Source organism: Monodelphis domestica, chromosome 8 (genome assembly GCF_027887165.1).
Source record: "Monodelphis domestica isolate mMonDom1 chromosome 8, mMonDom1.pri, whole genome shotgun sequence".
Taxonomy (NCBI): Eukaryota; Metazoa; Chordata; class Mammalia; order Didelphimorphia; family Didelphidae; genus Monodelphis; species Monodelphis domestica.
In genome coordinates this window covers 89,312,005-89,456,183 of record NC_077234.1, presented here as the reverse complement: position 1 = coordinate 89,456,183, position 144,179 = coordinate 89,312,005, and the positions used below count along the sequence as shown (strand labels likewise).

At 37.2% G+C, this 144,179-nt stretch overlaps 1 protein-coding gene across 1 annotated transcript; it reads left to right on the top strand.

The window, feature by feature from the left end:
• The first annotated feature begins 53,038 nt into the window (after positions 1–53,038).
• Positions 53,039–138,658, top strand: CD28 (CD28 molecule). The gene is made up of 6 exons (XM_056808491.1): positions 53,039–53,042; positions 53,494–53,672; positions 60,806–60,953; positions 118,251–118,607; positions 121,203–121,327; positions 132,091–138,658. The coding sequence occupies exons 1-6, from the start codon at positions 53,039–53,041 to the stop codon at positions 132,217–132,219; spliced, it is 942 nt and encodes a 313-aa protein (XP_056664469.1). The 3' UTR covers positions 132,220–138,658.
• Positions 138,659–144,179: the final 5,521 nt, after the last annotated feature.

Sequence of the window (144,179 nt, the reverse complement as noted above, 5' to 3'; positions counted from 1 at the left end):
ATGATGGTCTCACCATAGGCTTACACTGGCCAGATACAGTGTGCTGGTGGTGCTCAGGGCCTCACCAAGTATCCTACCATAGACTTGTATTAGCCAGGCATCCTGGGAAGTTGTACAGGGGCTCATAACTTCAAGGGGTGGGCATGGAAATACTTTACTGTTGGCTTAGACAGAGTCTCAGTCTTGCTGTTGACCTGGGCCTTAAGCAGTGGAGGAAGGGGGGGCCTAGCTCTTGGTCTGCACTATTGGCAAGACTTTGTCCTAGATTCTTAATTTATAGATAGGGAAAATTTTCTAGGCATCCTCATTCTGGAATCTTACATTATCAGAGAAGGGAAGCTTCCTAGTTAGCACCAGCCTCTGCAATTGCTTTCCAAGAAACTTATGGTTAGAAGTCTCAGAATCTACTTTTATTTTCCTAGGCAGTACAAATCTGGACTCTAGCCTTTTGACCAAAAAAGGGAGTTTTCTTGGGTCTACCCTTGGAGGTCTCTTCTTGAGTGACAATAAGTTCAACAGTTTGGGGCCCAAACTTCTTTCCAGAGAAGGGAAATATCTTAAGAAGTCTCTTTCTTTGAAAAAACAGGACCATCTATTCTTATTGTTTGGGGAGGGAGGCGTGGGAGGGAACCCCCAAAGTTTATGCATTGCTCTCTGCTAAGTTATTCAGACAGTGCTGATTTGAAGAGAAATGGATTATTTATCTAGTATAGGGATATTATATGTGTGTTTCCCTTCTGGAAGAACCTAAAGTCTTTAGAGGTTTCTATGTGGTAGAAGAGACTCTCTGGAATGCCAGGATATTATTGCATGTCTGGCAGCTCAAATTGTGTATTTCTCTTCCATAGATCATGTAAAGTATAGAGTGGGAGTGCAACACTTTATAGGACTCCATGGAAAGGTGGGAACCATCAGAGAGGTAAGACAGTTGTACTGATTACTTGCTAACTTTTTATGAATCCCCTTAGCTATTTTCTATATTTATATGTGAGTTTCTATGAGTTCTTTTGTATCTTCTATTTTCTGAGGTGAAATTAAGACTGCTATATAGGATATGTAAAGGTTAAAAGTAGGAGATCAATAAAATTGAGGAGAGCATTTGAATAAAAACACTTAGTTTAATATGGAAAGAAGTATAGATAGAAAATAGAAAAAGAGGAAAAAGATGATTATTCCAAATACCCTCTGAGTATACCTAAATTCCTAATACTATCTAAAATTTCTAATAATCTACCTCTAACTGTATTCTGAGTACAGTTTCTTTTTGCCTGGAAAACACTGGGCCTACTCTAACCTGTTCTATCTATCAATGATTCACTAACTACCTAACTCCCTAAAAATTAGACAGCAGTTTTCTATAACCCAACTGTCAGTAGCCAACTTCCAGTAGCCCTTGCCTCACAGACAGACATCCTGCATTCTCTAGATCCAGAAGTGAAAGTCCCTGTCAGTGCTGCTTATTTTTCATTCTGCTGGTTTCCCTGGTAATGGAATATTCAGCCTTGGCTCACTGACTCCTGTTAGTTCTTTTATTTTTTATTTATTAATTTTTTTGTTTGCAAAGCAAAACATTTTAATTTATTTTTTCTAAACATTATTTTTATTTGGTCAATTTCAAACATTATTCATTGGACACAAAAATGATTTTCTTTTCCTCCCTCCCCTCTCACCATCCCTCCCATAGCCGATGTGTGATTCCACTGGGTATCACATGTGTCCTTGATCCAAACTCATTTCCATGTTGTTGGCATTTGCACTAGGATATTCATTTAGAGTCTACATCCCCAATCATGTCCCCTCGGCCCCTGTAGTCAAGCAGTTACCTTTCCTCAGTGTTTTTACTCCCACAGTTTGTCCTCTGCTTGTGCATAGTGTTTTTTTCTCATAGATCACTGCAGATTGTTCAGGGACATTGCATTGACGCTAATGGAGAAGTCCATTGTGTTCGATTGTACCACAGTGTATCAGTCTCTGTGTACAATGTTCTCCTGGTTCTGCTCCTTTCCCTCTGCATCACTTCCTGGAGGTTGTTCCAGTCTCCATGGAATTCCTCCACTTTATTATTCCTTTTTGCACAATAGTATTCCTTTACCAACATATACCACAATTTGTTCAGCCATTCCCCAATTGAAGGGCATCCCCATATTTTCCAATTTTTGGCCACCACAAAGAGCACAGCTATGAATATTCTTTACAAGCCTTTTTCCTTATTATCCCTTTGGGGTACAAACCCAGCAATGCTATGGCTGGGTCAAAAGGTAGGCAGTCGTTTATCACCCTTTGTGCATAGTTCCAAATTGCCCTCCAGAATGGTTGGCTCAATTCACAACTCCACCAGCAATGAATTAATGTCCCAACTTTGCCACATCCCCTCCAGCATTCATTACTTTCCATAGCTATCATGTTAGCCAATCTGCTAGGTGTGAGGTGATGCCTCAGAGTTGTTTTGATTTGCATCTCTCTGATTATCAGATATTTAGAACACTATTTCATGTGCTTATTTAATAGTTTTAATTTCTTTAACTGAAAACTGCCTATTCATGTCCTTTTTCCATTTGTCATTTGGAGAATGGCTTGATTTTTTTGTACAATTGATATACCTCTTTGTAGATTTGAGTAATTAGACCTTTGTTAGAGGTTTTTGTTATGAAAATTATTTCCCAATTTGTTGCTTCCCTTCTGATTTTAGTTACATTGGTTTTGTTTGTACAAAACCTTTTTAATTTGATGTAGTCAAAATTATTTATTTTTACATTTTGTGATTCCTTCTATATCTTGCTTGGTTTTAAAATCTTTCCCTTCCCAAAGGTCTTACATGTATACTATTCTGTGTTCACATAATTTACTTATTGTTTCCTTCTTTACGTTCAAGTCATTTACCCATTCTGTGTTTATCTTGATGTAGGATGTGAGGTGTTGATCCAAACCTAATCTCTCCCACACTGTCTTCCAATTTTCCCAGCAGTTTTTATCAAATAGTGAATTTTTGTCCCAAAAGCTGGGATCTTTGGGCTTATCATAGACTGTCTTGCTGAGGTCACTTACTCCAAGTCTATTCCACTGATCCTCCTTTCTGTCCCTTAGCCAGTAGCAAATTGTTTTGATGGCCACTGCTTTATAATATAGTCTGAGATCTGGTACTGCAATGCCTCCTTCCTTCACATTTTTTTCATGATTTTCCCTTGTGACAAGGAAATCACTTTAAAAGACAGATATATATTAATTTAAGGTCGCCAAGGAATTCAGCTATGTAATTCCTAAATGAAAACTCAAGTCAGCAGTCAATCTTTTATGGAGTTTAATTACAATAGGAGGAAGAAAGGAATTAGAGATAGAGAGAAAAGGGAGAGAAGGGAATAGGGCTTAAATACCCCTTCTGTTTAGGCTGGGCCAAAGGCCCAAGCCCTTAGATAGCTGGGGCAATGAAAGGAGATCAGTCCCTATTACTCACGTGACCAAAAATGGAGAAACAGTCTCAGAGGCCCCCACCTTCAGCTTCCTTCAGAGAAAGCTTCTCAGAGCACACACCAACCACACCGACCAACTTCTCAACCACCTCGAGTCTTCTCACCCCCCTATCCTTAAGGAAACCCTCCAAGTTGCCTCCTCTCAGTTCTCACATCTACCAATCACTGTCCATCAATTTCCCTGTGCCAATGGAGGCTCTAGCTTAACCCAGGACCGCCCAGAGGCTTTGCACATGTCTGTTGAAGGTCATATTTTCAAATAATTAAATCTTTGCTCCTTTGCTACAGCCCTTTCTAAATCCTGTTAACCTGAGTAGGGTAGAGATTGGAATAATTAAATTTTGATCTAGGCTGCAGCCCTTACTCAATCCTGTTAGGACTGAATAGGGTGGAGATTGATTCCAAGTATCTCCATTGTATCAATTCTAAAATCAATCATGACTCAAAGAAATTCCTGTTCTATGCTTAAGCATAGGTCAAAGTCCTTTCCATTGTTCAGCAAAAGGTTTTTGTCCTAAAGTAATCTTAAGAAGGGAGAAGAAGGAACCTCCCATGCCAATGGGGTTCACATTCCAATAGTCAAGACCCACTATCAATAGGAAATTTTTCAAGTATGAAATTTCCCAATGGTGAAATTTCCAACATTTATAAGTCTAAGAAATTTTGAGGTTTACACCCTGGCTACCCTTGATCTTTTGTTCTTCCAAATGAACTTTGTTATGGTTTTTTCTAATTCAGTAAAAAAGTTTTTTGGAGTTCAATGGGTATGGCACTAAATAGAGAGATAAGTTTGGGTAGCATGGTCATTTTTATTATATTAGCTTGTTCTACCCATGAGCAGTTAATATTTTTCCAATTGCTCAAATCTAGTTTTAGTTGTGTGAAAAGTGTTTTGTAGTTATGTTCATATAGTTCTAGTGTTTGTCTTGGCAGATAGATTCCTAAGTATTTTATATTGTCTTGGGTGAATTTGAATGGAATTTCTCTTTCTAATTCCTGCTGCTGAGATGTGTTGGAAATATATAGAAATGCTGATGACTTATGTGGATTTATATTGTATCCTGCAACTTTGCTAAAGTTGTTGATTATTTCCACTAGCTTTTTAGTTGATTCTCTAGGATTCTTTAAGTAGATCATCATGTCATCTGCAAAGAGTGATAGCTTGGTCTCCTCATTGCCAATTCTAATCCCCTTAATTTCCTTTTCTTCTCTAATTGCTTCTGCTAGTGTGTCTAATACAATGCCAAATAGTAGAGGTGATAATGGGCATCCTTGTTTCACTCCTGATCTTATTGGGAATGCATCTAGTTTATCCCCATTGCAGATGATGTTAGCTGATGGTTTTAGATATATACTGTTTATTATTTTTAGGAATGACCCTTCTATTCCTATGCTTTCTAGTGTTTTTAATAGGAATGGGTGTTGTATTTTGTCAAAGGCTTTTTCTGCATCTGTTGAGATAATCATGTGATTTTTGTTGGTTTGCTTGTTGATATGGTCAATTATGTGGATGCTTTCCCTGATATTGAACCATTCTTGTATTCCTGGTATAAATCCCACCTGATCATAGTGAATAACCCTTGTGATGAATTGCTGGAGTCTTTTTGCTAGTATCCTGTTTAAGATTTTTGCATCTATGTTCATTAAGGAGATTGGTCTTTAGTTTTCTTTTTCCTTTTTTGGTCTGCCTGGATTTGGGATCAGTACCATATTTGTGTTGAAAAATGAATTTGGTAGTACTCCCTCTTTGCTTATTATATCAAATAGTTTGTATAGTATTGGGATTAGCTGTTCTTTGAATGTTTGATAGAATTCACTTGTGAATGCATTAGGTCCTGGGGATTTTTTCTTGGGGAGTTCTTTAATGGCCTGTTCAATTTCTTTTTCTGAAATAGAATTATTTAAGAATTCTATTTCTTCTTCTGTTAATCTAGGCAATTTACATTTTTGTAAATATTCATCCATATCACCTAGATTGGCATATTTATTGCCATATAATTGGGCAAAATAGTTTTTAATGATTGCCTTAATTTCCCCCCCATTGGAGGTGAGTTCTCCCTTTCCATCCCTGATACTGTTAATTTGACTTTCTTTTTTCCTCTTTTTTTATTAGATTGACCAATATTTTGTCTATTTTGTTTGTTTTTTCAAAATACCAGCTTCTAATCTTATTTATTTGTTCAATAGTTCTATCACTTTAGATTTTATTAATTTCTCCCTTAATTTTTAGGATCTCTAATTTGGTTTTCTTCTGGGGGGTTTTAATTTGTTCGCTTTCAAGTTTTTTGATTTGCATGTCCAATTCACTGACCTCTAGCCTCCCTAATTTGTTAATATATGAACTCAAGGATATAAATTTTCTCCTGAGTACTGCTTTGGCTGAATCCTATAGAGTTTGAAAGGATATCTCATCATTGTTATTTTCTTCAATGAAATTATTAATTGTTTCTATGATTTGTTCTCTGACTAGTTGATTTTGGAGAATCATATTATTTAATTTACAATTAATTTTTGATTTGGCTTTCCATGTATCCTTACTGATCATTATTTTTATTGCCTTATGATCTGAAAAGGTTGCATTTATTATTTCTGCTTTTCTGCAGTTGTATGCCATGTTTTTATGACCTAGTATATGATCAGTCTTTATGAATGTGACATGTGCTGCTAAAAAGAAGGCCTATTCTTTTTTGTCCCTATTTATTTTTCTCCAGATATCTACTAACTCTATTTTTTTCCCTAAGATTTAATTCATCTCTTTTACTTCTTTCTTATTTATTTTTTGATTTGATTCATCTAAATTTGATAGTGGTATGTTCAGGTCTCCCACTAGTATAGTTTTACTATCTATTTCCTCCTTCAATTTTACTAGTTTCTCTATTAGAAATTTGGGTGCTATACCATTTGGTGCATACATGTTGATTAGTGATATTTCCTCATTATCTATACTCCCTTTTATCAGGATGTATTTACCTTCCCTATCCCTTTTAATCAGTTCTATTTTTACTTTGTCTTTGTCAAATATTATGATTGCAACTCCTGCCTTCTTTCTGTTAGTTGAGGCTCAATAGGTCTTGCTCCACCCTGTAATTCTGACCTTGTGAGTATCTACTTGCCTCATGTTTTTCTTGTAGACAACATATGGTAGGATTCTGGATTCTAATCCATTCTGCTATTCATCTACATTTTATGGGTGAGTTCATCCCATTCACGTTCAAAGTTATGATTGTCACTTTTGAATTCCCTAGCATTTTGATATCCTTCCCCCCCTTTTTGAACTCCCTCTCCTCTACCCCTCTTAGTTTTTCCTTCTTCCTTACCCTGTAGGATAAGATAGACTTCAAGATCCCTATGGATCTAGATGCTCTTGTCTCTCAGAATTGATTTCACTGAGAGTAATATTCAAATATTACCTATTAGCACTCTCTTCCTCTCCCTCTTATAAGGGTATTCTTCCCCTCCACTTCTCATGTGTATGTTTGTGTGACAAAGATTATTCTATTTATTTTATTTCTTCAAGTATCTCTTAGTACCATCATCAATTCCCACTCACTCTTTTTTGCATATCATTTTATAGCCTTTAATGCCTCAATCTTTTCCTATGAATGATTCTTCTATTTACTATAACAATGAAAACATTTCTGAGAGTTACAAATAACATTTTCTCCATATGTTAATATATATATATATATATATATATATATATAATTTGATCTAATTGTAGCCCTTAAAGAAGAGAGCTTGAATAAAAAAAAATTTCCCCCTTTCCCTCTCTTTCATATTTGCCTTTTCATGTTTCTCTTGATCTTTGTGTTTGGATATCAAACTTTCCACTTAGTTCTGGTCTTTTCCTTACAAATACTTGGAAATCTTCTATTTTGTTGAATGCCCATACTTTCCCCTGGAAGTTTATAGTCAGTTTTGATGGATAGGTGATTCTTGGTTGAAAACCCATTTCTCTTGCCTTTCTGAATATTGTGTAACAGGCCTTGTGGTCCTTCAGTGTGGAAGCTACCAGGTCTTGTGTGATCCTAATTGGTGCACCTTTGTATCTGAATTGTTTCTTTTTGGCTTCCTGTAGGATGTTCTCCTTAGCTTGAAAGCTCTGGAATTTGGCAATTACATTTCTAGGAGTTATTTTTTTGGGGGGGTTTAGTGTAGAGGGTGTTCTATGAACTCTTTTAATGTCTATTTTGCCACCTTGTTCAAGAACTTCAGGGCAGTTTTCTTGGATGATCTCTTGTAGTATGGTGTCAAGGTTTCTATTTATTTCTGGCTTTTCAGGTAGACCAATAATTCTCAAATTGCCTCTCCTTCCTCTGTTTTCCTGATCTGTCACCTTGTCAGTGAGATATTTTATGTTTTCTTCTATTTTGTCAGTCTTCTGACTTTGATTTATTAATTCTTGCTGTTTTGCAAGATCATTGGTTTCCAGTTGCTCAATTCTGGTCCTTAAGACCTGGTTTTCTGCTTTAATCTTTTGGTATTCAGCTATGATTTCATCATTTTTTTTAAATTTCCCACTTCCCACTTCTCTTTCCAGAAGGCTTCCATCTTTTTGATAAGCTCCATTTCAGATTCTTCCAGGGCTTGTTGACAATTTCTGTTTTTTTTTTTTTTTAAGGTTTTCCCTTCGTTTGAGTTTCATCCATTATTTCCTCTGTAGCCTGCGTTTTTCCTCTGTCAAAATTCTCGAGGGTCACAGCCTTCTTTTTGTTTTTTTTGGAAGGATTTTGGGGCTCCTGTGCACAATTTGCCATTTTCCTGGATGTTTTCCTTTTCCTCTTTAGTCAGAAATCTGAGTCAGCTGGGTAGGTTCTCTGTGTATGGAGTTAAGGAGCAAGGATTTTGCCTTAGGCAGGCTCTCAAATCTCTGCAGTTCTTTGCAGCTCTTCTCTGTGCTGCCTTCCCAGGGGTGCTCGAGGTCTGCACTCTCCTGTCTGCCTGGTTTTCTGGTCTAGCTGCTTTCAGGGGTGGTTCTCTGGTGGTCCTTGTCATCTCTCAAGGACCTAGAAGTGCCCCTTGATTGCTCTAGAAGTACTCCTCACTCACTGCCTTGTTCTGGCAGGCACACTGGCTCTGGGTACCTAAGGTCTGTGCTTCTTTGTGTGCTGGGGTTTTCTGCCTAGCTGCTTTCAGGGGTGGGTCCCCTGTGGTTCTTTTCAGCTCCCAAGGACCCAGAGGTACCCCTTGCTCATTCCAGGGGTGGCCCTTGCTCGCTCGTCTTGGCATGAGCTGGCTCTGGCTCTGGCTCTGTAGGTGAGGGTGGGGGAGTGTGGATTGACTCATGTTTGGGTGGAAGCCCTTTCACCCTCTTATAAACTGGAAAATCCCCAATCCCATGCACCTTCAATGCTGCACCCTACTGTACAGCTCCTCTGCTCCTCTGAAAATGATTCTTAAGGCCTTTTGGGGTAGTTCTTGTTGGTATGTGCTGGGGAGAGGGAGTGACCCACATTTAGACTCCCGCCATGCTTACCTGCAAGTTCCTCCTGTCAGTTCTGATCTACTTAGAAACTCTGCTCTCTTGCCTCTTAAGGCGACAGAGGGAGAGATTAAGAAAATCCTTTTAACAGATATGTGTTACCTTGAGAGTTTATTTAGGAATTAGGAACTCTGATACTCACATTTGTTGAAAATTTAGAAACAAACTGCATATAAGCTGTATTTGGAGATTTCCTGGAATAAGGCCTGAGTTGAGGGATGCTAATGATGCAAAAAGAGACTAATATTTTTGGGTCCATTTTTAAGATTGGATTCAGTCTATGAGAATTTAAGAATTAATGGGACAAGTTTATATCCCTGTACTTAAATGTGATTGAAATAGATATTTTGAGTGTGAAACAAAAGTAAACTTACCTCCTTTCTCTTTTACTACCTGAGCTGAACTAGCTCTCTAGGAGACCTAGAAGCTGGTGGCGATGATTGACACCCTGTGCCCCTAAAGCCAAATCTATATTTTGTCAGCAAGAAAGAAAATGTCCAAGCTAACCATTCTCACCATCCTACCTAAAGAGGAACAGAAAGTTCTAGAAGAGGAAACAAGCCATTATGATATATTTTGACCTCATAGAACCAATATTGGTATTATCAAGTCAATCAATTTCTCAGTTTTCATGAGGGAAGGAGGCAGAAGGGGACCCCCCCCCCCATCAACCCCTGACTCCGGTTTTGATTTTCTTGGAAGAGGCATGAACAAAGGTAACCCTAATAGCCTCCCAATTCCTCTACATAAGAGTTGGTAGGAACATAATCATAGGATCTATTAGGTTCCTTTAAACCAGAGTTATTTGTAATTTGAGGAAGCAGGATGAAGGCCATGTTCTCTGGAGAGTAGTCATTCAGGGGAAAATGGTATAGCATTATAACCCCTAGGAAATTCCAAGAAGTTTCAGTTGTTTACTGAAGTTAAAAAAAAAATAAAAACTCCTGGACTGATGCAACTGAGAAAATAAAAATCTAAATTTAGAATTCTCTCAAAGCCCAGAGAGATGACTATAAATGATAATCAAGAAAGTTTGTGGTCTTTTTGCTTCATAATGTTTCTGAACCTATATAGAGAACCACATTTGCTCCCAAGGATGACTTTCTTTATTCTAGTCATGCTCTAAGGTTTCATTAATAGTTAGAGGTGTGAAGCTCTTTAAGACTGTGGAACACAATCTATGGCTAATCTTACTGAGTTAACAAGATTTAGCATCATATTAGAATGGGAATCCCTTGAGAGCAAGGATTGTCTTGCTTTTCCATTTGTATCTCTAATACTTAGCATTTTTTTATTCATTCACTCATTCATTTGCTATGGGTATGCTATGTACTATATGGTTGCATGTTTGTGTGTGTGAGTGTATGCGTGCATCTAATGTTTGACCACCACTTGGTGAGGCTCAATGAGGGAATTAGAGTCTTTAGCATTTTCTCCCCTTTTATTTATTTTTTGTTTTGAACTTAACCAGCACTAAAATGAACATTTTCATATTCAGAGTAGAATAGAAAAATAGCATTGTAACTATGAGGCTTTGAAGTATATAATAAGTTTAACACATAACTTTCAAAGTTGTCCTGCATTGTATTTCTTTCTGGCCTTCCTTTTGTTCTAAAAACAAAATGCTTCAATGACAACCTTTTTTAAAAATCTGTTCTGTTGCTCAGGAGAATTCTGATCAAACAGAAGAGTTCTATCACAAGGTTGTCCATAATGACTTAAAGAAAACTTACTAAGTCATAGATGCGGTTGGTGTTGGTGGAAGTAGTGGCCTTGGTGATATATTGATAATGGTTACTTTAGTATTTTTTGAGAAACAAGATGACACAACTGATAAATTTATCTCTCTCTCTCTCTCTCTCTATATATATATATATATATATAAACATAATTATTTCAGCATTTCAATGAATCAGAGTCAAAGGCAATTCGTAGCATTAAAAGATCCTAGCATGAGAAGTTGTGAAAAGATTTCCCAGGATAATATTGGCATTAGGGGTAGGTGATGGGGAATGATATCTCAGGATACTGTTGTTATGCTAATTCATATAAAGACTAGAGAAATTTCTTTTTCTTTGAAGAAAAAATTAATAAAGAAGAGCTTGAGACTCAAAGTGTGACAGGGATGGTCAAGCCTAGCCTTTTTGGACAGGCTACGTGTGCTGAAATGATATGGTGTCCAACATGGGCTTCAAAGTACACTTAGCTCCAACTATTTCTGATCTGCTCACCATGTGGTGAAGAAATAGACTTTTGATTGGCTACTGAGCAAGAAGTGGGTATAGATTCCAAAGTCACTAACTGACTAAGGATACTGTTCAAGTGAGAAAGATATATTGTAAGCCTCCTTTTGATGGCGAGAGACAATGATTCCTCTCTACTTGGGCTCACATGCGGTTTGTGAATACAATTTTCTATTCTTTGGTTCTTCTTCTGTCCTTTCTTCTTCTTAGGTAAAGGAATTTGGGAGATGGCAGTGACCTAGTAAACTATGGAAGTGTGAATGAACTACTAAAATTCTAGGAACTGGAACCAAAGTTTGAGTCTGGCCACTTTTGTTCATCAACATAATCCCAAGCAGACCCCTGCTCAGGAATGGAGCCCAGCTCAGGAATGGAGTGACCTTTTTGATAACATGTGGAGTCCTTTAAACAGGAAGAGAGATTTTTTCACTGATTATGACACATTTTGAAATGAACTAGATGAGAGAAAATGATTTGTAGGATTTACTTTAAGTCTGAGCTCACTCTAACCAAGGACTGAGGTGGTATATGAAAGAGTGTATTCCAGTTCGAAGGAATATTTAATACTTCTGTTCTTACCATATCTCTCAGTAAATAATTCTTTGTAAAAGCTAATTGATGTCAATTAGCTAAACGATACTAAGGTCACTAATCACTGATGATCAACACTGGGAAGAATATACCAAAATGGGAGTTCAAGTATAAGACATTAGAGAACCCCCTTGCCTTTCAGAACCCTCAAGGAGAGATGTCAGCCCTCTGAAAGGACCCAAGTCACTTATGTGAGTGTGAATTGGGATAAGGAATTCTCAGAGTTCTCTCCATATATTTTGTTTGATTCTCTTGACAATTCAGAAAGCATTATCATCTTTATTTACAAATGAGGAAACTGAGGTTAAAGTAGAAAATGTTCAAGGCCAGCATTCTTTCCATTGGACCAAATTGCTTCAAATCAAATTCATTTTTTCCCAGCAGTTTTGTTGAATAATGAATTCTTTCTCCAGTGATTTATGTTCTTAAGCTATTCAGACCCAAGACTTCTGTATGCTGTTGGTCATAAATCTTGCTTATCTAAGCTATTCCATTACTTCTGTTTTTCTATTTTCATCTAGTACCAGATATTTTGATAATTACTACTATATAGTATAGTTTGAGAGCTGGTAGGACAAATGTTTCGTTTCTTCTTTATTATTTTTACCCATTATTTTCCTTGATATTTTTGACCTTTTGTTCTTCTGGACCCCTGGAATTTTCCAAAGCTTTATGTAGGTCTTGCCTTTTAGAATCCTATGAACCATATTTTGATGATGTCCTGATCATAGAGTCAACAAAAGATGAACTCATGGAATGAAATCAGGTATTTCAAATTTTTTTTAAGAGGAAAATGAAAAGGCTACCACATCAATGCTGCTGGTATTAACACCAAAAATAAATGTGCTAACAATGCTCGTAGTCCAAAAAATAAAGAGTTTTAAGCCTTCTTCGGTTTATTCAGAGTCTACCATTAGGGAGGCAATGTGATATAATAATATTAGTTTTGGAATTAGTGGACCTGGGTACCTATGTGATTCTGGAAAAGTTTCTTCCCCTTTATGGACCTAATTTTCTCTTCTGACCAACAATAAGTTTGATAGCTGATCTCTAAGGCACCTTCCAATTGAAAATCTTATGTTTTTATTTCACAAAAGTCAATCACTGCTAAGTCTCCTTGTTGATCACTGGAAAGAGGAGGTCTGTAGTGTTGGAGTTATCTTTATAAGGATGCTTTACACAGCCCATCAGCTCTTTGAATTCTGAATCGTGATGAATATAAACCAATGTTTGATGTGTATTCATCTTATGGTGTCTGAGTTAGGCTAAGCTGAACCCAAAATGAAAGATGAACCTAGAGGATACTGTACATTTACTAATTAAGAACATTATTGTCTCTAGCATAGAATCATGCAAAGCTGGTAGAGATCCCTGATGGCATTGTGGTAGTTAAGCAATTTATTATGTACTAGAGTGGCAGTTAGAGAGTACAGTGGGGAGTGATGTTTTTATTTGACACCAACTCTGCTTGGTTTTGGCTCCATCATCATCTTAATCATACCCCTTCTAGGATAAACTTATCATCAGAAATAGCATCCTGGAGACTGCTTTACCTTTAGTACATTACTCATACCTTAGCAGTATCCCAATTTCCTTTTGGTTCTCTGACTGAATGAATAGAAGGCAAAGCAAAAAAACAAACAAACAAACAAAAAAAAAACTTCTTCTATAACCTCCCTATAGAGAGGGCTCAAAATCCCAGTTCTCTTCATTTACCATCAACTATTCTGCTTGGTTTCAACTCCACCATTATCTTCATTCTGTCCTGGGGCACCCTCTAGCAATCCCTCCTCCCTATTCTTTACAGCTTCCATTTGCAATTAGTCTTTCATCAATTAGATTGTAAGCTCCTTGAGGGCAGGGACTGTCTTATTTTTCTCATTTGTAGTCCCAGCTCTTAGCTTTCTGAGCCCTTACAAATTTTTAATCTTATCATATTATAGACATGAAGTCAGGAAGACCCAATTTAAAATCCAGCCTTAGACATTTTTTAGCTGTATGATTCCCCCCATAATCCCCCCTGAAAAAGCAGTTTGGCTTATGTTTACCTTAGATTTTATCATATGTAAAAAGGGGGTAATAATAACATTAACTGATGTTCTTATATAGAACATTTATATTCTGTATATAACATATGTTATGTTGTTAGGATAAAATAAAATATTTGCAAACCTTAAAGCACTATACAAATGCTAACTAACTACTATTATTACCCTAATCAGGTGAAGCAATGTATATGAAAGTACTCTGTAGACACAAAGTTCTAGATAGTTATTGTGATTATGCTTATGCTTTGATGTATTCTACTGATCATGACACTTTTTAAAACAAAGAGGACATGTTTATGTTCTTAATTATTCTACATATTACAAATAATCATTAACAAGAAGTGATCCAGAGCCCAAACTCCTGAGCTGAACTGGATTAACAATAATAGATAACATTATATAGCACTTACTATGTGCCAAGCATTGTGCTAAGTACTTTACAATTAGTATTTCACTTGATTAAAATGTAATTAGGAAATATTTAATAAAATAAATCAAAATGCACTGTGAAAAATATTATGTTAGTTTGTAGTTTTCTAAATTAATACGTGGAAGAGACCCCTTTCTATTTGATTTGGACACCATTGAATTATAAAGGACTTTAGGGTCATAGATTTAGAACTCGATGGGACCTTAGAGACCATCTAATCTAATGGTCATCATTTTATAGCTGATGAAACAGAGGCCTTTGGAGGTGAAGTTACTTCCCAAAGACACACAGGTAATAAAAGTGGCACCAGAAACATTCAAGCCCAAGTTTTCTGTCTCTAACTGCATCATTCTTTCCATTTACTGGAATAGAATATCATTAAAGAAATGTCTTAGTGAAAAAGAAGCTGAACTGGTCATGTGACAAGATTAATGGCTAACTTATGAACAGTCCATATGCTCTGCTGATCCCTTCTCAATTTAAGAAAACTTAAGGAAGGTCCCTAGTGTGAGGTAAAATTATAGGAGGACATAAACACAAATTACACAGGATGAGTAGCTTGAAATCTTTCTCCTTAGAAGGAATCTTCATCTAGATAAGATTGCACTGGAATACTTGGACATGCAGCCCTCTAGTCTTGCTTAGTACTTTAACCTTTGTGAATGGAGAAATTTGGACAAAGAAAAATGGATCTGCAAAGCAAGGAGAGGTCAAAACATTGGAACACAATGATCATTGGGGGATGGGAGAGAGAAAGAGTTCCATGGAACTCTTGAAGGAGAGACAGTTGGACTCAGCCAGGCTGATCTCAGTTTTCCCTTCCCCTGCTGATGAGGAGAGTGGTTTGAAGACAGATCACTACACTTTATCTCTGGTCCTGACATTTCTACTTCTACTTGGAACTGGAAAAAGACAGATCTTGCTCAGAAGAGACCTGTTAGCAGTGCTGTTATTATCTGCCCTTAGGGGGAGATATTTTTGCTCTTCTGAAGAGATTTTATTTCAAAAGTCTTCAACCAATAGGATAATTTAGAATTAGAGAGACCCTGATTTCCCTTTTCCCCCAGCCTCATCTTATCCCCTTCTCCCCAAAGAATAAAAGATCTTTTATTTAAAAGAACTAGTTTGTAGGATTGGTTATTAGTGGGAAAATTATAATTTACCACCTGTGAAAATCTCCATCAAGACAGTTGGGAAAGAGGAATAGGAAGTTGTGTAAGGGAGGGGTTCAAGATTCAGCTCCTCTCAATTTGCTTACTTCATGGTACAACATCTTAAATTTCCCCATTACATTTCACCAACTTTCCCTGTCTAGTATTCCTTGTTCAGTGCATCTGAAGACATGATTCTCTACAAATCTAGAAAAGGAATATTGAATGCCAATGCTCAGTCATGTGCTGCTATGTTCACAGGGAATTTTTGTGTTAGAAGACCTCAATGACCTACCCTTTCCAACTGCCATCTTTGTCTAGTTTGTTGAAATGAATATGGATGGGATGGCCATGTAGAAACTGCCTGAAGTGCTCAAACTCTTCACAAACCATCACTTTGAGTTATTTTCCAGCAAAGGATGACTTTTATTGGAAAACCATGTTGTTATTTCTAGAAGTGATAATCACATTATCTAGACCATAAAATACATAGCACACTGTGACCTTATTTGCTTGAAAGCTTTGGCTAAGGGCAATGTCTAGTGGCTTAGAATTTTTTCTGATGCTGGAAAACAAAACAACTGTCAAGCAGTTTAAATCATGCCAGATCGGATGGTGTAATCTGCTAAACATACTCATTTTTCAACAACAGGAAACAATCAATAAGCCTTGATCTGGCATTCATTTTGATTTTTTCTATGACCAGTAAGGTCATAGGGAATGTTGAGGGAAGACCTCAACAATTGTAGTAAACTTTTCAAAATGGCTCAACATTCACCTTGTTATTACATCTCAATAATAGTTCTACAACAGTTATTTGCCACTTTTTTCAGTCATGAATGCTTTGATAATGTCTAACTAATGGTCATAATTGGATCATACTATTGAGACTCTAACACTGGCTCCTCTATTCTTTGGTGTACTTGTGGAGTTGCCACCCTCTTGAGGTTGAGGAGTCAGGGCCCCTGAATTAGTAAGTAGATATGTGGTTTCTTGGTCCCAAGGACTGGACTGAGTCACATGGGACTAGCTAACATTTCCTGAAAAAAAGCACTCATTTAAAAAATGTTATGAGACTCAAAAGAGTGTTTGTAATGTACTTTTCAAACTTAAAACCACTATATAAATGTCATTATTTGTTATTATAATCATAGATGTACTTGGAGTATGGACCTGGTGTGCTTGTCCCATGCCCTATATAGCCTGTGAGCCCATGAATAGGAGTGGTCTTCAAGATCTTCCTGGTAAGGGGCAGGTAAAGTTTTGATTTGATGACTTTATTCCAATTCCTCACTGTGGTTCAGAGGAATTCAACATTTTCAGAGAAACTGAAGAATCATTTCTTAAGAAGTAACCAGTGGTGGGAGTAGAGCAGTGAATGGCAAAGGGCTTTGATATTCGTATATATCTGACTATCTATTTTATATATGTTATTTATAATAGGATCAATGGAAACATTGAATATATAAAATCCAATATATAATGGAAAATAGGACATATATATGTACATATATATATGTATATATATGTTTAGGAAACAATGGGGATGTTTTGCCTAGAGAATAGACTACTTGAATAGTGGAAGGGATGTCAACATGAAACCTATCTCTATATGTTTGAAACCTTTTGATGTGTAAGTATTGGACTTATTCTCTTTGGTTCCAGAGGATAGACAGAAGTTGGAATAATGAGTGGAAGCATCTGAGAGCCAAATTAATGAAAGGAAAATTTTCTGATCTTCAAAGTTTTCCAAAACTTTATGAGTTTTTTCAAGAAGTAGAGGTTTTCAAATGAAGGAAGGATGAACTTCAAGTGAAATTGTCAATTTTATAGTGGGACTTCTTAGATAAGACTGTATGTCCTATAAGGTCCCTTCCAACTATGGCATCCTGTTCTTCTGTGAAACACAGATATATAGACAGAGATTGAAACAACTTGTTAAGATAGAAGGGGACAATGAAGTAAGAGAAAGGAAAAAATAACAAAACTCTCAAAAAAGACAGAAATCTATTTATATTATTTTGGAATAAATATCTATCTGTCAGATAATAATTTAGGTATATTTATATAATAACCTATTATATATAGTTATAAAAATATCCTTCCCTCTCCTTCCTCTGTCTCCTTACCTGGGGTAGGGCCAATGGTCGAGACTGGAAGAGACCCATCTGACTGTTTCCTATTTTAACTACTTTAGGTATGTAGTCTAGGTCTTTTTCCTGCTGCCTACTAAAAGAGTACAAGTGCTATCAGCATTCTTTAAATTATATTCCCTTGGGCCAAATCCCTGATAATTTTCATTATATTTCAGCCTGAAGAAAATAAAAATTCAACTCTAAATTTCTTCTCAACTTAAAATAGTTTTATTGTAGCAATTTTGACTGAGTTCCAGCAAAGTTGACAGAATTTAAGGAAAGAAAGTAAATAAATATTTTCATTTTAGGCAAAGGACAATGTGTATATATGTAATAATTAAAAATGGATCTTGGAGATTTTATGTTGAATTTATAAGTATTTATTAGTAAAGAGAAAGAAGATATTGCCAGATCTTTCAAGCTACCATAGTCTCCCAGGTGTGGTGTTGCTCTATTAGGTCCTAGATTCCCAATTGGCCCTGGCCCATTTACCAGTGGCGCTAAGGGGACCTAGCCGACCACATTGTTGGGTCAGATAAATTAAGACTAGCCAAGGAGTGGGTTTGAGTTCGGGAAGGGACCAGTGCCCACCCCCCCCCCCCCCCCCCGCCCCAGCCCTGAGTTCCCAATTGTCCTGTCTCTTACATCTTCTATGACATTACACCTACTTGGCTTTTTACTGGACAGTCTGAATCATGTGTTCTGAAGTTCAGGGATGTAATTACACTACACCATACCACCAAGTCAGAGGCTGCATAGAGGGGCATCCATCAGCCCGTTCTGGAAGTCAGAAACTGCCTATCATTCTTAATGTGCTAGTGCCAACTATGAGTTATATTTTTATATTAATTTCATACAAACATCACTTCCTATCACACAAGATAGTGAAGGATAAACTTTTTAATGATAAAGTTGAAGAAAAAAGATTGCTAGTCAAGGGTGATTAAAAAAAACACCAAACAAACTCATGCAGAGTAACATTGTAAGAAATGGAGACTTTGGGATGTTAACTCTTTTCTCCCTCCTTTCTGACAGTAACCAAAAATTTACTGTATAAACTGATGCTAGCTTCCTTTGTTTTGATTTGGGATAGCACATGATTAGACCAGCTGGGCTATTCCTACATCCTGCTGAATCAGCTTCAGAACATAGACCAGAATTAGCTCTGCTCAATAGATGGAGGAGACCATGCTAGAGCAAGTGGTGATCAAACAAATGCCATGAATTAAAGTAACGCATTTCCCAGTGGTAGGTAGTTCATCAGCACATCCCATAGGTTTTGTGAATGAGCTTATTAATTCCCACCTGTATGAACATGTCTTTGATGCAGAAGTAGCATGGAATATACCTGAGAGTTATAACCCACCTCACCCTCTCATTTCTAATAGGTATATTCCTTCCATTGGTAAAATTACATACAAAATTATGTACAAAAGGATGTGCATTCTTTTGGAACAGAACCTCAAAGATTCTATTTCCCTGATTCTAATGTGATAAGTTGCCAAAATGAGACAATATACAGTTGTCCCTTCCACATACTCCCTTGATTTAGAAAATCTGTATGAATATTTTTTGGCTCTCTCTTCCTACCAGAAGTCTGAATTTTTCCTTTTTCTTTTAGGGGATGTTTACAATCCCTTATTGTGAAATTTGGGTTAAGTATTTGGTCATAAGCTATTTGTAGGTCAATTTTAAGGTAGCTCTACATTTCTATCTTTGGGGTATCATCTGCTGGCTTTTGTACTCTTTTCACAGACTTTAAATTTTTACTTATTTAATTTTAAAAAAGAAATTATGTATATTTCTGATCTTAAAAGATTAAATATGTTGATATCATACAATACTATCCATACATTTTATGCATTTCTGAGTTTCTAAACCTTTTCTGTGTTGTCTGTTGACGTTTGCATGTCCTCTGTGGCTTCTGCAACCTCTCTCCCCCCCCCCCAAATTCCTATTTAATTTCTAATGCTGAACTAAAATATAGTGAAACCATGATAGGAAGATTGCAATGCAGAAGGGATACTTGTATTTTTTTTATGAGAATTGACAACTTTATTCTTTTTTTTTAAAAATATATTTTATTTGATCATTTCCAAGCATTATTCGTTAAAGACATAGATCATTTTCTTTTCCTCCCCCCACCCTCCATAGCCAACGCATAAGTCCACTGGGCATTAGATGTTTTCTTGATTTGAACCCATTGCTTTGTTGATAGTATTTGCATTGGAGTGTTCATTTAGAGTCTCTCCTCTGTCATGTCCCCTCAACCTCTGTATTCAGGCAGTTGCTTTTCCTCGGTGTTTCCACTCCCATAGTTTATCCTTTGCTTATGAATGGTGTTTTTTTCTCCTGGATCCCTGCAAGTTGTTCAGGGACATTACACCGCCACTAATGGAGAAGTCCATTACGTTCGATTATACCACAGTGTATTAGTCTCTGTGTACAATGTTCTCCTGGTTCTGCTCCTCTCGCTCTGCATCACTACCTGGAGGTTGTTCCAGTCTCCATGGAACTCCTCCACTTTATTATTCCTTTTAGCACAATAGTATTCCATCACCAACATATACCACAATTTGCTCAGCCATTCCCCAATTGATGGGCATCCCCTCGTTTTCCAGTTTTTGGCCACCACAAAGAGCGCAGCTATGAATATTTTTGTACAAGTCTTTTTGTCCATTATCTCTTTGGGGTACAGACCCAGCAGTGCTATGACTGGGTCAAAGGGTAGATATTCTTTTGTCGCCCTTTGGGCATAGTTCCAAATTGCCCTCCAGAATGGTTGGATCAGTTCACAACTCCACCAGCAATGAATTAATGTCCCTACTTCGCCACATCCCCTCCAGCATTCATTACTTTCCTTTGCTGTTATGTTAGCCAATCTGCTAGGTGTGAGGTGATACCTCAGAGTTGTTTTGATTTGCATCTCTCTGATTATAAGAGATTTAGAACACTTCTTCATGTGCTTGTTAATAGTTTTGATTTCTTTATCTGAGAACTGCCTATCCATTTCCCTTGCCCATTTATCAATTGGAGAATGGCTTGATTTTTTGTACAATTGATTTAGCTCATTATAAATATGAGTAATTAAACCTTTGTCAGAGGTTTCTATGAAGATTTTTTCCCAATTTGTTGTTTCCCTTCTGATTTTAGTTATAATGGTTTTGTTTGTACAAAAGCTTTTTAGTTTGATGTAGTCAAAATTATTTATTTTACATTTTGTGATTCTTTCTATATCTTGCTTGGTTTTAAAGCCTTTCCCCTCCCAAAGGTCTGACATGTATACTATTCTGTGTTTACCCAATTTACTTATGGTTTCCTTCTTTATGTTTAAGTCACTCACCCATTTTGAATTTATCTTGGTGTAGGGTGTGAGGTGTTGATCTATTCCTAGTCTCTCCCACACTGTCTTCCAATTTTCCCAACAGTTTTTATCGAATAGTGGATTTTTGTCCCAAAAGCTGGGATCTTTGGGTTTATTGTATACTGTCTTGCTGATGTCGCTTTCCCCCAGTCTATTCCACTGATCTTCCTTTCTGTTTCTTAGCCAGTACCAAATTGTTTTGATGACTGCTGCTTTGTAATATAGCTTTAGGTCAGGGACTGCAAGGCCCCCATCATATGTGTTTTTTTTCATTATTTCCCTGGATATCCTTGATCTTTTGTTCTTCCAAATGAACTTTGTTATGGTTTTTTCTAAATCAGTGAAGAAGTATTTTGGTAGTTCAATGGGGGGATACTTGTATTTTAATAGAGGAAGTGGCCCTGTGGCTCAGATTGACATGGTTGTTTTTTTCTTTTTTTCTTTTGCCTAAAGCTTCTGAAAATTCTAGGTATTATGATTCCATTCAGTCTACACTATAACTGATCAAATGATTTAACCAGAGATGTGTTGTTAAATGCTTAATAATTGACTTTTCCTCAAAATCAGTGAATGGAATGGAAGATACACATAATTTTTTAAAATTGATGTTCTTTGTTTGTTTGTTTCTACCCTTCCTTTCTGTCTTAGAATCAATATGAAGTATTTGCTTCAAGGCAGGAGAACATTTAAAGGTGAGACATTTGGGTTACCCAAAGATCACATGTTGAGGAAGTATCTGAGGCCATATTTGAACCCAGGACTTCCCATCTACTGGCTTGGTTCTCTATCCAATAAGCTTCCTAGGTGCCCTGATATCATCTGTTCCTTACATGATCATATTTATCTGAAGTATCTCTCCTTCCCCTTCCCAGAGAACAATCTCATATAACAAATAGTATTTTTTAGAGAGGAAGAACATCAGCATAATTAGATAGTTAAACAATTAATTAATAGTAACATTGAAAATAATTTTTATGACATGTTAAATTTAACATTTGTTTTTAATATTTCCTCCATGACAACTCTTAAGTCTAAGTAATGAACTAAATAATCAATCAAGTTTTGATTTTTAGTGTTTGCTGATTTCCAAGGTTCAAATGCTCACACTAAAATTTTAATAATTGGCTCTCCAAGAAATTGTTACAACACATGCCTGAATTGAACCCAGATTTGTTGAAGGATTTCCCAGAATTGTGATCTAGAGAGAAACCATTCTTTATAAAGACACCAGACTCTCTTCATCTCTCTTACACTTCTGGTTTTGAATTCCATTCTGACTTTATTGGCAGCAGCGCTAGTGAACATATGAAGCCATCTTCCCTGCACTTCCCTTTTCATTTCACATAACATTCTAAATTCCAATTGCATTATTCAGCAGGCTTGTTTTCACATTATGATCATAGATTTAGAGTTGAAATAGGATATTAGAGGTCATCAAATGCAATTCCTTCAGTTTTCAAATGAGGAAACTGGGTATGGATTGTCTTCTATAGTTGGGAAAAATGGAGTCTAGAAATCTGTATCAAACCCTCACCTAATCTAAACCCATAATAGAGTACACTGTGATAGTTGCTGCCAATTTATTAGTGGATCTGTTTTCTGTGAAACTTCCTCACTATGAGCAACTGTTTATTAAGGAGTGGTCCATGAAAACCCAGGATCTAGTCACAGAAAAAAGACTCCATGCACAAGCTGGAGTTCTTGGTTTTTACATGGACTTTCTTTGAGAGTTGAATGATTGTTTAGATAGAAGTTTCAAACGTGAACTGACAACAATCCACTGACTTATAGTCTAACCGGTGCCAAGTTAGTTGCAAGTTGTCAAAGATCAGTGTTAACTCTGGCCAACTATGAATTCAGCATATACTACTAGTCAGGAAGTCAGACCTGAAGTTTGGAAGACTCATTTTTGTGCGTTCAAAACACTTACTAGCTATGTGATCCTAGGAAAGTCACTTTACACTTTGATTCAGCTTCCTCGTCTATAAAATGAGCTGGAGAAGGAAATGACAAACCATTCCATTATCCCTGGCAAGAAAACCCCAAAATGGGATTATAAAGAATTGGATGTGACTAAAAAGACTGAACAGCAACAATAAAATTTGGTCAGGGAATGTTAAGGTAGATTTAGATGCTTCATAGGAAATAAAAGTTATAAGGAGAGCTAAGGATGGAATGAAAGCTAGGTGACACCCAGGACACTGAACTACAAACAAAGGGCAATGTAACTGAAAGTTTATGACTTCCACCAGAACATATGTCATCAGCAGCAGATATAAACATTATTTTATCACACCAAACTTCTCTGCTTCAGTTGCTTATAGAAGATTGGAGGTGACAGCAGATGGTCGATGAGGGACTGCAAGCAATGACATAAGCCAAGAATTCTAACAGTGATACTAGAGGATTCAAGATACTGTGAGATAGGATTGTATGATGATAGATAAATTCTTGGCAAATTGTGCAACATTATGTTGAATCTACATGGATATGAAGGTTTTGTTCTTTGGATTCCTGAGGAGGACCTCCTATCCTGACATCTTTCATCCACATATAATTTTATACAGGGAAGTTAGATGATCTTTTATTCATTTATTTATTTATTTTGCATGTGTTGATCATCAATAACAAAAGAAGAATGGAGACAGAACCAAGAAAGTTACAAGAGTGGCATATTTCTTTATGGTAATATTTATTTGCTCTTCATTTCTGAAGTTGGTAATTAATGTGTTATTGCCAATTGAATTTCAACAAGTCAAATGGAAAGAAAAGATCAGGTCCTGATTAAATACTCTTAAGTTGCAACTCCACCCACAAAAAATGTTCAGTTCAGTCCACTTCTTAGTCATAAAGAGAATATACTACTTGGTCAAAAGGGTTATTTCTATCTAGAAGGTTCATGTGTTAGAAACTGGCCATTTTCTCCTTAAGAGTCCATGAAAATGTCTACACCTTTCCTATGTTCCTTAAATTCAAGTCTGCCTACTTTTCCAGGATGTTTGGTTAGTTTGGAATAATTGTGAACAAATTCCAAATAGTGGTTAGTTCATTGAATAAAGTCTATTCTTGAGTACACTGTTAGGCCACTGGTTACTAAATATTACATATCTTTCTTCTGCAGATCTTATGGGCAGCTATATTTTGTAGCACAATATATCTCACAAACATTGGGGTTCCCACAGGGACCAATCCTACCTATGCTAACATGTTTTCATATACCCAAAGGTTTCTTCCTGCCTAGCTATCTAGTCTTTTTGTCTAGCCATGAAGGAAGAGATCAAGATTTGTAACAGTAGCAACAATTCATTCTACTCAAGGAGGTATTATGGGTCACATATCTTTTCTTGGTAAAATATCCATGGCATTCAACTTTGAGCTGCCCTATCCAGATTTCTATGTGTTTCTATATTGGTCATCTTACAAATAGGAAGGCTTTTGAATCAATGTTAGAATCCTTTGCTAGTGTGAAATGGTAGTTGATGGAGGTTCCATGGTAGTACTTGTGGATTCAACTGTAGTTTTTTCTACTGTTAATTTTAATTTAATTTAAGAATTTTCTTAGATAAGAAATGTTAAAAAAATCTTTTGTTCCCTCTCCCATTACACTGGGGGAGGTGCTACTCACCTTGAGCTGCATCAGTTCATTCAAGTCTTTCCAAGTTTTTCTATTGTATGTTTTGTCATTTATTAAGGCATAATAATATTTGATTATATCCAGAGACCATGGTTTATTTATTCACTCTTCAACTGATGGATACCATCTTAGTTTCCTATCCTTTTTCCTATATAAAGGGTTGCTACAAATATTTTTATATGTATGGGTCCTTTCCTTCCATTTAAAAATCTCTTTGGGAGATGTTGGATCCACTAAGATCAGCTAAACTTTTGATGAGATCAGTGTTAATGTGATTCAGTCAGAGGGCAGAATCATCCTGTGTATGTACACTGATCACATATCAGAAAGATACCTTGAAAATGACTTTCAATTTAGTCTTTTTAATCTTAAAGTTTCTGTAGAAGCATTTTATAGTATTAGGGAGCCCTTTAAGGAGCTAGTGGGAGGACAAGTCACTTCTGTTTCAGTTTTCTCAGTTGTAAAGTGGGAATAATAATAGCAATTACCTTGAAGAGTTATTGTGGGGATCAAATGAGATAATATTTATAAAAGCTCTTGACATAGTGCCTGGCATAGAGCAAGTTTCTATACAAAAGCATATTCTTTTATTTTCCCATTTTTGCTCTGGTCTACCTCTTGCCACATGCTAGACTACAAAGGTGGTTTGTGTACCCTGGTGATGTTTAATGCCCTAACTCTATCAAGGTTTATTTCCACTCAGGACACCAAGAGAGCACATATTATGAAGCTAGCTGCATTGCACACTCACAGATTTCAGTGATATGGGACCTTAATTTCCCATATTCCTTGCCCTAATCATGCATTTTCTAATTCTCTTCTCTCCACCCCATCTGCTAACCTCTTTCATTACTGTGGTTTATATCCCTTACTATTCCCTTATGCAATCATTTATTAATTGTGCAAGTGCATGATCATATAATTTCCAAGGGGAGGGGGGGGGAAAGGATTTTTGACCTCCCAAGAGTCAGTAGGAGAAAATCCACATATTTCTGCTGCCCTTGTGAACTCTGTACATATTATCGTCATCTTTGGCTGAGTCAACTAATCCAGAAATATGAATGGGAGTTCTACCAAAAGAATCTATTCTATCATGGAGAATGCCCTGGGCAGAGTTGAAATAGAAGAAAGACAGCCTAAAGATGATTAGAGCTTAATGATGTTATTAATTATGGTTAATAATAACAATAACTAACAGTTATGAAGTGCTTTAAGGTTTACAAAGCATTTTACATATGCTTTTTCATTGATTTCCCCATAACTTTCTATTTCAATTGGCACTTCTAGTTTGACTTGAACCCCATCCTTTTAAAGCAGGAAAGAAAGAAAGTAACTATGTTCAAACTAGTGTTTTTTGGTGTGGTGGTCTTGTCAGTGATTGCTTGCTTTTGGGAATATCATCTTCTATATAGCAGGATAACCCAAATGGTGGTGGAAACTGTGGATTATGTTAGTAGCGTTACACTGACTGTTTTACAATTGCCATTTCAACATGAATTAGTACTCTGGCAAGTCCTGGCACAAATATATGTAATCTTTATGGCTATGTTGCAGACTCTAACCCAAGTGAAGAAAATATTCAGATTTGTAGTACCCCTTAAAACTGAAAAGATTATGGCTGTTGATACCAACTTAGACAAGATGATTAAGGCTGTATTTGAACAACTGATCAAGGAAAAAGGTTTAGATCTAGTTATGGGCAAGGACAATGGGAAAACATAGAATGCACCTCAGGAAATTGAAAATGGCAATGAAAATGAGAACAAGGCTGCTAGTGACTCTGAGAAAATTTGTCCTTTGAAGGAAGTCACCAAGCTAACCACTAATGCTGGTGTGATTCATTCAAAAGCCTATAGACAATTCTCCACACAGGAACTTGAATCCATAAAGAGCTGTTTCCCAAAATTTGTGGACAATCCCTTTAAATCTCAAAAGGAGCTTAAACGGGCATTCAGGATCTTTGATCCAGACTTTGAGGATGTAGAATTCCTGTTGTCTGAGCTGTTCAGCCCCCATGAACAGGGGAAATTTTTGGAGAAAACTATATCTGAGGAAAATTTGACTAGCTGGCCAACTGTAGATCAAAGGGTGGACATGGACTTTGCAAATCCAACTAGCATATTCTACCTTAGAAGGTGCAGGGAGGATTTGCTGCAGACCATTAAGCAATGATGTTCTAAACCTAATGCATGGGCCAAATTTGACAAGATCAGGCAGGATAAAGGGGAACATCCTGCCATATACATAGACCGTTTGTCAGAGATGGCAGAGTCGATCTTAGGTTTAGATGCTGACATTGACGAGACAGCTGGGCATGTACGTAGACAATTTCTTAGGGCATGCACACCTAATTTGAGAACATTTTTCAAGAACTATTTCCCTAATATGACTCAGTTTCCCTAATTGAATTGAGAGAGGCTGCAGGTTACCTATTTGAAAACAATTCAGATCAAAGTAAGGAAGTTCAAGACTTGAAAGATAAATTAGAGAGGACTGAAAATAATTTGAAACAAAAGGAAATTGACGAAATTAAAAATCTGAACACAGGACTTTCAAAACATCTAGTTACCAAAAACCTAGTTACAAGGGAAGATCAGTGCAAAAAGAGACTAGGGAGTGTTTCTTTTGTCACAGGAAAGGGCACTTGATTAGAAAACTGTTTCTTGAAGAAGAAACATGAGAGTAATAACAGAGACAAACATAATGCAGAAACTAGGTACAAGAAATCCATTTGCTGTTCACACTGCAAGTTAAAGTCCTCACAGCAAGCTCCTGATTTGAATGAAATGCAAAATGCTATAAAACTGGAGCAAAGCCAAAGTATTCAAATGTGGTTAGAAGAGAGTTATGATGCCAGGCCCATAAGTTGTTTAGTGTGATACTTGGAGATAAAAATGAGGCTGAAGTTGAAAATAATAGAAGAAACTGGGGAAATATTGTAAAACTGGTGCAAGAAAGTGATTCTGTGAATGATGACCATTTCAATAAAGCAAAGGAAAGGCAGAGACAGATTAAAGAAAATGAGGCAGAAATTAAGGAAATAACATCTCAAATAGTAAATGAGATGAAAGACTTTGCCAGTTACAGACAAAAGGAAAATTTAACAGCCATAGAAAAAAGCCTCAAAATACAATATATAGTAGTCTCTGCCTGACATAGTAACAAAACAAAAAGTACTATATCCAAGAACTACATACAGTAACCATTCAAGAAACAATAGCAGTAACCATATGAGAAACCTCCTTGATGAAAAAAAAATTGATATCATTATTCTTACCAAAGTCTTGAAAACCTATGCATAACGCTTACCCCCATGCATGAAGAAAAACACAAGTTAAGATTACTTGCAGGTACAAAGAGAAACAAAGGCAAAAGCTTACCCCCATGCATGAAGAAATCACATGTAATCTTACTTGCACACACATAAGACTGATAAATTCTGTGCTCAAGAAGAGTCCATCTTACTTCCATGTAAAAGTAACATTTCACTCTTACTTGCACACACACGTGAAAATCTCACACACATGCATTGTTCATGTGTTCTGAGTTCCTGATTGTACCAGCGGATCGTGATTGGAAGACCATGTCTTCAATCAAGACTAGACGATGGCGACTGGCTTGCAGACCAGATGAAGGACCAGAGAGGAAGAAAGAATTTCTACATGCAACATGAATGGACATGGAAGGACTTTGGAACTTTGAAATCTTGGAATTTTTGACCATGAGGATGTGTAAGGATGTGTCATACATGTAAACATTATATATATATATATATATATATATATGCATGCACATTCTACATAGCAAAGTAAGGTATCTCATAGATTGGGTAAGTATACATTGTGCATAGTTATATGACAACAAGACACACTGATGAGAAATTTCTGTGGAAAATTCAAGCAGATAAAGATTTTTCCTTTCTGCATGAGTTTGCACAGAAATTTAGAATGTTGTACATATGTAAATTTGCATAGATTCTATGTACACACGTAATTTCTAAATTAACAAAAAAGCTAACTTTTTAGAGTAAATTATTAATATTCTAACTACTAACAATAGTGACAGCCTACTGAATTTGTTTAAGGCTTAAGAAAGTAGACACATAGAAGTTCTGAAGTATAGAAGTAGATTGCATCATAATGGTAGAGACTTGAAGAGAGAGAGGTTTTGCAGGACAAGCCAAGATGCAAGAACCAAGGCTGGGGACCTGTCTGTCAATCAAGAAGAAGGTTCCAAATGGAATGTTCCTAGGAGTTGGCAGATGAGGCTGGCTGAGGACGCTTGTGGGGGGGGGCTTGGCTTTGGGGGTTCTCTGACCAAGGGAGAAACCTTTGCTATCTCTGAGATTTGACTGACTAAGAGTTGGAGGAAAGCCAGCCTGAAGGAGAGACTTTTCTTGGTGGCTGGCTGAAGGAGAGAAGTCCTGAACTAATTTGTTAGTTCTGTCCCAGGCTGAAGGACCCTTGGGGGGTGGGGGGCTTCTGAAAATAGGCTGAGAGATCTTGATGACTTTGTGAAGAAGAAAGAAGATTTTAACTGTAATCCTCCATCTCTGACTGTCCCTCGGTCACAGTTGTGACTTGCCAAGCCCTCATAATCAACATTTTAGATTAGGGACACCTCATCCCTCTTACCTCAGTTTCCCATCCTGTTTCCCAATAAACCTCCTGACTTGAAAGGGAAAAGAAAAGAGTATCTTTATAGTTCACTCAGGGGGGAGGGAAGAAGCCAAAGGCTTCAAGAAGAACTGGGAGGTGAAGGAGACAAGGAGGAGAGGGTGAAGAAGGGAGGGAGAGAGGGTAGGAGGAGATTAGAAGAAATATTGATCCACTAGTCATCAGTAGGGATCAGTAGGAAGACCCCAGAGCATTCCTGTTTAGCAGTATCCCCTGTGGCTCCATATCTCTCTATCTCTGTAGTACCTCTACCTCCATTGTAACTAAGTACCATCAGGTGTGTCTCCATACTTAGTAGTAGCACTCTCTATTCATAAGCCAGAGCACATCAATCATTGCAACAAGTAATAGTGTCACACAGATTTACATTTCTATTTAACAGCTCTGTGAGGCAGGTACTATGATTGTCCCCATATTACACATGGGGAAATTGAGGCCAAGAATCTAAATAATTTGTTCAGAGTCACACAATAAATGTCTAAATGGAGATCTTAACTCATGTCTCCCTGACTCCCAAGTCCAGCAATCTATCCACAATGCCACTTAGCAGACTCTGGAAGACCTTGGACTAATTTCATCAAGCCCAAGGATAGTATTTGTCTTCTTCAATTATATCCATTATACTCAAGTGATATTAGTCAAATAATCCACACAAAAAGATGAAAAATATTTATTTCTCTGATTGTGATATGAAGATTGATGGACAGCCCATTAGTACAAATATCTTGGATAGTAATTATAGAATTGAATAAGACTAGAGATCAGACTGGATTATATCTGAGAAACAATAAATATGATTAACTAATACTGTCAAACTCAAATAGAAATGAATCTCTATGGGATGCATATTGACTAAGAAAACCACAAATTAAATATATTGATATTTTATTATATTTCAGTTCATATCATAGATTCATTTTGTATATAATATTATATATTTTATCTTGATTCATATTATATATTATGAATATATAATTGTTTTTTATATTTTACTTGTCAAATCCCTCCCAATTACATTTTAATCTGGTGCAGTCTGTACTCTGAAGTGTTGCTGAACACAAGTGGTGGTAGTAGTAGTAGTAGTAGTAGTAGTAGTAGTAGTAGTAGTAGTAGTAGTAGTAGTAGTAGTAGTAATAGTAGTAGTGGTTGTAGTAGTAGTAGTAGTAGTAGTAGACTGTAGTAGACACTCTGTTTTCAAACAACACAATTTTTCCTCTTAACATCATTATTCTCTTAGTGGTGTTATATAATTCAATCATACAGCAAAAATCGTGTGCTGGATTTTCAATTAGAAGATGCAGGTACAAATTCCACCTCAGACACAAACTAGCTGTGTGACTCTGGGCAAGTTACTTAATCTCTGTCTGCTTCAGTTTTTTCATCAGTAAAATGGGGATAATGGACTCTTCCTAACAAAGTATCTGAGGATCAATTAAGATAACACATACAAAGTGCTTTGCAAACCTTAAAGCATTATATAAATCTCAGCCATTCTTATTATTTTGGGACATTATGGTCTCCGATGCATCAAATTTGTAGGCAGAGTCAAAAGGAAAATGGAAAGAAACATAGGGGTGGAGGTGAGGCTAAGCAGGCTATAAATATGTTCAATTATGACATATGAAAATCTTGTATAAAAGATATCTGGAGAATATCTGATTAGAAAAGCAGATGCTGCTGGATTGATCTTCCTTTCCCTAATGCCTCTAACCCATCGACTAGATCCTTTATGAGGATTTAGGGGAGTCTTTTGATGAGGCTCTCACTTTATGAGAAGGCATGGATTGACTGCAATCTGGGCTACTGGAGGGAATGACCACATGGATGAGATAAACAATCCATTGTAAAATAATGAAATGTAAATGACTTCATCAAGATAAATCTCTTAGATTTCTTTAGTTATACATTGTTCTATCCCTTGCATCTACCCATATATCTTGTTAGTCATACACGGTTCAATCCCTTATGTAAGGTAAAAGAATAAGAATGATTTCTGTTCTTCCCTCTACCTCATCAAAAAATAAATTAGGTATTTTTCCTGACCTAGGAAGTAGCATGTAGAGAGAAAAAGGAACATGGATTTAAATATTTCCTAGAGTCCTATCTGGAGAGGCACAGACATTCTAGACTCCATGAATGAGGCTTACTATATCTTTTTTGGGAGAGGGTCCTTAATGTCTCCTTCCAGAAGGTGATTCATGGAACATATGGCACAGGGAGATTTCTCCCAAGTGTAGGAGGTTTTTAAAATAAAACTGGGAAGAAGAAGTCAGAAAAAGAAGCAGATCCAGGTTAATTCCTGACAGCATTAGCATGCAGAAGCAACAGTGGTGCCAGGGTGGGGTTCAGTTCTTCACCCTGGAGGCTTTCCCCTCAAATTTGTCTGGATTGCAGACCATAATTGGCTTGGTCAAAGTGACAGCAAAAGGCTTTCTGATCTCAATTGCATTACCTACCCAGATAGATCATTCCTGGCTGTTGTCCTGGACTTTATTTATTTATTTTTCTTTAAATAGTTTTAGATTTTCTTTTAAAGGACAGGAAAGGCAGAAAGAAAGAGAGAAAGAAAGAAAGAAAGAAAGAAAGAAAGAAAGAAAGAAAGAAAGAAAGAAAGAAAGAAAATGCAAAGCCCCCCCCCCCCCCCCCCGTTTTGTTGGAAATAAAAGGTTTTAAAGTAAGTTGGTCTTCAAAGATGCTGGAGCTGAAACAATAGGAAAGCCAGGAGAAACCCAGTGAGTACATTTGGACATTATCAAGGTCACTTGGCAATTCTATCCTAGAACAGTCCAGGTGGCCTCTGTTGTTGATAGGGTTTGATCTTGTTATTGGCCCCAAGAGAAAAGCAGGAAGGTGATCATCATTTGAGGCTGGGGAATTCCCAAGCTTCTGGCCCTAGACCCATCATTTCCAGTTGGCTTTGCTCTCTAGCACCAAGGAGAAAGTCCATCAAAAATCTCCAAAGAGGAAGCAGCAAATCCCAAAGAATCAGGAAGCAGGCAAGTTAGTCTAAGGCCCAAAGGAGAGATAGAATTATGGTTTTCCTTCAGGAAAATGTGTGTGTGTGTGTGTGTGTGTGTATGTGTATTTCAACAGATTCATTAGTCACTTTACACTTTTGTACTTGGTGAAGAGGCTATATAAAACTCTCCAGGAAGACTTGTGATTCAATTTGAATATGTTGGTTGGTCTGGGGCCATCTCCAGGAGCTGAAGTCAGGTAGGAAATTAGCACAGTACCCAGCACATAGAAGGCATTTAGTAAATACATATTGACCAGCTGCCTGTTGTGATCTTCAATGCTTCATAATTTTAGTGCCGAGGTTCCCAGTAGACCAGTAGAGCTGCAGAAAGATCAAATGAGAGTATTTGTAAAGTGCCTAGAAAGTTCCTGTAACATAGCGAAGGCTTAATAAATGCTTATTCCTTTCCTCCCTCCCAGAAAATTTTGCTACCACCTCCTATTAAGAACTGAGTTATCCATCCTTTGTTATGTCAGGATGGCAGAAAGTCTACTTGGGAATCAATGCAATTGCAACAGTCTCCTGTTGTGTGATGAAGCAATAAGAAAGAACAAGTGTTAGATCCTCTTTAGGGAAGTGAGGAGGAAGTGAGGTTTGGGCACCGATGGGAGAGTGTAACCCTATTTGTTTGAGGGTATTTTTCTTTGCCACTTATTCTGCCATGCTATTTAGTTGTCTTTTGCTTTGAACTAATAGTTCTATGCTTGCTCTGGTAAAATGAACTTCAGTAGCGGCTCATCAGCTCTAGTTTTGAGTGGAAATCAATTCAAAGTGTACTATAAACCTATAGTAGCTTTCAGAGAGATCATGATTGAAAAGGAATCTGGCCAGAATTTATTTCTGTATTTCAAAGATCTATGATTTCATTGACATGTGGTGCTCTCCCTATCATTTTGGATCACAACTCACCATGAGTTGCTGTAACTAATAAGATCTATACTCTACTGGCCAGGCATTTGGTAATTGAACTTCTCTCATCTTAACAAGGTTAATTCTCAGAGAGTTTCCAAACATTTTGTTGTCTGACACTTCTATCTGAAGCCTTTCTATCTTGGTATGTTATCAAAATTAAATTTTTTAAAATATTTTTTTATTTTAAATTTAAATTTAAATAAATTAAATTTAAATATTTTGCTGGCACAGCTATCAAGACCCTAGAGTCATCTCTCTGCCATGATCAGTCACTGGAATAGAACTTATTGGTGAAAGAGTAGTAGCTACTCAAAAAAATCTGTCAAATTGAATTAAATGGAAAAGGATAATTTAGCCAAGTCTTGGAAAGTGAGGTAAAAGGAATATAAAAAGGAAGAAGGCATATAATGAGAAAAAAGAACCTTTTAACTAAGAGTTATATAGTCTCTAAGACCCAAACTTTCAGAGATGCTGAATGTCATTGGTGTGGGTTTATACATATATATATGATTATTATATTATGTTTAAATAATTTAATATACATTATATTATGGAATTCCCAAGTAAGGAGACTCCTTAAAATGTTCATGTGTCTATACTACACCTGCATGTGTGTGTATACATAACTATATACACATACACAACAAATATATAGAATTTGCATCTATTATATGTTTGTTTAATTAGCACTCATTTACACACATGTATAATAAACATATAGAATTTAAGCACATATATTCATTTATGCAATTAGCACTCACATATAACAGGTAATTGAATCACTTAAAATGTTTTCCTTATGAAATTCTTGTGAATTCTGCAACATACATTTTGCTGGTATACTGGCTAAAAATGATTGTAAAGTATTAGTGTGTGAATGAATGATGAAGGAGCAAACATACCAACTTCCTAACAAAAATCTATTGTCACAAGCCTATCAATGGCCAATGGTTTTCTTCGGAATTTGTGAAAGCAAAAAACCCCCTCCAGAAAGCTCTTATCATTTCTTTCTGAATGCTTTGCAGAACTATGTTGAACACAGCTAATGAACCTTATACTATTAATTGTAAACAAGTATGTGGGTGAGATGGGCCATATGCAAAGTTGTGATAACACAGGATATGTCTCTACATAAACATTTTACTTTTCAGGTCAAAGAAATTGCTATTTATCAGAAAAGGGAGGGTTTACTTGCTAAAAAATTTCCTCTATGATTGCTTTAAAAAAGAAAACTTGTTTATAGCATAGCAGATAAAGAGTTGTTAATAATGTTAAAAGAAAATACAATTGCTGAGTCAGGAAAGGAGCAATAAAGAAAAAGGATAAAAGAATTTAGAGGAAATAAAATTCAAGTAAGAAAGAAAAGGAAAATTATTATTGTTGCCCAGAGCTTCTCCTTTATTATAGAATAGTTCATTCCATCTGAGAGATCCTTTTGTCTTCAATTTTTCAGCAAGTCCACAGTCAGCAGCCAGTTAAAACTGCAGGTGTCATTGCTTGTGTAATAAATGTCATAGTGGTTCCAGGGTTGAGGTGGGGTGGGGGCCAATTTCTTTCTAAATGGGAAGCTGCTGAACTTTAATGACTAATCACATCATGGCATCAGTGCCTATGTGGAGAGTTCAGTAAACTCTAGTCTCTGCTTTCACTTCTCCCATTCTTGAGTGCTGATGGGGTAAGAAATCAGTCTGATTGTATGCACTCAAAATTCTTATTGCTTTCATGGTTCCAATTTCTTTCTGTAAATTTTTATATTCATCTTTTGTGGACTCGTTGTTTGATCATCTTCATCAGTGGTTGTGCCCCCTTCCCTCTCTTCATGGCTCTGATGCCATCTCTGCTTTCCCCAGTCTCTGCATAGGAAGCCCATATTCCTTTAATGAGAAGATCCAACTCTCCAGCATGGACACTCTCAGATTTCCTCTTCTGTATTATATCTTTACTTACGCATCCTTCTTTTCTTCTTGAGTTTGAGGAAGAAATTCCTCTATTTCTCCAAGACTAATTCTTCTCTGTGTTCTTGACTTCACACCTGATGGCAGGGACTATCTTTCTAGCCTCAGTGTCTAGCACACATCTCTTCCCCAGACTTATCTGTTTTTAAGGAGTGGCATGGGGGCACTGAAATGTTAAATGACTTGGCTGATATAACAAGCTAACGTGTACCAGAGGTAGGGTTTGGATCTTCCTCTTTTAACTTCCAGACTTGCTGTCTAAACTTAATATCATGGCACCTTTCACTTTGCACATTATTGTTGTTCAGTTGTGTCCTACTCTTTATGAATTCATTTGGGGTTTTCTTGGCAAAGAAGCTCAAGTGGTTTGTCATTTCCCTCCCTAGCTTATTTTACACATGAATAAACTGAGGAAAACAGGGTTAAGTGACTTACCCAGAATCACATAGCTAGTGTCAGAGGTTAGATTTGGATCAAGCAGATGAATCTGCCCGACTTCAGGCCCAGCATTCTTTTCATTGTGCCACCCAACTGCCTCCAACTTGCATATAGTAGACACAATAAATGTTTCTTGAATTGTTGTATTGAATCCCTTTTGTTTTTTGACTATTTCTCTAACAATTTTCTTCTCTTTTAAGCATCTTTGGTTTCTCCCTTTCCACTGGCTCCTTCCTTTCTGCCCATAATCATTTGTAGGCGTCAAGTATCCAAAAACCAATTCATTCCTATATCTTTGTTAGTCTAATTTTGGCTCTTTACATTCTTGGAGATCCTGAAAGACACAGATAGTCCTTTCTTTGATCCCTTTGGAATCTCCTTTCTTAAAATCCGGAGCATATGTCAAGTCACACCTGATTTTCTGCTGCAAAAAAACCAAACCAAAACAAAACAAAAAACAATCAAAACTAGAGTGACCATGTTTACCCGTCATTCTAATCTATCTGGGATTTAGCTTTTTGGTATTCTACAGAACTATAGGTCTAAAGCTGAAAAGTAATGTAGAAAGAAATAATCCAGTACAAATCTCTTATAATATAGATGAGGAAACTGAAGTTGAGGGATATTATGTGAATGCCTTATGGCACACAGGTAGGAGGAGCTAGATCTTAGAGTCAGAAAAATTTGTCTTCCTGATTTCAAATGTGACCACAGACACTTACTTGCTATGAGATCCTGGACAAGCCACTTAATCATGTTTGCCTCAGTTTCTTCATCTGTAAAATGTCTCAGATAAGGAAATGACAAGCCACTCAAATATTTCTGCCAAGAATACCTCAAATAAGGTCACTTAGAGTCAGACAGAACTGAAATGACACATCAAAATACCCAGGTAGAAAGCAGCAGAGGCAGGTTTTGAGGTGATGTTTTCTAATGCTGAAATGAATGCTTTTCTCACTGCAATGCATGCTAATCTATTTTAGCGATTGGTTGTTTTGAACATTCAGTTTCTAAATTCTGACAAATTCCTTGTCCTTAAAAAAAAAACAAAACCTGTTGACTATCCCTAGAGAACCCAAGATCAACTCCACACCACCGCAAAAGCACTGTGGAAGAAGAGACATCAGGAAAGAGTTTATGTTCAGAAAAGCAGGTAAGCTAATCATGCAATGAGAAATCGACCAATGAATCAATCACCACTTAATAAGAGTTCATTGTGGGCCAGGCACTGTGCTAAGTAGTATTCAGAATATAAGGAAAGTCTAGTAGAGCATCAGTTCTCAAGGAGTTTACAATCTGATAGGAGAGACTACAACTCTGTGCAAAATATATACAGGATAAATTGCAGGTAATCACAGAAGCAAAGGAGGAGATTAGAGAAAGACTTTTTGGAGGAGGACTTTAGAGGAAAACATATATATTAAAATAGCTATGAGGGGACAGCTAGGTAGCTCAGTGGACTGAGAGCCAGGCCTCGAGATGAGAAACCATAGGTTCAAATCTGGCTGCAGACACTTTCTGGTTTTGTGACCCAGAGAAGTCATGTAATGTCCATTGTCTAGCTCTTACAGCTCTTCTGCCTTAGAACCAATATATGGTAGCTGTTTTTTTGTTGTTGTTTTTGTTTTTTTAATGATGTGAGAGGACCAATGGAAAAAGGATAGAAAGTAGAACAAAAAAGTAGCAAAAATTTGTTCAATAGACACCTAGTAATTGATATAGAATTCTTCATTGTTTAAGAGTTGTGGCAAATGACAATCATGAGGTTCTTTAAATCAGACTCTGACAACATTGTTGTCTCAGATTTGTATATTTTCTACGGAACCAAGAGCACGTCCTCCATTTTGCTCTGTCTCTCTACTTACCATTCATCCCTTTTCATAACTATAAATTCCCTAGAGTGCTTGATCATATTTTCTCTTTGGAAGGTTTCCAAGTTTCATGTAGAAGTCCTCTAACTATCCACCTCTATCGCTTACTCACACATGTACACACATGTGAACACACACATATTCCACAAATATTTCTGGTGCTCTATTAGTATAGAATTCCTACAGATAGATCTGACTTAAAAAAAAAAATCCTTAGTTTCCTAGAAGTCCACTTGTGTTTACCTTCTCCTAGTTTATTGCCTCTCATAGAGATGACACAACAATAAGAATTTTTTGCTTTGATAGATTCATGGATCTGTGGTCTCAAGGATGTGGTTACTCTCTCCAGCAAATATGGATGGCAACCTACATAGGAATTTGCTTTAAAAATTGTTAAAGTTTAAAAATGCTCCTTACCACAAAAATTCCACATTCATGATATCCCTGGCCCCCTGCTAAAATTAAATATATCATTTATACAAACTTTGTTATAGCTTCCTATGGATTCACAAATAAAATTGGGTAAATAGTGTTAGTCTTCCTTCTGCTCCCGGGATAGTAATGTATAGGTAAAATCTAATATAATTTGGTTTGTCTATATGTTAGGAACAGGTAAAGATTACATTATAGGGGTGTAGCACAGTGGATAAAGAGCCAGGCCTGGAGCTAGGAAGTCCTGGGTTCAAATTTGACCTCAGATACTTCCTAGCTGTGTAATCCTGGGCAAGTCAAAATCCCAGTTTCCTAGCCATTATTTGCTCTCCTGTCTTGGGGCAGATATTTAGTATACATTCTAAGACAGATGGTAAGGGTTAAAAAAAAGAGAGATTACATTATTACTTTTTGTTTTAAGTTACTGTAACACTGGTGAGATAACCCTGCTTTAAAGTATATATTTTTTAATGCATGAAGTTTAATTACAAACTAGCATTACACATTTTTAAAGACTGCAGAATTTATTTACTCAATTAAGTGTTGTCCTTCCTGAAGTATTCGTTGATGATCAGCTGTGATAGACTTAGCTTCTATCAGCAATATGATGATCCAGGACAGCTCTGAGGGACTTATGACAAAGAGTGCTCTCTACCTCCAGAGAAAGGAGCGCTGTAGTAGGAATGTGAATGAAAGCACGCAATTTTTCACTTGTTTATTTGGGTTGTTGTTTGGGAGTTTTGGTTTTATAAGATTCCTCACTTACAAAAATAAATAATATAGAAAGATGTTTTGTGTGACAACACATGTATAACCCAAATCAAATTGCTGGAGGGGAGGGAGAAGGGAAGGGAGAGAGATACATTCAATCTTATAACTTGGGGAAACTTGTGTGGGAATTTGTTGTAACATGTAATTGGTAAGAAATGAATAAACATTAAAAAAATAAGCATTCACTGACCAAAGCTACACAAGTCTTCTAACATTGCTGGATTGCTCCTCCTGGAGTTATGTTTATAGCATTCAAGGGACATTATTCTGGAAAGCTAATTGTATAAGTCTTTATCGTTTAAAGGCAGATTTGATTTTTTTGGGAAGAGTTAGTTCATTTAGAAACAAGGTGAAAGAGGCAGGGGATCAAAATGAGTAATATGGTCTTTGGCTAAAAAAACAAACAAACAACAATAACATACATGACATGCTTAAAAAACCAAACAACAATGACACTATCAAGTAACAAGATTACTTTAACTGAATGTCTTGTAACTGCCTTAGAAGGCAATCACAAGAGAGGAGGCACGGCAATGTTCTGAGGGATGTGGGACTCAATGATGGAGGTATACAGCCTTCCAAGGTCATTATTTGGAAAGATGATCCTCACATATACATACTAGACTATAGGCTTCCTGGTATAGAGATGAAAACATCAAGGGTCTTTGCCTTGGATCACCTTTGTTTAAGACATAAAAAGTTCTGAATTTGCATGATTTGCAAAATCCAGCTGTAAGTGGAATGCTCCCAACTCAATCCTCATTTGGTTTGTACAGAAAGAAAGTTCCTATCTATTTGTAAGGTCTGTTGCAAATTGAAAGTATTTTTAGCTACACTTTTCTTGTGGTAGGAAAAGAAAAACTGGAAACAAAATAGAGGTATCTATTGATTGAGATGGAGTGAACAATTTGTGGTACATGATTGCAATTGATCCTGTTGCATCATAAGAAATAACAAATATAGCTAGGCAGCTATGGGCAGCTAGGTAGCTCAGTGGTTTGAGAGCCAGGCCTAGAGACGGGAGGTCCTGGTTCAAATCTGACCTCAGACACTTCCTAGCTGTGTGACCCTGGACAAGTCACTTAACCCCCAATACCTAGCCCTTACTGCACTTCTGCCTTAGAATCTATATTGATTCTAAGGTGAAAGGTAAGGGTTTTAAAAAAATGACAAATGTGAAAAATTCAGAGAAACTTGGAAAGTCTGGCATAAGTTGATGCATAAGCAGGAGAGTAATATAAATGATGACTATGATAATATAAATTAAAAATAGTACTTACAATGACCTAAGCAGCTTATTTGCTTTGAACAATCTTGTTCCTGTAGAAAAAGTTGATAAAATGCATTTCCCTTCATTCGATAGGAAGGCAAAGTACAGTAGAAGCAGAATATTACATACACTCTCAAAAAAGTCAGGTGACTAGTCAATTTTGCTTAATTGCTTTTTTCGGTTATAAGGAAGAGTACATCAGGAAATGGCTGCAATGTTTAAAAAATGAAGTGTATAAAACAATTAAAAGGATTATGTGGTTTCTAGAATATATGTGAAAGGTAAAATTAATACTTACTCTTTTTTTTTTTCCAGGTCTTAATCACAATAAACACCACTTTGTCACTTACCATCACAGAGTGGAATGAGCAGTCTTAAGATACATAAGAATGCCACATTGGTAACTGGATTCTTAAGGCTTTTGCTTATTGTTGACTTCTTAAATGCCCATAACACAGTTTAGGCACAGTAAAATAGCATTTGGGCTTGTGAATACAAAATGCTTCTATTTTCTAACCTTTGGTAGAGATTACTTCAGTTCTATTTTCGAACATTATCATTCAGGTTATCTTCAGATGTCAATTTTCCACTTTGGTTTCCGCAACTTTGTTGATTACGTCACAAAAACTTCTTAAAGCTGCTAAATCAAGCATATATGAGTTTCTGCTATTGGGGTTTACTGAAGATGACATCTGCAGTAAAGTGTGAGCCCATCAACACCAGGATGTTAGGTACAGCTTGCATTCTGGCATAAATACTAGATAAGTGCCTCATCTATTTAGTACAAGATAGTGATCTACCTAGGATCAAGCTCTTCTTTAGTGAATTAAACTCCTGGGGGAACCTTCACCCAGGAAGCCTACAGGAGCAGGACTTGGGTTCACAGATATGGCTTTGGGGGGAGGATGTCTGTGAACTTGGATGGGGAAAAAATATCTTTATTATCATTTAACTCTAACGGAAATTTAGCATTTCCTTCAATTATTTAAAAACTTTAGAGGACAGCTGGATAGCTCAATGGATTGAGGGCCAGGCCTAGAGATGTGAGGTCCTGGGTTCAAATCTAACCTCAGACACTTCCCAACTGTGTGACTCTGGGCAACTCACTTAACCCCCATTGCCTAGCCCTTACCATACTTCTGCCTTGGAACCAATACACAGTATTGATTCCAAGACAGAAGGTAAGGGTTTAAAAAAAACTAAAACTTTATTCTGAGAAGTACATAGACTTTACCAGACTGCCAAAGGAGTGTAATTATACAAAAATGGTTACAAACTTTCTAGACCTTTGGGACCAATGAGTCTTCAATGGATATCTTCACCCAGTTGGTGATTTTGAATTGAAATGAGTAAAGAAAACCTTTTCTAGTTCCAGATGACACCCTAGAACTGAGAGTGACTTGTTCAGGGTCATACAACTAGGAAGTGTCTGAGTTACATTTGAACCCAGGACTTCCCATCTCTAGGCATGGTTCTCAATTCACTGAACTATTTAAAACTGACCCTAGAAGGTAGATATTTTGATAAGCCTGAGTCAGAAAGATCTTGGACACTTACTAACAGTGTGACCCTGAGTAAGTCACTTAAAACCTCCGTTTCCCTCTCTTTCCTCAAGTATAAAATAGGGATCATAATAGTACTCTTACAAAAGCCAAGAATCATTCAGAGAAGTGATTTATTTTGCAATGTATAGAGCTGCAGAAATGAATTGGGTTCAAGGCTCTTAGTAGCACTAGAGACTTTGAACCCTGGTTTCTATATAGTTAATATGCAATTTGGAGGTTGTGATAAACAGGATGTAAGGATTAAGACACTTGGTTTCTATTGGTAGAGATTAGAAAATACTCAAGTGAGAGGGAGGAGGTATTCTTGCACTTTGGTGATAGTGGGCTGGGGGCGTTTTCTTATTAAATCACCAAAATCGGGTGACTCATGGAGTTGGACTTAACTTCACACAACAATAGATAAAGAATAATGGAGTAACTACTTTTATTTTTTAATGTTAAAGAATCTATAGGCAGCTAGGTGTCACAGTGGATAGTGTGGTAGAGACTTGAAGAGAGAGGTTTTGCAGGACAAGCCAAGATGCAAGAAACAAGCTGGGGACCTGATCTGCAAAAATCAAGAAGAAGGTTCCAAAGGAATGTTCCCAGGAGAGGCGGTTGGAGGAGCCTGACCAGAGGAGAGGAATTGGGACCTCCGGACTCTCTCTCTGGGGGGTTATTGAACTGAGGAGGCTTGGCTTTTTGACTTTGACAAACGGAGGCACTGATCTCTCTGGGAGTTGAAGCTGACCAGGGGAGAAACTGAGAAACTTCTGACTCTGTCTCTGTCTCTGGGAGTTGAAGCTGGCCAGGGGGATTTGTTTCTGTCTCTCTCTCTCTGAGATTTGACTGACCAAGAGTTGGAGGAAAGCCAGGCTGAAGGAGAGACTTTCTTGGTGGCTGGCTGAAGGAGAGAAGCCCTGAATTGATTTTGTTAGTTCTGTCCCAGGCTGAAGGACCCTGGGGGGGGGGGTGTTCTGGAGTTAAGCTGAGAGACATTGGTGGCTTTGTGAAGAAGAAAGAAGATTTTAAATAGTTGTCCTCCTAACTGTCCCTCTGAGTCACAATTGTGACAAGACTATTTCCATAACCCTCCTAAATTCTCCTTGTAGTTTAGGGAAAACCCTCATCCTTCTTACCTCAGTTTCCCATTGTGTTATCCCAATAAACCCCTAACCTGGGAAAGAAACTAGAGTATCTTTATAGTCCACTCAGAGCGGGGGGTGGGGGGATGGGGTGGTGGGGGGGTGAGGAGGGAGGAAGCCAAAAGGCTTCCAGAAGCAGGTGGTTAAGGGAGGGAGTGAGGGAGGAAGAGGATAGGAAATAGATTGACCCACCAGCCACCAAACAGTGATCAGTAGGCAAATCCTAGTATAATCCCCTGTGGCAATATACCTCTATCTCTCTCAGCATCTCTCTGTAATTCTCAGTATCTCTGAAGAAAGTATTTCTATCTCCATAACTAGTAGCAGTTCACCAGTCACAGTCAAGCCAGAGTACATTCCAGTTAGTTAGTTCAACAACAAATAGTAACACAGATTACCTATTAATACAATAGAAAGTTAGGTCTGGAGTAAGGATGACCTAGGTTCATTGGCCCCACACAATTCCTAGTTGTGTGACCTTAGGCAAATTCTTTAACCCAATTGTTTAGCTCTTCCCACTCTTCAATCCACTGAGCCACCCAGCTGCCCCAATTTGAGAGTCAGGCCTAGAGATGGGAGGGTCCTAGGTTCAAATTTGAACTCATGTACTTTCTAGCTGTGTGACCCTGGGCAAGTCACTTAACCCCCCATTGCCTAGCCCATACTGCTCTTATGCCTTGGAACCATTACACATTATTGGTTCCAAGACAGAAGGTGAGGGTTTTAAAAAAAAAAAAGGGCATTTCTAAGCAACAAAGTGCTATGTCTTAAGATTAATTAGCATTATATGTAGATATAAATTATATGTACAAAAGTTATGCCTATACATGCATATATGTGTACATATATTCTTGTAAATGTTTAACAATTCATTCTTTGGGAAAATGCATACATGACATGCTCTTAATTGCAATCTGTATTATTAATATTTTCTCCATCACTTTCTTAAGTATAGAGTTGACAAAACAGTAAATTAAAACCTTAGTTTGTAGAGTTTGCCAATTTCTGAAGTGTAAATGTTCCCACTGAACATTTAACAATCAGTTCTTGAACTCCTTTGATCTGGCTCCAGCATACCTCTGTGGAGAGAGAGAGAGAGAGAGAGAGAGAGAGAGAGAGAGAGAGAGAGAGAGAGAGAGAGAGAAACAGAGAGAGAGAGAGAGAAACAGAGAGAGACAGATACAGAGAGAGAGAGAGAGACAGTGAGAGAGAGAGTCAATTCAACTTAATTCAATTCAACAATTTTTCAACTGTTCCATATGCATCAGGCAGATGATAGGATCTAGAGGAAACTGAGGCAGACAGTAGTTAAGTGGACTGTTCAAAGAGAACTGGTACCACTGGTTTGAAGACTTGCTGAACCCTTTCAGAGCTGTTCATCCACTTTTGGTGTCTATTTTTCATCCGATTCTCACTAGTGGTTCCAGTGGCAGTAAAACCATTACTCTGAAATGTCATCAGTCATCTTCAAAATGAAGACTTTCCCAAGACCACATTGATAGTATCTGACTCCAGGCCAGTACTCTATCCATTGTGACACCATCTGTCTTCATATAAAGAACTTTGCAAACTTTGAAGAGCTATATAAAAATTTCTAAATTGCTGCCCAAATGCTGCCTAGATGAGCACCTTAGAGTCCTAGAGAGCTGCCTAGAGAATGCAGAGGTTAAGTAATTGGCCCAGGGTCATACAGTCAGTAGGCATCAGAAGTAGGACTTCAGCTCAGTTCTTTGAGTCTCTAAGGCCTGGACTCTATCTTCTGTACTAGCTCTCTTTCACTAGATGGAGGGAGAAAGGAGTTGAAAATGTACTCTTGGCTAGAATGAGGAGAAGGAAATCCAAGACCTTTTCCTTGGCCTTAAAAGCCCCGCCCCGAACTGTTACTTAGCTCCTAGTATTGCCAGCTTTCTCCCTGGCACTGAGCATGCTTAAAGTCTGAAGTGGTGGTTGTTTTTCATCTGGGATTGCAGTGTTAGAAGTAGTTGCTAGGGCATCTATGGAATTTTCATATTCTAGCCTAGAAAAGGAATCTCATTTCGCCCCATCCCCCCCCCCCCCTTCTTATTTAGCAGAGATACAATGAAATGGCTGTGTCTGCTTTGACGTTTTGGCAGAAATCTTCAGTGTGGCCTAGCTCTGGGAACCCACAGTCCAAGAATAAGACACCATTTACGTCTATCCTTGTTGAATTTGGATAGAGTAGTTAGGTTTAACTATGCATGAGAAGCCACTGTCTTTCAGGGTCAAAGAGGACTGATTTTTCAAGTGTGTTTCACTGTTTACTGGTGACTACCAAAATAATTATTTCCTGTGTAGGTTTCTGGGAGTGAGGTAATCTGAAGGAAAATGTTTCATTGTGTTGACCTGGGTTGGGCTGGGATATTTAGCAATCCCAGACATTTCCTTAAAATGACAGGAATTATGCTACTCATTAAATTCTGGTCTCAAGTGTCCCCAAAGGAAAATCATCTTTTCACTTTTTAATTTTTTTGGAGGGTTGAAGGAAATAGGAATAGTAATAAGTGTGATCCCTCCAATCTGTTAGCATACTTTCTGTTGAAATTATTTTATGCTTTTGAACATATCTTATACTTATGTATTTGTCAGCAAGTTTTATCTCTCCTTCTTCCCCGTACTCCAATAGAATGTAATTGCTTTGAAGGTAGAGACTATTTGATATTTGTCTTCTTATACTGAGGAAAATTAATGTCATATTGTACTATTTATTGTTATTATTTCTATGGGAAATAATTTATTTTTCCCAAGTCCCTGGGCCTTCTAGGATCAGGATGAAATAGTTCAGGCTTCGAGGCATCTAAAAATGGGATAAGAATTTTTGTTTTTTGCTCAAAGACCCCTATCTATAATCAAGAATAATTTCTGTAAGGCATTTGATAGTAGAGTGGGTTAGTGTTTTCCTAATTTGGTAAAGATCCACCTTCCCTGTGATAAAGTAGTTAAGATCTCTAAATCCATTTCCTCTTTCAAAATATCCACCAATGGTGACTTCCAGGGGAGATCCAACAGATGAATCATCAGTTAGAAAGAGGACACACTTTCCTATAGAAGAGAGTGTCAGGGCTCATTGAAGATCTTTTGTATGAGAGGAAGATTCAAGGACCCATTCTTTGTTAAATGAACTACATGCTCCATTAATAAGCAATGCTATTTATCAGGGAAATGGCTTCATGTCATTTATTGGTTAAAATTCTGGGTGCTACAATACCCACTGGGCGCAAGATGGTTGGGACCTGGAGTCAGGAAGACCTCAGACACTTGCTAGCTGTGTGGTTTTGATCAAGTCACTTAACCTTGTTAGCCTCATTTTTCTCATAAGCAAAATGAACTGAGAAGGAAATGACAAACCATCCATTATCTTTGCTGAGAGAACCCAAATGGGTTCATGAAGAATCAGAAATGACTGAACAACAAATACCTACTACTTACTGTTCAGAGTTCTTTGTACATCATAAGTTCTTATGATACATGTGATAAACTTACATTAAGCATCTACTTTGAGAGCCAAGCCAGTGGTCTCTCAGAGGGGAGGGTCCTTCTGTCAAAGTGTGACCATTGAGTCAGATAAATGATGAGAGGCACTGTATGCTCAATCCTGTGTCAAGCATCACACAGTGCTCTGCCATGGCACAGGGGTTGGATTATTTTATAAGTTTAGTGCTGGGAGCCATCAGCTCACAATGCCTTGATAAAGTTGCTCGTGGTAGCTAAGAAGGCCACAGAGTGGACCTTGGCAAGATGTGATTGCCCACTCAGTCCCCTTTGCATAACATCTCTCATTAACATCCCTTACCTATGGAATTGACATGATTACTATTCCCCCTAACCTCAGAAGGAATAATACAAGAGCAAAAAACCTATACTCTATTTATCTAAAACATCACCAAAAGATAAGATCCTCAAACCCAATGTCAAAAGACTCCCATGGATTAACTTTTACTTGGGCACATAACTCTCAGTAAAACTGTAGCTACAAGCCAAGTCCAGAACTTTCCCACTCACAAAAACTTATTCTCATGGAGCCAGCACACAAATCAATCATAAAAGCCCATATAAAATGTGCAAGTACCCCAAGCTTCATCATGCCTCAGTGACTTGATTCTTCCCCTTGAGAAAGTCCCTAGTAAATTCTGAAAAATGATCTGTCTAATATTAAATATGAATTGTGTTCCCAGTACCTCTCAACCTCAGTGATATGATTGTTGAATTGTCTTAATAACTTAAGGTTCAATGGCTAAGATGGCGATGCAGCAAAGCACTGTGGAGTGCTTAGGGCGTGTTGGAGCACAAAAGACAACACGACCATCCAATGCAGCTGAGGAAGTCTCCAGCTGTAATGATTTTTTGTGCCACTGGACCCAGGCTTCCAATGCTGAGAGAGTGGGACTGTCTCTATGCATTGACTTTTCCACTTAAATCTTCATGCACAAGTGTCTTTGTGCACAAAAACACACAAAGACAATTGTCATCCTTGGTTCATTCTGTCAAGGATCTGTAACCACAATACAAGAATATAGAATGTTAATTAAGTGATTTGTTAAAAGTTAATGTGTCACTTTTCCAATTATCTCTATTTAGATGTGTGTGTTAGGTAATGTATCTGTGTGCCCCAAAATGGGCATAAAAATAAACACTAGGCTTGGGGATGGCGGAGTAGCTATAAGGTGCAAAGCATGCCCATGGCCGTAAAATATACAGCTGTCTTCCGTTTGTTATTTTCTTGACTGACTGTTCACCACCTGTCAGGAACCCTTGGAGTCATGAATGAGGCTGGACCTTGCCTTGGCAGTTCAGTGAGTACATACTTTTCTGGCACATAATCATTTCTCAACATACATGTTTCCATAGAACCTAACAACAGACACAAAGCCTAAGGAGATAGTCAATGAAACATTGTTGCTATGGCAGAAATAGATGAATGACATAAAGAGGGTGATCTGGAGCTTAGTTCTGTCTGACCTATGGGATGACGTGTTAGGAGAATAATTGTTACTTTTGGTCAGCTTTCACAATCAATAGCAATTACTTAGGAGATGGGTAACAAAACACTTCATAGCTAGGTACAGGGTTAGAGGGTAGTTTGAGACAGACTAGAATTGGGACTTTCCTCAATTTCCAAGTTGTATATTTCTTGTGCTTGATTCAGACACCTGGCAAGGTTGCTTGGTTGTTATGTAACTAATCAGTGGAGTGTGTGCTGTAGACCTGGGCTTGAAAGTGATTGATGTTCTTGGCTTACCTCGCTTATAGTGGGAGTGAATGTAACTCTGTGGAGAGGGAAAGGAGAGGGGTAATGGATAATAATATTTAGGTTTAAACTCTGTGAATGTAATATTTTAGGGTAATAGTCTGGGGGGATTAAGGTAGACTATATATGTGTTAACTTTATAAGTATTTGCTCTCATATTTCTCCTGTATTGGGGAGAGAACAATAATCATAACAATTCCATTAGAGACGTCACACAGAAGGGGGTTCAGTGGTTGCCTTATTTTCTGGGGGCTGCTTTGCAGTCTCCATTTCCCCAGACTGTGACTCTCTCAGACAGCAGGGGTGATGGCTCTCCACACATCTACTATGTGCCCGACTCTGTATTAAGTGCTGAGTGTACAAATAAGAAAAAGAAAGTTCCTGCCCTTAAAGAACTTTCAATAAAATGGGGGGGGGGGGCACAAAAGTAAGTTGAAAAGGGAAGAATGGAAGAGAGTATACTCAGCAAGAGGGCCAGAATGATGATGAAGATGGAAGAGTGGAAGTCAAACATGGCAAGTGATGCCAAAGAAGATGGCTAGGCTTTTGAGCCTTCTAAAAAAAAGGGAGGCTAATGGAGAAGTTTTTTGATATGACCACTACTTTTCCAATTAGGGAGGGAGACGTAACTGAGGAGATTGATGGGGTATTAGTAGCAATACTGGTACAGTCTTCATTACAAAGAGTTTCCTGCCAATAAGCTTATCCTGAGTGGGGCATGATGAAGATAATGAATGTTGAGTTGAAAGCAAGCCAAGTCACTAGTAGCAAAGGAAATGCTTAATTTATGTTTGACTTGATTATCAATTCTAATAGAGATTTTATGAATAGGTTCAAAATTGCCCTTGTTCTCAAAAGCTACTTACTTTTATTAGTTTGAACCTCACAGATAGTAGATACTTAATAAATATCTGTTGACAGATGGCTAGTGTATAGAATTGGAGATAGTGTGGTATAGGGGAAATAATCTTGAATTTGGAGTTAGAGGGCCTGTATTCAAATTCTTACTCTGATTCTTATGGATTTAAATTTTGATAAATCATTAAATCTCTCTAGGTCTTAGTTTTCTCATCTGTCAAATGAAGGGAATAGTGCTAGATAACCTCAGACTTCTACTTTTAAATCTGTGGTCTTATTGTTTAGTCATTTTTCATCTTGTCTAAATCTTCATGTCCCCATTTGGGGTTTTCTTGGCAAAAATAGTGGAAAGGTTGATATTTCCTTCCCCTGATCATTTTACAGATAAGGAAACAGAGGCAAACAAGTTTAAGTGATTTGCCCAGGGTCATAAAGATAGTAAGTATCTGAGGCCAGATTTGAACATAGGAGGAAAAGGCTTCTTGACTCTAAGTCACTTTATTTATTGCATCACATACTTGCCCAAAAACCTAGTCTTGGAGGAATTCAAGATGCCTGAGTCACTTAGCTTGTCTACCACTGTCTTTAGCAAGGGAGCATCTGTCCTGGCCAAATCAGTCCTCTTAGGTTTGTCTTACTTTGCAAAAGCTCACATTTTCACAGCACTCTATGGTTTGCAAAACACTGGCTTCACAACAGTCCTGTAAAATAGTATAAATATTATTATCTTCATTTTTCAAACTAGGCAACTGAGACATAGATAAAATCAGTCAACAAGTTTCTATGAAGTTCTTACTATGTGCCAGATACTGTACGTAAGCATTGGAAATAAAAATACAAACAGAAAGACAGTCCCTGCCCTCAAGGATCTTGCATTCTAATGAGGGAGAACAAGTCATAAAGAGATGAAGGTAGGGTCAGGAAGCTACAGGTGCCCAGAATGGGTTGAGTGAAAGAAATGAGGCCAATTGTTTATACTCTCCAACCAGTGGGTATTGCATCCAAGATTCAAGCCCAGGTCTGTTTGACCTCAATTCCTTTCCAACAGACCTATGTTTCTTCTATTATATATTCTTACCTTATACTACAATGAAAGGCATTTCCATTTGTAATAATTTAAAATGGGTTTGACAAGTACAAGAATTAAAAAAAATTATTGTGATCATTGTTTATAAAATCAGCTTTTAAGTCATGAGGCAGCTTTAGTAGCTTTATTACAGCAGGGTAGAGATAGGGGAATTGTCTAGACTACCACTCTTAAGTCTGCTCCAAAGAAATCTAGCTCACTCCCTAACAAAGTTCCAATCTCTGGCCAGAGGAGTGGGAGAGTCTCTGCCTCCAAACCAGAAGTCCTCAAAAGAATCCAACACAGAGACACCAACGAAGATGTCCTCCTTCAGCAAGAGCCACCAGTGCAGCAGAAGCAGAAGAAGTGACCCAGAATGCTCTTGGCTGGCTTTTATAAGCAGTTTTCTCCACATCACTTCCTGTCTCTCTTGTTCCTCCTACCTTTCATTGTGGACTAGTCTATCACATCTCAGGAGCCAATCAAAATCTCTTGATTTGCCTAGCACTGCCCAGGGGTCAGTGTCTGTGGGATCCACCTCCTGTCCTCTGAGCCTGTGAACTGTTATCAAAAAGATTCACAAGTTCCTTACTGATTAAGTTAAAAGGGTGGAGTACTCCAAGTACTTGATTAAGTTAAGATAAAAAATTTCCCTTTCACAAACCCCCCTTGTGATTCTATTGGAAGATGAGCATGTTGAAATCTCCCAGATTTACATGCTAGTCTCCTCAATGAATTATTTCAAATACCGGGCTTATACCTCTAAAGATCTTCTAGCTAAAGGTGCATACAATACTGTATTTTCTAAGAGGAAGTTACAATAAGTTGGAGATAAGAGGGAAATAAAAGAAAAAGAGAGCAAAATCAATGATTGGTAGGCCCATTGATAAAAAAAAAGCCAATTGGAAGCAGTCCCCTTTGGCATAAGAGTTTACATTGAAAATAAGTGTGTTTAATCCCTTTCTGTTCTAGGCATTACATCCCAAAATACATTCTGGATCTTCTGAGGCAGTGTATGGTTTCCACAGGCTTTTTAAAGGTACCTTCTTTAAAAGAATTCACTTTCTTGATTCAGGGAGTTAGTGAACTTCTTTTTCTGAAGTTTCTCTCAGAAAAAAAAATTTTAAATCTTGGATTTTATGAAAATTATACACATTCTACCTGGAGAGGAAATGAGTTCCAAGTACATCAATCTTTTGGAGAAAGTTCTATCTTCTGGTCCCCTTGGAAGTGAAAGATATGGAGTTTGTTTGAGGGTGCATCATGACTGATCTGGATTATGAAAATGGCATATTGAGGAAGAAGTAGCTTCAGTGGTTAGCAGATATTTGCCCAGGTAGACCAGGGGTTCTTAACTTTTTTTTCTTTTAATCATGGAGCCCTTTGACAGTTTAGACAGGGCTTTAAATCCCTTCTCAGAACAATACTTTGAAACATGTAAAAGAAAATACATAGGATTACAAAGAATGCTAAATATATTGAACTAATGTTATCAAAATTTTAAAACACAGACCCATGCAAGTTCATGGATATGAGGGTAAGAATCCTCAATATAGATGAATCTCCTAGAATCAGTGAAGTAATCATAAACAAAGAAGTATTTATATTCTCTAAAGGGTTGACAATATCATCAATTCAGGAGCTTCTTCAAACAATTAGGATAAAAGACCTCCTGCCACCCCAAAACTTTTACCCAATTTGATGCATGTCCATGCCCTCTCATAGATTCCCTATAGGGGGTCTACCCAATGTGCCAGGGCCCTGAGGTGTGGTGGGAAACACATGTCTGATGATCCTTGGAGCACCACCCTTACATATGGCTCCTTCTGACATTGAGGGGGTACCAATGCAATATTCCAGCTCTCTACCTATCATCCATTGTTCTTCCCATGTGACTAGCTCATTTCTTCTTCCTATCATACAGTTCTTTGATGATGTCTGTCAATAAGTGATTATTATACACCCAGTACATGCCAATATTTGGGCCAAGCACTGGGGATAAAAATTAAGGAAAAAAATTGTCTGATCTTTTTTTTATTGTTGTTGTTGGTCTTCATTGGTAGTATTTTTTAACCCCATACCACATCTCTCCATTGCTTTCTATTGATACTAATTTTTAATTCTTCAGAGGCTATAAGGATGATATAAGAAAATAAGTATTGTTTTATTAGTTTAGGGATAAAAAGTAGAGTGGCTGGCTTGAGAAAAGAACTGTAGTTTGAAGCAGAGCTGAGAGAGTGTGTTAATTTCAGATGTGACAGTTATAACCGTTTTTCTATTTCAATGACTCTCTCTGGCAATTGGGAGTTGGTCTCTGGCAGTTGGCAGGGACACATTCTCAGAGACTCTCTCTCAAGGCTGGAGGAGGTAACATTTTTGCCTCTCTCTCTGTCTGAGGGAAAGATCTGAAGGAGCTCTGTTTTCCTTTCCCAACTTGGGAAACATTATTGACGATCTATTGTGGTTTTTGTAGATTGTTTAAATCTGAGAAGACCAAAGAAAAACCTGGTCTTTGGTTTGGACTCTGAATCTGTTAAGGATCAGAGTCCTAACTTGATTCTTATTGAGACTCAAACAGCTAGCCTTTGTTATTTTATAATTTGAAGGTGAAGTTAAGAATTATAAGGATAATAGTGGTAGTTTTTATTTAGATAGTATAAATATGGGTTAGTCAGATCAGGGAGGATTAGTGTAGCCTGCAAAACACAGGAGAAGTGGTTCCTTGTGGAACCTGGGAGTTTATTTGGGTGGATTTAGAATCCCTTAGAATTATAAATCCTTTATTTATCCTTATATATTTCAATAAATATTTTATTTTTATAATGAGTATCTTTAGAGTCCTTGCAACTGGCCCTGAAGGGAAGTTCACATTTGAGCTTCACTTCATCACTGAAGATACTTTTGATGAACTCTATCAAAAGTATCTGAACAGTTTGAACTTGATTGGCAAGTTAAACCATGTTGAACCTATATTGGAACAGTTTTTCCATCTAAATATTTTATTTTATAACTCTCCATCATCATTTAAAAAAATTTTTTACAAGGCAGATGTAAACACACACAGAATTAAGTAATGTGATAGTATAATTGAGAATCTGTTATCTTAAAAAAGAACTACATTTCCCAGGAACCCACTGACTTCCTGTTATTACTTACTTATTGTAGACAGGGAATAAATATTCAGTAGGTGGTCCTCCTCACTCTTTTTTGTCTAGGATGTCGCAAGTATGGTGGTAGTAAGCATGGGGGTTTTGAACTGACCGATTAGCCATGGGTACGTGGTTTTTATTTTGTATCTCTTTTATTCCTTTATTTCTAATGATCATTAATAAATTCCTTAAAATAATATTTTTATTATTGAGATTTAATTTTTACATTTATGGCAACCAGAAGTTGGAGACAGAATTCTCAATTTTTCTTAAGATAGCCTAGATAACTTTTTTAAGCCACATTTCTCCTGTCAGGGCTTTTTTCCCCACTCCCCCTCGCAAACTCCAAGAAAACTCCAGACTCTCTTTGGATCTGCTATTCCTGTACCTGCTGTTTTTTTTTTTTTTTTTGTTTTGCCTGGTCTCCCTCCCTATAAGCTGGGCTGTTTCTTAGCCAAGGGACTCTTGATTGAGAAGAGATAAGCTGCTTCTCTCACCCATCTGCTTGAGCCTATGCTCCTCAGTTCCTTGCTGCTGCCTCTGGCATTGCTGCTCCTGATTACTCTCTCCCTTCAGCTGCTAAATCCCAGCAGTCTGCTTCTGCTCCTCTTATTCCTGCTACTGCTGCCAATTCTGATCTTCTTGATGCCAATAGCTCCTCCTCCTGCTCCAGCCTCAGTCCCAGTCCCAGACTGCTGGTAGCTGCCACTGTATCTTTGGAACTCACAAACTTAGAGCCAATATCCAGGCAACTGGTAAAAACCAGAGTGTATTTCCCTAGGCAACAATTAGCCTCCACGTTTCAGGGGAAACAAACTACTCCTTAGCCTTTTACCCCAGGGGATAAGGGGAAGGAAGTTACTCTTCCAAACAGGAAGTAAAAATTGCAAGCATTGCTCATTCTATAAAACAGCAGTACCTTGCCTATTTCAAACAGCTTTCTGTTTTAGGTTGTTTTTTCTTTCTATCATTCATGGGTGCACTGATCCTTTCAATTTTCTTGCCTGAGATTCAGGGGAGAAATTCATCTCCTTACAACCTTTTGCCATTTGGGCCTGCCCAGTCTCTAAGATTCCCAATTTGGGATTCCTTCACACTATGCTCAGCAAGGAATTTTCCCTTGCTATAGGAAGTCCCAGAGCTCTGGCAAAAGGAATCTGAATGGCTAGAGAAGGAATTTTAAAGAGACTGGAGGTGAAAAATTTTAAGCCTTTTCAGACTCCATTGTTTTATGAAAGTCTCTGTATTTTATTGTGTTTTGCTTATTGTTTTGTTACAATTTAATTTTGTTGTTTTAAGTTCATATAGTAATCTGATCAATACTATTTTGTTACACTGAATAATTTTAATCTACTGTGTTTTCACTACTATTATATTCTGGTACCTTTCCCCTATAAATGTACTGAACAAAAAATATCATTGTATAAGCTCATAAAAACAGCTTCCCCCCCCCACCCCATTTTGGCTTTGTCACATAGATGACAGATGGACTCCATCAACCTGGTTAACAATCTTTGAAAAATTTAATGAGCTAAATATCTCAAATAGATCTCAAGAGCTTTTCAGATATGATTTTTAGATTTTTTTCTTTCAACAACTCTGATTGATCATTTTGCCTGCCTCTGAGTTATTTGTAACAAGAGGTAAAGAGTCCATTTAGTAGCTGAAGTGAAGCACTATTATAATCCCCACCTCTGCATTTGTAAAAATGTGAATTAATGGGACATAACAGTCTCATACTAAAGGAGCTGGGAAGGTAAGGTGCCCCTGGATGCTTCCCAAGAGCTCCATCTCTCATTTGTAACTCTTCTGTTTATTCTACCCTTCCACCAGAATGATTTAGATTCTTGGTGACATTTTTAGACCCAACATCAACAGTATAGAAGTTTGGTTTTTTATAGACTCCTCTACCACATTTTTGTAATGATGGCAGTAATAGATTAAAAAAAAATATCTCAGTCAAGTTTGAAACATTGCTACACCTGAAAAATATAATGTAACTTGTGATGTAAAAACATTAGTTTTAAATGTCAGACAGCAGACTCATGTGAATCCTAATGATAGTGGGTTTGTTTGCTATTGTCATTAAATGGGCTATTATAAATTTGGGGATTTTAATACTTTTTGAATGTGCATTACCTGTTGCACTACTGTTCTTTATAATAAACTGTTACTTTGTGAAAATCATTTGCACTCACAGTGTATCCTTAGCTGATACAGTGTGTCAATGATTGTAAGCTATATATTTTAGATTTTTAAAACAGTTTTATTATTGTTTTTCCTTACATGTGCAATATAGTATTTCAGTTTTATTTTTTCTCTCCTTTTTGTATTTGAAGCATGTCACCAGTATTGATAAGGTTTTCTTTAATGTTTTTTGATTTTTGAAGTAATATAAGTTTAAAATACATTTGCCCTAATGCCAATATATACCCCCAAAGCCTTAGACTATAAAAATGATGGCATTTATTGTTTAAAAAATTATGGGACTTTGCTTAATGATTTTGTCTGATTCCAGGAGAAGGGAAGAAAAGAGCCATTATACAGTGCCAAGAAGCACAAGGTTAAAAAGAACCAAACCAATCCATGTAGCACCGATGGACTTCTAAGCCAATATGAAAGGACTTGTACTTAGTGTGAGACTTGAGGTTGAGGCATTTGACATATGTTAAGATGCAAGACACCTTGTATCCACTCTCTTTGTGAAATACTCACAGACAAGTACCAAAGTTTGGCTATCATCCTGGCTCCCCCTATCCCTGAGAGTGAAGGTAAAAATCAGACCAGGGAATGACACTTCCCTATCACACAAAAATCTAGTCCTTTTTTCTCTCTTATAGTATGGCAACTTCCTGTAGTCTTGGCTGCAAATGGGTAAGTCAAATATTACTACATTTGTCCTACAGACTTGTGGCATAGAAATTACTTTAATTGGGCCCTGATTCAAGGATCTGTTATAGTTTTTTTTTCTTTACTTGGAATTTTTACACATAAGATTTGATAGTCTATATTTCATCCACAGATTATTTTCTCTTTTATTTGGATTTTTTAGATGTTTTTTATTTCTCTTGCTAATTGATTCATATACCTTATAACTCAGCCATGTATTCTTAAGTGATCTCTGTGTTTTTCAAAACCCTCTTCAGGGGAAATATATTATTATTCTAAAATGCAAAGTTTAATTTTTTTTGAGAGTAATTTTATGTTAAGAAACATGCTACCTATTGTTGGGGATGTAGACTCTAAATGAACATCCTAGTGTAAACAACAAAATGTAAATGGGTTCTAATGAAATACCCAATGAAATTGCATGTTGGCTGTGGGAAGAGTGGGTGGAGGGGAAGGAAGGAAATAATGTGATTATTTTATCCAAGGAATAATGTTCTAAATTGACTAAATAAACTTATTCAAATAGAAAAAAAAAGAAATATGCTACCTCTTCGAATCCAGAAAGTGAACTGTTTGGAGAAGGCACCATGAAGATACCTCCACAGACCACACACTGCACCAGAAGATCCAGAATGAACTTTGGGATGTGGTGATTTGAACTGTGTGGGGTTGAATGAATTTGTTTTGCATGTATTCTCTTATGCCAAAGGGGACTACCCCAATTGGCTTTTTGCCAATGCATATAGCAATCATGGATTTGTTCTTTTCCCTTTTATCCACAGATTACTGTAATTTAAATGTTTATTATGTTAAATGATCAACTGGGGAGACTAGTCTCCCAATCATCATTGAGGGAATGTATAATTGAAAATCTGTTACCTTAAAAAAGAACTACATTTCCTGGGAATCCACTAACTTTCTGTCATTATGTACTTCCTGTAGACAGAGAATAAATATTCAGTGGGTGGTCCTACTTGCTCTTTTTGGCTTGGATGTAGCAAGCATGGTAGTGGTAATGGGGGGGGGGGGTTGAACTGGCTGATTAGTCATGGGCATGTGGTTTTTATTTTGTATCTCTTTTATTCCTTTATTTCTAATGATCATTAATAAATCCCTTAAAATATAATATTTTTATTATTGAGATTTAATTTTAATTTTTACATGACAATATTATTACTGGAGTGTTGTAGAAAGAACATTTTATCTGTTGATGAAATATTTGATTAATTATGAGCTGGGTCCCCCTGGGATCTCTGTTAAAATTATCTATCCTTGATACCTCATCATGGATCACAGCTGACCCTGCATTTTCAGACTACACCTGTGGAGCATAGTCTCTTGCAGGCCTTACAAAATCAGAAAAGCTATTTTTCAAAGGATCCAATTATGGACTATATGTTTGTCAACTGAACATCATCTTAGTTGATTCCAGATGGACTCATCATTGGGGTAGTTCAAAGATGATTTTTTTTTTGCCCACAATAATTTCTGAATACTGTTTACTGAGAGATGCTGTGATTTACCACTGATCATTGGGGTATTGAGATGACATAAATCATTTAAACTCTTTGAACCTCAATAAATAAATAACCTTCACACTATCTTTGATCCCTTCATATACTTAAAGATATTCAATTTCCATTCAGTCATCTTTTTTGTTGTTGTTTAAATGGTCTCCCCCCCCTTTTTTTTTATCACATCTATTATAATCTCTCTCTGTCTCTCTCTCCCTTTTTCTCTCTCTTTTTTTCTCTTTCTCTCTCCCTCTTTCTCTCTGTCTCTGTCTCTCTCTCTCTTTTAAACCCCTTGCTTTCTGTCTTAAAATCCATACTAAGTATCAGTTCCAAGGCAAAAGAGTGGTAAGGGCTAGACAACTGGGATTAAGTGACTTTCCTAGGGTCACATAGCTAAGAAATATCTGAGGTGAAATTTGAACCTGGGACCTCCTATCTCCAGGTCTGTATCTCTACTCCCTGAGCTGCCTAGTTGCCACTAGGATGTATATTAAAGTAGTCTATGATGATGATGTTGGGAGATGATGATTTTGGAAGATTGTAGAGAGGAAGATTGTAATTCACTGAGGAAGGCAGGAGATTGCCCTAGAGGTCAGTATGTTCTGTCAATGAGCTTAGGGGTAGAGATTTGAAATTAGAGGTGGAAATCTATCATTTTAATTTTTGTAGTTGGCACTTGGTCATACATTGTCATCCGGTCAATGACCCATCCTCTTCCTGAATAACAGTTCCCAGAACTGGAAGTAAGAAGCCGACTCAAATGTGGTAAGGATCATAGAAAAAGTAAAAGCGAAAATTCTGAAGGATCTATGATTCATGCAGGTGTGTGTCAACAGGAAATGAACAAACCAAAATTGTGAGTGTCATTATTTATGGAGGGTGGTCCACTCCAGTCTTTGGACCTTGAAGATGGAGAAAGCAGGGCTGCTATCATAATGAATAATGTTATGAACATTTTCTCTTGGCTACTTTATCTGGCAAGATCCATCCTTTATAGGATGCATCCGGTATGTGAGTTATAGCTGCCACATTCTGAGGTGTAGAATATGAGATGTATTACATCTAACTTCTGTGGTGCTAAGGGTTCAGAGATGTGTAGGCAGGAGTGTCTGATGTAGGAAGCAATGAGATAGAGAAGATTCTCAAGATAGTCAGAAACATATCATACTCTAACATCATAGACTGTTAGAGTAGAAGGGATTTAAGAGATCATCTTGTTCAAGGGCCTCATTTTATACACTTACTTGTCAGATCGAGGAAGTGGAGGAGTTAGAGACATCATGTACTCATGCCTACTTCCTTGTCCCAGGATTAACTACAGGAAAATCATGTATCCTGACAGAAAAACAATGGAAGTGTAAATGGCACAATCCCATATGTTCATTAAATAATTTTTTCAACAACATTTATTTAGCATCTGCTAGATGCTAGATGAAACATTTTTAGGTGATGTGTGGGATACAAAGAAGACTAAGACATGGCCATGAATTGAGGAATATTTGATCTGTTAGGGAAGACAAAATGTGAGCAAATAAGTATAATACAAAGAGGAAGAGAACAAACATTAATTATGTACCTACTACGTGTCATGAACTTTACAAATATCTCATCTGAGCCTTACAAACCTTGGAAAAGGATGTTATTATTATTCTCATTTTATAGTTGAAGAAACTGAGGCAGAAAGAAATTAGGTGACTTTCCCATGGTCACACAGCCAGTAAGTTTCTGAGGCTAAATTTGAATTTAGGTCTTCCTGAGTCCAGGCCCATTATTCTATCCACTGAGTCACCAAGCTGCTAATACAACAGAGTACGTGGAAAGTACCATAAGGGAAGTACAAAGAACTGAAGGACTATATGTAATGGTCACATATATAAAAGTACAGCTCACTCTGGTCTAAAGCTTCTTCTCTTTGCCAACTGACAAAAGCATTAAAATAACATGCAAATGGACAGTTTACGATTTTATGAAAATCCTGATGACTCATTTTTGTTCTACAGATTAACCTGAAACTAGACCATTTTTCTTAGTTCCTGTTCTCTGTTTAGACTGAATCTGTTTTTTTTTTTTTTTCAAAATTGGAATCCTATTACAAATGTGGTCAACTCTGTGTGGATGATACTTAAGCTGAGGTAGGTTTGATAAGACTAAGGTCGATAGATTTAGGCACCTTTTACCTTCTAGAACAGTGTTGGTGAGGTATTGGCATGCATGCCAGGCTGGCATGAGGGTGGGGGGACTGTTCTGTTCCTCCTCTTCCCAGTGTCCCAGAACAGTTTTTGCATGCCCTGCCCCTCTGTCCAGCCATCCAAAGCAAGCAGTTCCTCCCTCCGCTCTCTGGGATAATGTGGGGGGCTCACAGGCAGCTTGAAGTTGCAGTTTGGGCATGAAAACTTAAACATTCACCAACATGGTTTTAGAATCTGCTTCCCCAAACTCTCTTTATATGGATCTTCAAACTGTGGCAGTTTCTTCTCAAGATCCCCTCAAGTTCTGTTGTCTTGGTGCTTACAAAGATCTTGACATCGTATTGATCTTAGGTCTCATTGTATTATTATAGTAGTCTCTCGGTAACCAAGGATGATGATTGTCTTTGTGCATGGTGTATAGATGAGTGTGCACAAAGACACTTGTGCGTGAAGGATATTTAAGTGGAAAAGCCGATGCACAGAGACAGTCCTACTCTCTCGGCATTGGCAGTCTGGGTCCAGTGGCACAAAAAATCATTACACCTGGAGACTTCCTCAGCTACATTGGATGGCCATGTTGTCTTTTGTGCTCCATCACGCCCTAAGCACTCCACAGTGCTTTGCTGCATCGCCATCTCAGCCGTTGAACCTTCTTATTGGTTTCTTCCATCTGTTCAGCCGAAGCAGTCTTCACATGCTGGGTGAGCAAAGCCTTGGTTCACCAGTGTAAAAAATAGACTCGAATACAGCACTACAATCCCCACAAGCCTTTGCTCCACTTCCCTAAAATGCTTTGTAATCTCACGGGAATTCTGAGGTGGGCCAAGATCGAGGAAGGATTTAAGCTGGTGGCAAAGGTTTTTGGGGTCTTTTGAACTTCCGTTTTGGAGCAGATGCATCTCTTCTGTGATGTGAGGTTATCTGGCCTAGGCCTCTGGCCTAGGTACGTGCTTTTTTTTTTTATTCTGTATTTTCTTTAATCTTTAACCTTTAATAAACCTCTAAAATATATATATAATACTCCTTGCAGAGAGAAACTAATTTCTACCTGCTCAGTCTCCCCATATTCCTAAATTTTAACTGTTACAGATGGCAACCACTAGATTGGATGAGAACTTCTCAAATTTTTTAGCCTAGATAGTGATTTTTTTAAAGCCAAATTCCTCCAAGATGCTCTTTAGAAAACTATCTTGATCAGCTCCTGCCTGCAGCCCTCTCCTGCTCCTGCTTCTGCAGCCTCTCACCTGGTGCCCAAGCTCCTGGCCCTGCTTGTTTTTTTTTTTTACTCTCCCAAAGCTGTTGATCAGCTCCTGCCTGCCTACCGCCGCCATCCGCTTTGGACAGCTGCTTCCCCCCGGCTGCCTGTTCCGCTCGGCCCTGCTTGTCTGCGCTCTGGCCCCGGCCCAGGGGACTTTCTCTCACTCACCTGGCCCACCTGATTCAAGCAAGATTGTAATCACCTGATGACCTGCATGCCCAACAAACCCAGATCCTTAGTGGGTAACAAAACAGGGGTGGGGGGTATATTGGCTCCACGTGGGTGGCCTGGGCTCCAAGTGGACTGGGACAGGAGGAAGTATCAGAGCAGGGGGAGAGAGAAAAGGGAGAGGAGAAGAAACAGATTTTTCAAACAGACTTTTAAGCAATGGGCTGTTTAAAAGGATACCTTTTGACTGTTCTGGTAATTTCATTGATTTCACCTGCGTGCCAGAAGAAAGATTCAACCCAAAGATTCAACTTTGAATTTGCAAATGGGTGGCTCAGGGCACTGAGAGCTGGGCCTACAGACATGTGGTCCTGGGTTAAAATTTGGCCTCAGATACTTCCCAGCTATGGGATCCTGGACGGGTCCCTCAAAACCCATTGCCTAGCCCTTACCACTCTGCCTTCTAACAATAGACATTTAAATGGATAAGAACCCAATGAACTTTGAAGAGACTAAAGGCTATATTCTAAGGCATTTCAGACTCCAATGGTTTATAAAAATCTCTGTATTCTATTGCATTTTTTGTTATGGTTTAACTTTGTGATTTTAAGTTCATATATTACTGGATTCAATATTATTCTGCTTGAACTGAAGGTTGATTGAATTTATTTTGAATGTACTTAGTTTTAAAAATCCTGTTGTTTTTCCCCTATAACTGTGTTGAACAAATATTGTGATTAAGCCCATATATGAAAAAAACAGCTTTTTTCTATTTTGCTGAGGATAGATGGACTTTAGAACTGGTTATAATTGTATTAACAACCTTGGAAATTTTAATGTGCTAAATACCTCAAATGATTTGATTTTAAGGGTTTTTTAAATATGATTTTTGGAATTTTTTTTTAACAATTTGGTTATTTTTGCCTGCCCCTACCACGAGGTAAGGCCCATTACAGTAGCTGAAGTGAAATACATTTTATAACCCCCAACCTTCCCGCATTTCTAAATATGTGAATGGAAGTTGGGACAGTTAATCTCAGGGCATTTGTATCCCTATAAGCCTTCAAGAAAAAGGAGCACCTCTTATTTATACTCTTCAGCTCACTACTTTACTTCTACCAGAATGAAATATAGATTTCTTGATTATGTTCTTAACCCAAGATGAGTTTTACTTTGTTTAAAAAAATATGTTTAAATACCAAGGTTGAAAGATTGTATGTTTGTAAAAATTGTGACAAATGTCCATCAATTCATAGGTTTTAAAAATGTCATACAGCAACTTATGTGAAATATGAAAGTGTGTTTGTTTGCTATTGTAATTAATTGGGCTATTGAGAATTTTGGGGATTTTGGTAACTACATATTTGTACTACTGCATTTTTAAAAATGAAAAAAAAATGTTACCTTGTTCAATTCATTTGCCTTCTACTCACAGTGAGCATGGCCAGATATTAAGAGGAAACGGATCTCATTTTTGGTGAGAAAGCCTTGCATTTTATATTTTCTTAGCTGACACAGAGTGTCAATGATTATAAGCTATATTTTTGAATTTTTAAAGCTCTTTTATTATTATATTTTTCTTGCATGTGCAATATACTTTTTCAGTTTTTTTTAATTATTTTTCCTCTCCTTTTTATATTTGAAGCACATGTCACCAGCATTAAGATTTTCTTTAACTTTTTGACTTTTTAGTGCTACAAGTTTGAAATACATTTGCTAATGCATGTCCTAAAAAGCTTGTGACTATAAAAATGATGCCACTAATTATTTGATAAATTATGCGACTTTGCTTAATGATTCTGTCTGATTCCAGGACAAGATATACACAAAAGAGCCACTGCATAGTGCCAATAGAGCATAAGGTCAAAGAGACCAACCAATCCTGGTGAAATTGATGTCACTTTGAGCTTAGACAAAGAGGACTTGAACGTGTTTGGGGTTCGAGGTTGTGGCTGTTTAACATGTGTTAAAAGCAGGTCTTCCTTGTTCCACATTCTACCAAGTACCTCAAACTTGGCTCCCGGAACCTTGGCTTATATACTCTGGTCCCCTTTTCTGCCTCTCATAGTGTGATACCTTTCTGTAGTCCTGGCTATTGACTGGGTAAATGCATCATTGCTTAGATCATTTTGATTGGGCCCTGATAGAAGGACCTGTTATAGATTTATTTTTCTTTTTACTTGGAATTTTTACACATAAGACTTTGATAGTCTATATTTTCATCCAGAAATTTTTTCTTTTTTATTTGGATTTTTCTGATATCTTTTTAATTTCTCTTGCCAATTGATTCATATACCTCATACCTCAGCCATGCATCCTTAAGTGATTCTGTATTTGTCAATCACCCTCTTAATGGGGGGAATGTAAAAAAAAAATATTATTATTTAAATTGCAAAGTTTAAATTCCTTTTGAGAAGAATTTTAGGTAAAGAAGATGCTACCTTTCTGAATCCAGAACTGAACTGTTGGAGAAGCCACCATGAAGAAGCCTCCAGACCACAAGTTGCACAAAATTGAACTTTGGGTGTGGTTGATTAAACATTTATTTGTATTTGTACTTTCACGCCAAAGGGGACTTGCCCTAAACTGGCTTTTTGTCAATGCGTTCAGCAATTATTGGGTTTGTTTGTTTTTTTCTCTTATCATCAAATTATTGTAATCTTTAAATTGATTATGTTTTCATGATCCTTTGGGAAAAAATTAATTTTTTTGCAAACGATCAAACGGGGAATGTAAAAAATAGACTCGAATACAGGACTACAATCCCCACAAGCCTTTGCTCCACTTCCCCAAAATGCTTTGTAATCTCACGGGAATTCCGAAGTGGGCCGAGATAGAGGAAGGATTTAAGCTGGTGGCAAAGGTTTTTGGGGTCTTTTGGACTTCCGTTTTGGAGCAGATGCATCTCTTCTGTGATGTGAGGTTATCTGGCCTAGGCCTCTGGCTTAGGCATGTTTTTTTTTTATTTTATTCTGCATTTTCTTTAATCTTTAACCTTTAATAAACCTCTAAAAAAAATAATACTCCTTGCAGAGAGAAACTAATTTCTACCTGCCTCAGTCTCCCCATATTCCTAAATTTTAATCTTTACACCAGGGGTCTACGACCCGATGGCTACCCTCACAAGATTTAGTCGGCCTGTCGAAGCCGTTGCCCGGGGTGTGGCAGCTGCCACATGCTAGCAGCTACTGGGAGCCACAAGTGAGAGCTGGGTGTCAGAGGCTGGAGAGCTGCCCTAAGAGGGCACGACAAGCCCTCCTTACCAGAGATACTACCCCTCCCTGAGCACCCCATACACCCCACTCTCATTGTATATGGATCTATTAAAGCCTTGTCCTTGTCCTCTAACTCCCTTCCTTCTCTCTCTGCACTTCAAAGATTTTTTTCCTAAAGGTTTCAGTCTTTATACCTCACCCCCATCATCACATCCCTCTTTGTCTTTGAGATGTCAGTGGCTTCAGATATTGAAAGCTTTTTCTCATTCTCTGTTTCATGGAATAGTTGGGGAAGGCAGTACAGTGGAGCTTCAGAGGTGATAAGAGAGGGAGAGCAGGTGTCTATGCTGGAAAAGCACCTTGGTGTATCTGTGCCATAAATGGAGGTAGGCAGGAGAGTCAATGTAAACCTTGATAGTACTGGTCCCTAGATTATCCCCTTCATGATACTTTGGATGGAGAAGAGAGGAAAAGCTGCAGCGTCATCCTGCCTCCCACAGGGATGGAGTCTTGGAGGTGGGACGGTGTCAGCAGAATGATGAATAGGACACAGCTTTCATATTCAACCTGCAGCATAGATTTAACAGTTGAGGAAACTGAGGCAAACAGTTTCAAATGATTTACCTAGAGTCACAAAGCTAGTAAGTATCTGAGGCTGGATTTAAACTCAGAAAGATATGAGTCTTCTGGACTCCACACCTGAAGTTCTATCAATTGCACCACCTAGTCACCTCATAGGTAGCATAACTGAGATTTTGATCCTTTCATATCATCTGATTCCATATTCAGTACCTGTTCCACTGTACTGCATTCCCTCTTCATGTCCCCCCTCCCAATAATATTGGCTCATATTTAGATAGCATTTTATGCCTTGCAAAGGGCTTTTGTTTCTGTGAAGCTAAGTAATGTGTATATTATTATTTAGCACATGAAAAAAACAGACCTTATATGGTAAAGTGCCCTGCCTGAAGCCTCATAGATAATTGTTCAGTTTACATATGTAAAAGAGATAGGACTTTGAGATCTGAACCCAAAGTACAAATGAAACTATATTGATGGTTCCCTGCTTCTTCCACTTGGATATACATAATCCCCTTGCCATCTTGTGATGATGTCACAGATCTTGCATGAAGCATAAATTCACACTTTTCTATACCAAAATCTGTAACATGATTTTTGCTCTTTCTACCCTCAGAAATATGTTTGGATTGATAATCTGCAAAATCCAGCATCTCTGTACTCAGATGATCACAGGATCCTGTAAGGTGGCATCCCCAATAAACTAACTCTTTCTTACCCTATGGCAGTCAGACTCCTTCCTTCTGCTCCCATTATACCTGTGGTTTAGGGATGTACGGACAATCAGCTACTATTAAGCACCTATTACTGTACTAGGTAATTACATAACCAGGCATTAGGGTATAAATGCAAAGACTGAAATAGTCCTTACTCTCAAGGAACTTACTGCTACCTCTACTTGCATTCTTATCTCTATTTACTTCAGTCCATTTCCTCTAATGTCTATATCTTTCCCATTCCATCATGTCATCTAGAATCCTAGCTCTATTGTTTTTTAAATTTTATTTTATTTTTCCTTTCAAACTCATACATTTTGTCTAAGAATCAATTCTAAATATTGGTTCTGAGGTGGAAGACAGGTAAGGCTAGGCAAATGGGGTCAAATGACTTGCCCTATGGTCACAAAACTAGCAAGTATCTGATTCTAGATTTGAACCCAAGACCCATCTCAAGGCCTGGTTATTTATCCCCTGAGCCATGTAGCTGCCCCTTCATATGCTATTATTAATGAACTCCTGTTCACCTTAGATACTTCCATTACACATTCTTTCCCTCTTTTAGTGTTAATAGAAAGCTGGATGCCTTTGGAAGACACTGCATCTCTGGAGATCCCTTCCAATACTGGGTGCTTCTCCCATGTATTCCAATTTCCTGAAATAGGAGGAATAAACATATACTCCTTTATCCTTTTCTGTAAAAAGGGGATAATAATAGCACCTATCTTCCAAGATTGTTGTGAGGACCATATGAGATCATATTTCTAAAGCACTTGGCACAGTGCATGGCATATAGTAGATGTGTAATAAATATTTGTTCCTACTTCTCTTCCCCCTTTCATTGCCATTTCCAGATGATCCTGTTGCTACCATCCCTCAAAAACATAACTTCTAGCTGTATCATGTCCAGATCATTGTTGCAGCAATCTGCTAGCCCCTAGGTCTTCGTAGGCAAAGCTGTGGCATGTATGGCCTGTGTGCACTCAGGAAGCTGCTTCATTCCCCCTTTTCCCAGAACCTGAGGACACTTTTTGCATGCCTCAGCTCTCTGTCCAGCAGCTCAAAGCAAGCACTTTCTCACTCAACTCTCTGTGATAGTCTGGGAGTGCAGAGACAGCTTGAATTTGCCCTCTGGGCACTCAAACTGGGAAAAGGTTTGCCTACCCTGCTCTAGGTATTTCTCCCTTATTTTTTAAAACCAAGTTGGAATCAGAAAGTTTGTATTCAAAACCTGGCTCTGCCCTTTATTAGTTATGTGACCTCTCTGGTTTCTTATCTGAAAAATGAAGGAGTTAGGTTAGATGATTTCTAAGTTTCCTATTGGACCTCAATTTATGCTCCTATGAGTTCAGTATGTGGCTCCTAGCTTCCTTCTCAACTCCAACTCCTCCAATTAAGTTCTTGATTAGTAACTTCGGTATGCTTATTCATATACTCTTGCATACCACATACCTTCTCAGTACATCATTTTCCATTACAGAATGTACCCCTTCATTCCAACTTACTTACTCAGCTCCTCCTATATTTCGGTATATCTCATAGCTATTTTATTCCCAGGATCTTGAATTCTGAAATTTTTCTCTCTGAACCTAACTTCATGCTTCCATCTTTCCCTTTGCCTTAAAATTCCTAAACTTTTTCTTTGTTGTCACTGTGCTCTTTAGTTCCTCTGCTCTTGTCTCTTCTCCTCATTCATGACAATATTTCTGGCCTCTCTTTTTTTCCTTCATGGCTGTGACCCTCTGTCGTTCAATTCAATTATACACTATCCTTTCTTGCTTTCTTGTTCTTGTTCTTTCATGCCTTCTTATCATATTACTGCTCCTGCCTGAACAAACCCAAACCCTAACCTTAGGTAACCCCTACTATCTTTCTTCTTTCCTCCTAACCACATTCTGCTGAGGATACTGCTAGAGAAAGCCACTCAACCAATACAGATACTATTCTTCCTTTTCTGATTATTCGCCTACACCCAGAGTGTACCATGCTGAGGAAGGCCTCAATTCTCTTCATTCCATTGACTGATAGTAGCTTTCCACTTATTAACACCAGCTTCTGAGACAGTTGTGGTTAAGGAGTGAATGAGTTTCCCAGCATACTCTGCTTCTGTAGTTGAATTAATCATTGAATCACAGTGAAAGCCAGCACCAGTTATAAAATAGATAACACAGTAGATAACAGAGGCGAGAATTTTGTCAGTGAACTGACTGTGATGGAAGGACCACAAATTGAACCTACTGCCATTTTTTGCAGTCCTGGATCCAGAGGACACAGCGACAACAGAGTTATATCTTTGTGAGAAGCAATCACTGCCACAAAAGAAATGGAATCTCCTTCTAGAGACCTTGGAAAGTACCCAAGAGGATCCTGAACTTTAGAACAACTTATTTCTTTAGGATCACCTATAGAAAACTAATGAAGTTCCCTTCTCCTGGAAGAACCCTATTTAGATTCCCCACCTGGGGAGTCATTTTTTTTTATGGATTTAAAAAAATAAGGTATTTATCTTGGCAAATGTGGGGAATGTTACTTCTTGGGAGTTAAAAAAATTTAAGAATTTTACCATTTTTATAATAGTTCCATGGCCTTCTGCCTGGTACCTTAGGAAATATTAACATGTGCCAAACTTTGATTCTTTGCATTCTGACTTCCAATATCATCAGTCAATTAAAACTACTCTCTCCGTGGTTACTAGTGATCTCTTAATGGTCAAATCTAATGATATTTTTTATTCCTCATCCTTCTTGACCTCTGTACAGCTTTTGACACTATTGATGACCCTCTTCGCCTTGATACAATTTTTTTATGACATTGCTTTCTCCTGGTTCTCCTCTTACTGTCTGAATGCTTCTTCTGCCCTCTTTTGCTGGACCTTTATGCCTGCTAAAGCATTTCCTCTGAATCATTTTACTTTGTCTTTTTATCAGCTTCCATGCCTTGAATTATTATTTCTATGCAGGTGATTCTCAGAAAGCCAAAGAGGGAGTGTCATATAAAGACTGACATAGTAAGACATCTTGGGAGCAGCTTGAGGAATACAGTTTCAGAAACAGGCTAAGTGTCAGCTTAGTTTTCTCTTCTCCTTATCTGATGCCAAGGATGATAATTATTGTACTGATATTTATCTCTATCCTCTTCTTCAAAAGGGAAAGTTATGTAAAATGCTAACTTCACTGTAACTATATGTTAACAAATATCAATTGAGCCCTCACTGCTGCATGGTAGCTTCCTTGATCGAATCTTTATCATACTCCTCAATGTGCCAATTGCAAAACTTGTCTTCTCCCCACAAGTTCTTTATGCTAGTCTCTCATTTCCTTTCAAGAGGGAACTCTATCTCCTAAGGAAAAAAGGTACCTTAAATCAACCAATCATGAAGCATTTATTAGGCACTTATGCTATCTTAAATACTATTCTAAATGCTGGGGATGCAAATAAAGTAAATGAGACAATCTCTACTCACAAGAAACTTGCATTCCAATAGAATAAATATGAAAAAAGAATACAAAGACTTCAGGAAAGGCTTTGTTCAAAAGACCGCGTTTGAACTATGTCTTGAAGTGAGAGATATTCTATGAGGTTGAGTGAGGAAGGAGGGGGAAGGCCAATGCAAAGTCATTGAGATGAGAAGTGGAATGTTATATATGAAGAATAGAGAAAAAGTGAGTTTGACTGGATTATAGAGTGAGGTAGGGAGAATAATGTACAAGGCTGGAAATCCTGATTATTTGATTAATTTTAACCCAACCCTGAATTACTGCTATACATCTTATTTGATCAAAATGGAAGTTTTTTTTTTTGGGGGGGGATATATGTTATTTTGTTCATGTTTTTCAGTATGTTAATATTTTGTATCAATATTAATTAATGATATTAATCTATACAGTTTTTTCTGCTTTAATGCAGTCTTTTTCCTACTGTTACTTTTTAATTTATTTTTTATTTTAAACTTGAGTTCTAAATTTTCTTCCTCTTAATCTCAATTAGAAAGCAATTAATACTATATCAATTATACAAACATATACTTAACTCCATTTCTCAAACCCTTTCAGCTTCATTTCCTATTCTTTCCTTCTTTGAGCTAGTCTTGGAGGAAGAGGTGACCCTTCATTTTACTAAGAATAACCACTCTGCTTATGTTTTTGATCCTATACCCTCCTTTCTCCTTTAAGGGTTTGCTCCTTTGACCATTTTCTTACTCTTTCTCACCATCAGTATCTCCTTACTCATTGGTTCCTTCCCTGCTTTCTATGAATATGCCCAGTTTTCCTTCATACATAAAAACCTTCACTTGACCCCATCCTCCCTTTAAGTTATTGCCACATATTTCTTGTCCCCTTCATAACTAAACACCTTGAAAGAACTCTTTATGCCCCAAAAGACTACATCCTATGTCAAGCCTTTTCTGAGTTCTTTAGTTATCACTATTTTCTATTTTATCAAATTATTTTCCATTTATTTATCTAGGTAAAGTTATAACCCTAGTAAGACATAAGCTGTTGGATGGTAAGGATGGGTTTTTTCTTTTTTTGTCTTTGTAACCCTAATGCCCAACACATTTTTCTAGCAAGAAATTGGAGGGATGTTCAGTCATTTTTCATTTGTGTCTGATTGTTTATTATTCCATTTCTTGGCAAAGATATAGGAGTTGTTTGGCATTTCATTCTCTAGCTCATTTTGTGGATAAGGAACTGAGGCAAACATGGTTAAAAGACTTGCCTAGGCCACACAAGGGTCTGAAGCAGAATTTTAACTCAAGAAGATGAGTCTTTCTGATTCCAGATCTGCACTATATCCACTACATCACTTAGCTACATCTCTAGCAAGTTGGAGGTGCTTAAAAATCTTTGTTAAATTAAATAGAGTTGAATATAGGTCAGGCTTTAATTCCTGTACTCTTTCCACCTTACTTTGTTATGGCTTTATTTTTGGTGTCTGCAGCTGCATTTGTAGGTTGCAGGTGTTTCCTGGAATATGTAACACCAACAGAATAGTCAAATGATAGATTTAGAACTCAAAGGGATGTGGAAGTTCATGTAGGCAAATTCCTTCATTAATAGATGAAGAAACTGAGATCTCAGAGAGCCAATGAGACTTGGTTAAGGGTCACACAGGTACTAAATGACAGAACTGGGATTCAGACTTAGCTGTTGCTACTCCAAATCTGTGTGACAATGAGCTAAGTGATATAGTCTCAGTCTTGTTGCAAGCCTGACCTCTCAGCTCTGAGGTCATCTTCTTCTTAGGGGGTGTCTCTCAGAAAGGCAACAGGGGAAGAACCCCCAAATTCTCCTGGTAGGTTTGCCTACAAAGCATATTATAGTACAATTCACTTTGTGCCATACTCCCCCAGACTAATATCTGGCCAATCTTCTTTCTGTCAACCAGAAACATGAGGGCTACTACTTAGCCTCTCTCTGAGTCTTTCTTCTTCATTTTCTTCAAAAAAAGTCTTCCCAGGTTACACTTTTTACACCTGTACTTCCTCTTAGAACTTTCACCAAGTTTTTTCTTATAGTCTATTCTAGCTCTTGGATTAATGACAAAATGGAGAATAATAGAAACATTCTGAAGTCATGAGTGCACTGACCCAGAAAGTAGGTCTACCTTAAAAAGTATCTTTAATATAGAGAATATATAACATAAATTATATTGCAAAAATGGATCCATACCAAGAAGGGAGACGTCATGGTACTTATTCAATTCTTCAATTTATCCATGCTTTTTCCATGGTATGTACACTTCCTCCACTAGTACAAATTGCAGCTCATCTTTAACTTCTACTTTATGATTCTTGTCCTTAGCTTTCTATTAGTCCTCCAGAGAAGATCTGCCTGGTTTGCTGGAGACCTTCATGTCCTTTTGGTATTTCATAGAGAGCAATGCCCCACTTAGGCTGTCTACTAGCTGCCTCCTCTGTATATGATTGACTTATTTTCTTTTCCTCTAACATGTGGCCTCAATGATGTTATGTAGTTCCCTTCCTGCATGTGTATCATTAATATGTTCCAGTCTATTAATACCTGCCATATAGCTTTCCATTGCTTTCCTGTGCCATTTGAAAGTTTGATTATTTTGAGATGGCAGAATTGTACCATATTTAACTATATGGCATCATTGGAGTAATGCTGGCATGAAAAAGCTGGATTTTGGGGTCAGAGAGCAACTTTGGATAGTGGAAAGAACTGTTTAATTTCCCAGATGTGATACAGTCGATATCCTTCGTATTCAGTTCTGGTCCCAACTTGTTATCTTTCTGCAGTGTCATTCCAAGATTATAAACTGATGGGCTATGTCAATAAGCTGCCTGTCTGATTGCAAGTCACAATTTGGGCAATAGGCATTCTTCATCCCCTGTTTTTTAGTGTAGATTGCCCCTGTTATTGGACACTGGGGATACAAAGACAATTTTAGAATTCAAATTTTCTCTCTCCCTCCCTTGGCCCCTCCCCAAGGCAATGAATAGTCTGATATAGGTTATTTCTAAACTTTCATGTAATACATATTTCTGTATGAACTTATTATGACACTGTAGCACTCCAGGAGTCAATGCTAATGCGCAATGTCATCCATGATCAGTAATGTGTAGAACCTTACCACTGATATAGAAGCCCTTTTCTATTTTGCTTTGTGCAAGCGATTCTCCTTGACAGAGGCTAAAATGCTTGGAGATCATATAGCTCCTTTTTTGATGCCTTACTTAACATTTATACTTAGTGGGTTGTTGAACAAACTTATACTGGTGATTAAATCAGACACGGAATCTTCTACAAAGTCAAGTATCTTTTTAAATTCTTTTCGTTATTCACAAATAATAAATGGAATGGAAGCTCCTATTAATTTTATTTTTCTGTCAGTTGTAGAATATTGGCTACAAAGTTGAGCATGTTTTGCTATTAGGTTTGTCTCAGGGATGCTCTATGTATATGTAAACTTATTCTCATAAAAATTTTGAAGAGATGATAAAGTCTGTATCAGAGAAGGGTACTTATTATTCTTCTGACATTTGGAGAAGTGAGGATAATAGCAGCTGCGGAATGGATAGAAATCTGGCCTGAAAATCAGAAAGAACTGGTTTCAAAAGCAACCTCTGACACCCAGTGACACATAGTGACTCTGGGAAAGTTGATTCATCTCTCAAGGTCTCCAAGCACAGACCAGATACTGATCTGTATTGGTTAAGAAAATTTTTTGACCAGGAGGATTCTTTATTGATAAAATCATAGATTTGGTCTGAAGGAAACCCAACCCCATAATTTTCTATTCTTTTGGAATCTTCTCTGAGATAACTTGAAATTGGACCCCAACTGTCATTATCATTGTGTTCCTTCAAACATGAATTTCTTTAATTTATTTTGTGTGAATTTGGTTAGGTCTGGCTCCTTCCTGATTTCATCTTCTTAAGTGCCAATGCTACTTTGTCACATAGTGTATTCATTACTGGGCTGTAGAGGTCAAACCCAGTTGGTGATGGCAACAGATGGCCTTGGAAATAAATGTTCGATTTTGCCATCAAGGTCATTTCTGTGACACAATAAGGTATTAGAGTATGATATGATTGTATACATAGAATTCATTCTACTTAGAAGCTATCCAGACATGTGTGTCTAGCTCCATGTCTAATAAACAGACACGTACACATGAACATGAATTTGTGCCCCTATGAAACACAAACATACTTTACTAGCAGTTGGATCACTTCAGAGACAAAACTTCCTGCTCATGTCCCCTGACAAATAAACCAGGGAGGGTAGGCTGCAGACAGATTGGTAAGGATCTGGTTTTCCCCACAAGAGTACATTTCTTCAAATGTTCCATAAGTATAGGTCCAAGAAAAGAACAAACAGCAAGCTTTTGGAGGGTTTACAGTGAAGACCTGGAGAGACTCCAGCCTTGGCCAGGCTTAGCTTGAACCACTCCCTTAGGATTTCTGCCACAGGGTTCTCACAAACAGCTTTTTCAAACACTGCAGGAATCATTAGCCCGTCTGCCACCTCCTGTTGCTCAGTCAGATCAAGGTTGCTTCTATTTTGAGAAAGTCTAATCAACATTTGTGTTTCTCAGTAGTGACATAGCACCCCCAGCCAGTCCCAAGGAGCCAGCCTTTATTCCTAACAGTCTGAGGTGCCAGAGCCTTACTCTGTCTCCTACTGAAAATTCATATGCTTCTATTTTTGTAACGTGGAGGGCTGTGGGCGAGAATGGGTGTGGGAAGGGATGGAGAATGATCACCTACTCAGAGGTTTTTAGAAACTGAAAAGACAGAGCAGGTCATTCACACTTTACCTTTTTTTCCCCTCAGCAGCAGATGGCTTACAGGAGTGCTCCTGTTGTTGATCTGGTTTAGCTGAACTGGGATTGAAGTGATGGAGTAACTCTTATTTTCCTGTGTTAGGACACTGGGATGGAGGTCTCAATTGAGCTTTTCCAGTCAACATTACAATTGCCATTTCCCCCCTAGTTAAAGCCCTGCTATTGTTTGCTTCATGGAGAATACAGTTAAATAATTTCCATCCCCTTTTTTGATCTATACAATTATTATGCAGGAAAGGTGAGGGGACTATATAACCCTGGTCTAGGAGCCACAGTCCAGGGCTTACATGGATCATATCTGATCTTGGTCTGATCTCTCTACTCTCTAAACACTTCATATTTGACTCGTTATATTCTCTTTGCTTTGATTTTACTCTGGGAAAATCTCAGAATATAACTAATTTCTAAGTCCTCATGAATTTGAATAACAAGGCCACCATGTTCTATCTACATTCAAGGTAACAGTGCATTTACTGGTTACAGTATACCCTTTTATTCTACCTTTTGGAAAACTGAGAAAATAGGAGTCCTTTAACGACTAGAAAATACTTAAAAGGACTCATAGTGGCCCATAAACTCACACAATGTACCGACTTCTCTAGTAAGTACCACATTTCCTCAGTCTTAAAGTCTTCCAGACTCTAAGAACTAGTAGTGACCAGCAGGGTTGTCCCTTGGTATTAACAGCGAGTTCAACTTTTCACAGGAATCAATTCATGCTATGCTTTACACCCATGTTGGCAAACTTATGGCACATGTTCCAGAGGGGGCTGATCCTCTCTTCTTCTCCACCACACCTGAGAACATTTCTCATATCACCTGCCCCTCTGCTAAGCAGCCCAACAGGAACACTTCCTCTTTCCATTGTCTGGGGTGAAGGGGCAGCTCACATGTGGCATGAAGATTGCAGTTTGGGCATTCAATTTTAAAAAGTTCACCATCAGTGTCCTAGACTGATAGCAGTGTCTATAGGTTGGTCTCTCTCTCTCTCTCTCTCTCTCTCTCTCTCTCTCTCTCTCTCTCTGTCTCTCTCTGTCTTTCTGTCTCTCCCTCAAATTTTATTTTTTCAGTTATATGTTGAAACAACTTTTGACATTTTAGAATTCAAATTTTCTCCCTCCCTCCTCTTCCACTTCCTCATACTTTCATGTAATACATATTTCCATATTGCTCATGTTGGACTCTCTTTGGAAGGCAACATATATTAATGGCTGCTAGACTGACCATACCCTGAAATTCTGGTGATTCCCTTTTTTCTAATATGTAAAATGGAGATAATATTGTTTACAGGAGATACCTATAGATATAGTAGATAAAATTAAAGCAAAAAAGTATGAAATATTTTGTAACTTTAAAGTACAATATAAATATTGGTTATCATTACTCTCTTATTTTTATTACTCACCCTTGTAAGCAAAGGCTTTAGGACTGCTTGATTATTGGCAAAGAGGATTTTGGTTATCCCTTCAGGTTACTTTAGCTTGAAACTTTTGCATAGTAGTTGAGTTTGGATTGGGTGGTTGGGTGGGGGAGTCATGAAGCATTGAAACCTTCCTTCTCCCTGTGCGTAGGTTCAAGAACTATACAAAGACTCAAGCTGGATTTGCAGCAAGGGTTGCTGAAGCTACAATAGCCAAAACATGAATCCTGACCAGGCCATACTGACTACTTCTAAATTATATCTGCCCACCAGATCAGTGACTTGATTGACTATTACGCCAACAGTGTTCTCAGAGGAATCTCCCCCCTTCTTTATTTTGGAGTGTTCCATCACATCTTCTTTCTCAGATAGAGACAATCTTATTATTTCTCAATTTTCTATACTCAATCAGGGTTTTTTGGATGGGTTGCTGGACAGTAGACATTTTTGTATCTTTTTTCTTTAAAACTCTTACTTTCTGTCTTATGATTGATACTAAGTATTGATTTCCATTCCAGAAGAATGGAAAGGGATAGGCAATGGGGGTTAAGTGACTTACCCCAGGGTCACACAGCTAGGAAGAGTCTGAGGCTGGATTTGAATTCAAGACTTCCCAATTGCAGGCCTGGTTCTCTATCCAATGAGCCATCTAGTTGCCCTGATCTTTTATCAATACATGTAATTTCCAGTACTGCCCCTTCCTTTGACTCCAAATCATTTTTGCTATTATTTTTCCTCCATCTTTAGCCTCTGTGTTTTATCTTTTCTCCCATTTCTCTCAAATAAAAACAAAATGTTTTAATGCAGACATCTAATCATCTATATTTAGAGAGAGGATGGTTGATTTTTGTTTTTGTTGTTTTTTTTTTCTGACCTTAGACCCAAGGACTGAATGTTTAGTTTTCCTTACATCACATTCTAATATATAAAGAAAACATTAAGATTAAAAGAATTTAGAGGCTAAAGCTAGAAAAAGATTCTTTAAATAGTTAGAACTAGTGTGTACGTGGTGGTATAGGAACCCCAAACGTCCTTTGGGCACCTCTACGTAAGGCTGAGGCTGTATATGAGAGCTGAGGCTCCAGCCGGTTCAATTCATGTGACAAACAGGATGATATGTTATGAGGAAGGAGCGATGGTGGGGCGTTAGCAGCTGTTACTTTTCTACAGCATTCCAAAGATATAGAGGGATGTGTCCAGAGTGACCTCGCCGATTCAATGAGTGTGGGAACTGAGGGCGTTCTCATGGGGGACCAATGATATGACGGAACATTGAAAAAAAAACCCATGGAATTCAAAACCTCTACTTCCTGTAGGTACAACTTAATGACATATTAGAGGATGGAGGTCTTTTCAAATTGTTTAGGGAGGAGGAAAGCTTAATATTATGATATCCCCAAAAGGGACTAACATGAAAATCCCTGAAAATGTTCCTTTTCTCTTATTTTACCAATAATATAGAAGAGTCTAGGTGAAAGGATGCTTTTATGAGAAATAAATCATGTTGAAGATAAAAACTAAAAGAACTACATCCTCCCTACCATTTCCTTTGCTCCCATCACATCTGGAGAACATTCATATTTCCAAAAAATGTTGAAATACCCTAGGAAGTTTCATCAAATAAGAATTAATTTTGTGGAAGAGAATTCTCTCTCTTTTTGTCTCTATCCCTCTCCGCCTTGTCCTCATTCTGCCTCTGTCTCTCTTCCACATCCTCTCTCTACCTCTGTCTCTCTCCTTACATATATATTAATAGATAGATTATTTCATACTTCATGCTTGTATCCCTCAGGGCCTGGTACATGGTAGGCCCTTAAAAAAATACCTGTGATTGATGGGCATTCTTTCAATTTCCAGTTCTCTACCATCACAATGCTATAAATATTTTAAAACATGTAGATTCTTTCCCTTTTTTTTTCCTGATCAGCTTTGGAAATAAACCTCATAGAGGCATTTCTGGGCCAAAAGGTACTTACAGATTTATAACTCTGAACATAATTCCAGATTAATGTAGGAAATTGGATTTTTCAAGATTTCTTTTTTTTTTTTAAGAAAGAAGAAAACAATTTGATGAACTCTGAGGTCTCTTACCTTTTTGACAGATATTCAATGCCATGCAGATGGTTGTAAGACTATATTAGTCCTCTCTCAAACCAATCCTGATAAAATTAAGCAAGACTTCTCAGATTTTTCCACTCTGACTGGTAAGACTTCTGGCCCTCAAGGCACCTGAGTTTTGGAAGGCACTAAAAACATAGCTATTGCTGGGAGGGAAGTAATATCTAGAACTGATCCCTGTAGGCCTTTTGTGATTAAACGAATCCTATCCAGTGCCTAAAGATAGCTAACTGGGAAATAATTGACGATGTCTGTGCAAAAGAATAACTCATATACCCACTTTTAACACAGGAGGGATACTAGGTTTGGGATGATATTTCAGTTATTCTCTCTACAGATAGAATTATAGGATCTCAGAAGTGGAAGGAGCCTCAGACAAAAAGGGAACCTTAGATGTTATATGCTGTTATACAGAGATATTTCATATATATATTTATATCAGATTTTCTCTATATAAAATCTAATCTTATGCCCTCTCTGCATATATATGTATATATATATAATGAATCCTATCTAGTACCTACACATAATATAGGTGATGGATAGGATTCATTTAATCACAGAAGGCCCTCAGAGATCAGTCCTAGATACTACTTCCCTCCCAGCAATAACTCTCTCTCTCTCTCTCTCTCTCTCTCTCTCTCTCTCTCTCTCTCTCACTCCCCTTCTTCCCTTTTCCCTCTCCCTCTGGCTGTCTTTCTATCTCTTTTTAGTTTTTATTTTATATTCATAAACTTAACTCTGCCATCTAAACAGACTTGAGAAGGAAAAGGGGAATGAACCCCATATAGAACTGAAGCAAGAGAAAGAGGAAGATGAGTTGTTCTCCCCAGCTACCCAAGGAAAGGTTTAGTGGTTAAAACAAAATGCAATACCAAAAAAAAAAAAATACATACGAGTTGTTCACAGTCAGCAATGTTGATCTTCCTGTTGGTCTTGTTTTAATCCAGAGTCAAAGTACTTCAGGCTTCCAAAATATTCATGCTTTCTTTCACCTGGTCAAAGACCATATGCTTATCATCCAAACAACCAGTGTTAGCTGCATAAATGAACAACTGGGAGACATTTGAATTTGGCCAACCATTTGCCATGGACAAGATGTGCTCTTATTTTAGGATGAAGTGCTCATTACCAACATCATCCCTATCGTGGACTTACCATCAGGGCCATTTTGGCATATGAAGTCACTGTCCCGGCACAAGAATCCTGGAACTATTTTGCAAAAGCAAGAGCATCTATAGCCAAATTCTTTCCCTCTGGTGTTCAGAGAATAGTTTTCTGCTATTATTGGAAACTTGTCAGCAAATAACTTAAAGATGACATGATTCTTGGGCTTGATGCCTGGGAGAGATGAGACTGAATGAGGTGTTAGAGTCAAGGTGGTCATCTCTGTAAAGACCCTTTTCTATTTTTGGACAGCTCCTTTTCCTTTTTGTGCGTTTCAGAGACTGGTGAAGCAGAAACTGTGTCCTTGTCACTTCTCACTCTTTCACCCTCATCCAGGTCAGTCCTATCCTTCCCCAGTGCTCTTCCTCCTCCACTGTCCCTTTTATGTCCTTTGGGACACCTTTTCTTTCATTAACAAACTCTTTATTCTAATTTTTTTCCTTTACATGCTTTTCCTTTCTTTTGATGCTTACCAAGTTTTGGTGCCTTCTTTGATTGCCCTCTCCTTCAGTGTAAATTCTTTTAGAACTTTTTTTTTAAACCCTTACCTTCCATCTTAGAATCAATATGGTGTATTGGTTCCAAGGCAGAAGAGTGGTAAGGGCTAGGCAGTGGGAGTTAAGTGACTCGTCCAGGATCACACAGGTAGGAAGTGTCTGAGTCCAGATTTAAACCTAGGGTTCCCCATCTGTAGGCTTGTCTAAGTCCACTGAGCCACCTAGCTGCCCCTTCTTTTATAACTCTTGACACACTGAGCCAGAGAAGGAGTAGACATAATCCTTGCCCCCCATTGCCACTTACAGACCATGGCTTTGCTGCCATCACTCAGCAATCTTTCCTCCTTTCAGTTACTCCCTCCATTGACATCATGAAGTTGAGATCCTTGTTGGGATAATCTCTTTATTGGCCTTCAGGTCATTCCCCCTCTTTTCTCAAGAAGTCTAGTACCCGCTTCATGGTCTTTTTCTCCATCCTAATCCTTTTATTCAGCAACTTTAATATTACATTAACATTAATAATAATAGCTAGATTTTATATCACATTTTAAATTTTATAAAGCAATTTACAAATATTTCATTTTACTATCACAAAATCACTATAAGGCAGATACCATTATTCTCCCTATTTGTCAGGTTAGAAAACTGAGCCAGATAAGTTAAATGAATTGCCAAGGGTCAACTGGTAAGTATTTGAGTCAATATTTGAACTCAGTTCTTCCTGACTCCAGAACCAGTGCTCTCTCTGTGGTGCCATTAATGACCATTGAGTACAGTAGAAAGCTCAAAGAATGAAGTTATTACCAGGCCTCCCTCCAATCTGGCTTTTGTATTGAAAGTTGGAAAGGATGCTCTTGGCTCTCTAGTACAATCTATATGCACACAAAAAATCACTACTCTAACATTCCTGATGAGTGATCATCTAGCCCCCACTTAAAGACCTTTAGAAAGAGGGAACCTACCAATTCAACTGACAGCCCATTCCAACTTTAAACTAAGTGTTAAGAAGTTTTCCCTGACTTTAAGTCTACATTTGCCTCTTTTCAACTCCCATTTATTGCCCAATTCAAACTAGTCTAACTTCTTTTCTTTATGAGAATCACTAAAATACTTGAAGACAACTGCCATGTTTCCTCCGAAAGGACTCAGACTTCTCCAGGTTAAATATACCCAGTTCCTTCAGTCAGTGCTAATATGTTATAGAATTCAAGACCCTTCAGCAACCCAGTTACTCACCCTTGGATATTCTCCAGCTTATCAATGTTCTTCTTAAACTATGGAACCCAGAATGAAACTTAATTCTCCAGAAAAAGTCTTATGAGAGCAGAGTATAGCAGAACTAGATGATTCTAGAACTAATGTTCTTTCTAGCCTTGAAACCATAAATCTATGTATGCTCTTATAGGGATTGCTAGGTGGTGCAGTAGATGGAGTATGAAACCTGGAGTCAGGAAGATTCCTCTTCCTGAGTTCAAATCTGATATAAAGATTTTTATTTCCCCAATTACATGTAATAGCAATATTCAAAATGCATTTTCTGAAATAATAAGATCTGAATGGTCTCTTTCCCTCCCTTCCTTCCCTCCTCCCAAAGATGGTTAGGTTGGTAAATCTTTAAGAACCAGTTTAATCTACATTGTTAACATTTTCTCCATTACTTCCTTAAGTCTAAATAATAAACAAATCATAAACCAAACTAATATGTAGCATTTGCTGAATTCTGAGGTGTAAATGTTTACACTGAAAATTTAACATTAGACTTTTGGAGCTAGTGTGAACTAATTCCTCTGTATTCTTGTTCCATATTATATAGGTTTTATATGAAAACCGTTCTCCTTTTCCCCTCTTAGGTTTCTCTTCTCTAGTTTATGCATTTATGCATTCTACAACATAGAAGCATTGATGGTGACACCCTTCCTTATCCATTCCCTTGAAATATAATACAATCTATTTCAGTTTATGGGTATGTGGTCAAGTGGACTGACAAATAATTTTACTTAGTTTTAGCTATACTAACTCACTGAAAGGACAAGTTGCTTTAAATGATTCTTGAAAAGTAATTATGGATTGAGGATAATACTAATAATGAGATCACAAGCAAATAAGAAAATGACAGAGTAGATACTTTTTCTATTCTTAGTATAAGATTTTCATCAGTTATATCATGAGTAAAAACAATGATGAACCAATCAGAGATGACCAAAAACCATCACCCACAAGATTTCAAAATGATCATATTGCTGGTTGTATCTCTACATGGAAAGAAATTCCTCCTTAATAGAACAATCATCTATGAAACTATTAAACTTAGTCTTCTTTGTGCTCCTAAAACATGTAAATTTTGTAAGAGCATGGAGAAGCAAAGTCTGTCTCTTTGGCTGCCAGGCCCTCTTTAAATTCTCTGCAGTATTCTAGGCAGTGATATTAAATAATGCCACTACCTGAAAAAATGATTGAGATTCATTAAAATATAGATTTACAATGATTTATAATCATTATTGTTAATGATGAACTTTGCCTGACCTACTTATTGTGACTTGAAATTACATGGTGAGAGTATGAAGTCATCATAACTAATGTGGCATTGAAAAAGGGTTCTTTGGCTATTCAATATAACACGTCATACAAAAACTCTTATTCTTTTGCACTTAAAAAACAAAGAAGTAAAAATTCTAAATCTCTCATCTTCCTATTTAAGCTTCATTGGATTTTGAACTCCTTTGATAAAAATATGAAAATGCAACAATTTCTCAATTAGCTGATTAACAATTAATGGATTGACATAAAAGGAAGATAGAAAATTTACTAGTTAAATTTCATGAAAAATGTTTTCATAATTGTCAAAATGAGAAAAATTAGCTTTTATGACTGATTTAGCAAATGCAAACAGTCATACATGCTATCCACTTCAAACCACATATCTTTGGGAGGTATGTTTTCAGCTGTGATAGCCATTAAAACCAATGATAATCAAAAAAGTTTGAAGACCAACTGCTCAATAAGACTGGTAGAGGATGCTAGCAGCTTGAAGAAAATTAAGTTTATGCCATGGAGAGCAGTAAATAGACAACACCAATGTAGAAAATGTGTCATTGAAGAATGCTCCAACAGATATTGGGTTCATGGCAATATCTCAGATAAAATGCCTCACAAAGGAAGGTATGAAAAGATTCTTTATTGAGGATCTATGAGTGATGCTGGGGAATGCCTTTGACAGAATATTGAGAGCATGGACAACATTCTGAAATGTATAGTATGCTTGTTTCTTGTTCCAGATTTTATAGGACTGAATTTTATTTCTTTTTAATGTAATTTTCTTTTGACACACTGTGGTCACCATGCTTATAACCAAAGGACTAATACTAGTTTCCCATATTTTCTAGAGTAGTGATTTCCCATGGTTTCTTTGTGGGTGAATCTCATACCCTCACTGCAGTGATTTGAATGAAGGCTATTTGTGTGAGTTCTAGAGGTATTATCAAGAGAAGAAATCCATTTTATCTATTTGAATTCTTTACATTTGGTATCAAAGGCTTCTCAAAAGGAATATCTACTCTATTTAGCAAACTCGTTCTGTCCCCAGAAAAGGGAAAAGAAGAAAACTCATGCTTAACATTTATTTATATGTCCAAATGGGATTAAAAGATAATTGTATGCATTGTTTGGAGGCTTTAGGATGGACCAGATATGAGGGGGACTAGGATATATCCAGACTAGGATTACTATGGCAAATCTCAAGACTGATTCCCAGCTTTTTCCTTATCTTCAGGAAAAGTCCCATCTCTGACGTGTGTTCATCAGATGTGTTCAATTTCTGGGAATTCCAGGTTGGTGATTGGTGGAAAAGACATATTATCTATTATTTAGGTTTCCCAATTTCTACTTTGGGATCTTTGGGTATTATAATTCTTGAAGGGGATGAGAAGCATAGGCATCAAATGTCCCCCTCCTATCTATTTGAGGTCTGCTAAAAGGGTAGGGGCTGATATGGAATGTGAGAAATCCTATTTCTAATCCTTAGTTCTCCAAGGCTATTTGGACTCAATTGGACATTTATTTACAGAGATATGATTAGAGAGAAAAGAGATCTTAACTGGTTTTAAGGATGAAAGCAAAACCGAATGAGAAACATTTAAAACTACATAGCTATGCAGAACAGTAGAGGGTTGTGAGGGGTGTTCAGGTAAAATTCGTACCTCTGGTGTGAGGGCTTACTACTGAGCCCTTACCTCCACCCATTTTAGCATGCTCAGAAGCCAGAGCCCAGTGAAACTGTTTTGACAGATTAACCCAGTTTGAAGATAACTGTCAGGCTCAAAGCTTCAGTGAGTTAGAGGGATGTCTACTTGAAACATATGAAGATTTCTAGTGGAATAGACAGATGAGAGCATTTTGTTACCAGAGCCATGAAGGCAGTGAAGCAGGTGCTGTGGGGTGTTTTGAGCTTGGAATGACATCAAAGATGCCAAGGTCGTCCACTATATTTGCCAGTTATTTTTCCTTTTGTCTTGCCACTGGACTTTTGAGGCTGAATGTTGACTTTGTACAACTCTGCCTCTTCACTCAAAAATCCAGGTATCACTGGTCCTGATGCCATTGATTCTCTTAGAAAACAAGAACACAGGAAAAGCAACTACTTGACTACAGAGGTTGAGGGGAGACACTAAATGAGTACCCTAATGCAAATACCAACAATGGGTTCAGAGCAAGGACACATGTGATACCCAGACGAATCGCGCATTGGCTAGGGAAGGGGTGGGGGTGAGGAGGAAAAGAAAATGATCTGTTTCCAATGAATAATGTATGAAAATGACCAAATAAAATAATGTTTTAAAAACTAAAAAAAAAGAGAGAGAGAAAACAAGAACAAATAAGAAGTAACCAAATTAGCATGAGCATCAATATTCCCATACCTCTTAATTGCCAGACCATTGACAGAATGATGGACTTGGATTGATGAAAGATCAAAGGTTCTCTAGTAGAAGTGCTAATGGCGTTTCACTTGGGACTTCACATATGAATGCCAACTCAGATTCTATAGGGTTTGGAGGGGGGAAAATTTAAATTTCTACTAGGGGAAAAGGCTTCAGTTATTAATATTCTTATAAATAAACAGCTAGCACATAAAGTGCTTTAAAGTTTGCAAAGGACTTAACATATTTTATCTCATTTGATAAACCCTATGAGATAAGTACTATTATTATCCCCCTTTTATAGATACAGAAACTGAGGCCAAGAGAAGTTAAGTGCAGAGTCACAACACCAATAAATATTTGAGGCACAATTCAAACTCATGACTTCCTGACTCCAAGTTACACCCTCTTTCTACAGTGTCCCCATTATGTATTCTCTGGTAAGTAATACCAATTCATTTGCATTCTAAGAGGAAGGATGAGATTTTGGTTACAAAAATTCTAAGAAGAAAACATATCTTTGTATGTATCATAAGATGGGTTATGGCAACCACAAACCAGATGCTATGAAACAAATCATGGTATTAGTTAATTAATGAATCCTACAATTGTGATATCCCTCTCCCTCACCCCTTGCAAAACAGTACAGTTCTTCCATGCATAGGCATTTCTGACATAGGTGTAAGAAGAGAATTACAACCCTTATTGACGATGTTATTTTTAGCCAGGCTGGATGATGTTTGAATCCTAGCAGGTTTGTCTTCCTTCTAACCAGAGGGTCTCAAGGGGGTGTCCCTGTGATGAAAACTCAGAACAGGGAGTGACAGAATCCAGTGTTCAGATAAGAGACGACTATGGGGTAAAGTATAGACAGTTTTCCAGGGCTTAGCAAAATGCTAGGCACTCCTAGCTGTCCTTTCTAATACAGACACTGTCAGGGAGTCAGTGATGGCAGCTGACCTCGGGTTTGACTTAACTGAAGTCTCTTAGAACTGACTCTCTATTTGAACCCTATCACCTTCTATCTCTTTGATACACTCCAAAGACTTATCTGACTGCATTTAATATAAATTAACAGTGGTTTAATGAACAGGGTAGAGGATGGGAATGGAGAGTGGGAGCAGGTAGCCTTAATTGAATGTTGTATGGAGTCTCTTTAGCCTAGCCAAAGGCTAAGGCTCCAGTCACAATGTTTTTGATTCCTCTCTTCTTTCTGTCTGCTAACCTTATCTAAATGAATGGTTGCCAAGTCTTTTCCAGTTGTTACAGAGAGGGTAAATTGAGTTTCAGGTGGCCGCAGTAGGCTTTCAGGGCTCAGCCCTTCAAACCTTTGTAAAGTTCAGGTAGTATACCATTTGTTGGATCCAGGAGAAACAGGTACAATTTCAGGTCTTCAAGGTTCAAGGAAAGGTTGGGAAAATCCTCAAGTATTCAAATCCTGAGTCAGGGAATGACCTTCATCTCCCCCAGAGTTCAGGAAACCAACTCTCCTTCAGTTCTTTCCCAGAGTTCTTTTCTGTTCCTTCCAACTGCCACTCCTATTCTCCAAACTCTCTCCACAACATTCCAAAGCTTCTCTCTGTACAAGACTTACCTTACACAGGGATTATACTGTAATTTTTTTTGTTCCCTTACACTGTCCACCATCATGGTATCTCAAATTTTTCCAATATAAGTACCATCAGGGAGCTGGTTATAGCTGAATATGATGGAAAAAATCAAAGAACAATCCCCAAACATTAGAGTTTCCACTGCTTCTATGAACTCAAATACATCTAGAGATATTCTTTGGGATCCTGCCTGATCTTGGGTCTCATTTACTCATTTTTCTTTTTGGAAATCAGTATTCTCCAACTGATGACCAATCTTTCTGGCTTTTGGTCATTTCTTATGCATTTGTGTTTTGCCTGATAACAAACAAAATCTTTGTTTCCTGAATGTGGTCATTGCCCAGAGCAGGCTGCTTAGCCTTTTGAATCCTTAGTTTTTAGGCATCAAGGCATCCTGGTGATTAAAGATAATCAACAGCATTTTGGGGAAGAGCCATCCTTGGAAAATAGAATGTGGCACAGTCATGATCAGAGAGATGACAAAGGTCTTTTCCAGTCATACCAGAGTTTATTGGAATGTCATATCTCTTAGGAAGGCAAAAGTTTTAAACTGTTTGTAGTAGTAATTTCAAAGCTGTGGAGCAAAGCACCTGGATGTGTCAGGGAAATGGAAAGCAATAACCACTGGCTAGATGAAAGCTTGTCCAAATGTTTTCTCCAACTGAAATAGTCTTCTTTTATGGAATAGTTTGCTACCTAATACCCCCAAATCTTCTTTATTCTGTTCCTTTGGTAGAAAATGGAACTGAACACTGCCATCTTTACAGCTTGTTCTATGAGAGGTTCTTAGAAGGGAGGGCCCAGATATATTTTCCTTTATGTTTCCAGTATATCAGGAGGCTGGACCTATCTTTATGAAACCGTCTCCAGATTTCTGATCATGCAGATATCTATCTTGCTAACAAGAGCCCTTGACTGAGTAAGATTTGTTCCTCCAGGATGATATCAGAGTTAGATGTAGTTTGTCTCTTTTCTCTTAACTGTATGTGCAGAAATTCAGATTTACTGTCATGAAGGAAGAAGGAAGAAATTTGCAAGGGCATCTATGAGATTCTAGTTTACTCTATTGGAGGTCAAATCGCAGGTGTACCTGTAAACCAATGACTGCTAATTCTTAGAATCTTAGAGTGTCTGACATCTAAAAGGGGCCTTTGAGATCATCTAATGCAATCTTTTTATCTTACAGATCTGGAGCCTGAAAAGTTAAACTATTTGCCTAAAGCCACACAGCTAATAAGCTGAAGAGCTAGGACTTAAACTGAAGTTCTTCAATGACAAGTCATGTGCTATTTCATTTCATCACACAGCTTCAGCTATGAATAATACAACAATAGGGATCGCAAGTCATGAAATGCCACAATATCTAAAGAAAGCAAATTTAGGGAGCCCTAATAAATTCTTACTAGCCCAAAAGGCAATTGATTGATATATGATCAGCATAGATACTATACAGTAGGGTCAGCTAGGTAGTACTATGGATAGAATATCAGGCCTGGAATCTAGAGGATATGGGTTCAAATCTGGTCTTGGACAGGTGTGACACAGTGAAAATTGCTTAATTCCTAGTACTTATGAGTCTTCTGTTTTAGAACTGATACTAAAATAGAAGGTAAGGGCTTAAAAAAAAAAACATGTAGCATATTACCATATTGTTGACATCTAATCAAGGATAGCAAACATAGTTGCCCAAGTAAGGAGAATTTATTTTGGGTCTTGAAGGATGATAAGATTTGAAATGGAAAAGGAAAACAGGGAAAGAGGACAGGTGCAGATGGCAGATAAGACGATCATGCATATTATTGCTGGTGTGCATTTTGGGGGTTGCAAAAGAAACTGGAAAATGAAAGTAATGAAAAAGGAAGGCAATATGGTGAATAAGTATTGTATTTGGGCAAAATATTTGCTAGGTGTGTCTTGGTTCTGACTCAAACTAGTTGTATTACCTTAGAGAAATCATTGAACTTCTCTTGGCCTCATTTTCTTCATTTGTAAAACTTAGGAAATTGGATTACACTGCAATGAAAAAGGCTCTTTGGATTTGGAGTGAGATAACTTGGGTCCATTCCTGACTCCACCACTTACTACCCAAGTAATGTTGGATAAATCACTTAACTTCAGTAAGTTTCCTTCAAGCAAAATATAAGGAGTTATAGATGTAAAACAGGAAGGAGACTCAGAGGCCATTTACATTACATTGAAATTATGATCCAGGTTAGTTAATTCTGATAGATTACACAGGTAGTGGTAAGTCACAGAGTTGGAATCTTAACCTGTCTCCTGTAAAAGTTAAATTTAATGGTTGGACTTAAATTATACAAAATAATGTGGTTGCCAAAATTATCATATCTCAAGTCAGAAGTTTATTTACCAAAATAGAGGGGAAACAATAAAGTAGAGAAATGTGAAAGAGGTTAGAGAAAATATCTATAGTTATCAGCCAGGAGGGCCATTAATGAGTAACCATGTGGCCTTCTCCAAGACAGAAGCTAGTCTCTTAGGAAACTAGGAAGGGAGTCAGCCTTTTCACTCACCCAATGAAGTAGTCCAGGAGTCAGAATCTAAGTTGAAGTCACGATCCACCCTTTAGTCCCCAGTGAAGTTCCCTTGAAGACTATCTCTAGGAGACACTCTCCAGGAGACTCAAATTCCGCAGCCTTCCCCAGCCAAAGGATTTCATGACTTTTATGGTGGTTTCCTGTCCCTGCCCCTCTTCACAGGGGCCAATCACAGCTTCCAAATAGTCTAGCACTGCCCAAGGGGCAGTGTGTGGGAACCAGTTTGCACCTTCTGGAGGTGTGAATCTTCATTGAAAGGGTTCTCTGAGTGTGTGAACTCTTAAAAGAATCCAAAAGTTTCTGCCTGTTTGAGTTTAAAAAAAAAAAAGGGTGGATCTCTCTAAGTATCTTGCTGGCTTTTCACCTAGCATTAAGTAGGGTGTGAATTCACTAAGTGGTTTGTGAGCTCTTCCACCCAGTTCAAGCTTGTGTTGATTCAATCAAAAGGTAGACAAAGGAGAGTTAATTCTGTCTTCACAATCTAGTGAGGTAATTAAGTTAGTGTTAACCAAAGTTTTAACTCCAACTAGGCAAAGAGAATAAAGGATTCCCTTTTCACAAGTGTAAACTCAGAATAGACAAAGAGAACCAAGAATTTCCTTTCATATTCATGAGTCCAGAGCCAGCACTCTTTCCACTGGACCAGATGATTTTCAGGGTCTCCCTCTAGCTTTAAATTTATGCTTTGTAAGCCAAGATGAAGAATAATATCCCTTCTGTCTTCAGGATTTAAGAAATTTGTGCCTCAATCAGTGCTTTATATATTTGAAGATAGTTACTAAAGTTATATGTATGTCATATATGTATGTCAATGTTTTCAAGACCTTGCTTTTCCTATTACTTTTTGACTCCTAAATACTTTTATTAGCACAGTTTCCCCCAATAACTGGCAATTCTTTTTTTTTTTTTAACCCTTACCTTCCATCTTGGAGTTAATACTATGTATTGGCTCCAAGGCAGAAGAGTGGTAAGGGCTAGGCAATGGGGGTCAAGTGACTTGCCCAGGGTCACACAGCTGGGAAGTGTCTGAGGAATCACTGGCAATTCTAACTCTAATTCCAGATCTATTTTTAACACAACCATTGCTAACCACTTAGACTTTATTTCAGTAGCAAAGAACAATTTATGTAACATTGCAAAAATTGTTATATCAAAGAAATGTTCCATCAACTTCTCAACATCCTTGACCCCAAGAAAATGACTTTATATACTCTCAAATACCCAGGGGTGGAAGGTTTTAAGTCTCATCTGCTCCCTCTATCTCACCCCAACTCTCCTATAGATCTATGCAGAAGGGAAAGACTAGGTACTTGCTATTTTGACATAAACCCATTTAATCTCGATACAGTAAGAAAAGGGAGATTTCTTAGTCACTCATAGTACTTTCTCTCCTGTCTTTCTTTCTCTCTCTCTCTTTCTTTCTCTATCTTTCTCTATTCTTTTATCTGTTTATACACACATTTTTTATCTTTCTCTTAGGACTTTCTAAGGGAGATGATGACTATTTGGGCATGATTGACTTGGCTCAAGAAAAAAATATCTCTTTAACACATCTTAGTCACCTTTAATGGAATAGCAGTTAAGCATCTCATAGACTTCCTTCTTCTTGTCTTCTCTTATCTTCTCTGGATCTTGTCAGTCAGTTCTTCCATTTAGGAAGTTGAGGGCTGTATCACTCACTATCAGCTATGCTTCCCTCATTCTGAGTCATATTCCATCACTAAAATAATCCTTGAAGCAATGACTATCCTGAAACTCCATGACCACATTCAGACTAACCCAATCCATTGATTTATCCTTTAGCCTTTTCTTCTAACCAACTTCATAACCTTTAATTTTTCCTCAGAGTTTCTAAAATTCATTTTAATCCATTTTCATTCCCATGAATCCTATTTATCCAATTCTTAGGCACCCTACATACATCTTCTCTACTTAAAGTTGAATATAAGTCTCCTGCCTTGGTTTTGATTTTTGTATTTGTATCTGTGGGATCACAGTGCCTTGCTTAGAATATTCTCTTTATCATGGAATCCTCCAATCCTTCCTTCCAGGTCAAGTGTTCCCTTGCTTTCTTCTTTTGACAATTCAGGAGTTCTTATTCTGGGGCCTATTTTACTAGAAATATTATGAATAACCTGCTCTAGAAGATTCTTCTGTGTCTACGCCTGACATTCTTTTGAAACTCTAGCATCATCCTTTTTTTTTTCTTTTCTATAAACTACCTTAAGGACATGTGGGAATCTTTCTTAGTGGTAATTTATTTTTCTAAAGGGAATAGACAGGATAGCTATATGGCTTAGGGGATAGAGAGCCAGGCCTGGAGATGGGAGGTTGTGGGTTCATATCTCGCCTCAGACATTTCCTAGCTGTGTGACTCTGGACAAGTCACTTAACCTTAATTGCTGTTATAACCCTTACCTTAACAGATACCCATTCTAAGGCAGAAGGTAAAGCTTAAAAAAAAAAGAATAGACAAAAAAGGCTAAAGTCATCAAAATATTACAGCTTCCTGTTCGAGATATTACTACATCTGCTTGTGGTTGAGCAGCTTTTATATTGTGTGCCCTCAGGGAACAAAGTAGAGAATGTGAATGACAGCCAGTGAGGTTTCATCAGGCTGCCTTGCTTCTATCACTGGCCTTCCTCTAATCTCTTTGTAAGAAGAGGAGGCCACAGCTTTAAGCTCAAGGCTATCATGATCCTCAGGATGCTCCTGGTCCTCAGCTTCTTCCCAGCAGTTCAAGTAACAGGTAGAGTATTTTAATTGAATCTTATACATTTTTCTCTTGATAGCTTGTTAAAAGGCTTGATTCTATTGAGTTTCAGGTAACAGTCTTTGGAAACTTGAATAACCACCTTTAATTAGACATCGTTGATGAAAAGCTTTTTTATTCTTGGATTATGTGATGGTACTTGACTGAAATATTCTTGGCATAACTTTCTCAGCTAATTTAAATTCCTTGTAAAAGAAAATTTGCTTAATTTGAAGCAGGATTTCTACTCCCTTGCCCCCGACATTTTGAATTGAAGTTAACTTAGGGAAAATACTGTAAAGTGGAACTTCTCATAATTGCATTAGTGTTAAGACAATTCCCACAAATTCCCTAGATGAAGTTATAAGATACAAGTATAATTGCTTTTGATTTAAACTCCTTAATTTTTTTTTACTACTTGCCTTCTTTTTTTACCATTCCAAAGTAGCTTTCAACCAAAATTCCTCCATTATATTCTGTTTTTCTCCAATACCTCCTTGAAAATACAGTAGAATCCCATTATATTATGGTTTATAATTTAATGAATTCAGATATACCATGAGTCAAAAAGCACAAAGCCTAACTTGCTATAGAAGCTACTATTGTTACTTTAGAAGATAGCAGTTGGTTTAGTTCCCCACGGCCAAAGTTAGAAGCATGTGAAATGTGCTTAGTGGGTGCATAATAGGCTCTTAATAAACAAATGCTCATCCCCTTTCCCCTTCCCTTTCGACCCTATTCAATAATTGGGTTAACATGGGCTGAGTATAATCACTTTTTAAAGAATTAAGCATGAATGTAAAGGCCAAATCCTTAGTCATCCTCTTTTACAAAAATACTTGTATCAAACAAGATACTATTTGTAAAAAGCTCTTAGTGCTGTGCCTGGCACATAGTAGGCACTATATAAAGCTATATTCCCTCTTCTCGTCCCTTTCCTTCACCCCCTTATTTTCCATGCAGAGACATGACTCCATTTTTGAAGTGGCATTTCTTTGGGCTAATAAAGGGTTGTCATTTTCTAACCCACACATGAGCAAATTGCAGCATCTGCACTCTTAGGGGTAACAACTTTTTGATGTACAAACAGGCGTGAAAAATTGCACACACTTACTAGATATTGGGGGATAGGCTTAATCCTATTGATGGCAGAACTCTGGAAAACCTCTGCTGAAAGCAACAAAAAAAACCCTAAAAAAAACAACAAAAAAAACGGTTCTATCAAAGTCATTTTGGGGGGAATCTTACATTGCTAATGGAGATTTCACAATGACGAATGCTTTTTTTACTGTTCTGATGGTAGCTATAAAACTCTAATGTTCAGGATCAAATTTCTTTCAATGGAAATTCTCTTTCTTAGAAAAGGAAAGTTAAAAAAGAAGAGGAAAGAAAAGGAAAGAAGGTGAGGAATGGAAAAGAAGTCTAATCCTATCTTCGAAGTGTTTCGAATTAGTGCTTATGCACACTTTAAATAGCAGAAAATACTTTAAAAAACAACTGCTAGAAAATCTTTGAAAAAAATTAAATTTAGGACCTCTTTTTCTGGTTACTGCCAATGTAGTATAGTGTCTAGAACACAAGATTTAGAGTTGAGGAGGACTGAATTTGAAGCTGATCTCTAATACTTACTAGTTGCATAACCCTGAAAAGTTAATGTTTTGTGACACTGAATAAGTCACTTAATTTCAGTTGTCTATCCCTTATCCACTTTTCTGTTTTAGAACTGATGCTAAATATAGGCTTTAACACAGAAGATAAAAGTCTTAGAAAACAAAAACCAAAGATGGCCATCAAACATAGCAGATACAGATACCTCAGAAATGTAGACTAAGAGGAGCAAACTATATTAATTGGTGAATGTTTAAGATATGCTGAGTTCCTACTAATTCAGTGTTTCAAAACCTCTTGAAAATCATCACTTACTCTTTTCTACAGTGCAAGTATCAATTATTAATTTTACTCAAAAGCTTAATGCATCTATAATATCATTAATATTGCCATTCTCTTCAGTGATTCAAACAGCAAACACATCCATGCCTGCCCATCCTGTTTGACTCTTGTCTAAATTCTATCAGTTTACCATTGAGGGTCCACACAACATTCTAGGGAACTTCTTTGTTTTCCACAAGAACACTAATGAAACATGTAGGTTATATATTGTTTATCCCTCATTCTTTTCTTTTCTTTTCCTTTTTTTTTTGTTTAACCCTTACCTTCTGGCTTAGAATCAATACTTAATATTGATTCCAAGGCAGAAGAGAGGTAAGGGCTATTCAATTGGTGTTAAGTGACTTATTCAGGGTCATGGAACTAGGAAGTATCTGAGATCAGATTTGAACCCAGTCTTGTGACCAGTCATTTTCTTTTCTTTTCTTTTTTTTTTGACCAGACATTTATTTATTTGACAAGTGATATTCTTTATTCTGGTTCTACTTGTTTCTTGTTTTTAATATGCTGAAATCAGCTTCCCCCTATCACATGCCTTTCTATTGCTCCTAGAATTGTTCTTGTCATGGACATTGCTGTCATCGTTGTCAGCTTTATTAACTTAATCATCATCATTTTAGTTCACAACTTGAATTAAAGTCTTTGAAGCATTCTGGAATAGTTTAATCATCAACCCTATAGTTCTTAATATTTCTTGCAATTCTGTGAAAGAGTTTGTATTCCCCAGCAAAAAAAAGATAGGCTTAATTCCAGTTCTGTACACCCTCCTCACAAATCGCTAAATTCTGTTGGTAAAATTACAAACCAACTAGAGGCAGGTGAATAAGTTGTCTAGTGGGAAGCCACCAGAGGGGATTTTGCATAACATGGAATATGAGGACTAACACTTAAAAAAGTATTAAATCAGCAGATACATAAAGAGGCAATTATATGCAATTGATTACAGGAGCTTTTACATAAAGTGTGGTAAAGCTATAAGACTGTATTTTGAGGCCATCATTGGGCTATATTCCAGTAATGTTACTCTTTAGCTTATAAGGCATTAAAAACAAGACTTAGGTTTTGTTTTGTTTTGTTTTTTTTCTTCTCCAAGTGTTTACCTTTTCTCTAAACTTCATCAAATAAGCAATCAGAATGACTATTTGGGATTGTTTCTTCCAGAAAGCCATGTTACTCTAAACAATTCTTCGTGATAGGGCAAAATAATTTAAATTTTTTCTTCATTTAATCTAAAAAAGACAGAGAAACAGGCTAACTTAAAGGCCTTTACTTCACCTTTGTCTTACTACCGAGTAATGGCTCTTTCACAGTCAGTGAGTAGTCCCAATGTAGAACTAATTCACCAGATGCAGCCCATTGGGCTGTGGCTTTGAGGCTGTAGTTTGATGCCAAAAGATTAAGGTGAAAATGTGGTCAGTAAGTTGTTTTGTTTGAATATGTATGATTTGATTGATTTTTTTAACTAGTCAAATCGTGTTTGCCATTTTGTTGACACTGCTCTAGAAATTTATTTATACCATAACACTACAAAACCCACTAAAATACATTTCCTTTTTAAAAGAATAATTTTTAAAACACCCATTGTTAAAGATTGTAGGATTAATATCAACACTGTGGAAAGAATTATTAATTATGAGTTTGGCATTAGAACTAGAAGTGAATTTATGATCTGACTTCAATAGTAGTGACCTTATGAGCTGGCTTCAATTTCTGTGACTTAATTATTTTATGTGAAACAAATAAACAAAAATCCTTAGTATGACAACCCCTTTGATCCACTTGTTGGTGTACTAACCATACCCTTTCCTTTTTAGCATTTCTAATTTGGTTCGTAGATCTAGAACTTGTGACCTCTGATATTTACTATTTTTATTTTTGTATATATAGATAAGTTAATTTATATATGAGCTACAGATCACAAAGGGAGGCGTGGGCCTTAGATTTCATTGGGGTAGGAACCTCCTAGTGTTGAAATTCCTTCCACTAATGCAGATTGGCCACATATCTGAAGAGGTAGAGTGACTTACCTCCAACTTCAGAACAGTGAGTTACAGTGAGTTAGAATTAGTATTTGCATGTGAGTTTCTGTCCCCGAGGTTGGCCCTCTATGTGCTATGACATGTTGTCTCTTAGTGACATGATTATCCTTCCATAATGTGACTTGTGAATGATCAGAAGTAGCAAGAAGAATATGTGATGACATCAGATCATAGAGAGGATTTTTTCTTATTAATGTCCCATAGAAAAATTCTACTTTAGGGCTATATTCTCCAAAATAAATAAATGAAACAAGAATTATTGATTTAATGGGAGAGAGACATCAAATTGTTAGATCTAAATAATCCATTTTAATCTTCCTTAGGACAAAAAACAAATAGAGCTAGCTTAGTTGACAATGTTTATGCCTTGGGGTTGCCATTATTCTCAGAGAAGGATATGGCACCCTGATGATTCTTGCACTTGTCAGGATTTAAGAAAAATTTATTTTTAGAAAATTTATTTTAAGAAAAATATATTTAATAGTCTCTCCATCTTCCAATTAAAAATAACTTTTTTGCTTTTTGTTTGGAGAATTTCCTTATTTTTGATCCTTTTTGGTTTGGTACATAAGGCACACACTTTTCTATATTTGGAAAAGTCTAGTGATTAGTTCATTTGAGGTCTGCTATGAAACTACTTTAATACGTTTGGTGGATTTGTGATCTCCAGGGCTACTACTTATCTTTATGACTTTCCTTAAGTGTTCCATAGAGGATCTACTCTTTGGCAGACTTCCTCTGGGTCTTCAAATGTTTCATGGATACTTGTGCAAGCATTCATTCTTGTAACACAATTGTAGGATTTTAGAGTTTCCCTTTTCCCAATGCTGCCAACCCTCTAACTGCTATAAGCATTTCTATTGTATTTTACAGTTTACAAAACACTTTTACAACTATGATCTCATTACACCCTCACAACCACCTTGTGAAGCTGGTATGGAAGGTACAAGAAAGCCTAAGTTTAGACTTGCCCAAATTCACACGGCAAATAAGTGGAAGAGACAGGACTTGACCTTCAGGCATCTGATTTCAAGTTCAATGTGTTTTCTACAACATTATGCTTCCTTTCACCATTAATGTACAAATTCACTATTAATCTTTTCTCTGACCTTCATCTAGTAACTTGGTTAGCCATATAATGAGGCATTCTATAAAGCTGTCCCATTTTCAGTTGCAGATACTTGACAGAACAATTGTGCCTGGAGATAGAGTAATGCAATTGAATCCCTGCATAGATAGATTGGCTGAACGGGGCAGTTTCTTTTTTTGCTCATTCCTGAAGTTGTGAGTGCTCTGGGTGCTATAGCCGAGGCTGGTATGATGTAACTACATAGGGATGGCTAGACTGCTTCTGCTTTGTATGGCTTTAGGTTTGATTTCCTTGACTTTGATATACTATAGCTTAGATCACATATGCTTCTTAACTAGGTTTGCATGTTGTAACATGGGAATGAATGCATTTCCTTTCTCTATGCTGAATGATAAACTATAAGATGGAGGTGGTAATCTTTCTTCCTTCCCTTCTTTGTTGGCTTTGTTTTCTTCTTCCCTCCCTCACTCCCTTCCCCTTCTTTTCTTCCTCCTTCCCTCCCTTCCTCCCTCCCTTCCTCCCTCCCTCCCTCCCTCCCTCCCTCCCTCCCTCCCTTCCTTCCTTCCTTCCTTCCTTCCTTCCTTCCTTCCTTCCTTCCTTCCTTCCTTCCTTCCTTCCTTCCTTCCTTCCTTCCTTCCTTCCTTCCTTCCTTCCTTCCTTCCTTCCTTCCTTCTTCTTTTCTCCCCCCTCCCTTCCTCCCTCCTTCCTTCTTATTATAATTATTTTTGTCTACTTTTTCATCCCCATCATCACTATCATTATCTTCATCATCACCCCATGTTCATGAACTTACAGGGAAGTAATGTTGATGATCTCTTGATATAGGCCTTGTCAAGGAATACCCACTTACTGTTTATGCTTGTCTGAGATCTATTCATGATGTGAGAACAAATAGGTGTCCTCTATTGTGCATTAACTTCACCCCAAATTATGTTGCTTGCTTGATCAATATATTCTAATGTATTGATAGTTTCGGTAATTATTGTGTAGGGGTATATTCAGGTTTGGTATACAAGGTTAGCATAATTATGGGAATTTAATTTCCCTCATGAACTACTGCCTAACTATAATACACACACACACACACACACACACACACACACACACACACACACACACACACACATATATATATATATATATTCTCATGTATAGATCTTTAGCTGCATGAGTAAGGTTTTCCTTTGGTTCAGAAGGTTCAGAATGTGTTTTTTTCATTGCTGGGTCATACCTGCCACCCTGATTGAGAGAAGGAACACTGTTGTGACTGAATTTGACAATTCTGAATGGGATGACAATTTTCCATCTTATTTCATTGTTTCTAGTGAGGGGCAAAGGTATTTAATTTAGCCCTGGCCTATCCAGTCTTAGTACAGAAGGAGACAAAATACCTGTGAGATCCATTCCAGATGCCTGACTCCACATATTATAAGAGGAAAGGAAGGTAGCAAAGAAAGCTACTGTTACTCCAAAGATTCCAGTCACTCCTTACTTTGCCCACCCTCCAAAGTTAGCACATGGTTAATGAAGGGCTGCTATAGGACCAATAGGATCCCCTGGTTTCTAATGGCTCTTCACCTCCTTATTTTAAGTTTTCTTTTCAAGGTACTGGGTGGGCTTGGTTCATGTGTCCCTTTGGGTGATAGATAAGAGTTGGAATGGATTGTGAAGGGTTTTAAGGAGCCTAAGACACCAAGTTCCTTGCCCTCAAGGAAAATCTCTTGTGGTTTTCTGAAACAGAAGGAAGAGAAGAAAAGAAGGAGGAGAAGAAAAGAAGGACAAGGAGGACAAGGAGATGTACCTTTTTTAGAAATGTTTATTTTAGGACCAAAGAGTCATAGTATTAGAGTTAGAAGGGACTAAAGGTCATCTATTCTAATCTTCTCATTTTATTCTGATTATTTTACCATGACTTTTCATCACTGCCATTTGTACATCTCAGAAATTTTCTGTTACACACACACACACACACACACACACACACACACACATATATTCTGCTCTCTTCTCTCTGCCTCCATCAAAGAAAAACAATTCATCATTTGCAATCAAACCTGAAAAGATATGATACACTCACTCCTTGTAGTCTCTACCTTCTACCCAAAGATTTTATGCACATTTGGAAATTACCCTAACTTTAGCTTCCTTTTAGTGTTGTTTCTTACCCTGTTTTAGTCATTATATTGTTTTCTGGGATGTATTTTTGTTGCTCTGCATCACTTCATACAAGTTTTCCTATATTTGTCTGAATTAGAAATTTTTTGTAATTTCTCATAGTTTGATATTTGGTGGGTATCTATTTTGTTTCCAGATTTTTTTAATTACAAAAAGTACTCTTGTTTTTATATTTTATTATATATGGAACTTTTATTTCTATCATTGGCCTTTTTGAGGGTATATGCTCAGTAATACACCTCTATGATTCTAGTAATAAGGAAATAATTTCATTATTTTCCTGATGATGATGATGTCATAAAATGCTAATGTAATGACTTCCTGTAATCTCTTACTACTAACAACTGGGTTCCCCCTCACCTATCTAATGTTATCTCATTTTTACCCCCTCCTTAAAGCCCTTCCACCCTAGTCAAACCAATCCCCATTATCTCCCACAAATAGACAATGATTCTTTTCTAGCCTTGTTTATCATTTGTCATTTCCTCTACTCTCATTTTTGCTTATCTAAATCTTATGTATCCTTCAAGACTCAGTGGAGATCAAGGGTTCTTAACATGTTTTTGTGTCACAGACCCGTTTGGCAGTTTGATGAAATCTATGGAATCTTCTCAGATCAGTGTTTTTAAATGAGTAAAATAACATGCATAGAATTAGAAGGGGAATCAATTATATTGAAATACAGCTATCAAATGAAGAATCAACAAACAAATTTAAGTTCTTGTAGCCCAGGTTAAGAATCCCTGTTATAAGCTTATAGAATATAAGACCATGAGAGGTCATATGTACTTAGAATTGTACCTAGGGTCCAGCATGCACCTGGGCAGGAATTTCTGCTAGGAGATTTCTGACAAGAGGTTATTAAAACTCTTTTTGCAAACCTCCCTCCTAAAGCCAGGGAAGAGTTACAATGCTCCAATTATTAGGATTTTTGCCTTATATTGAGCCAAAAATCTATCTTTCTGCCTCTTTCACTCATTGCTCCTATTTCTGACATCTAAGGCCATACAGAGCAAGTTTTATTCATCATGTGATAACCCATCAGATATATGAATATAATTATATGCTTCTTCTGTATGGCCTGGAGAACTTTTCCAGTTAATACATTCCCAAGTTCTTCAAGTGATTCTTCTTTTCACATCTCCTAATCATATTATTAACCTTTTTTTGGACCTCCTGTATTTTTTCAAAGTCTTCTTAATATGTGGCACTCAGAAATGAAAACTTTCCAGATGTGGTATAAGTAGGGGAAATACAGCAGAACTCCCTTATTCTGGACACTATGTTCTTGTTATTCATCTTAAGATCACTGATTTTTTTGTATGCCATGTCATATTATTGACTCATATTGAATTTACAGTCTGCTAAAAACTCCTCCCCAACCTTTAAAAAAACAAAACAAACAAGAACAGTATTTCGCCACACCTCTTCCATCCTATGCATGAAGTAGATTTTTTTTTTGTTAAGGCAAGTTAACTTAAAAATTGAAGTTTTTATTAGAATCAGCCTATCCTTCTATGCTGATGAGATTTTTTTTTTATCTTGGTCCTGTCATCTCATATCTTAGCTTTCAGTTAAAACTTGTTAAACATTTCATCAACTTCTTCAATCTCCTTTAAAAAGTTGACAAATCATTGAATAGAATATGTACAACAACAGAATCCCAATTAGAGTTTTGACATTAATCTATTAAATACTAGTCTGGGTATATTTTTGTGACTGGTTTTATATCCAACTTCTTGTCACAGTAAATATCTCTCCATCTTGTTGAACTCAACAAGAACAATATAAGGTACATTGATTAAGTGCCTACTTTGTAAAAAGTGCTGTTTTAGGTAATGAGGATAGAAAGAGAAAAAGAAACCAATCCTATCTTCAGGAAGCTTACATTCTAATGAGTGTCTGTGAGATATACACAAATAAGTAGATAAAAGGACATTTGGTGAAGAAGAGAGTCTAGCAACATGGGTGGAGTGCTGGACCTGGATTCAGGAAAACCTGATTTCAAGGCCTGTCTTATACATTTAATAACTGTGTGGCCCTGGGCAAGAACCCCAACCTCTCTCTGCCTCAGATTCTTTATCTATAAAATGAAAAGGTTAGATACAATGACTTCCAACATCATTTTCAGCTCTAAATCCATAATACGATGGACGTTTTAATATATCTACCCTTTCACAAAGATATCATGGTGAACACTGTCAAAAGCTTTACTAAAACGAGGGCTTACTATGTCTAGGGTATTTCCTGTACATACCAGCCCAGATGTTTTTGGGAAAAAAGGAAATACAGCTGGTCTATCATATTTGTTCTTTTTTTTAAAAAAAATCTTTTCTTTCCTTCTTAGATTCAATTCTATGTGTTATTGGCTCCTAGGCAGAAGAGTGGTAAGGGCTAGGCAATGGGGGTTAAGTGACTTGCCCAGGGCCACACAGCTAGAAAGCATTGGAGGCCAAATCTGAATCCAGGACCTCCCTTCTCTAGGCCTGGCTCTCAATCCATTGACTCACTCAGCTGCACCCCCTCACATTTGTTCTTGATAAACTCTTGTTAGTTCTTACTTATTGTTCTCTTCCTTTCTGTTTCTTCTACTAAAGCTTCCACATATCCTCTAGCATCCAGTTCTTCTCCTCTGAATTTCTTTTTTTTTTCTTTTTAAAACCCTTACCTTCTGTCTTGGAGCCAATACTGTGTATTGGCTCCAAGACAGAAGAGTGGTAAGGGCTAGGCAGTGGGGATCAAGTGACTTGCCCAGGGTCACACAGCTGGGAAGTGGCTTAGGTCATATTTGAACCTAGGACCTCCCATCTCTAAGTCTGGCTCTCAATCCACTGAGCTACCCAGCTGCCCCCTCCTCTGAATTTCTAATGGATTTGTTTGCACAGTTTAATACCTTAATCATTTTACATGAGTGATTCCTCAAAATAAATTATATTTTATTCAACAAAATATTCATCGAACCATGGCTGTTTAGTGCAGCTAGATGGTGCAGTGGGTAAAGTGCTGGGCTTAGAGTCAGAAAGACCCAAGTTCAAATTTGGCCTTAGCTGTGCAAGTTTGAGCAAGTCACTTAATCTCTATTTGCCTCAGTTTCCCCCATAAAGTGGGGATAATAACAGCACCTACTTTCTAGGCTGATTATGAGGATCAAATGAGATAATAATTTTAAAGCTCTTAGCACAGTGCCAAGCACAAAGTAAGTACTATATAAAGAGTATTTATTATTAAATTCAATAATAATATTATTTATTTAGAACTATGGAAGGTATACAAGAAATAGAATACATAATAATAATAATAACATTGTACATTAATGTTCTAATTTAAGATTTACAATATTCTTGTGAAGTACTAACAGATTTTACTATCCCATTTTACAGATGCTGAAAACTGAGGCTTAGGGAGGCTAAGTATTTGCCTGCCCATAGATACATGGCTAGTTAAGTATTAAAGGCTAGGCATGAACCCAGTTTAGCATTCTATTTGCTGTGCCAAGTTGTCTCAATGTGATGGTTGCTTCACCCAGAGGTCTTATAATCTCACTAGGGATACAGGGCATACATGCAACTAAACATATGAACAACAGCTAAAGAACATTACAAGGCAATATATAATTGAATGGCAAAGTCAATGGTTTAGAAAATAAATGCCATAGCAGTTTAGAGAGAGGAGAGATGAACACGAATCAGGAGATTCTAGCCTGGAAGTGATTGAAGAAACTGAATTTTGAGATAGGTAGTCATAAAGGAGGGATGTCTAGAGACATCATGAGCACGAGAGTGGAGGGAGCCTGAGGTCAATGCATCTTTGTTGGGAGATATCGAATTTGAGATGAAAAGACATCCTATTGGAAATGTTGGTGGATGGATATCCAAGCCTAGAGGTGAGGACTACAGTTGTAGATTTGGGAATCGCTTGTATAGAAGTGATTGTAGCCATGGAAGCCAAGTCATGGGATCAGTTGAAAAATCTAAGAAAATGTTTAGAGGCAAGCTAGATCTGAAACCTGAACTTTGGGAACTAGCTATAATCCAGGGTGGGGCTGAGGAGGAAGAGTCAGTGAAGGAAACAAGAAAGATATGGATGGAAAAGTAAGAGGAGAATAATTATAGGGTAATAGCACAAATCCAGGAAAGAGTTTCAAAAAGGAGAGAGTAGCCAAGAGGGAGGGTGAAGATGGAGGAGATTAATGTTTGGGGCAGGAGAGAGTTCTTCCTCTGAGACTGGAGGGAAGGGGATAGGGACAGTTGTAGAGACAGATATGTGGAGACAAAGATAGCTGAGGGAGCTTATTATAGTTGACTTGGGGGCAAAGGAGCTGTAGGGGAAAAAATTCTGTGCTTTATGACTGATGAAACAGGTCATAGCAGGGCAAACTGCAGAACTGAATTATAGCAAATCAAAAGCCATGAACATTAGGTTCATAAAATATGCTTCATTAAAATATTACAATAGGGCTCAGAAGTCCCGTGGAATGAATTGTTATTAAAACGTGTGTGTTTGTGTGAGTATGTGACAGAGAGATTTAGGCCTTGGGAGCCCACTCTTTAGACTATAAATTACCTCTACCAGAAACAGAATTTACTCTTTAGGAAGGGTTTCTGGGAGTTTGGTATATGTACCCTTTGTGGGCTATTTCATAAGATCATTTGATCAGAGTCCTGAAGCTGAAAGGCATTCTTTCTACCTAGTCCAATCCACTCATTTAACAGATGAGGAAACTGAGACTCAGGGAAGTTAACTTCCAAGGTAGGAAGTATATTCAACACATCAAGATAATCTCTGTCATATTTTCCTGCTTTATTTGCTGGCCTGACCTTTAGGAGACTAAAGGGACCTTAAGATTTGCTAATTAAGTGAGTTGATTCACATTTCACTTGGCTTTGATTTGTTTTGGATTTTGAATTAGTCAGAATGTCAACACCATTGCATTATACTACTGTGTTTGAGCAATATAAATCTAAGGCCATGAGAACAGCGGTATTGTGCAAACACCAATTTTTCATTCCCCAGTCTCTAATTCCACTTTAGCCTTTCTCTTTCTCTCAATTACCTATTAACTACTTCTACCTGAATTTCTGGCCAGCTTCTCAGACTCAACATGGAACCTAAAATTCTATAGGTTTATGTTCAAAACTAAATATATTGTTTTCCCCTCTAAACCTGCCCTTCCTTCCAACTTCCTTCTTTTCTGGTGATATTGCTTGTCATCTCACCAATCATCTGAACTTGGAATTTAGGGCCTCTTCCTCATACCCACTTATTCACAAGTTCCTATTGACTCTACCTCCCTAATGCCACTCACAGTGATGACTTCCTAAATGAGGTTATTATTATGCCATGCCTGGGATATGATAATGGCTTCCTCCCTGGTCTCCTTGACTACAACTATCTCATACCACCCCACAATCCATTCTGTTCCCTATTACAAATGAGTCTTCACAAAGATTCTCTTTGGTCATGTTACTTTCCCTATTTTTTTTTAGCCCTTCTTGATTTGTAACAACCTATTAAATAAAATTCAGAGCATTCTGCCTAGCATTTCAATATATTCTACATTCTGATAGCCAACCTAGAGAAACTCTACAACCATGATGTGCCATTCTTATATGTGTTTTTTTTTAATATTCTTTCTCCCCTTCATGCCTTTGTTCATACTGTTTCCTTTATTTGGAATGCCTTTACTCCATGGTACCTGGATATTAAAACTCAGATCTCATGTTCCCTCCTCCAAGAAGCCTTCTCTGATCACTTCAGCTGGGGCTAATCCATTCTTTCTCTGAATTTGTGTTACTTTAAACCATTCTTTGGATAACTTCTATATGATGCTTTGTACTGTAGTTATTCATATATGTATCTTCTCACCCCTTCTAGCTTGTGAGTCTCTTGAGGGAACAGATGGTACCATTAGTATATTTTTTCAAAACACCTTCAGCCTTAGAGTCAATACCATGTATTGGTTCAAAGGCAGAAGAGTGGTAAGGGCTAGGTAAGGGGGGTTAAGTGACTTGTCCAGGGTCACACAGTTGGGAAGTTTCTGAGGTCAGATTTGAATCTAAGACCTCCCATTTTTAGGCCTGGCTCTCAACCTACTCAGCTGCCTAACTGCCCCCATCATTTGTATTTTCATACCACTCAGCACATTACCTTTCACAGAATAGATGTACATTGTATATTTGTTGAATGAATAATTTTAGGACAGATGTCATAAAATACCAAGGAATGGCTCTTTTCTTTGGCTTGCTAAGTTCAATGTAATTCAATAAGCAATTTATTAAATACCTATTATATACAGGGTATTGTGCTATGAGTTGGATATACAAAAGGAAAAGTGAAGTGATCTTTCCTCTCAAAGAACTTGCAGTCTGTAAAGGCTGAATATTTATTAAATTTTTTGAGCTCCTGAATTAGTATTTGCTGTGTAAGTCCAACAAATCCAATCCAACTAAAATTTTACTATGCACTTACAATATGCCAAGCAAATGCTAAACTCTAAGGATATAATTAATAAAAGAAAAACAGACTCTGCCCTCAAGAAGTTTACAGTCGAAAAAGGGGGATAGCAGACAAAAGGACTCGGGGGAAAAAGCAGGGATACTCAGAATTAAGGTCATCATGTTCCATGGAATTGAAACCAAGCAGGGCAGCAGATGCTTAGTGGAATGTGGAAATGCATCTTTTATTTCTTGAAATATTTAACTTTTGAATTACTTACAGTTATTGGAAGAGGCATATTCATGAAAAAAAAAAGATATGCAGTATCCTAGATGGGAGCACTTTTTATGTGTGCCAGGTGCTTAGAAGAATCAAGACCAACACTTACCACTATTCATAAATTTGACATCAGTTAATAAATTTGCTAATGAAGTATATGCTTATTTTTCTATTGTCAATAGTAATTCATTGATTAAATTGAAGTCTTTTAAAATTTATTATTCTTATTACTACCTGTAGATAAAACATGTGCCTGAGTATCATAAATAGGTGTGAATTCAATTAAATTCAATTTTGTTCAAGTCTAGAAGGATTTTCAGTTTTCAGAAGTACCTTATTCATATGTAAATATATCTGGGAGGATAACACATTATGCCTTCATCAATTTATATTTTAGGAGTGGTTATAATAGTTAACTGAGAGCAAGGGGGTAATAGAACATTGAACAGATAGCTGGGGATTGTGGATAGAGAAAAATCTGAAAGTGGGCCAAAGACAGAATGGTTACTTTAAGTTTTCCCAAGGCTTTGCTCTTAGATTGAGTTGTTTATGTTCCTCTTATTTAACGCTTACTCATATGGATAAAGTCTTCATTGAAAATAAGGATGGAAGTCTTTATTCAAAGTAAGAAATAATGATCTTTTCCAATAGAATTACTAAGGTGATAAATCATAATAACTAGAATGCTATTAGACCTATTGTGAGGTGAAGTTCAAGTCTTGGCTCTGCTACTTATGTCTAAGAAATATCTCAAACTCAACATATCCAGAATAGACGGCATCCTGTTCCCCAAAACTGGAGCTATTGGAAGCACCAAAATCCTTCTAGTCTCCTAAGTTTGTGACTGCAGTTAATTCTCACTTTCCCCATACCCAGTTAGTTGTCATTTCTTATTATTTTTATTTTCTCCATATTTCTTTGAGATGAAGAAACAAGCATACATTAAGCTTTTGCTAAGTGCTACAGAAAGATGTTCACTGCCCTTGAGGAGCTTATATTCTAAGGGATGAAAACAGCACACAAAAGGGAGCTGAAAAGGGGTTGGGAAAAGGTCAGGGTGTTGAGGGAAGGAAGAAAGAATTCAGAAGAAGAGCTGAATATAATACTTTACAGTGATGTGTCAAGGACAAAACATAGTGGGATTCTTTTGTTTTGGATATTATGTATCTACTAATGTAAGCTAAGATTATATTAGTTTTTTTGGCTGCATGTCACACTGTTGAAATATATTGTCTTTGTATCCCACAAAAACATACACACACACACATATAAGTTTTATTATCTAACTAGGTTTCCCCATCCTTTTACAGTTTTGCTACTAATTATCATTATACATTGGGCAAATCTCTTTCTCTGGGTCTTGGTTAACTCATCTATAAAAGAAGCATGTTAGACTACATGTCCTCTAAATCTGTAAGTTATATTAAATGACTGAAGGGAAAATCATGATGGTATCAGGGTCCAAAAAAGATGTTGATGGGTTATGTAGATGTGCCAAGTCTTATGAGATAACATTTAGGATAATAATATCATAGATTCAAAGGCTATGGAGCATACTTCCCTTGCTTTACAGATAAGGAAACTGAAACTGAAGGAAATCTGCCCTTGGCCACAAAGAATGTCAGTAGATAGATAATGGTGGGACAAGTGTATGCTCTTACATACTGGTTAAAATAGATAACTGCACAAGTAGAGGATAGGAGAGATATAGTTGGTCAACATTCCATGTGCCAAGCTCTGGAAATACAAATAGAAGCAAAGAAGATAGACCTTGCCTTTGAAGAACTTATATTTCAATGAGAGAAAGATGGCTGGAATGGAATCTGGAAAGATAACTATAGGTTTGAGTCCCACCTCTGACAATAGATGTATGAACATGAACAACCTATTTGAGCTATGGTTTCATTATCTGTAATAATGCCTATGACATTATATCACAGAAATGTTCTGAAGATTAAATGAGTTAATGTATATAAAATACTTTCCAAATTTCAGAAGCATTATATAAATATCAGCTATATTTATTATTTATGGTCCTCAATAGTGATTTAGACATTTTAAGAACTTTCTCTTTAATTTGCCAGTATAGTAGGTACTGGTCAAAGATATGGGATGATACTATCTCCTACTTTAACATTTAAAATATATTTTATAATTATTTATATTTTATTATATTTATATTATAATTTTAATATATTTCATATAACTATAAAACATGTACAGCACTTTAAAAACCAAACCATGAAACATTCTATAAATGCTAGCTACTAATACTGTTGTAATAATAATTATTATTATTGCCAAAGTATACATACCAAAAAGTAAAAATAAGGTAAAACATCATTGCATCATATACTTAGCTTAGACCAGATGACAGAGTCCTAGATGTGGAATGATTTGACTTAAAGAAATCTTCATAGCACCCTGCACATTGTATGCCCTCAAATGAATGGCTATTTGTTGTTGTGGATGCTATAGTGTATTTGTAAAACAAAGCAATATTTTAGGTGTATATAAAAATTAAGGATAAATTAATCTGAAAAGAGTTTTAGTTTTGGGGAGCTCTCCAGCAGAGTATGGAAAAAGAAATGATCTAAAAGTATGTATAGGAAATAGGAAGGGAGCAGGGTTACTTAGTCACCTTGGGCTGCCAGGCACATATATAACATTTTCAGGACAGCTCTTCTTGCAAAAGGAGGCAAGTCAAGGTAGAGAGTTTTGGTAAAACCAAATGGGTCTGGGTGGCCAGTTTGGATTATGGACAGACTACATTCCCCTTCCTGATCTCTATAACCTAGAAGGTAGACTTTAGAGGTGTCTGGTGATGAATTCAGGGAAGGACTTTACATATCAGATCGGACAAATCCCCATGACACTGGACACTAAAGCAAGTCTCTGGATGAAACAAACCACTTGTGATTGCTTTCTTGTTCTCTAAAAGCATAAGCATATAAGTCTTCCTAAAAATCAATGGGCTAAATGGTTGTTTACTCTCTGAAGTAGCCGAACCCTGCATGGATGCTGAAAAGCAGTGTTAAAGAGTGTTATGGCTGTTATGGCATAGAGGAAAAAATGAATGCAGAAGATTACAATAACATAATTAAGTTTATCTGTGTCCAGAAAGGAGATTTATGTCTGTGATGGACTCTGTGATATTTTTGTCCCATGTGTGAAAAAACCTATGAGAACAGAAAGCTTTGTTTTTTGTTTGGTTCTCAGATGTTTAATTTTGTACTGAAATGATTTTAATTCCTAAAGTCAAAGAGAAGTAATTATTGACACCAGTATAAATGGGTTGATCCTAGCTTGTACTGATCAATCTCTAAAATCAAATCATTTTTCTTTCTACACAGATATTGGGTCTTTCTTGATGATCCCCAATTTCATATTACATAATCAAAACCCAAGAATTACTTATGTAGTGGAATGTGTTTGGGGACTCAGGTACTAGTTGTTTAAAAGTCTTCTGGGGTCTGAGGGAAAGCATTCAAGTTCTCAGGCATAGTTTTTTATTTCATCAGCTTTTGAGCACAGCCGTGCTGCCAAGGAGTTTACCTTCTGCCTCTGGTAACACAAGAGTAAAGATACAAGAAAATTGGAGAGGCAATAATGTGTAGGGTGGGCAGAACCATGCCACACTGAGTGATAAGGTTTGAATTCCATCTCTGACACTGGATGAGTAGTAAAAAGAGAAGTTGGCAAGAGAAAGCGAGTCTTCAAAAGTGGTTTATAGATGACTTGGGGAAATGACCAAAGGAAAATGACTGGGCTGTAGGGGAAGGGTGGGAATCAAGAACCCGAGTCTTGAAAGGAGCTAAGTCTTCCAAAAGGTGGAAATGAGAAGAGACAAGTCTGAGAGACAGAATGTACAAGAGCTCAAAGGTGGGAGATATATTGTCAAACAGGGAACAACAAGTAGACCTGCTTGTTTAAGATATAGAATGTATGTAGGAAAATTATATGAAGTAAATCTGAAAAGATGACCTATAACTAGATTGCGAAAGACTAAATAACAATCTGAGACATATAAATTTTAACCTAAAGGCAACAGAGCCATAAATCTTCTTAAGTAAGAGAGGGACATCATCAGATCCATGCTGTAGGCTTACAAGTTTGATAGCTTTTCAGAGGAGGGATTGGGAAGGAAAGAGTCTAGAAAGAGAGAAATTGATTAGCATTCAATTGCATTAGCTTGCAATCATATTGTGTATCTTGACCAAATTAAAGTTGAAAGAACAGGGCAAATTACTTTTGCATATGAAATACTTTTATAGGTCATTTATGTGAATACCTTGTTTTGGAAGGAAATATCTTTTGGATAAAAAAAAAAAATCTCTATATCAAGGAACTCAGATCTTTCTAATAAGACCATGATCTTGCTGAGTATACAAAACCACATTGTGGGCAACTAGTATAGCATTCTTAATCAAGCATAACAATTTCCTCTAGAGTGTAAAAGAATAGAATGGAGAAAGCTATTATGGCTTTGCTACTAACCAACTGTCTGTTCTTGGATCAGGGACTTTATTTCTCTGTACCTCAGTTTCCTTATTTGTAAAATAAGGAGGTGGGCTGGAAGAGCTCTAAAAACTCTCAAAAACAAACCCCTCCCCCATGCTGGATTCTCTTTTCTCTTTTGTTCCTCTGGAGGAGTCTTTCATTCTTTCTACTTTTAGGTACTTGTCTTCCTACCAATAAAAATCTTTGGGAAGGAACTGGTTGTAAATTACTTAGGTATTAAGGGAGAATTTGAAATAGCTGGACCATAGAAAGGGCCAAGTACTAGGAGTTAGAAAAATAGGCTTCTAGTACTGTTTCTACCTGCCACAAACTAACCATGTGGTCTTGAACAAGTCCAGTCATCACTCTGGATCTCAGTTTCCATGCCCATAAAGCAAAGATAGCTATACTTTCCTCAACTACATCATGGTTATAATAAGGATGAAGTTAAATCATGTATATAAAAGTGACTTCTAAACTCTAAAACTCTGTTTTTCTAAGCATGGCATGGAGGAAAGTATGCTGAACATCAAGGTACTGGTTGGGGGTTCAAATCCTGACTCCTTCACTTGATAGTTTTGAGTTATTGAGAAGATTTTTCATTTATAAAATGAAGGGGTTGGACCAGCTGACCTATGAGGTCCCTCTCAGCTCTAGATTTGTGACCCTATGATGAACAGAGGCAAAGTATCATCATTTTATCAAGTTAAGTCAATGTACTTACCCTTCCAAGAGATATTTGTAGTTTAAGCTTCTGACCCTTGGAGACAAAGGGAATTGTGCTCCTTTAAAAGCATTTCAAGCATCAACTGTATTTGAGGGGGAGATGACTTTTTGAGGCAGAGAACATTTTACTGGTCTTCCTCAATTGCTCCATTCAAGATATATCTTTTTCTGCTCATGAGTGTGACTGGACTGGCTAGTTGGCATAGAAATTAGAAGATTGATAGAATTTCTCATATTCTTGAGTGAGAGTTTTCTCATGGGAGAATGGACAATCTTTAGTTTTCTTGGAGGTAGATTATGGATTTGCTTATTATTTTTGGTAAATATCTAAGCTCTCATTAGCTAGCTGGTAAGAAGCAGATAAATAGTTTTTCATCTTTCGTTATTTTGCATTCAAACAGAAGCTAAAAGGAAAAGAGATTTGAAGTTGCTTCTTCCTCTCTCCATGCCTTATTTCAGATGCCATTTAAAAATGAAATTCTAAACATGGCATCCCAACAATCAGTGAAATAAATCAGAAAGAGAAACCACCAAGCAAGCCAGTCATTTGATATCAACTAGATTTAAAAACTTGGTTGGTTGACTGAATTTTCCACTTTGTAATAAGTTGATTTAGTATGATATAAGCTTCATTACTTATGTCTTCCCTTCTGGGAAAGAATGAATCAGACAGAGAAGACACTTAAAGAGGGGGAGGGTAGCTCTGACACCAGCAGATTACTCTGAGTGGTGGTGCTTTCCATTTCCAGGTTTAAGGAGGAATTCCTGGAACTTCATACTCATCTAAGATTCACATATAAACAATAAAGAATGAAAAAAAAACAATCACAAAATAATAGAATTTGAAAGCTGGAAGAGATCTCAGTTGTCATCTGGTCTAATATAAAAAGAACCTCCAGTATATAGTGTAGTTTCTACTTAAAGATCAAGAAGGGGGACAGCTGGATGGTCCAGTAGATTGAGAGCCAGGCCTAGAGATGGAAGGTCCTAGGTTCAAATCTGGCCTCAGACACTAGGAATAGCTGTGTGACCCCTGGCAAGTCACTTAACCCCCATTGACTAGCCCTTGCCACTCTTCTGCCTTAGAGCTAATACACAGTATTGATTCTACGATGGAAGGTAATAATTAAAAAAAAAGATCAAGAAAGTAGAGCCTACTACCTCCTGAGACAGTACATTTGAATAGTTCTGATTGAGTAGAATAATCAGCATTTCTTGAGCATCTACTATGTACCTATAAAAAAAAAAGGGAAGGGGGAAATAAGATTAGCCTGATGATATTTTCTTTTCTTTTGTTAACCCTTACTTTCTACCTTAGAATCAATAGTGTGTACTGGTTCCAAGGAAGAAGAATATTAAGGGCTAGGCAGTAGGGATAAAGCAATTTTCTCTGGGTCACACAATATGACCTTTTCTTGATGAAACCACACAGACTTCCTCTAATTACTACTTCCCTTCCTGGATGTTTATCAGTCCTCTCTTTAATGATCCATTTTAGGATTTTCCAAAAATGGGAATCAATTTATACCACTCTGGTATAAAGTTTGTACCCTCTGTTCTATTCCCTTTTCCCTTAAAAAAATGGAAATTGGTCCTTCTCTTGTCTTATAACAGTTCTCCCATTCCCCATGTTCTTTCAAATATTACTGAGAATGGGTCAACAATCATATCTGCTAGCTTTTTCATTACTCAAGGCTGTATGTTGTTCATCTGGACCAGGTGACTTGAATTCACCAAGAGGAGCTAAATGCTTTCTTACCACCTCCTTCCTTATTTTGGCAACCAAGATAACTCTAATTTCCTTCAGTCATTTTCTGTCACTTACAGGGATCATTATCTTTGGCAAAGCAATGGTCATTCTTCTTGGTAAAGAAAACAAGCAAAATAAAAACTGAGCAATTTCTCTTTTTTTCCTCTTTGTTCTCAGTTAACAATGTCCAAGTAAAAGTAATTAATCAGTCAAGAAGCATTTATTAACTCTATATTTTAGGCATTGTGCTAAGTGCTAGGGATACAAAAAGTAAAAAGAAAGGACAGTTCTTCCCTTTTTAATAGGGAAAGACAAGGCTTAAAAGGGTAGCCAAAAAGTTTCAGAGGGTGGATAGAGAAAAAGTAGGGGAAGGATGGGTATGTCCTTCCCCAAAATGGAAGTTCTAAGAACTCATCAGTATGAGAAGGGGCCAGCAGAAACAGTGTAGAAATCACCTCACTTTGATTCTCCTTTTCTTTCTTGGGAATCATTTTCAAGTGACAAATTGCTTATATTATGAAGCTGTGTCTCTCCACCTTTGGCAGTAGATGACTGATTTTTTTTCCAGGAAAATGAAATCAAGCTTAGGAAAAACAAATGAATAAAAAAGTAAAGTTATAACCTTGAATAATAATAGCTAACAATTTCATTCATAAGATCTAGAATTGTAAGGGACCTCTGTGGCAATTGAGGTTTAGAGACCCTTGCCCAAGGATACAGTAGGAAATACCAGGGAGAAAATTCTTAGAATCTCTAGTTTTCTTCAAGACTCAGCTCAAGTGCCACTTCCTGCACAAAGTCTTTCCTTATCCCTCCTAATTGTTAGGGCTTTCTTTCCCTCAAATTACTTTTTTACTTTCTTTGATGATATTTTGTGTTTACTTAGCTGTATACACAGTGTTTGCCTCTGATAGAATGTAAGGACCCTGAGGGTCAAGACTCTCATTTTTGGTTTTATACCTCTGCAGAGTCTAACTATGTGCCCAATGTATACTTTGTCTGATAAATGCCTATTGGATGAAAGGGGATAGTGTTTCACGTGAGAAGCAGTATGAACAAAGGCATGTGGATGGGAATGCTAATATTATGTTTATTTTATGGTACATAGAATTTTTTGGATAAAACAAGGAGTATATGCAAGGAAGGAGGTTGGAAAAGTCAGACTCTGGAAACTCTTGAAAAAGAGGTTCAGGAGTTTGAGGCTGATCCCAAAGGAAATTAGTAGACATTGAAATTTTGACCTCATCTAATCATATCACTTTGCCATTCCCAAAGAAACACAAACAATACCATTCCCAAACACTTTTCTTCAGAATCTAAGGTAGCTTCTAGAAAATTTAGAATTTTGCCTGATTCTTCAATGGTAAAAGGTAGCAAGGAAAAAGTAATTTTTTCAGCTCCTCTCTCTTAATGCAAGTAGTCAATAATATCTATTATGTCAAAACAGAAAATATTTTATTTTCATATCATCTTGATTTCTTAATATATTTTTCCCTTCCTTTCTACCAAGATTTCAATTTCTTATTACAAGAAATAAAAAAGGGAAAAATTTAGCAAAACTAATCAACACATTAGTCAAGCCTTTTATTATATGCAACATTCTGACCTTCACTTCAAATTTTGCAAAGAAGAGAGGAAGGTATACTCATAATTTTTTTGGGTCAGACTTGACCATTAATAATAATGATAATATTAATTAAAACTCATATCATTCTTTAATATTTGTAAAACATTTAATTTATATTATCTCATTTGTTTCTCAGAACAACCTTGTTAGGTAGATTTTATTATTATTTATTATTTATTATAATCTAGAAAGATGTTAGATGATTTGTCCAGTACAACGCAATGAATAAATGTTTGAGACAGGATTTGAACTCATGTCTTTTTAACTCCAAATCGAGAACTCTAGACACTATGCAACCTAGCTGCTTCATTTTAATTATATGATCAGTTTCAGTTTCAGTTGTGTTTTTCCATTTGCCTTGTTGCAATGATTGTATGTATACTATTTTCCTCATTCTGCTTATCTTACTTTGTATCAGTTCAAAAAAGCCTTCCCATTACTCCTTGTATTCTTTACATATATATGTATATATGTTCTTATGGCACAGTAATATTTCATTACATTCATGTACTACATTTTCTTTAACCATTTCTCAAATAGATGGATTCAATGGCTGTGTTACCAATGTGCTACCAATGTGTTACCAATTAATATAACTTTAAGAGCATGAAGGTCCAGGGTCTTTCTAGAACTTGGCTTTGTAAGGATGATCTAAAAAGTTTCTTTGATGGTGGTGGTCATAAAACCTCTGAAAACAATGAGGAATCTCCTCATCAAGTTATCTTTTAAGAATAGAGTCAACAACTTTTGAACCAGAGGCTCCATTACTGCTACTTCAAGAAAGTTATTGATTAGAAGAGGCCTTATATACCCCCAAATACTTATAGCAACAATTTATGTGATAGATAAGAATGGGAAACAAAGCAGATGTACATGTCCTGGAGGATGGGGGTGGCTAAAGACATTGAGGTACATGAATATAATGAAATATTATTGTTCTGTAAGAAATGATGCATTGTGATGAATACAGAGAAGTATGCAAAGAACTATATGAACCAATTCAGAGTGAAGTAAACAGAGCCAAGAAAATAATGTGTACAGTGACCATAACAATGTAAATGGAAAGAACCACTTCAAACCAAAAAATCAAAAGTAAATGTAACAAAATTATAAAGATTAAGTAGGACTCAAATGAAGAGATATAAGAAGATCCCCCTAACCCTTTGTGAAGTTGGGTGATCCACAGATTCTACACGTCTTTGAACTTTTTCAATGCATTGATCAGTTGTGCTGATTTGTTTTTTCATTTCTTAAAAAAAATTATTTGTCATATGTAATGGTTCTCTAGGAGGGAGAGGGATATGTAGAATTCCTTTGGTAAAGTAAGAAACAGAAAGTATCAATAAACATTTATTTTAGAAAACAGAATAGGGCAATAGCTTTCTAAATTATAGAGCTGAGGGGCAAGGATATAGACAAAATAACTTTTAAGTGTCCTTTTTTAGATGCTAGATTTCAGAGGCAAAGTGACATACTAGATGGAGAGAGCTGGCCTCAGAATCAGAAGTTCAAGTCCTACCTCTGATACATACTGGCTATGTGGGCAAGTCATTTGATCTCTCAATTCATAGGCAACTCTGATACCACAAGTTGAAGGGCAAATATGTGCTATTCTGCCTTGGCAGAGGAGGTTTCTCTACTAGGAGTTTTATATATATATATATGCTCTTTAAGAATTGAAAAACATTTTACAGACAGGATCTCATTTCATCCTCACAACAGGAAGATGCTATTATTATTATTTCCATTTTATAAATTAGAAAACTGAGGCTAAGAGGGGTTACCTGACTTTCCTAGAGTTACAAAGCTAGCAAGTGTTTCAGTCAGCATTTGAATTCAAGTCTTTAAGACTCCATATCCAGTACTCTATCTGTCCCTTATACCACCTAGTTTACATGGCAGGTCTAGATGAAAAAAGAAACAAACAAATTGATCCTAAGGTGAAAAATGTTGTACCTCTTTCAGAGACATTAGTCTCAGCAGTAGAGACTAAAAAAAAAGAAAGAAAGAAAACAAGGAATTTATGTTTTGCTTTTTTTTTTTTTAAGCTTCCCTTATTCAAGGATGGCCAATGAATAAAAATACTGGAGACTCCTTTTGCAACTTTTCCAGTGAATCCACACATGTTTCTTTTGGGAATGTAATCAAGGATTTTTCTGATAACAGATTTTGAGTTAAGGGTCTGAAATTTTCCTCATTCACTTGTTTGATAAGGAGGCCTAATTTTACTTTAAATGCTTTCACATGTGATTGCATATCACAGATGAACTTCCCTTTTCTTTGAAGTTGCACATTGAAACTGTTGAATAGCTCTGTTACATCTGTCAGAAAGGCAAGGTGCCATTTCCATTCTGCATCATTGAGTTCTGGTACTTCTTTGTTTTTTGAAAGCATACAAGCTGTAATCTGTGGAAGTAAGTCATAGAAATGTCTCAAAACTCTCCCTCAATTCAGCCAATGGACTACTGTGTGGTACAGAACATCTTCATAGGCAACATTTAGCTCAGACAGAAATTCCTGAAATTGTCTGTGGTTTAGTGCATTAGCTCTAATGAAGTTAACACAAGATACCACAATTTTCATAACAGAGTCCCACTTCAGTGATTTACTACATAGCAACACTTGTTGGTGGATGAGGCAAACTATAGCTATTGAATGAGAATGGTTACATTTGTCCATCTCTTGGTTAATGAGAGCAATTATTCCTTTCTTAGACCCCACCATGCTAGGAGCACCATCAGTTGTCACAGTGGCTAGTTTAGCCCAGTCCAGCTTCAAATCCTTCACAGTTTTGGAAACCTTTTCATAGACATCCTCTCCTGTAGTTGTTAATGCTTTGCAGTGCAGCAAGCTCTTCTGTGACTTTGAAATTGTCATTCATCCCACAAATAAAAGTGAGAAGTTGTGCAGAATCACAAACATCATCCCTCTTGTTGAGTGCCAAGGAAAAATAGGAAAGTTTTCTTGTGGAATTTTGCAAATGCTGATGCAAATTGTCTCCTGTTTCTTCAATCCTTCGTGTAATTGTAGATCCTGAAAGACTAACTATTCTAAATAAGTCTGCCTTTTCTGGACACATCTCTTTGTCAACAGAAAGAAAGCACTCTTTAACAAATTTTCCCTCCACAAATGGTCTGCCAGTACATGCTAGTAGCTTGGCAACTTGAAAACTTGCTCACAGTGATGAAATATTTAGTTGCTTCTGCTTCACAAAAGTATTTGTATTTTTCAGTTTTAATATTTAACTTTTCTCACATCTCTGACAAAACACTAATATTTATCTTTATGTTGAGTTTGATAGTATGGATGCAAATTCTATTCTTTGAACACTGACACTATATTCTGGCATATCAAACACACAGATCTTTCCTTGTACTGCATGAAAAAGTAATCATAAGTCCACTGTTCTTTGAATATCCTACACTCCAAGTCAATTTTTCTCTTTCTTGATGTCATTGTTTCCTAGGGATTCCAAATTGCTATTAGTAAAATACCTATATATATATATATATATATATATATATATATATATATATATATACAGCCCTACAAAAACAATATACCAACAATAATTTTGCCCACACAGAGGCATACAGACTGCACTGACCATCAATGCAGTCTGTTCTGTGTCCATCAATGCAGCCTTCCCAGTCCACATCATTTCAGCCTCACCAGTGGCCATATTGGTGGAACTCCACTTTTACCTCAGGCTGACACTTATGCAGTGCAGGAACCAGCATGAAAACAGAGCCGGTTCCTCCACCACCTTTCCAGTTCAGACTACCCTGTGCGAACTACTCTATGATCTGTGAACTCACACAGGAATCTGATAAAACCCATGTGATCAGATTCCACAGCAGGAAAAAAGAAGGTACAACACTAGTGTGTGCCTTCTTACAGTCCGTATTTATGAATTTATGGATCTGAAATTATAGACTATAATACAAAAAACACATGCCTCACTTCCCCCACATAGTACAATGGCAACCATAGCCCTCCCAGATGCACAATATAATGTCCCCTATAACCTTCCTTTGCCTAAAAGTCTCTCCCCAGATTACTACGCAGTACAATGGCCCCCATACTCCTCCAGATGCACAACATAATGGCCCCTATTATAGGCCATTATATTACTGTTTCCCCCCAAATAAGACACTGTCTTATATTAATTTGACTCCCCCAAAACAGGGTGTATCTTATAAAGACACCCAGTAGCAGTGGTGGGCTTCTCACAATAGAGGTCCGATGTCCCAGGCCAGATCACACTATTTGATGCCTGTATACTGTATTGGAGTTGGTGTGGCACCTGTGATGTTGTGTAATACTGTCTGAGATAGCAGAGCCTGCAGTACTGGCTCATACCTTGCACAGGCTCATCACCGCCACCACTATACCAGGCAGCAGTATACATAGTGCAGAACCCCCTCCCCTAGATCACCATCACCATGCTGGCATCTTCCATTGTGCAGTCACATAATCCTTTGCGTGGCACCTCATTCTCATTCAGTTACTCTCAGAACAAGGCACCACGCAAAGGATTATGTCACAGGAAGTAGTACTGTACGTGAGCGCCGCCATGCTTTACGGCACCGCCACATACAGTACTCACTGACCACCAATGAAAGAGGTGTCCCTTCCGGAAGTGTGGTGGGGGCCAGATAAATGGCCTCAGGGGGCCGCATGTGGCCCGCGGGCCATAGTTTGGGGACCCCTATTATAAACCATGACCTCCCCATCCTCACTAAGGACCAAGTGTTCTAGATTTACCCTAACCAAAAAAAGAGGGTCATCCTTATTGAATGTCTTCTTATTTTGTGGGGAATAAATTTTAAGAATCCAGACTTTAAATTTACCCATCCTGCCCTAAATAAATGTTATCTTTTCTTCCCAGATAAGATTTTGGTCAAACAGCCACATTTGCTTGTGACCTATAATCATGAATTGGTAAATGTTTCCTGTGACTACATCTATGATAAAACTCCAACTGAATTTCGAGCTTCACTCCAGAAGGGAAAAAATGGTGCCCATGAAGTCTGTTCTGTGTATGTAAATGGAACCCATAAGCCCTTGATTACCACAACTGAGGACTTCAGATGCCATGTGAATTTTGATAACAAAACGGTGATGTTTTGTCTTTTGAATATGAGTATCTTCCAAACAGATATTTACTTCTGTAAAATTGAATTCATGTATCCTCCTCCATATTTCTCCAGTGAAGTGAACAACGGAACCTTCATCTATGTGAAAGGTATATAATAGCTCTGAAAGTGTTATATAGTATTCTTATGTCAGTGTAGATATACACGAAGGAAGAAAACCAGCATTTTTGACAGTTACTGGATGAAACGAAGAATGAGCTCCATTTGTATTTACTCCATTGAGTTGGACCATTAACCTTCCTGTGCCAATATCTTCCTTTGTATAAATACTTTCCACTGAGATGTGGAAAGAACTCTGGCCTATGAGTCAGGAGACTTCTATTCTAGCTTTTGTTCTGCTAATAGCTAACTATGTGACTTTTGCAAGTAATGAACAACCATTTGGGGCTTCAGTTTCCTCAGCTATTAAGTGAAAGGATTAGACTAGATGGTCTGTAAGGGTAATTCTGTGTTATAAATTTCAATGACATTTTGAATTATATAGGACTGAGCTGGAATGTCCACTCAAAAGGAGTGGTATGATATGATGGAAGTGGCATTGGACAAAAATTCCACTGCTGACTTGGCCTATAACTAGTCTTCTGACATTGGATAAGACACAATCTCTCTGCATCTCAGTTGCTTCATCCATAAAGTGAAGCAATAGATAGATAGATAGATAGATAGATAAGTTGATTATTAGGATTGATTTCTTTATAGAAATAAAACAAATCACATTAGAGAGGCATTAGATTTTGAAGGAACATTGGATTTGGAATCAGGAGAGAGAGGTTTAAATCCTAGATTTGATATTTGTTAACCATATAACTATTGAGCAATTCATTTAATTCTGAGTCTCAGTTTCCTTATTTGTAAAACAGGAATAATAATACATACACTATCTACTTTTTAAGGTTGCTGTGTGGAATTGAAGTTATGAAGCTTTTTGTGATGAATAAATGTGGGCTATTACTAATTGCCATGCATTTTAAAGATGTAAACTTCTCTTTTTCAGAATTCAAATTAAAAAATCAATATCATGTTTTGCTCTTCTCAATATTGTATCTGTGGGCATTATTTCAATGTTAACTTTCTCTCCTCTGCCAATGATGAGATGTTGCTGAAAACAGTAACTTGCACAAGAGGAAGTCCATTGACTTTATCTGGTGGAGTAATTTTGGTGATCAAAAACCCCAAACAAATAGAAGATATAATGAAATGACATGCAAGTATTTACTTAATTTGTTGAAGTTTTAAATAGAATTTTAAAATTAATGCCTATTATATTCATAAACAATGTCACAATTAAATTGAGCCTAAGATAGATTTTTTTTTGGTAATTACATGTGAAATCATGCCCTAATACCACTAATTGATTCAGAGAAAGCATGGGATTAGATGACACAAAACATTACATGGGGCAGTTAGTGTCATAGGTAACATCTTGGCCCATTGATCAAATAGCATGTCAGTGGGGGTTTCATAATGCTATTCTGAAATTTGGATTTAATGGATATGACCAACATTATGAATGGTATGCCTCTGCCACTAATATAAAAGAGCTTAATATTTGCCTCTAAACCAATGATACAATTAAATGCAAAATTTTTAAAAATCAAAGTTGAGAAGAAAGGCCAAACAGAAAATTAAAACTTTTAAACTTATTCTACTTGGATAAAACAAATTCTGTTCACTTTATCTTATATCTAAATTAAACATTTTTGAGACCTTCAAGTACAGTTCAATCACTTTTAGGAGAGGAACCAAGGCTTAGTTAGAGGTAAAATGACTTGTCCAAAGTTATGTGGTGAATAAGTTACAGCTCAGAAGATTATACTCGTGTTTCTATGGAAGTATTCTAGAACTAGAGAAGGAAATGGCAACCACTCCATTATCTTTGCCAAGAAAAGTCCATAATATGGTCCATGAGGTCAAGGAAAGTCAGACATGACTGAATGACTGAACAACAATGACAACACTTCAGAGCAGCATTTTTTAGGCAGCCTCCTGTCAAGGCTTAGCTCAGAATGAATTTCATGTCACTAGTTTTCAAGTGGAATTTGGATAAATTTCCTGTTGGGGTAGTGTAGGAGGGATTCATGCTATAGGGAGAGGTTGGTCTAAATGACCTCTGAAGACTCTTCCAACCTTGTAATCCTATGGCTCTTTGATCTTCCAAAATTGCATTCATTCTTTCAGACTGCCTACAATTCTATTCAGAGTCAAAGAATGTTTAGGTTGGAAGGGACCCTTACCATTACCTAGTCTCATCTCCAAATTTCTCTGGTGAGGAAATTGAGTCCCAGAAACACTACTTACATAGCTTATTCTTGGTAGAGTTAGCACCCAGTCCTGAATGGTCCAAGGAAATCCTGAAAATATTAATGCTACTCAGAAGAGAGTTTAAGGAGAAGAAGGATTCTAAATTATAATGATGTATGTAGGGATCTGCCACACTCTGAGACAATTTAATTTATTAACTCATGTTTTAGGATGCACAATCAATTCACTTAGATTTTCATCCTGAGGTCCAGCAATGATTACTATCTGATAATGAGAAGGGTGCTCAAATGCCAATCCTAGTTGTCTGGGATTTTTAGGGTGTGGGTATTTCTCTCCATCTTTCCTGCTGTGATGTGAAATCAGAGAATGAATTCAAATGCCACTTGATGATTCTGACCCATTCTGTTTATTTTCTATTTCAGAAAAGGACGTCTGTACAACTCTGGGATCTTCTGAGCCTCCCAAACCCTTCTGGCCAGTTGTGGCTGCTCTGTGTGTTTTTGCTTTCTATAGCATGCTAATAACAGTGGCTTTTTGTAACTGCTGGGTAAGAAATCAAGTACTTGTCTTCAGTAATGTCAGTGATACAGCCTAACTCTTACTTTTGCCCCAGATTCTGAAGATATTCCCAACCGGGCATCTGCCTTCATAGGTGACCCCCACAATCTTTGAGTGATGCTCACTCTTCAGTAGGCTTCAGAGAAGTAAGTTCTTCCTGATGAGAAACAATACCTTAATTCGATTTCACATGCCTCTAGATACTGATATAGATGACCAGGGAATAAGACAAGACACAAAGCATCCTGAGAATGTCTTTCTTAAAGTCACTCAAAGAGTAACCAGTTTCTGGGCTAGGAATCATGTAAATTGTGCTGCAGACTACAGCTTTGTCTTCAAATCCAGAAAAGAAATAAGTTTTATCTGAGTCATATATATTTTTTTCTACCTCTGATGAGGTTGAATTGTTAGAGGCCAAACTTTGAGCTATAATTATAATTATGAAACTACAGTGGCAGTTGTACTCCTAGCAGACCCTCCTCACCACTGGGTCAGATTTTACTAAACCTAGCAAACCTCCAGGCAATGCAACAGAACTGGAGTGTCTTACTTTCTATCTCCCGCCACTCCAACCCCTCCTTCTTCAGCTTTGTCTTTTTGGTTTGAGTACAGACAAATCTAGAATAACAAGTAGGAACCACTTCAGTAATGATCTTTCTTTTCCCATTCTGCATTACTTCCATTCCCCATGTCGTTTTTAGAATTCTCTGGCATTTATTGCTGCCTTCTTTTACCTCTACCCCCATTAATCTAGAATCCTTCTACTTTTATATTCCAAATCCCCAAACTTGGTACAATGCTGAGTATACAGAACTTGCTAAATAAATGTTTCTCAATCAATTAATTTATTACTTGAGTTAATTAATTAATAGTGCCTTCACTCCCATTTCTAAATTGCCCTTCATGTTTCAGATCAAGTATAAATGATAGCTTGTGCACTTCCTAGAAAAAACAAAAACAAAAATGTAGCTCTGGTCTTTATTGCCTTAATGAGCTGAATCAATTATTTTTAGAATGGAAGAACTCCTTTGGAAAAGGCTCTTTAGTATAGAATCATAGATATAAAAATGGGAGCTATGGGTGGTGGTGGAATAGTAGATGCTATCTAGTCCAACTCTTTCATTTTTACAAATAAAAAAATTGAGAGTGAGAAATGAATAACTTGACCAGGGTCACACAAGAAATAAATGGCAGAAGCCCCTAGACTCCAAATGTAAGTACTATGGTTCTTATTATGTTGCACAGTATATAAGAGCTCATCCAAGTCATGTCAGTAATTGTTGAAATGCTAATCTGGATCTGTGGAACAACTCCAAAGAAGGTGATACTTTGTGAAAGGCTTCCAGGACTTTTGGCTGACCTAAAGTTGAACATGTTTTCTGGTTATTAGACACATTTAGAGATTACATGAATTCTTTGGGATTGGTGTGGTACAATGTATTAAGTTTTCACACCAATTAATAGGATGGTACAGTAGTTTGCTAAAGGATCCAGCAGAATACAAGCTACCTAAGGGCAGGAACTATTTCTTTCTTTATTTTTGTACATATCTAATGCTTAGCCTAGTGTCTAATACATAGGAGAGGATAAGGGCTAGACCTTTGATTTCTTTGGGATGGGAAACTACTGATATACATCATCACTTTATTTACAACTTGTAGTCTTAGACAGTTAACTACAGTAATGAATAGTTAAGTGACTTGTCAAATGTCAGCTATGACCAAGATGAGACTTGAACATTGGATCACGAGCCAGAATTCTACCTTACTTTTGTAAGGCACTTAATAAATGTTTGTTGATTTCAATAACTTCTTCTAAGAGGTTAATGCAATAGTAATGGGTTGATTTCTAAAAAGTATGGCCAGCTAGGGGGCATGTTGGATAGAATTCCAGACCTGGAGTCAGGAAGACTCACCTTCTTGAGTTCAAATCCAGCCTCAGATACTTACTAGTTATCCTCATCTGTAACTGAACTGGAAATGGGAATGACAAATCACTCTAGTATCTTTGCAAAGAAAACCCTGAATAGAGTTGCCAAACAAGATTGAAACAACTGAACAACAACACACTATAGACAGCACTTTAAGGTTTGCAAAGTTCTTAATATATCTTATCTTAAGTAGTATCTCATTTTCAGGAGGGTACAGTTGGAGGATCTGGCTTTATAATTCTCATGTTAATGAAATGGAAGAGATCTGGTTGATTATAGTTCTGTCTGAGGAAAATCTACAGCAAAATGGAGCCTTATCGCACTGATCTGAGAGACTGGATTAAAGAAACCCTTGGTTTAGAGAGGGGGCTGGCAAAATCTTTGGATGTGATTCAGCTTCCTAGTGACAATTGTCCCTTATTTGCACTTGATTCCTAAGCCCTGATACCCATTGACAAATGTAATGAACTAGAAAGCTTTTCACCTCTCAAAGATAGTAATTCCATATTTGAGCTGAATGTCCAAAAGAAAAAACCTCCCTAAAAATTAGAGCTGTCCAAACGTGGAAAGAGCTTCTCCGAGAGACATGATAATTCCCTTCCCAGGACGTCTTTAAGCCAAAGTTTCTCGTCTCTTGTCAGGGACATTCTTGTTCAGCTATGAATTGGACTAATTGTTGGAGGTCCCCTCCAACTGAGTGAGATTCAGTCAGTGCTCCTCAGACCGTACCCACATTTCTTGATGAGGCCTTTCCCTTGTATAGCAAAGATGCCTTATGCTATATTGTGGAGAAGAGAGAAATTATAAGAAAATTACAAGAAATCCTCGACCCACAACCAAAGCTTTATCATATACTTCTTTTAAAAACAAAGTTTTTTTCAAGTAAATTCTCTCCCTCCCATAGTGTTCTCCCATTAAAAAAAGAAAAACAGTAAGAAATAAGCTTAGTCAAGCAAAACTAATTCTTTTATTGACCGTGTCCAAAAAGTATGCCATATTCTTCTTACTGTACCTTCTTGAGGGTGACTTACTGTATGATTGATTGCTAGGGATCTGTAGATGAAAGTTCTAGTTAACATTGCAGTTCAGTAGCACACAGAGTGGCCCTAATGCCAACCTGTCAACAGATACAGGCTCAGGGAGCAGCTGCAGAATCATTCTTAGTTCTTGACCGGTAGCTGACATTTGAGTGAATATAGCTCAGCCATCCCCCAGGCTGTCATAGGTCCACATCTGTTATCCTTGCTCACTCCTCCATTCACTCAGCTGTGCAAACTCTTTTCCCATCTTAAGAAATCCATTATTGACATGCTCCCAACATTAAATGGCACAAAGAAAATATAGATAATATTTATGCTAGGATCCCCACTTCTAGATAATGATAATAGCCAGCATTTGAATAACTCTTCAAGGTTTGCAAATTGCTTTTCATATGTCATCTCATTTGATCCTCAAAAAACCCTAGTAGAGAATTGCTATTATTATCCCTATTTTACAGATGAGCAAAATGGAGCACAGAAAGTTTGATGATCTTACAGATAGTGTCTGAGGTAAGATTTGAATTCAGATCTTCCAGATGCCAGGTCTAACATCCTATGCATTGTACTATCTGGCCACATAATTTGGTGGAAGAAATACAGTGAAGGAGCATCTAGGTTGCTCAGTGGATCGAGCATTAGTCCTGGAGTCAGGAGGACCTGGTTTCAAATCTGACCTCAGACTCTTGTGTAATTAGAAAATCTTGAACCCTTGGACTTCATCTCCCAGAATCCTTTTCCCTTTCTCCACATAGTGTCATTACATATTGTTTATATAGTTCTGTAACTCCGCCCTCTTGCTCTCTTCTCCTGCTTGCCAGGTCTAGGTAAGCTTCTTGTAACTGAAAGTTTTTTTTTCTTTTCTCTACTTCAAGTGATTATTCATAAATCTTATAAAAATATACTTGGAGTATTGGACATTAATTCTTAATCTTATACTCTTCCTAGCAGCATGACCCTGGGCAAGACACTTAACCCCAATTGTTTAGCCCTTAAGGCTCTTCTGCCTTGGAACCTATATTTAGCATTGATTCTAAGACAGAAGACAAGGGTTACAAAAATGCAGTAGAAAGAGAACTGGATTTGGAGTCTGATGACATGGGCTTGGACCTTGGTTTTGATATTGATTTTGCTACCACTTAACCTTTTGTTCCTCTTCTACAAAATGAATAGTTTACTTTATATAGCCTCTAAGGCCCCTTCCTACTCTGTGTCAAAAAAGGGTAGAGATAGACCATTACTTATCTAGAAATAGGGAGAGTCAGCTTAGCAAAATTTTAAAAGAAAGCTTGTGGTGCAGTGGGGGGAGTAGGGTAGGGGATAGGGAGGGCATTCTCCTTTGGGGCTGCAGGAGTTAGACCCCATGAGTGCTTCAGAGTTTAGAGAAACATGGTGGGCAGAGTTCATCCAGAGTACTTTTAACTTGTCAGGGTAGATCCAAGATTTTAGGAACTAATCACTCAGAGCTGGAATTCTTATTTACATACTTCTGCTGGCCTTGGAAAAAGTGTATTATTTCTGAATTCATATACTCTTTCCCCTTGGGGAAAAAAGCCATAGAAAAAAGAAAACTTTGTTGACTGGAATGTGTGGTCATACAATCATGACCCAACCCAAACTGTACTCAGTGTCCACCATGGTGCTTTAGAGATAGCAAGTACTGAATATCTGCTTGCTCAAAGAAGGAGCCCCACAATTACTATCATACAAAAGCCCGACTGCACAAGTGCTTTTTTGCCTTTGCATTGACGGAAACCATTGAATCAAGAGGTAAAGGCAGAGAGAAAAAAGGTTAGATTTTTATTAGCAAGGGTATGAGTTGTGAAATAAAATGTGTCAAGACTTTGTAAGGCAAGTCAAAAAGTGTCATGAAAAATGTTGACTTCCTGTAAACCTATGGGTACACACAATATGTACATCTATGTCTACTTTTGGCAGGGGGAGGAGTGGTTAAGAAGACTAGAAACTCTGTAATTGCACATGCCTACTTGTGAGAGTAATCCAAGCTACTTAGTGACTCCACGGTGATTATACTTCCTTCTTCCTGAGGTCCCTTCCTATTCTATATCATATAAGGGTAGAGATAGACCAATACTTACCTGGAAGTGGGGAGAGTAGATGAGGACTGAAAGGTGAGTAGATGATCTACAAAAAGTTTTGGGCAACAAATCCAGGGGGCATCCTTATTCTATGTGACAGAACTATTTCAATGAATCCCAAGCAGCTCAGTGTTCCCTCACCATCTTCTCACTTATCTTGAGTTTCAATTCCCAGGCAATCAGTTTTATTCTCTACTTCCTAGGCTGTAAATCATTCTCCTTGGTATATACAAAGTAGGCAGGAGTGGGGCAGCTAGGTGGCTTGAGAGCCAGGTCTAGAGATGGGAGGTCCTAGGTTCAAATCTAGCCTCAGACACTTCTTAGCTATGTGACCCTGGGCAAGTCACTTGACCCCCTTAGCCTAGCTCTTATCACTTTTCTGCCCTGGAATCAATGCACAGTAATTGATTCTAAAACTGAAAGTAAAGATAAAAAAAAAAGGCAAAGTAGAAGAGAGGGGAAAAGGATACAGAAGAATTTTGAGAAAGAATTGGAGAGGGAATTTACATTTAATGACCTTGACTTGGCCCTATAGAGCAGAATTATGAACAATAGGTGAAAGTCAGAGAGAGGCAGATTCTGAATCAATATAAGGAAAAATCTTCTGAATAACTGGAGCTTTCTCAAGGTGGAATGGGCTGCTTTTGATGATATTGAGTTTTCCATCCTTAGAAGTCTTTAAATGGGACTAAATGACTTTTTAAAGGATGTTTGCCAGCAGGCAATTTTGCAACAAGTATGGATTAGACTTGACTTCTGAGGTTTTTTGCTACTTTAGGATGCCATGATTCCTAGACACATGCCTCTCATTTTCCAAGATGAGTTGCTATCGGTATTCTTGATCTCATCTGCTCTTACTTCCCAAGGACTTCATTCCATCCCAATTATCCTCACTCTCTCTTGAACCTTACTTGTATACACTTTGCTGACTTTTCCTTTTAAAAATTGGTCAAATATCTTCTACCAGGGGTTTGTAGTTTTGGTGGGGGTGGGTTTTGCATGTCATAGGTCCCTTTAGCAGTCTGATAAAGCCTAAGGGCCCTTTCTCAGAATAACATTTTAAAGTGCATACAGTGAAACACATTGGATTGCAGGAAACTAATTATATCAAAATATTATTAGTAAAATATTTTTAAAAAACCCAAATTCATGAATTCTAGGTTATGACTCTCTGCCCTATCCTCAAAAAATCCTTCCTATATCTCTGCTATTCCCTTGGCTTACTTCATTTAGTTTGTCAGTAAGTAACCCAAGCTGACCTTCCAAAGTGAAACTGGAAAATATTAAGATCTGATCAGCTAGTATTGATTTTCCCCTTTAGGGTACACCTCTATGATTTAAGTTACTCATTTGAACCTTTGTGGACCATTTGCTTAGCACTGAGACCTATCTTCTTTTTCCTCTGGGATATTAGTATTAGAGAAAAGAAATAGGGAAAATCTTATTCACTAATCCATTAACAATAAAGAGAGGTTGGGCATGGATGAATTTTTAGAGCAGAAAGGAGAGATGGTGATAGAAGATAGATAAGAAAGATCAGACCCATTTCCATTTACATTCCACTGATGACTGGGATAGCTATTATTTCTAAAGTTTTCTGTAACTTGGTAACTTTCTCATTAAAAAAAAATTCTGTTGATTTTCCTGTAGTTTCTAACAATAAAACCCTTAGAAAAATCTCATGGGACAAAAAAGTAGGGGAAAATTCCTGTTCATTCCAGGTTTGTTCCACAGTGGGCCCCAAGAGAGTAAGAGTTCTGACAGAAAGAAGAGACCAGATGGGCCAATCCCTGGAGTCCTGGAATAGAAGAGAGAAATGGGAAGTTGTCCTAGAACTAAGAAAGTGTCTCAGGAGGCTATAACCTCACTTCCTAAGTTCACTGTAAGGAAGTTGAGATGGGTTTTATGTCTACTGGACTAGCACAGTTAAATTCAGTAAGGCCTTTCATCAAATTGATCACTGGATTTTGTTGATGGCAGCTCTTCAAGACTGTCTATAAAATTATAGAGGGGTTTCATTCTTTGTTGGTAGAGAATGCACCCATAACAATGAAATTATAGGTCTCTGAAGTATTAAAGAGTTAGATAGTCAAACATCTCCAAAGAATAGTCTATTCTTCATTCATTCTTTCATCCAATGATAATTCAGTAATAATTTATTAAGTACCTGCTTTATGCAAGGCACTATTCCAGGATAATAAAATATAAAGATAAAATCTAAATGTGAGGGGGCAGCTGGGTAGCTCAGATGATTGAGAACCAGGCCTAGAGACGGGAGGTCCTAGGTTCAAATCTGGCCTCAGTCACTTCCTAGCTGTGTGACCCTGGGCAAGTCACTTGACCCCCATTGCCTAGCCCTTACCACTCTTCTGCCTTGGAGCCAATACACAGTATTGACTCCAAGACAGAAGGTAAGGGTTTAAAAAATAATTTAAAAAAAATCTAAATGTGATCCTCTTCTAAAAGAAGCTAGAGGAGGTCACAGATAAATAAATAAAAGATAACCAGTTCGAGAAAGGAGAGAATGCTAGCAATTCTGGGGAGGACAGAAGACTTCACAGAAGGCATATCCCCCGAGTTGAACTTTAACGGACAGTAAAGATTCTGAAAAGCAGAGATGAGGAAAGAGTTCATTCTGGGTTTAGGGAGAATAAATGGAGGATAAAGATGGAATATTGGGAACAGGAAATAGCTAGTAGTTCAAACTGGATGGAACACAGAGAGCATGGAAAGAAGAAATTTGAAACAAAGCTAGAAAGATAGTTTGGAGGATGTCTGTGGAACTTTAAAAGTCAGGTTAAGGAGTTCTCATCTTATCCTGGAGCCAGTGAAGTTTTTTCAGTAAGATGACATGGTTAGATCTATACCTTAGAGAGAGGGTTGATTGGAAAAGGGGCAACCAATTTGAAAGTTATTAAGATAGTCTGGACTATTAAAAAAAGTTTAAACCCATACCTTTTGTCTTAGAATTATTATGAAGTTTTTGTTTTGAGGCTGAAGAGTGGCGAGGGCTAGGCAACCAAGATAAATGGCTTGCTCAGAGTCATACAGCTGGGAAGTATCTAAGACCAGATTTGAACCTAATTCTTGTTTCCAGGTCTGGTGCTCTATCTACTTAGCCACCTAACTACCTCGGTCCAGACAATAGGATTTTGATAGTATATAAATGGAAGCAAGGGGACAGTTGCAAGAGATTTTGGGGAGGGCTTGGGAACTGATTGAATATAGAAACTGAAGGAGAAATAAAAGTGAAGGATGATCCTAAGGCTCCTAAAGTGGGCAGATATGTGTGAGTTGAAGGGAAAAGAAATAGATTTTTAATAAAAAAAACTTTAAGAATCTTTAAAAATAGAAAACTTTGAAGGAGTAATAGATTTAGGGGAAAAAACAATGAGTTCCAGTTTGGACATGTTTGAGATGCCAACAGAATGTCCAGTGGAAATGCCTATGCCCAAGATATTTATACTATCTTAGGAGAGAGATTAGGGTTGGATGTAAAGATACATGTTTGATATGCTTAGAGATGATAATTCATTCCATAGGAACTGATGAGATAGATCATCTTGGGAATGCCTCTCTCTGATGAGAGAGTCCAGGGCAAAACTTTGGAAATTATTTCTATTTAGCAGGTGGGAGATAGATGATGATAATGGCCAAATAAGAAACAAAACCAGGAGAGAATAATGTCATGGAAGCCAAAGAAGGAGACTCACAGCCTTTGTTTATTCATTAATCACTCACTCCTTAATCCATTAAACAGTCTTTTCTCACTCCATTCTATTGAAAATGCTCTCTTGAAGGTTGGCTATGACCTCTTAATCACCAAATCCATGGCCTTTTCCTTCCCAGTCCTTACTCTTTTTTATGTCTTTAAAAAATACTTACCTTCTTACCTTGCCTTTGTATTAATTCTAAGACAGAAAAGCAGTAAGGGCTAGGCAGTGGGGGTTAAATGACTCATCTAGGATCACACAGCTAGAAAGTGTCTGAGGCCAGATTTGAACCAGAACCTCTTATCTCCAGACCTCACTCTCTATCCAAGGAATCACCTAGCTACCTTTCTTTTTTATATCTTTTTAAGGACTACTCAGTTCTTGAAACCATTTTCCATTAGCTTTTGTGACACTGAACACTCTTTATCTTTCTTCTAACTCTCTGACTAGAGACCTAACTCTCTCTTAGTCTTATTTGGTGATTACTTTTTGTGTCCCAGCACCTTAATGTTGGAATACTCCACTTCTCTGTTCTTGGAATACTCCATTTCTTCACAAATTCTTGTTAACTTGCTAATTTGGTGATCATATCTTCCCTCCTGATTCCAATCTCTCCACTGAGGACCTCCAAGTTTGCTATCTTCTGCCTCAATCTCTCTCCCCAGCTTTAGGTTTCAATTTTTAGTCTCTCGTTGTATACTCCTCCTAGGTGACCAGTCAACACATTAAATACAAGATGTCCAAAACAGAAACCATTGTTCCTCTCTCAAACCATCTCTTTCTCCCTACTTCCTTATGTTTGCTAATGGTCCTACTATTCTCCTAATCTAGACTCCTCAATCACCCTTAACTATTCCCAGATCTCCTTTGATGGCTGTTCAGTTGTCAAGTTCTGTCATTTCTACTTCAATAATGCCTCTCAAATCAGTTCCTTTCTAACTCCAAAGGATCTCTTGGATGAAGTATTCCATTTGTCCCTCCATTATAATGATTATGTGCAAGGAGTTGTAGTTTGGAGTTGGGGTGAGTCCACTGTAACAAAGATTAGTAAAATGTTAGGTAGATAAAATGAAAGCTCTTTAGATAACAGGAATCATACAGGTCAAGCTAAGCCTGGATCTTCTTCCCTTTTTAACTTTTCTGTACCTGAACCACATTTGACTGAGCTCCCTATCCATCGCCCCATTCTGTTTATCATTATTTATTATGAATAAGAAATAACAATAGCATCTCTGCATTATAAACATCACTTGCATTGTGGCCCCTCCAAACAAACCAAGTTTAGTGCCATAATCTTTGAACTTTAGGCAAAATAACAAAAATAGGGTCTTTATCATGATCAAGAACCCATAAGAACTAAGGTGCCTACATGTTGTGATAGACTAGACCTTAGTACTCCAAGAAAATGAGAATTCATGGGTATGGATATTTACTCTCCCGACAGTGATAATTGTCGGAACAAATCATCTTCTGAGCCTAGCCTTTAAGCTTCTCTGAGCTTAAGCAGCTTGCTCCATGAACAGGAGGCATACAGGCATAGGGTCTGTGAACCAGGCTATCTTCAAAGCCTTCTCAGGTTGCCAGAGCTTGAGTCTCCAAGAACCCAGTCACCGACACACCACCATGAGACATCAAAACAGAATTTCAGTGGAGGAGTACCATACAAAACAAATGAATCACTTGTGGACCTTGTTGTGAGGAAATACCCTCTCTTATTGCAGGGGTCAGAGGGGGTGGATTCTGAAAATCCAGACAGCTAGATGTATCCCACGATATTTGTTGTTGGGACAAAACCTTTCAGTCTGCTGCCCACTTTCTTTCCAAAGTTCTGGGTGCAGCATTCTCAAGGACTCCTGGTAATCACTTTAATCTCAGAGGTAAACTGAACAGTTCTTACAAAAATGAGCTTTTGATGTTTCACATTTTTAAAAATATGGACTGAGAATTTTTCTCCTCTCTTTTTTTCCCCACAGTTGAAGAGCAAAAAGAATAGAATTCTCCATAGTGACTACATGAACATGACTCCTCAGAGACCAGGACCAACTAAAAAACATTATCAGCCCTATGCACCAAGCAGGGACTATGCAGCCTATAGATCCTGACACAGACACCTATCCAGAACTAAGCCGGCTAACATCCCTGTATCTCCTTAACCCTGTTTGTCTGGATAGGAAAGTGACCGTCTCATCTCTAGCCGGTTATGTTTGGTCTTTGGCGGACCACCCACTCTTTCATTAAGAGAACAACCCAATTATTTAAGATTGTTTTATAATGCAATGAAAAAGAGATTTCTAAAACATTTTTTTTTCAGGAATAGGCAGGTTTGGTTTTGCAAGGCCACGACTCATACTCTGCTTTGACCTGAACTAGCTGACCTGAATGAAAAGTGTAGTGTTGGGGGAACTCAAACCAGTTGGATTTTTATGTGGATTATATGGCTAACTCTCCAATCTTGTCAAGAAGTGACTGTTCTAGCTCCATTTTCCTAAGCTTTGCTCCAGCCTCAATGAAATGAGATTTGCCTGAACCCAATGAAGGTGGAGGTGCAAGAAAAGAAAGATTGAAGAAAAGGTCTCTATGAACAAAGGATTTTGATAGTTTGAAAAAGTTTTCATTTTAATTATGCTCAGCCTACAAAAGAATGATATATTTTTTTTATATTTAATATTATCCTTTTTAATATTTTAGGTTAGGCTTGGTGGATTTTTCTTAAGGAAATCTGGGCTAGTGTGGTTATTCTTTCTTACTTTGACCAAAGTGATAGTGGGGTAAGGTGAAAAGAACAAAGGTGCAGGAGTCAGAAGACCTTAATTTAAATCCCACCTCTTATTAATTTGTGTTAATTTGACTAAGATATTTAACCTCTCAAGTCCTCATCTGTAAAATGAGGATTTGGGGCTAAATGACTTCTCAGGGCCTTTTCAGCTCTTAAAATCTGTGCCTATGACCATGATTTTTTTAAAAAAATGACATTATTTTAGAAGACTAATGTAATCTTTCTACTCAGAGGAAAAATATGGCATCAGAAAACATGATATTCTGTGCCTCAGCTTCTTCCACTATAAAATAAAGGGGTGGGACCAAAGTTCCTTCTAGCTTGGTATTATCTATGAAATGAAACATACTTATGTTAATGCATCATAACAAAATCAAGAAAATTTGTTCAGAAATCCATTCCTAATCAAACTATTCAAGGGCAGGATTACATGGAGGACTTTTGTATGGTTGGATTCCAGAAATAGTTATGGGATATAACTAAGAAATGAAAATAATAGGACAGGATTTGGGAAGAGATCAGGCTTAGAGACAGGTGCTAGTTGTTCCAAATAGGACAAGGTCACTAGATTTACCTGTGAGTCAAGAAGGTCTGAACTCAGTATGGATTTCAAGTTTGGACAGTTGGTTTTGTGATATTTGCATGGAAATATGAAGGATGGAGCTTCATGGAAATGTATAGATAGGAGAAATGAATCTACTGTGAAAAATGGTTATTCCATAAAGATGACAAGAATCTGTCTAAATGCATCTTCTGGAGAGGAGAGAGAACTTCTAAAGGAGATAACATGAAACCAAAGGCTTCATTACTCAGCCCTGAGAACTCAGTCCTGGAGGGAACGCCTACTGCTTGGATGAAAAGACTCCTCAGTGGAACACAACCTATCTTAATGACTTCATCTCTGTGTGTGGTTTTCTCTCAGAGCTAGTGTACTGAACCAGCTCCCATTATCAGTTCCTGGAGGTCAGTGGAAACAGAAAAAAAGTGTTTTTCAGACATTTATCACCTCCAGTAAGATTGGATTAAGTACATAAGAGATGTTACAGAGACAATTTTGGAATGACAATGGATATTTTTTTCTGCCTCCAGCTCTGCTGAACCTGTGATGTGCTCTCTGATTGCTAATGGACAGACTTTGTCATGGACTCCATGACCTCATCAGTGTTAAGAACTACTAATGAGTAGGATACATTTTGCTAAATTATAGACTTCATAAAACACATGAACTGTGTTAGATTTAAATTAATACTCCCAGGTTCTTATTTTCCATACAGTTTATTAATAATCACTTGAAATAAAGCAAGCAAATAGATATAAGTTTAAAGCCTATTTTCTAACCTAAATCTGATCACATGTTCATCCTCCCACATGGTCCTTTGTCCACACTATTGTGCCACATTCTAGGAAGTAGAGAGAACTCCCATATCCTTTTATTCACGTTAATGGATGTAGCACCAGCCCTCAAAATGGGATGAACAGGGGTAGCAATCCAGGAGGGGGAGGGGATGAAACTCTCTCTCATAATCCCCCCATGATACTATTGGGAGATGAGCATGTTGAAATCTCCCAGATTTACATGCCTAGTCTCCACAATGAATCATTTTGCATAACCAGCTTATACCTCTAAAGATTCTTCTGACTAGAAGTGCATAGCATATTGCACTTTACAAAGGGGAAATTACAACAATATGGGGATAAAAGGGAAAGACAAGAAGAAAACAAAAAATGATTGATAGATACATTGACAAAATGCCAGTTGGGGGCATTTCCCTTTGGCATAAGAATTTACATTCAGAATAAGTATGTTCAACCCCCTTCAGTTCATTTCATTATATCCCAGTGTTCATTCTGGATCTTTTGATGCAGCATATGATTTCTGCGGGTTTCCTTAAGGCACCTTCTCCAAAAGATCTGCTTCCTTGATTTGGGGTGTTGAGTTTCTTTTCCTAAAATTTCTCCAAAATATTTTAAACCTTGGATTTTAGGATAATTACACAACCCCCCCCCCCCACCCGGAAGGTATTGACCAACACCAGAATCACCCTGGAATATATGACTAAGTTATGAGATATATGAATCAATTGTCAAAGGAAAATTGATACCCCCCCAAAAAATCCCAAATAAAAGAGCAAAATTTAAATTCTGGATAAAATAAAGAAAATAAAAATCTTACATGTATAAAATTCTGAATAAAAAATAAACTTGTACATTTCAAGTGATTATTAATAAACTTTATGGAAAATAAGAACTTGGAGTATTAATTTAAATCTAACAACTGGAAGGCTTATCTTAATATCCAGAAATGAGGAAGAGAATAAGAATGATACCCCAATAGGATGATGTACTAATATAAGTTTATTAGTGAGTAATACACATTAAAATGTGAGAAAAAATAATGTGAAGAGCTCCCACCACATCCTCATTTCTTAGAGTCCCTTGGGCATTCATAAAAAAACAGGGATTTTTTGCTTCTTAATACATGGAGAATATGCCTTTTAAACTTGCTATGAGGGGAGGGAAATTTAGGTCCAAATAAAAAAAAATTAGTGGAATTTGGAATGTTTCCATCCACTAATTTAATTAATCTAAAGTAGATCAAAACCCATTAGCCTTGTACTGCAAAGGTTAGTTGAATTTATGTTGGCAAGTAGGACCCATTACCAGCAGCTTGGCATACTGAGCTCTTTCGGCCCAAACTACCAGACTTCATTTATAAGCCACACAGCTGGAGATATTTTCAAAAGGGCAAGGGTAGAAAAATAAGGCTGTTTATGACCAAAGATCAATTCTTTCCACTTTTTATGACTGGAAAAGGTTTACTAAAGATGACTCACACTTGAGATTTTCTTACTTACCATAAACAGGACCAAAGCAGGCATATTACATGAGGAGGTCCATTTTCACTATGAGTTTTCACAAAGAAAAAAAATTAAACAACAGTTGTCTAAATCTTGCATTAAGTCCTTAGATATCATGAAGGCAAAAAGAAAATTTCCAACAGGTATTAACTTTTATCATATGTAGATTATAATTTATTTTTTTCTGATCATTTGGGGCTATAAGGTCTCATATCTAATGAGATGAAATTTACTAAGGATAAATGCCTGAGGCAAACACAGAAAATGTATAATATACATTTATGACATCAGCAAAATTAACATTTTTCTCCATTATTTTCTAAAATTTATACATTCAACAGAATGATAATGTAAAATTTTTTACCTTGGTTCAAAAAATCAACGTCTTAACTATAAAATGAAAGGGAAGCAGTATAACTGGACTAAAAAAAAAATTGAGAATGTGTGATACATCAACCTAGAAAGTTAACGTAACATTAGACTGCATTTAAAATGTTCAGACCTGGCAAAGATGTGATAGCCTCACAATATTCTGCCCTGCTCATCAAGAACATTGTGTCAGTTCTGAGAGTCACATTTTAGGAGGGAATTGATACCCCTGGAGAGTGTTAGAGAACCAGGATTAATCAATTACTTAGCATTTAAGTTTTTGTTTTGTGCTAGACCCTGTGCTACATGCTTTGGATAGAAATATGAAGATAGAAACAATCTCTATTCTCAACAGGGTGAAGGATCTTGAGTTAATGCATATAAGAATTGGTTCTGGGGATGTTTATCCTGAAAAAAAGAAGACAATACTAAAGTGCCTTTGTTTAGACAAATAACTGGATTTGTCCTAATGCAGTCATATAATCTCAAATTTTTTTAGGGATATCATTAAGGATGTGCTTGGTAAATGTTTAATCATCAGAATCTCGGAAAATGAATTTTTGTTTTGTTCAGTTGTTTTAATTAAAGATACTGGAGTTATTTTGTCATTTCCTTCTCCAGCTCATTATACGGATGAAGAAACTGAGGAAAACAGAAAATGTATAAATTTCTTTTATGACATCTGCATTATTAACATTTTCCCCATTATTTTCTAAAATTTAGACATTCAACAGAACAATAAATTAAGCCCTGATTTTTGTAGCATTTGCTAATTTTCATAGTGTAAAGACTCACACTGAATTTTTAACAATTGGCTCTAAGAAACTGGCAGGAACTGGCTCTAGCACACCCTTGCTCTGAGGTCCCTTCTTCACTGACATTCTGTGATCCTTTGTATGTAAAGATGAAGCCACTAACAGATGGTGAGTGGAGCAGTGGCTGAGCTATTTCTCAAGAGGAGTATTGCTATTGTGAAACAGACAATTCCTTTATAAAAATGAACCATCCTTTTGAAAAGGAAATTATTCCTCAATTTATTGTGTGTGTTTGCATGTGTGTGTTCATTTTAAAACTAGATTTTCATGTGTCAATTATGTTTATAGTGAGTTTCACCATGTGTGGCCAGCAATTTGCTCTGCTCCATCCATAATCTCTGATACAGCCTTCCTCTGCTCTATTTCCCCAAAATGGCCAATGGATTCCATTTTTGTAATAACTGGTTGCAAGTGGGTATAGTCTGTAAGTCAATACTAGCTAAACTAATGGGATTCAGTGGCTTTATCTTTGAGTAGCACCTACACCTGATGACTTTAACCTGACATATCTAGTGTAGGGGATAGAGCTTATGGTTGTAAGTTCATTGGTGCCCACAATCTAACTGACTACCAGCTAATTACATATTTTCATGCATTTTTATGACAATTTTGGTGGATTGTTAGAAGGTGGTCACTGATGTCAGCTTTTATGATTGCCGAAGAGAACTTAGAGTAGAGTTCACGATTCACTGATTGATTGGATGAGACATTTTAATAGAAACTGGGGATGGTACCATGTTGTGAACACAGAATTTGGTTACCACCCTCATAAATATAGCATCAGCACAGATAAGAATTAGAGATAAAGGGAGAACCTCTGAAGAACAGGGGTGGGGAGGATGGGACCTTAGGTTGATGCCTGATGCTACTTGTGAATAATAACTTTATAATAAACATTAGCTTCAACTGGTGAGATAAAGAAATCTGGCTTATTTGGCTGGTTTCTAAGTTCATTTGTTTATTTTCACTGCCAAATCAGAAGAAGGAACAGGATTTGGATGACCTTGGTTCAAATCCTGTCTCTGCTACTTGCTTCATGTGTTCTTGGGTAAGTCCCTTTACCTTTCTGGACCTCAGTTTCCTCATCTAACTAAATGATCTCTAGAGTATTTTATAGCTCAAAATCCATGATCCTATTGCTTTATTTCTAAAATTAGTACCTACTCTATATAGTTCACTGACACTCACTGTACAGGCTTGCATTTAAACTTATGGATTCTTTGAGGGATGTGCTAGTGCTGTTCAGTCATTTTCAGTTGTGTCTGATTTTTCTTGACACCATCTGGCATTTTTTTTTTGGCAAAAATACTGGAGTGGCTCACCATTTCCTTCGCCAATTGAGACAAACAAGACTAAATGACTTGCCCAAGGCCACACAGCTAGTAAATGTCTAAGGCCAGATTTGAACTCAGAAAATGAGTCTTCTGACTTCAGGCTCAACATTCTATTTATTGCTTACTAACTTCACTTTACAGATAAGGAGACTGAGATACATAGAGGTAAAGTTCCAGTCACCCAAAATTAGAACTCAAATCTTGTCCAACTCCATGTTTATAGTACTTTTGTCACTATACCAAGAAGACAAGAAACTATTTCTTTCAACTTCATTATAACTTACTCTGTATATCTCCCAGAATCTAGTATCATGTTCAACCACTCATTATGTGCTTAATAATGAGAGAATGACAGAGAGAGGAAAGTGAGAGTGAATGAGAGGGGGAGAAAGAGAGAGAGAGAGAGAGAGAGAGAGAGAGAGAGAGAGAGAGAGAGAGAGAGAGAGAGAGAAAGACAGAAAGTTTGAGAGAGAGAGATGGAGAGACAGAGACAGAGACAGAGACAGACAGACAGACAGACACACACACACACACACACACACACACACACACACACACAGAGAGAGAGAGAGAGAGAGAGAGAGAGAGAGAGAGAGAGAGAGAGAGAGAGCATTTACATGGTTTTTTTAGGGTTTGCAAAGTGCTTTGCATGTTATCTCACTTGATGCAAACAACATTAACACCAACAACACCAACAAAGTAGATGCTATATTATTAAAAGCCCTTTTAGAGATAAGGAAAATGAGGCCAAGAGACATAAGTGATTTTCTCAGGACCAGTTTGTCACAGCTAATTGAAGGCAGGATTCAAACTCGGGTCTTCTTTACTCCAGGTCCACTATGACATTTTGCTGCCTAATAAATCTTCATTGAACTGAATTAAAACTCCCTTAGAAACTATGTTATGAGGGGGAGGGAAGAAGGGAGGGAAAGAACATGAATCATGTAACCATGGAAAAACATTCTAAATAAATAAATAAATTTCAAAAAATTTTTAAAGGAAAAAAGAAACTATATTATGAATAAGGGTCAGGTTTCTGGGGCAATCCTCAGAAGCCTTCTTAATATATAACATAGGTAGACTATGGTACCAAAAATATTAACCTAACATCTAGTTCCTGGGAGTAAGAAAGCCTAGGAGCACCAGGAGGAAGAGAAAATAATTCATCCTTGGGTAACTCACTTGCCTCAGTTTCCCACTTCAATATGAGGATATATCTCATCTACCCCATGGGTTTGTTGTGAGAATCAAATGACAAAATGAGATGATATTTATAAAATGCTTAGCATAATCCTAACATAGTAGGTACTTAATAAATGCTTGTTCCTTTCCCTTTTTCTTTTTTGAGTATAGCACTTTAGCAAAATTTGTAATCTATAAAGTTTTCTGTGTATATATTACTTATTCCCTTTTTGGAGAGGTCTTTTTCCCTTTTTTTTTAATGATCTCTTTTGGGATACAGCTCAAGTAGTGGTATTATGGCCCTTTGGGCATAGTTCTAAATTGCCCTCCAGAATGGTTGGATTGGTTCACAATTCTATCAACAATGCATTAGTGTTGTAATTTTGTCACATCCCTTCCAACATTTATCGATTTCCTTTACTGTCATATTGGCCAGTTTAATAGGTATGAGGTGGTACCTTGCTGTTGTTTTGATTTGCATTTTTCTAATCAAAAGTGACTTAAAACATTTTTTCATATGATTATTGATAGCTTTGATTTCTTCATAAGAAAATTGCTTGTTCATATCCTTTGACCATTTGTCAGTTGGAGAATGATTTGTATTTTTTATTGTTGTTAAATGTAACTTAAATATATTAATATACCAGAGCTAAATCCTGCGCCCCACAGACACCAAATATCTCCATGTAAATAATATCTACAACAATGTATTTAGAAAGAACCAACCAAAAAACAAAAACAAACAAAACAATGAAAAGTAGACCCTGGAAAATGTAAGTAAATTTAAGTAAAAATGGCTCTAGATAAGATACTTTTGGAATGACTTGTATTCTTATAAATTTGACTTAGTTCTCTATAGATTTGAGAAATTAGACCTTTACCAGAGAAATTTGTTATAAATTTTTTCCCAGCTTGTTGTTTCCAGAAGGGACACTTTAGACTTAAAATGTAACGAATATTATGTATTAGTACACTGAGCTAAGATGTGAATATAGTCCTCCTTCCCTTCTCAGAAACTGAAGTAGTGTAGGGAGGATTATACCCTCTATGTGTTGGGGGAAATGTTTGTATGTTCTTTCTAAACCTTTGAAGTAAAGATTCATTTGTAAAAGTTAATTTGATTATTAGATCCTTAGAATTTTGGGGGAACACTATCAGTGGAGATTCTAGCCAATGAAAGGGGGAACTTTTCTCACCTCCTCAGGGTACTGGACAATGCTAGGAATTGGGTGGGGGATGAAGAATGTAATGAACCTGGCATTAAGGGAGTAGGACCAGAGTAAACCCCATGTAACCCTTAACTATTACTTAGATTAAATTTTTTTAAAGGATGTTTGCTCATTTAATGAGTTTCTATTTGGTAGGAATTCAGGAATGGTGAAATAGAAAAGTTTCTGGCAATATGGAGGAAGACATGTTTTGTTCAGGGAGACCAGATGTCAGCTGGCTAGACTTGTTTAGAAGGAACTTTTCAGTTCCTTCAAAGCATTCTTTACTTTTCAGAGCTTTTTTTTTATCCTCTACTTAGAAGTATAGCTTTGGAACTAAAAACTCTAAGAGATCAACTAGGCCAATCCTATAAAGGAAGAAATTGAGATCCAGGGAAGTTGTGACTTATCTAAGGTCACACAGGTATTAATTGGATTTACTGGCATTTTGCAAGAAATGCAAACAAGCACCCAATTCGGCAACCCCCTGTCCCCCCAAAAAACCAAACAGATAGCACACAGAATTGGATCTCAGGCCATCAAAATAAATCTAAGACCCTTTCTAGTAGAGCAAGCTATTTTCTTCTGAACTCATCCTGGTAGGGGCAATCCTTATGGTGTTGGTGGTAGTGATTGAAATAGAGGTGTACAGTGGCAGTAGGTGTAGTTATTCATATAAATTTTCTGTGTGGGTTGATTATAAGCTGCATGTTTGAAAGTCAAAGATTGCTTATAAAGAGGAAAAGTAGTGCTTAATTATTATACAATCTCTTATAATGTCACTTAAAATCATAAAAATAAGGGGGTTGGACTAGATGATTACTTGAGTTCCTTTTGGTTCTAAAGCTATAACCCTAAGTGGAAGAAAGGAAAATCCTACAATGATCTCTTTTTCTTTTTTCCCTATATATGCCAATGAGAAATAACCTGGTTTTAAAACCGAGCAGCTATAGAATAAAGAAGAGAAATATTATTGTAATCCCCAAACTAGATAATTGAGCTTTGAATAATGAAGAGTTGACATTAGGAGATGAAGTTTCTGGTCCAACCTTATCATTCAGTTGACTTTTCACTTCCCAAAGTGAAGGTGAGTACTCACCTTAAAGGTGAGTCCTCTTCCTTCTTGACCACTCTGCAGCACTTGACTGTATTGCTCAACTCCTACTGGATATGCTTTCCTTTCTAGGTTATCTTACTACTCTTTCTTGGTTCTCTTCCTATAGAATCTGACAATTCTTGCTCTATCTTTCCTGGTTCTTCATCCATATTTTGCCCAATAATTCTGGGTATTCTCCAATGCTTTCTTTCTGCCCCCCCCCTATATTATCTCACTTTCTCAGGGATCATCTCTATAGTCTTCATGTAGATGATTCCCATATATATATGTATTGTTTAGGTGTATGTTTTATGTGTGAGTAGAGGCAGTCTAAGATTTCTCTATCTTTGTTTCTTTCTTTTTCACTCTTCATTCTTTCTCTTTTCCTCCCTTCTCTTTCTTTTTCTCTTTCCATCTCCCTCTTTCTCTCCCTCCCTCTTTCTCTCTTTCTCCCGCCTTCTCTCACTTTTTTCTTTCTCCTTCTCTCCCCCTTTCTCTTTCTCTCCTTTCTCTCTCTTTCTCTCTCCTCCCTCTCCACTTCTATCTCTCTCTGCCTTCTTCCATTTCTTCTTCTTCTTCTTCTTCTTCTTCTTCTTCTTCTTCTTCTTCTTCTTCTTCTTCTTCTTCTTCTTCTTCTTCTTCTTCTTCTTCTTCTTCTTCTTCTTCTTCTTCTTCTTCTTCTTCTTCTTCTTCTTCTTCTTCTTCTTCTTCTTCTTCTTCTTCTTCTTCTTCTTCTTCTTCTTCTTCTTCTTCTTCTTCTTCTTCTTCTTCTTCTTCTTCTCTCTCCCCCTCTGTCTCTCTCCCCTCCCCCACCTTTCTCTGTCTTCCTCCACCTCCTCCTCCCTCCCCACCCCAGTCTCATTTCTCTATCTCACCAACTAGTCCCAGCAGAACATAAAGCCTATTGAGGGATTATGCCCAGTCCTGCATTATCTTTCTTACATCTGGCAAGCTGACCTAGAAACTGGGTTTTTACTCCAATGAGTGCTTATCTATTCCAAGAGCAAAGAAGTAGTTTCTGAGTATTCCTCCTCCTTGACTGCCAATCAGGTTTGAGCAAAGAACCTAGAACTATAAATCCTCTCACTCACTGGGTGACCTCTAAGTCTAGACACTTCCATCTAGGGATCCCTGCTTGTTTACTTAATCAGGGGACTAGTATTTGTCAGAACAGTGGCAGCAGGGCAGCTAGGCTCCACACAAGCTGTTGACCCCTCCTACTTGTCACAAGAAGCCCAAAGAAAGAGACATTCTGGCAGAATTGAAGACAGTCCTCAGGTATGGATTTGCTGCCTTTCTGAAGGTTCACTGGGTTATTGGCTCTTCCTGCTACTTAGTGGCTAATTAAAGGGCTGTTTTATAATCTCCAAAACCAAAGCCCTTTGGTGCTGTCACACATGGTGGGAATAAGTACATCACATCCTCTCAAAGCAAGAAACCCCACATCACTGAGTCAGTCAAACACGTGGTCAGCCATATGCAGGGAATCCTTGTGCATAACTTGGCCTTACATGATCTAAGAATATCTCTTTGTTAAATCATTTTTTAAAAAAGACAAGGTCTTGAAAGAGTTTGTGCTACCTTTAAGCTCAAAGTAAAAGCGAAATCACGTGCAAGCCTCCCCAATTGTCACATTTTAAAGTAGCTCCCCCCAGCTCCCATTCATCTTGCTGTAGGAATACATTCATTGTCACTCAACAAGTCCTTCACCTTTCTTGTTTGCAGCAAAGAGAGTGAAGTTTGAAAATACAAGATGTGAAATAAACTGGTTTATTCTAAATTTTGATTTCTTTCCCAGCTTAGGAGTCTGGAAGAGAAACAGAAATAAAGGGTGGATCACAGAATCCGGAACAGCAGCTACACTCACTGCAGAGACCAGCCTCACCACATTAAAAGTTGCTAACGATTTCAATTTGTGTGTTGTTTTATTTTGTGACTTATGAAGACATTTTGTTTTGAACCAACAGGCACAAACACCCAGACAATATCGCTGCCTCACCTTGTCCCAGCCCCACAAAGTAATTTCTCCAAAGCAATTAAAGACTGTTAGTAGTAAATAAAATGCTGTTTTTTAACTTGGATAATGTTATTAACATTAAGCATTTTATTTAACCAGACTTTTGCTTCCCCTTCACTTTGGACTTTCATAACATCCTAGATTTAGAGCTAAAAAGGATCTTAGGAATTCATAACCTTTCTTTTATAGGTAAGGAAACTGAGGCACAATGATATCTTTTTTTAAAGTGAGTTGTCCCAGGACACATGGCAAAAGTCTGAGAGAGGATGTTGAAAGTAGGTCTTTCTGATTTTAAATTTCAACTCATTACACAATCTCATTTTGCAGGTGAGGAAATTGTGACACAGAGAGATTTAAATGAGTTGCCCATGTTCACATAACTAACAAATATTCATGGCTGGTTTCAG

Excerpts from the sequence above, each read along its gene's own strand:
- CD28 (XM_056808491.1), top strand. Across the intron at positions 60,954-118,250 it reads ACCTGGCCCACCTGATTCAA|ATAAGATTTTGGTCAAACAG; the intron begins GCAAGATTGTAA and ends TTTTCTTCCCAG. Across the intron at positions 121,328-132,090 it reads TGGCTTTTTGTAACTGCTGG|TTGAAGAGCAAAAAGAATAG; the intron begins GTAAGAAATCAA and ends TTTTCCCCACAG.